At 44.0% G+C, this 144,179-nt stretch overlaps 3 protein-coding genes and 1 non-coding gene across 6 annotated transcripts; 1 reads left to right on the top strand and 3 right to left on the bottom strand.

Annotated features, from left to right (window-relative positions):
- Positions 1-8,210: 8,210 nt before the first annotated feature.
- HemK1 (HemK methyltransferase 1) lies at positions 8,211-11,417 on the top strand. Of its 3 annotated transcripts, none has more exons than XM_037427578.2 (5): positions 8,211-8,582; positions 8,668-8,753; positions 8,824-9,037; positions 9,604-9,833; positions 11,113-11,417. In XM_037427578.2, exons 1-5 carry the CDS (start codon positions 8,436-8,438, stop codon positions 11,357-11,359), a joined length of 924 nt encoding a protein of 307 aa, XP_037283475.1. In that variant the 5' UTR covers positions 8,211-8,435; the 3' UTR covers positions 11,360-11,417. The 3 variants fall into 3 exon arrangements, with proteins under 3 accessions (XP_037283475.1, XP_075733579.1, XP_075733580.1); XM_075877464.1 differs by having other exon boundaries at positions 8,449-8,586; XM_075877465.1 differs by having other exon boundaries at positions 8,452-8,590.
- Positions 11,418-26,410: 14,993 nt separating this feature from the next.
- Positions 26,411-116,851, bottom strand: Spg7 (SPG7 matrix AAA peptidase subunit, paraplegin). Its single transcript, XM_037427577.2, has 19 exons — positions 116,473-116,851; positions 116,284-116,383; positions 116,130-116,207; positions 115,885-116,048; positions 109,802-109,882; positions 108,045-108,278; positions 95,715-95,864; positions 87,856-88,000; positions 80,038-80,146; positions 69,954-70,018; positions 68,037-68,101; positions 63,477-63,639; positions 60,046-60,156; positions 54,690-54,805; positions 48,663-48,746; positions 45,402-45,474; positions 41,288-41,454; positions 29,175-29,252; positions 26,411-26,733 (listed from the first exon to the last, which is right to left on the bottom strand). Exons 1-19 carry the CDS (start codon positions 116,665-116,667, stop codon positions 26,518-26,520), a joined length of 2,394 nt encoding a protein of 797 aa, XP_037283474.2. The 5' UTR covers positions 116,668-116,851; the 3' UTR covers positions 26,411-26,517.
- TRNAS-GCU (transfer RNA serine (anticodon GCU)) lies at positions 90,581-90,653 on the bottom strand. The gene has a single exon. It is a non-coding gene; the product is annotated as a tRNA-Ser (tRNA).
- Positions 116,852-123,849: 6,998 nt separating the features above from the next.
- LOC142775709 (uncharacterized) lies at positions 123,850-128,197 on the bottom strand. Its single transcript, XM_075877463.1, has 3 exons — positions 127,573-128,197; positions 125,139-125,205; positions 123,850-124,045 (listed from the first exon to the last, which is right to left on the bottom strand). The coding sequence occupies exons 1-3, from the start codon at positions 128,179-128,181 to the stop codon at positions 124,038-124,040; spliced, it is 684 nt and encodes a 227-aa protein (XP_075733578.1). The 5' UTR covers positions 128,182-128,197; the 3' UTR covers positions 123,850-124,037.
- Between the last annotated feature and the right edge of the window lie 15,982 nt (positions 128,198-144,179).

Raw genomic sequence — 144,179 nt, 5'->3', positions numbered from 1 at the left:
CCCTAGCGTACGTCGCCGCACTATATCGAACGATGACACGCGCCATATGTGGCATCATTCCTATTTTATAACACCTCGCATCTTTCATAATCAACTACACGTACCGCCGTCTAGTTTATAACATCTTGCATCTTTTGGATGGACGGACGGACGGATGGACGGACGGATGGATGGATGGATGGATGTATATGGCTGTACCTTTTAGATCGGGCGGTGGCTAGCGTAATACTTAATGCCGTCAGCTACAAGTACCGCCATCTAGTGAACACTGCAAGAACTGAACGAGAGGTGGCTACATACAGGGGACGCACAGCCCACGCCTTAAGGAGCTTCGCTCCTAAAACTAGTTTATTATGGGCGAACTTGTGCCCTGAAAATTATGTGCGAAAAGATGGAAGAGTCCACTAGAGCGTTCCGAAACAAAAACTGTTCATCTGCCCACGCACCTTCTTCTCCTTCGCAGCTCCAACCCACACTGGCTCGTGCCTGTGAACAAGAGGCATGAGTTGTGCGGCCCCAAGCAAGAGTGTGCACAAGACTGTGGACGCTGATTCTTCTTAATGTCGGATGTTGTAAACAGTCTCTTTGGCAATATTGTGTTTGCCGGTCCGAACGCCAAGTCATACAACGAGAAGTCGAGAAGATGCTCTCCAAAGGAGTCGTAGAGGCCTCTTCAAGTCCATGGGCATCACCTGTTGTTTTAGTCAAAAAGAAGGATGGCATGCAGTTAAAGTTTTTTGTTGACTACCGTGCCTTGAACAAAATAATCCGCAAAGACGTATATCCGCTGCCACTAATCGACGACGCCCTTGAATGCCTTCATGGCGCGCGATACTTCTCATCTATGGATCGGCGTTCGGGCTATTGGCAAATTTCTGTCGACGACTTTGACCGAGAAAAAACTACCTTCGTCACACCGGACGGCCTTTATCAGTGCAAGGTTATGCGTTTTCGGCTGTGCAACGCCCCGGCAACGTTCGAATGCATGATGGACTCTTCTCCTCCGTGGTTATAAATGGTCCACCTGCCTTTACTACTTCGACAATGTGATTGTTTTTCCCCAACATTTGAAAGCCACCTAACTCGTTTGTCGACCATTCTAGCCGTTTTTCGTCGAGCGGGACTCCAGCTGAACTCGAAAAAGTGCAATTTTGGACGACGAGAAATCATGGTCCTTGTTCATCGTGTAAGTGCTGCAGGCGTCCAACCGGGCCCTGACAAAATTAGCGCTGCTGTGAAGAACTTTCCTCTGCCTTCTACTACCTAAGATGTTCGTTGCTTTGTCGGCCTATGCTCGTACTTCCGACGTGTTATACACCATTTCGCTACGATTGCACAACCACTAACTGATCTTCTGAAAAAGAACGTGCCCTTCTCGTGGGGCCAAGACCAAGCAGCTGCGTTTTCCACGCTGATCGACCTGCTCACTTCACCACCAATACTGGCTCACTTCGACCCGCCCGCGACGACTGATGTTCGCACAGACACCAGTGCTTACGGCATCGGCGCCGTCCTCGCTCAACACCAGGGAGGCCAAACGCGTGTTATTGCGTATGCCAGCTGCCTTCTCTCCACATCTGAGCGAAACTATTCGATATCGGAGCGTGAGTGTCTTGCGTTGGTCTGGGCTGTAGCAAAATTTCGGCCCTACTTGTATGGCCGGGAATTTTCAGTTATTACGGACCACCACGCTCTGTGTTGGTTGTCGTCGCTCAAGGAACAACTGGTCGCCTAGGTCACTGGGCTCTTTGTCTCCAGGAGTATAACTTCGACGTAATTTATAAGTCTGGCAGGTTGCACCAAGATGCCAATTGTCTCTCGAGTTATCCGGTGAACCCTGCTAGCCTCGCTGTCCATGAGAGTGATTCTTGTGTGCTCGCCATATCTGATTTGCGCGCCATCAGCACAGAGCAGCGCTGGGACGCAACCCTCAAGACGGTCATTGAGCGAGTATATTCAGGACATTCCGACGCTTCGCTCCGTTAATATGTACTCCACAACGAAATTCTGTATCACCGCAACATGAAGCCTGATGGCCCGGAATTTTTGTTAGTTATTCCCCGACACCTGCGTGCCACCATTCTTCAACATCTGCATGACGCTCCGACGGCAGGACACCAGGGTTTTCACGCACCTATCACCGCGTGCTGCAACGGTTCTTTTGGCCAGGCCTGCATAAATTTGTGCGCCGCTATCTCGCTGCTTGCGAACGCTGCCAGCGTCGCAAACGTGCTGCTCTCCGTACGGCTGGCCTGCTGCAACCTATCGACATTCCCCCGGAACCCTTCTTCCGCGTCGGCCTCGACTTGCTCGGACCTTTCCCGACGTCCGTGTCAGGCAACAAATGGATTGCTGTCGCAACTGGCTATGCGACCAGATACGCTATAACTCCTGCCTTGCCAAGTAGCTGCGCTACAGACGTCACAGACTTTCTACTGAATGACGTCATTCTGCTGCATAGGGCTCCGTGCCAGCTTCTGATGGATCGTGGCCGTTGCTTCCTTGCAAAAGTTTTCGACTAAATCCTCCGTAGCTGCTCTACCGATCACCTTACTACTGCGTACCATCCCCAGACTAACGGTCTCACGGAGCGCCTCAACTGAACCCTTGCAGACATGTTGTTCATGTGCGTCTCTGCTGACCACCGTGACTGGGACGCAACGCTCCCCTACATTACGTTTCCATACAATTCGTCAAGTCATGACACCGCCGGCTATTCTCCGTTCTTTCTTCTGTACGGCCGCATCCCTGCGTTGCCATTTGACCCACTTTTTGCTTATGATACTACCGAACCGACGGTGTATGCTCAGGACGTTGCTTCTCGAGCCCGCGTCCCTCGCCAAATCGCGCACACTAGACTCACTGCTTCTCAGGCCTAACGAAAAGTCCGCTGCGATGACTGGCACCGCGACGTTGACTACCCTGCTGACTCTCTCGTCCTATTTTGGACGCCGCTTCGGCGTGAAGGCTTGTGCGAGAAGCTCCTTCCACAATACACCGGGCCCTACAAAGTTTCCGCAAGGTCACCGACGTCGACTACCTCATCACTCCCGTTCAACCACATTCATCATCTGCCACACTACCTACTGATGTTGTTCATATGTGTCGCGACTAAAACGCTACTATACTGCCAGTCCTGATTGACTTAACGGCGCCGTGATCGCGCTTCGTCATACGGGGGTGATGTTAAAAGGCAGTGGGCATGGCTCCGCCGTCGAAGACGAATCGATGAAGAAGCGGACTCGGGCGCGAGATGCTAGCAGCCCTGGGGTGTCCACACCTACCTGTAAATATTGGAAATACACTCGTTCCTCTCTTCCGTGTGTTTCTAATTCCCGTAACAATATATATTTAAGTGTATGTGTGCGTGTTTACTGTGTACAAGGTATATTTGTCAAAACAAAATGCACCCCTGCCTGCCTACACTTTTGACACTTGATAAAAGAAATATTCTTATAAAACAAAGCATTGTCATGAATTGCTGGCTGCGATGGCGTTACCCCAATAAATATTATAAAGCAGCACATTTTAAGCTGTCAATACAAAATGAGAACTGGTTACAGTGAATTTACGCAGATTAACAGATGAGCTATATATACAACTGGCACTTTTTAATTTATTTAAGATAACCCCTTTCGCGCAGAGTTCATAGCTCGGGGGTAGATGCGTTCCTTAAGCTCGGCTCCCTGGCTCGGCCTTCTGGTAATAGAGGCACTTGGCGCTTGCATAAAAGAACCAAAGTAAGCGCGAAAGCATGCAGTTAGAACAAGATAAGCTTTTCGGAAAGCATTAATTATTATCTTCCACAAAACTGGCATGATAAAGCAGTGTCATCACTGATATAAATGTTGTTCAACCTTACTTATGGTTTCTCGTGAAACAATCGAGCACATGGGGACTTGTATGAATAGTGCCCTGCACTGTCGACAAAACTAGCGTATGATTTAATCACGGTTTTGATACTTCTTTCTTTGTAGCTCGCCAGTAGACACTTATGATGTAGCGCAGCTCAAAGCTCTGCTTGAGAGTGAGAAATCCGTGCAGAGTCCGATTGTACATGGCTTTTGTGTATGTGTGTCGGTAGGCTCCCGAAACAGTGAATGTCTGAACGCGATTTCGGCGTGCCTGCATATTTACTCGTGCACTATGACGCGTAGCAGGTGTTCATACACTGATAAAGGCTCATACACGCTATGAACGCGCTAAGAACGAGCAATTACACGCTTTTGCCGGCTACAGCGCGCGCGCTCTCAATGCAGACGCTTCCGAAATCTTCAGTGGATGGATGGATTGATGTGGCTGTACCCTTTAGATAGGGCGACGGCTAACGCTACCTAGCCCAACATTTCTAGACTAGGTAAGTTGCAAAACTGAGCGATGTTGCGCAACGCTGCCACTGCCAGCGACAAATGTGGCGCTGCTGTCGCATCCGGATTCACTTACTGCATGCTCGCTCATGAACACCTAGCTCGCTCGTGTCACTCCCGTAACCTCCATCGCCTGTGCATGTTGCAGTGCGTCGATATCTGTGGAGGCTTCTTTCTGCGTGAACAGTTTTGTGCTTCAGTGCGCCCTGTTCTGCTTTGTATGTGTTGCGTGTTTTCATCATGCCCAGATGTTGCGTTCTCGGCTGTAGAGTAGCTACAGGAAATGAGAGACACCACGACATTTCTTTTGTGCCCACGTGTACCTGAGCAGCGAGAGGTATGGAACCACGCTATTCCTCGTGCAAATAAGAAACTGCCCAGCGCCTCACGTATGTGTGATATGCACTTTCATGAGAAGGACATCCTGAAGACTTTCACTCACGTCATATAATAAGAAAGTACAAATCGCAAGAGGAAAGTGGGAACTTGTCGAAGGATGCGTTCCATGAATATTCCCGCATTCGCCCGCTTACCTTGCCCACTTAGCCTTGTCGTGGGGCCCGCGACAAAGAAGCGAAAGCTGCCCGATAGGAGTGGGGTATTTTCCAGAATATCATCGGCAAAAAAGAATAGACTATCTCCGAGCACTGAGCTCGAAGACAGTGAAATAAGTCCCGACATGCCGTCAACTAGTGGCGTCATATCGCTTCAAGACATAGAAAACTGTTGTTTGCATGCTGGCGGAAATTTGTTGAGAATGGTGAGAGGTCTTGTGGTGTTTCTAGGGCTCAAAGAAAAAAAAAGAGCGCTATTTGTGGAGAAATGCGTTGTCGTCGCAGAAGACATGACAGTCACCATTAGCAGCCGCGTCCCCATCGCTTAGCCAAGTCGCCTGGCAATGCAGATACCATCACCCAATTGGCCGAACTTCTGGAGGACATAGAAAATCTGGAAGTGTGTTGATGTTGTCCCAGTGCGTCAGCAGGCAGACTCGTGAGTAATGACTACGAAGTGATCACAGATACCCCAAAGTGCGGTCTCTGCTCGAAGCTTTGGCTGCAGCTGTGTTAACATGTTTCATTAGAGGAAATCCAGAAGAAGCAAAGGGAAGACACGCTCAAGAAAATGGCCGCACGCGTAGCTTCTCGACGGTCTAAGTTCCTAAAGAATGTGACTGACATGAAAAAAAAAAAAAAGCTGACTACATAACCAGACAAAAGCCACGAGATTGCGTCACATAGTTGTAATTTATTTTCAAGCCCGAAAAACACAGACACAAAAAGAGGATGCCAGACATTGTAATTGGGGTTTTCGCGTCTAAAAATATATTGCGAACGTACACCAACTAGCAACTAACCGACAGACTCGTATGTTATGCTATATATATCAAGCATTGTTTATTGTGGGCAGTTCAGAAAACGATAATTATACTGTGTTTGCCTCACGCCGCTAAATATTACGCAGTACTAAGTTTCTGCGGATTCACAACAAATCTCGATAATATACTGTTGGCAGAGATCTTTCAGAACGGCCGCCACGGCGTCTTGACACGACGACTACGCGTCTTCGTCTGCTAGCGGAAGCTTGTTGCGCCGCCAGTGCCACCAAACTGGAAGCTGTCCCGGCGCCGAGTGACGAGTAGTCTGACGGCGGGAGTTTTGCAACTTACCTAGTCTAGAAACGTTGATCTAGCCGTAATACTTAGTGAACTAACCATTAGATTTATCTTTTTTTTCTTTAAATAGTGAGGTTGAGGATTCGTACTTTGCAGTGAAGGGTTTAATTTTCACTCGTGCCTTGACTTTTGCCACCAATCAGATAACCTTTTTCTAGTTAAGTCTACCCGCTTAAAGTCTATTTTGCCCTCCCTGTCCCTAAACCCCAGTGCTTTGAAAAACTCTGCGCCATCATCCTGAACTATAGGGTGAAGCCCTTTACAGAACATTATCAAGTGTTCCACAGTTTCTACCTACTCTCCACGTACACTGCATACCGTGTTTATACCCATTCGTATTTGGCCCGATATGTCTTGGCTCGCAATACTCCCGTCCTGGCCTCAAACAGTAGAGAACTACTCCGAGTATTATCACAAATCCTTTCCTTGGCAATTTTCCTGCTTAAAACTTCGATATATCTCTAGTGCGGACTTCTTAATCATGCCAATTCTCCACATGTCAGTCTCCGTTTCCTTCACTTTCTTTTCAACCGATAGTTATTTTTGGTTTGGCCACCTGCGGCTTTCTAAGTATTTACCAGTCAATTTCCTGATTCACTTCCTCCATTTTGTATCGACACTCTTTATGTACAAGTAGCTAAAAACCTTCCTAGCCCAACGCTCCTCCCCCATTTCTCTCAATCGCTTCTAAAATTTTATCTTGCTGCTAGCTTCCCTGCCCTCAAATGATGTCCATCCCATATCACCTTGTACTCCCTGATTTGGTGTATTCCCGTGAGCTCCTAAAGCAAGCCTACCTATTCCACGTTGCTTGATTTCTAATCTTGCTTCAACTTCTGATCTCATGCACAAGACCGCATTGCCGAACGTCAGACCAGGAACCATGACCTCTTTCCATATTCCTCTCACAACATCATACCTATTGTAATTCCACAGTGCCCTGTTTTTCATTACCGCTGCATTCCTTTTACCCTTAGTCGACACATATATTTCATGTTCCCTCAGGTACTCGGCCCCATTGCTTATCCATACGTCCAGATATTTGTATTTATCTGTTATCTCTAACGTGACCTCCTGTATTCTAAGCTCACTGCCTTCATTGTCATTAAAAATCATGACTGCTGATTTTTTCTTACTGAATCTGAAATCTAACCTATCTCCCTCATTACCGCAGATGTCCACCAATCTCTGCAAATCTTTCTTGTTGTCGGCCATTAGCACTATATCATCTGGGTATATCAATGCTGGTAGTGCCTGTTCAATGAGTTTTCCTTGTTTTATGTACCATGAGACTACAGCGCCGCCGCTACTGTCACCTGTCGGAGAATCAGCCGAGGTGCGGCGCGGCCCCCCTCTAGCTGTACATGCTCTTGTCAACGCCTCCTCTAAAAAGTTGCCTGAGGAATGGTTCGTGCTCCCAGCGGAGTTGGCCTGCCTTTAGTTTTAAACAAGTTCCGCACGGTGACGCTTGCAATCGACACTATCATCACGGCGGCGGCCGGTACCAGCTAAGCGTTTTTCATCTGCGGCTCATAGGGGCGCGTCAGTCGAGAGTTGTTCGAGACCTGCAACTGTGCACCACTGAGGGTGGCGATTTGGGCTTGTTGGTATGGTTGCATGATGATGGATGGTAGCGCAGACAACGAACACGGACAAGAGTAGGCACATAGACACAACACAGCGCTGTGTTGTGTCTATGCACCACTGTTTCGGAGGTAATGCAAAGTGTTGCGTTGTTGCACCGTCCGCCACAAGTGACGCTAGCGACCGAGAACATTTTAAAATAAAAGAGGGAAAGAGTGTGGCCATAGAGTTTTTTAAAATTAACTAGAGGGCACTCTGGCGCTGCGATTGTTCAGCGACCATGGGAATGATGGGTAGTACACACATTTACCTAGTCTTCGTACTTGTGGGTGGTGAATCGTACTTGCGGCTTTGTTTATTGCTGTGTTTTGATTTAGTTCTTAAAGAAAAATTCAACCCTTTTGAACTTCGTGACCCAACTTGTAAAGGTAAATAAAAAAATAGGGCGGTGAAGCGCAATCGCTGAACATTTGCTGATTTTTGTTTCGTGAAAAAACAGCTTCAAGCCACACAAACACACACGGAGCCAAGAGCAGGCCAGAAGTACGAAGTTTAGACAAATGTGTGTACTAGCCATCATTCCCATGCTCGCTGAAGCGCCGTGCGTTGCAGCTTCCGTAGACAGTAGCGCCAGAGTTCCCTCTAGTGTATATTTGTACCCTCGGCCTCGCGACCGATGCGGGGCGCCCACTTTTTGACGTAACGAACGGGACGCCTTCGTCCCATTCTGGAACGCGTACAAGACTGTGTTGCATTATTCCACCCGATGTGTCTTCGCTTTGTCCTGCCAGTTGTATATTTTCAGCAACATGAGGCAGGCGTGTCCGCGCTCAGCCGTTCAATTCACAAATTATTGGATGCGCGCTTTTATCCGTGCCGGAATCGAGCCAGGGGAGGCTAGAGCTTCACTTGACTGTTTTCTCAGCAGTGTACTCGGTAGAAGAGCGGCATTAGAGGTCTGTAAGTACGTCACATTTCATCTGGTGGGTGAAGAATAAACAGATATATACATATATTTTTTCAAACTCTTTTCATTCACAGATTCAAACACGACCAGAGAGCGCGAAGCATATCCTACCTCGACATGTGCATCGACTAAACTACTACTGCCAAAGAAGAGCGCAAAGGTTATTCGTCCAATTACGCGCAACTGCTGCACGTATTAACACGTTCACACCTGTTTGTTTGTTCGTATAGGTTGCCTGTTCAATATATCTTGGGAGAGTGGCAGTTTCACGGACTGCCCCTGAAAATGTGCCGACCAATATTCATTCCAAGACCAGAAACAGAAATGCTTGTAGACGTTGTCCTGTCGCACATTAACCGTAGCGACAGTGGCATTGAACGTATCTTAGACGTCGGCTGCGGCACAGGTGCCATTTGCCTCGCGCTTGCTTCCCGAACTACTAAGGTATGTGAGCGTTTTCAGCGGAATCGGTTATGCCGTGTGTAATCGGGGGCGTCGCGAGGATATATCGCGTACTGTTATCTCACGTAATACGGAGCACTTAAGATGCCATCTGGGTGCTTGCATATGCAATGCATGGGTAGTTCCAGCATGTGCACAGCACAGCTTTGCTGAGATTTCCTGCGAATGATTAACACTGTCAAGCATGAAGGGACATTTAGAGTTGAGTTACTTCAAGTGAGATTTCAATACCCAAAAGGTATATGGTGTGTTTTGCATGAAAAGGTAAACCCACAATTTAGATATGACTGTACAAAAAAAGGGGGAGGGGAGTAGGTTATAAGTTGACAACACAGACTTTGTTTTTACTAAATGCCATATTAAAAAGCCCTTGCTCGTGAGTACACATCAAGGAATCTAACTGTCATAAAACATATAGTCTGCAGGACACTGGTGTGTGAAAAGCTGCCCATGTGCACAAAACTGCCAGACATTTTGTTTTCTGACAATTGAGTGAGAAAGCACGCTACTTAAATTAATGCACCTGTATTCATATTTCACGCTTCCAGGTTCATTACACAGGCATTGACAAAAATGTTCTGGCTGTCAAACTAGCTGAAGAAAATGCCTCGCAACTGGGCATGTCAAAAAGAGTGTCCTGCTACGTGGCTGAGGTGACATCAACTGGCTTAAAATGTTTGCTACCTCACTTGATCGGCACAGTTTATGATGTCATCGTCAGTAATCCCCCTTATATTGCCATTGAAGAGTCGCGCTCAATTGAGCCAGAAGTATTGAGGTGAGTGATTGTATCGCAAGGTCGACAACTGGGCTAGTATGTAAGGTTCCATTCATACTCTATGAGCGCAAAAAACACCCAGGCGTCGTCATGTCTACTTCTTCATCTGTGTTTTTTCACTTTCAAAACCCTAATAGAGTGATTTTACACTTAGAGGGGAATTAGGGGTTAGCTGCTGTGCATTTTTGAATACCTGGCACATTTTTTTTTTTTTTTGCTAGTGATGGTCTCTTTCCACCAGTAGTTGTCCTGTGAGGCCTTCATCAAACTGCTCAGTAAAAAATTACTATCATTGACCTTCCATGAAAGTGATATATGATACAAAAAATAATTTCACCTTTGCACCTTTAGGTACTTTTGAGATGTTACCCAATTTTCAATTCTTCTAAACTTTCAAAGAATCACATTTTCCTAATGCATTCCAGTTGGTTATATAACAGGCACAATTGATTATTGTAAATTGTCCCTATAAGTGTTGGAAGCTGCAATCAGCCTAGTTAAAAAGTGGTTTGAAACTAAAAGCACAAGCTTAAGGCAAATCCATGTGCAAGCCACTTTTTTCACGCTATCTGAACTTCCATACTTGTACTCCCATAACACCAGAACCATTTGTTTGCATTGTTATATAAAACTATGATAAAAGCATGTTATCTTCACAGCCATTAATACATGCTATTTAATTATTTGATTAAAGAGAGCAGTTTGCACTTTTCAGTCCACTGATTAAATAGCTAAGAAATATTTATCCAAACTTAAAGCTGAACAGTTTTTTGCGTTCCTTCACCTATCACACTATTTTGTAATCCCTATGCTTATTTACCATGTCTTTGTGCATTGTCTAAAGTGTCAATTGCCTTCCTGCGATCTTTGCCACAATTGAAATATTTTCAATTTTAATGTTGCTAATTTAATACTTAAGAACCCATATTTACTACAAGCATGTTTTAAATTTTGTATATTGTATTGTTCTTGTTAACTTTACCTGTCTGTTTTGCTTATTGTACTGTTGTTTCTTGTATGCAGATTTCACAGCAGGTCTCCCTTAGAGTTTCTGCTTTGAGAGCTCCTCCTGTAACACTTAGGCACTGTCACTTGTATTTTTATTACATGACAGCAAACAACTGGGGGATCAATATGTAGAGAAAGCAGCTCTTTTTATATATATATATCTGTCAGCTATCACCAAGACATAATATACAATATGTTCTATTGTGGATGTAAACAATTCAGTTGCCATGTTGTGGAAATGTATTTCTAAAGGTTTCAATTATGTCTTCAGGCATGAAGACCATGCAGCTCTTTTTGCTGGCGTTGATGGTTTGGACGTTGTGCGAGGCATTCTGCAGTTGTCAAAGACAAGGCTCAAAGTTGGAGGGCATCTATTTATAGAAGTAGGACTGTCGCATCCGCCCCTCATTCAAGCCATGTTGGCAGCTCAAGAGCACAGTGAGATGTTCAAGCTGCTGGCAGTGCACCCAGACTTCACATTAAGGCCGAGGTTTGTTGAAATAAAACGAATAAAGTGAAAATATTTCAGTGGAGTCAGTGGAAGAAAACAAGTTGAATAAAGCAGTACTGGCATGACTTCCCTTCTTGCATTAAATGAATGGCATATGATGTCTGTCTACACCCTAGAGCTAACACTGGCAAGCCTAAAAATCACCAAAATAATTTTCTGTGAAAGCATCTCCACAATTAAAATTGGCGTCATTTTTGGAAGGTTGCACAGCATTGAGGTAATGCTATGCAGAAAGAAAACAATTGTGTAGAAAACAGGTTATAACATTAGTTATTTTCTCTAACTCAGTTTATGTTGCTGCTTGTCTAGAAAACCAATGTAGCAGCCAAGAAATAATATCTCGGGTTTCGCATGCCAAAACCACAATATCATGTCATAGTGAGGGGACTGGAAATATTTGAACCATCTGAGTTTCTTCTAACGTATACCTAAATGTATGTAGGCAGCTGGTGTTTCATTTATCTTGCTTCATAGTATGGTTGTCGTGGCCGAGAATCGAGCCCTCATCCTTAAGCTCAGCCGTGTAACACCCGACTTGCTAAGCCACTTTAAGCAGATGACTAAGGAAGCCTTAGTATTTCTTTTTCTTGTATTTTTCTTGTCATGGGGGCTTCCACCGCCACGACAATGTAAAATGTATTTATTTTTAGACAAACCCCTTCCATGACTACACTTCTATATTTATGAGCCATTAATGGCTCATATTGCTCCACATTAACTCTAAAATATAGAAAACATTCTAGGAAGTATCTATAGGTCATTTTAATGAACAAGTAATGTTATAGTATGAGACGTCTTTAAATGAACAGCTCATACTGCTTGCTTACTTTAAGTTTGTTAAAATTATATAAGTGATGCCACATCTTAAAGAAGTTAAATGCTATCTTCACATCTTAAGTTATACGTGGAACAAACTGCATCCAGATCTGGCCATTAGAAATATCAGAAACATGATGTCCAAACTCAGGAAGTTGGCAAAAATTGCCGCTTGATAGAAATGCATTTTAAAGGTAAAAATGAAACTCATCCACGCGGCAAGGCATATTTTCCATTATAGGAGCGTGGGAATCATGATTACTTCGAACATGTGGCCTTGGTGAACTCTTCATGCGAAATGCAATGGCAAGCAGCAAGGCGATCAATTCCCAGGGGATAATAGGAATAATATCTGTAGTTGTACGTCCCAAAACCACAATACGATTATGAACACAGAAGTGGAGGGCACCAGAAATTTCGACCGTCTGGTGTTTTTTAACTGGAAGAGCTTATTGCCATACGAATTCAATGCTGCAAAAGTTTTAAAAATCGGTCCAGTGCGAATGGAGTTACAAAGCTTTGTCGCATGCTGGAGATCTGGAAGCTAAGCAGGGAGGGATGGCAGGCGCAAAGAAAATACACCAGGTGCACCTCGTGACCTCGAGCACTTTTTTTTTTTTCGAATGCGTGGCTTTTTCAGTGTGATCGCACGTGCACACATGGACAAGTCACTGGCTCCCGCGGCGATCTCTGTCACGACCGTGCCCGCCATGTTCAAATCACCCAATGGCTGATAGATGGGCTTTCTAGAAGTGGTTTTTGAGCGTCTTATGTCATTTGTCGAGAGAAGAGAAAGCAATGTTTAGCTGCCTTTGATAATTTATTGTGAATTCTAGGCCACGTGCAGCGCTACAATATTTCGCTCGCGTGTTCTCCGGAGCCTTTACTACCGATCGGCAGCATTTTCTGACCATGCTCAAAAAGTGTTGCAGGGCCCTTTTATGTGTGAACACTCTGAGGGCAGGCAATATATTTTTTTCAAATTCTAAGGCCTTGGTAGTACATATCACAAAAATATGCAAATATTCGTTTCAAATGAGTTCAGTAAACAGCGGTGTGGGCTGAGCTACAGTAAGCTTGTGCACATTACTCAGGTTTTGCACACAACATTTGGCCGAAAATTCAAGGACTTTTCAAGCATTTCGAAGGGGAGGCGCTGCGGTCACCGAGGTGAATGGACGCTTGGCCGAAAATTCAAGGACTTTTCAAGCATTTCGAAGGGGAGGCGCTGCGGTCACCGAGGTGAATGGACGCTCTTCACGTCTGCTCCGTTCTCATAGAATGATTTCGCAGCGAATACAGTCAGGCACCGCTCGGATTTATATACCATCCGATTCTTCTCGTCACCGAGAATCCGAAGAGACCATATTCTAAGGTGGGTGATCATTTTTTGAGATTTTACGACCGAAAACCAGCCCCCACCAAGCAGCGTCTACTATTCCTACGACCGGCGCTCCGCGTCGACTGGGGCGGCCTCACGATTGCCAGGCGTCGGCGTTCGTGCCATACAGGCCGTAATCATCAATAATGGAGGTATCGCAGCAGAATGAAGACGCCACCCAACGAGAAGACGAAGACGTCACCCAACAGGAAGATGACACAGGCAACGGGTGGAAGAAGTTCGATACAGAAAACGTGCAAAGAAAGGTAGCCAGGAACGCCGTGGTAGCCCTAGCCCTACCCGAACACCTAGAACGCGCGGTGCAAATCTGATATCCCGGATAACCAGAGCCAGCAAAATGCCAAGACTGCCGACAGGCGACTTCAAGATATTTATAAGGCCAAGAGGAGGACTGCAGCTATCCAAGCTCAGCTTAACGGAGCTAATCAAAGCTGTGTATGAAGCGGCCGAGATCCCTTATGAAGAAAGAGAGACGGACACGATTTGTCCGAATAATTTTCAGAACATCTTGGTCGTTAGCACCCCAAACCAAGACCATGCAGACAAGTACCAAGGCATCAAGCACATCAAAGCCAACGACAAGTTGTATGAGGTGGGAGCATACGAGACGGCCCCGGAACTCGCTGCCAAATGTGTAATCAAAGGAGTTCCTTTGAACGAAACCCCACGGGACATCACCGCAGCTATTATTACAGCCCGAAATCCTACGGCGATCGCAGCCAAATGTCTTGGCAACACCACGACAGTGATCGTCCTTTTTGACGGCAGCAGAGTCCCGACGCACGTTATGTACAGAGGAGTGCTCACACGCTGTTCACTATACAGAAAACAAGTTGACTTTTGCAAACAATTCAACAGACTTGGGCACAGGAGTGACGTGTGTTGGAGGCCAAACGACAAGCTATGTGCGGGTTGTGGAACGCCTGATCCGAGCGAGGACCACCACTGTCAGCCACGATGTCAGCTGTGCGGCAAGGATCATCCACGGCTGACAAACTCTGCAAGGCCAAGTTCAAGACACCCTACATCGTAAAACAACGCCAGTGGTTCCGACAACTTCAAGGGACGCTCGAGGAGAACTACCCCCCTAACACCAAGCCAACCGAACGCGGGAAGTCCAAATTCCGGACGAGGGCGACGCCTGGGTCCAGATCAAGGTCCTGGTCCTGCGCAACGCCCCGCGGCCACACCACCCAGTCTCCGGGACCGAGAAGGCGCACTACATCCCGTTCCAGATCCCGGTCTAAGCCAAAGGGTGGCAATGGCCATCAAGGGAACCCGGCATTCACGGTGAGCTGGTCAGACGTGGCTAAAGGGACGCGCCCTGAGCCTTCGTGGGAGACTGCGCATAATGTCAGTGATATAGCGGAGCTGAAAAAAGGAAACGCTGAGCTTAGAGAATTGATATCACAACTTACTCCGGAAATTCAAAGTCTTAAAAACTGCACAAATAGAACTTCTAGTCAAATGCGTCCCGCGGCCCAAGAGCGCCTCGAAGAAATGCCAGATAACCGAATGGACGAGGACAGTACCCCGCCACCTCTTAAAAGGAAAGCTCAGGTGTCTAATGACAAAACTACGTCGCAAACCTCGAGCATTAATCAAACATTGTCCAAAATACAGAAAGCAGTTAAGGAACAGGCAGAGGCAACCAACAACCTCTCGCTTGCAATATCCATGATCATGAATTGACTAGATAAACTCGAAGCGAACGTAGCCAATCTCAACCCTAGGACACCTCCGGTACTTCCAGCTACCAATCTTCCGATAAGCACTGAAGGAAATTCACACTTATCTCAGGGCACCACATCAGTGGCTATATCAACTAATTTCATGAGGCCTGCCTCTTTTCACCCTCCTCCCTTTTCGATAGCCAACTCAAAATAGCGAAGCCGAGAAAAAGAGACTTAATTATTTGGCAGTGGAATTGCAGGAGCTATGAGGAGAAGAGAGCAGTCTTGCAACAACACCTTAGAGACAGAACCAAACCGGATGTTCTAATTTTGCAGGAAACCCATGCTTTAGCTAAGCTACCGGGATATCAGGCGATCGGCCCCTCAACAGGGGATATTAGAACACTAACCACTCTAGTAAGGAAGGGACTCGTAGCAATCTGCCACGAAACCCGCATCACAGAAATTGAACATACACTCGTACAACTTGCCCCCAAAAAAGAAAAAAAATCTCCGAGCATATTTATTCTGAATTTGTACAGCAATCCCACACGCATACGACAACACTTCCTTCTTCTCTTTAAGAAGGCCGTAGATATAGTGGGACCCAATCCACTCGTCATAGGTGGAGACTTTAACGCTCCACACAGTGCTTGGGGATACGGATACACAAGAGCCAAAGGAAAAACGCTATGGCAGGATATTCAAGAAACAGGCTTAACTCTTATCACTGACCTCGACTCCCCTACGCGTATGGGAACTGGGCTTGCAAGAGACACCACTCCAGACTTAACGTTAGTTCATAACGCGGGGACCACTAAATGGAAAAACACATTCGATGATCTGGGGAGTGATCATCGAATATTAGAAATCAGGATAGAAACCATGGCTGCCGCAAAAATTCAGAGACAGATTAGATGGACTGACTGGGATAAGTTTCGGAAAGTCAGAAACGCGAAAAACAAGACCCTATCAGCAATATAGAAAATTGGATCAAAGATGTCAATAACGACGTCAGCGAGGCAACGCGGAGTATCACTTCAAGTCCACCCCTAGAGCAGATTGATAGCCGTCTCGCACACATGTGGGAGGCCAAACAATCACTGCAGAATAGATGGCGGGGACAGAGGCACAACAGGCCCTTGCGCAAGCGCATAGCCAAGCTGAACAAACAGATCGAAGAACATTGTAAGCAGCTAAGCAAACAGCAATGGGACCAAGTTTGTAATAGTCTCGATAGCCAAATGAATGCTGGTCAGACATGGCGTATGCTCAAACACCTGCTAGACCCAGATAACACCAAATCAGCACACAAGCAAACCTTGTGTAAACTGGTGCACCAGTATAACGGCAGTGAGGAGGACTTTATCGCTGAGGCTAGCAACACGTACATTCCCGCCATGCCTGTCATAGAGCACGGACCATATTCCGGAGGCCCGAACGAGCTCTTAGATGAGGAGTTTACTGTGGCTGAAATCAGGGCCGCGCTACAGAAGCTAAACACCATATCTGCACGGGGACCAGACGGGATCACTAACAGAACACTACGGAACCTTGACGACCAAGCCATAGAGAACATCACGCAATATATTAACGAGTGCTGGACCAAGGGCACTATACCAAAACAGTAGAAAAAAGCTAAAGTAATCCTCATCCCCAAGCCCGGGAAACCCCCCAATCTATCGAATTTACGCCCCATATCACTAACGTCTTGTGCTGGGAAGCTGATGGAACACGCTTTTCTAGACAGAATCAACACTTATCTTGAGGAGAACGAAATCTACCCAGATTCCATGTTGGGGTTCCGCACACGGCTCTCCACGCAAGACGCCATGCTGCAAATTAAGCAGCAGATTCTAGACAACAAAACAAGAGCTACCCGGGCGATCTTAGGGTTAGACCTTAAAAAAGCCTTCGACAAAGCATCGCATTTGGCTATCTTACATCAGATCTGCCAATTAAGCTTAGGATCAAGAGCGTATAACTATGTCAAGGACTTTCTAACAGACAGAACGGCATCTATCGTAATGGGAGAACTGAGATCTGAGGAAAGGCTTATGGGCAGTGCTGGTACCCCGCAGGGTTCGGTCATATCGTCAATACTGTTTAATCTCATAATGATAGGACTCCCGGCGCGGCTGAACTCAATATACGGAATACATCATTCTATATATGCAGATGATATCACCATCTGGGCGTGTGAAGGTAGTGACGGAGAGATAGAGCAGAGACTACAGGAGGCCGTCACCACCATTAAGAAGTATCTTGATGGTACTGGCCTCGAGTGCTCGCCAGAAAAATCCGAACTCCTCCTCTATCGCCCCACGCTTAAAGGCAGACCACCCAAGGGATACAACCGGGACCGTGCTTACGAAGAGATCCAAATTCACACCAAAAACGGCAGGACTATTCCTATAGTGCAACAAATCAAGAGTCCTTGGACTCATCATCGAGTCTAAGGGTACAAATGGTGAAACCGTCAAGAGGTTAGTAACCAAAGTCACCAACACAATACGGCTAATCAAGAGAGTCACCAACAAACACCAAGGCATGAAAGAGGCTAACGTCATCAGGCTTATTTATTCATTCGCCATAAGTCACATTATATACGTAGTGGCATATCTAAACTGGTATACAGCCAAAAAACTCAAAATCAACGCACTCATACGAAAGGCGTACAAACAAGCTTTGGGCCTTTCAGATAGCACCAGCAACATAAAACTGTTTTAGCTGGGCTTACATAACACTTTAGAGGAGCTGATAGAAGCGCAACAGATTGCCCAGTTGGAGAGGCTGGCCAGCACGCGCACAGGACAGAGTATCCTAGTCAAGTTGGGGATAAATTACCATAGGCAACAAGGAAGTAAAGTGTCTGTTTTAAAGGTGATCAGGGAAAAGATCCAGGCCCCAATCTGCCAAAAAACATGCACCCCGAATTTAATCAGGGCAGAAGAGAAAGCCGCGCTAGAACACTGCTTAAGGCCTACGGCAGAGACAAGGAAGCGTTGTTCGTAGACGCAGGGGAGTACCCTAGCCACAAGTCCTACGTTGCGGCAGTAATAAACACTGACCGCAGATGCGTAAACGCGTGCTCCATACGCTCGGATAATTCAGAAATCGCGGAAGAGGTGGCTATTGCACAGACCATAATTTCCCCAAAGTGTAGGTATGTCATCAGCGACTCGCAGTCAGCAATCCGTAACTATGCACGAGGAAGAATATCTCCCGAGGCAGCCAACATACTCCTTCGCAAGGCAAATCTCATATCATCCGAGGAATTCGAAGAAAGGTATATTATGTGGTTCCCAGCCCACACCCCGTGTGTGTCGCTCATTCCCAACCTCAACGAGGAGGCTCACCGCGTAGCGCGAGGTCTCACTTACCGCACTCGCGATGGAGCTTCACATGAGGTACTGGGAGGAGATGAGTGGTGGGAGAGGGACAGAATGTTTAGGTTCTGCGACATTATCCAATTCTACCAAAAGTCGAGGCGCAGATTTCCACCACCTAGCTCCACATTAGACAGATCTCAGGAGGTTGACTGGAGGCGACTTCAAACTAGAACATTTCCCAATCCGAAGCACCTAAATCGCATCTACCTCGAACTATACCCAGACGACTCGTGTAAACTATGTAGCATGAGACGCGCCTCCCTAGAGCATATGTTATAGGAATGCACACAGATACAGGACGCCAATGCAGTCTCCCCAGAACAGCTTGGGGCGCGGTGGAGAGCCGCGCTGATCAGCTCAGATCGGACAGATCAAATTTTTTTTTTATTTATAAATACTGCGATCCTTCAGCTGAAAGATCATGGCAGGGTGGGAAAAAAAAAAATGTTCGAGAATCGGTACATACAAAAAAATAATGAAAACACAATAAATCGTACGATTTGAATATACAAGGCGAAGGTTCACAAACGCTTATTTCAACAAATTTTTCGAATAACACATAATAACGTAACACGTAGAATACGGGTTATAGACTAACACAATAATTACAATAAAACAAATAATACAATGCAATGTGTAGTGATGGTTTAGGCGATGCTGTTTTCAAACAATGACAGTTTCTTCTGTAAAACGACATCATTTGTCAGGCTATTCCAGTCATTAATAGTTCTAGGGAAGAACGAATACTTGTGGCAGTTAATCCGTGAAGGTAAAGGAGTTATCGTTTTACTATGTCGCTTGCGAGTTGCGTAACCGGAAGAATACCGAAGAATGCCTGCATTGTCAACATTTAAATGACCATTTATTAATTGATAGAAAAACTTAAGCCGGCAAGTGCGGTTTCTGTCCACAACGGGTTGCAGACCGCTTTTTACCAATAATTCAGATACGGATGTTCTACCGTAGGAGTTATAAATAAAACGTAAGCCCTTGTTCTGCACTTTTTCTAATTGATTAATGTTACGTTTAGTGAATGGATCCCATATTATTACAGCATATTCCAACATTGGACGAATGAGTGTTTTATATGCCAACATGCGTACAGACGGGGTAGAATATTTTAAGGATCGCTTTAGAAAAAAAAGTTTCCGTAGACATTTACCTGTAGTTATATCGACGTGTTTGTTCCAGTTTAGATCATTAGTTATCCATACTCCAAGGTACTTGTATTCTGCAACTTCTGTAAGATTGACGCTATTTGTGCCGTACTGATAACATAAAGGATTTTTCTTTAGTGTTATTTTCATATAAACAGTTTTGTTGTAATTAATTGACATTTGCCATTCCTGGCACCAAGAGACGACCTTGTTGAATTGATTATTGAGCCTTATCTGATCTCCAGCAGTTGATACCTTCGTGTATAATACACAATCATCAGCATAAAGCTTTACACTTACAGAAAGGTCATTCATTATATCATTTATATATAATAGAAAAAAAAGAGGTCCGAGTACCGAGCCCTGAGGTACGCCGGAATCCACAGGTAGTTTGCTGGAACAACTGTCATTAAATGAAACAAATTGTTGCCTGTTTTCAAGATACGCTCGTATCCATACTATAAGTTTCGGATTTTTCAAGATATATTGCAATTTATGAAGTAATTTTTTATGTGAAACTTTATCAAAGGCCTTTTGGAAGTCCATAAAAATGGCATCTAGCTGTTCACCTTCATTTAGTGCGGTAGCAAAATCATGGATGGTTTCAACCAGCTGTGTAGTGGTAGAATATCCACGTCTAAATCCATGCTGCGCTTTTGTTAGTACTTTGTGTTCATCAAGAAATGTAACAATCTGTTTGTGAATTATGTGCTCGAGAATTTTACAAGCTGTAGAGGTTAACGAAACTGGTCGATAATTCTTTATTTGAGTTTTATCACCTGCTTTGTGTAGAGGCTTAATTCGGGCAATCTTCCAGTCCTCAGGGAGTACACCTTCGTTCAAAGACCTAGTATATAACACACACAAATATTTCGCGCACCACTCTGCGTACCGTTTTAAGAAGGCATTCGGTATCTCATCTGGTCCAACAGATTTCTTAACATCCAGATTTAGCAATAAATTAAAGATACCCTCTTCAGAAATAGTGACATCTGATATTGGTGGTAGGTTCGCATCGAAAGGTGGGAGATGATTATTATCTTTTGTATAGACGCTGTTGAAATAGTTATTAAAGGCCGTACAGACAGCTTTTTCATCACTCTATAATTTTCCATCTAAAAGAAATACATCGGTAGAGCACGTGCCCGGAGTGACCTCTTTCCAAAATTTTCTTGGACACGTTTTAATAAATGACGGCAATTTTTCGTTAAAATACTTTTCTTTGTCACGAAAAGATTTTTCTTTAATTTCTTCACGTATATTGCAAATAGTTGTTTTTAAATTAGGACTGTTAGCCTTGTTCGACCTTTTTTTTAACCGTTTCAACTTTCGCTTCAGCTGTAACGTCTCTCTTGTTATCCAGGGATTGTGATTCTCTACTTTCTTTGTAATTAAAGGGATAAAACGCTGCACACAATCTTCAATCATTCTCTTAAAGCAAAGCCACAGATCTTCAACGCTACGATTACTTGCATTGAAATGATCATATTCAAAGGCCAGAACATCAATTATAGATTCATCATCTGCTTTTGAAAAATTGGGAAATTTCTTCACCATCCTCTGCTGACTAAGTTCAACTCCCTTTAGCTTTAGTACCACAGCCTTGTGATCCGATATGCCATTTGTGACGCTGCACAACATGCTTTCTTTTATATTGCCACTTACAAGATATATATCTAGGATAGATTTCGTCCCCTGATCTATTCTGGTAGGGTCGGTGACTATTTGCGTCAAATCATATTGAAACATGATATCGGATATTTGAGTATCCGCAGCTTGACATGGGTCTGATATAAACGTTTCCCAATTCATATTTGGCATATTAAAATCTCCCGCTATGATTAATTTATCTTCGGTTTTTACGTGACAATGAAGGTAATCCTTAAGCTTTGCGATAACATCAAGGGAAGCATTTGGTGGCCTGTAAACGACACCAAGAAGATATTTAATATTGCCAATATACACTTTACAGAAGATGCTTTCTATGTCTTGAACGTCTGGCATTTTTACGACACGTGTATTATTCCTAAAAAGAATAGCAACGCCCCCTCCCCTCCCATTTCGATCCTTACGGAACACTCTGTAATTTTTCGGCACAAACTCACTATCAAAAACATCATCTCGTAGCCATGTCTCAGTTAGTAATACAATATCTGGGTCATGTGCTAAAAGCATGCCTTCCAACTTCTCAGCCTTATTAACAATACTGCGGCAATTTACATTTAACACCACTAAGCATCGTTCATCTAGTTTCCCCGAACCTTAATTTGGTTAGATAACTTATATCTTGTATTCTTATTATCATCCCAGCAAAAAAACTTTCCATCAATGCTTATTTTGTCAAAAACTAACTTCACTTTAGATCCACTTGCACGCTCGCGCGACGAACTTTGCCACAACTTTTTTCTGATATCACGTACACGAGCGGAAAAGTCTTCACTTATCGACAGCTCGGTGCCCTTCAGCTTGGAACACCTCTGCAGAATAGCTACCTTGTCTCGGTAATCGAGTATTTTTATAATTACTGGGCGTTTTTTGCCATTCTTTTTTCCCAATCTGTGACATCTTTCTATGCCCCTGACATTCACTCCCAGCTTTCCCTCAAACAAGTCCTTTTTTATTGTTTCAGTAAGGTCAGCAGTCGTTTCATTAGCTTCTTCCCCTAGGCCAAAAACAATCAAGTTATTTCGTCGACTTCTGTTCTCTAACTCGTCAATTTTTTTGACCGCGAATTCAAAGTCTTTCTCAAGCTGTGTTGCTCTTTGCTTTAAGTCGTTTACATCTGTTTTCAGTTCAATCAAAGGTTTTGTCTGTATTTCGACGGAACTCATCCTTTCAGTCAAGCTAGCAACTTCTTTTTCGATTTTTTCTTGTTTTGATAAGACACTGTTCATCATATCAGTGATGTGTTTTTGTCCTGAAAGAAGCTGCTGCAGTATTTCTTTATCTGAAGGGCCTGGGTTTGCTTCAATATCCCCGCAAACTAACAAATCCACGCCAAAAGCACAAATGCATGAAAAAAAGCTACCAAGTGGGCGTGGCAGCAACACTAAAAAGCGGTTTTCACATATGGGCCATCCAGCGAGCACGGGAGGCGGCTGAGAGACAGGGTCTCTCCACCGCCCCTGGTGCGGCTTAGGCCCACGCCTCAATCCGCTGGTTAAATAAAGTTTGCTCACTCACTCACTCACTCAAGCATTTCAAGGCTTCAAGCAGGAAAAATTAAAGGAGTGTTAACGTAATTTTGTTTTCACACATTACTTAAAAAAGGAGCTCTACTTTTGCACTGCTTTCTTTTTTTCAAAAGCAGTTATCTCCGCCTCTAGCGGTTTGACGAAAACTGCTGGCCTTGACATGTCACGTCATTTCTTGCTTTGGTGTCTGTCAAAAAAGTGATCTGCTAACTCTAGCAAGCACTTCACAGTTTTTTTTAGCTTTGTCTTCCTTTCTTGCATGCTCTGTAGTTTGAGCTCGAGTTCTTTTCTTTCCGAGGTTACCTGTTGTGCCACAGCTTGATTCTTTCATGTGTAACTCACATCTATGCTTGGCTTGGCGCACTGAGGACTCTAGTTCTTTCGACAGTGGATCGTTAAGCTGCCCATCGTGGATTTTCACAGCCTCGCAGATGACTTGTTGAGAGATATACGAGAACTCTGCCATGTTTTCGACTGCTATCTGTTCACACCGAAACCTCGTTCTACTGACACCTGTCCATGGCTAAGCAGGAGAAGGACCTTGAGCACTTCTCATAAGACTCAGAATGACGGGTCATGCTTCATAAAGTGCACAAAGAGAATGCCAAGATGTTCACGGTCTCTTTCATAGATTTGTAGTTTATGATCTTTTTCTTAACAAAACTGAATATACTGTGCGCACTGAATATCTCTATTGTGCTCAGAAAAAAACATGTTGTCAATCAAAACTGTTAACTTTCAGCTTCCCGAAGCACATTTCTATCTTCAACATCTTTCTGGGGTCCATCAAAACATAACAACCCTCTAATGTGAGGGCACTTAAGAAGACTTCTCCCCACGATTTTCAAAATCATATTCAAAATAAACTTGCTTCTGAACTTAAAAACACATTTGGGACTCACTTTCCTGCTCTTCGGGATCTTTTTCAACGCACGTCCAATGTCCACCTTTTCAAGCGACATGCAATTGCCAGCATTGTTGACATTTATTCGCAGGATATTTGTGATGCTCATAGCTTTTGTCAATACTGAGTGCTTTATGAACCTTGAAAAGCGGCTCCTCAGGACAATTTCAAGCTCTTTCCCTAAACAAAAAACAACCTTCGGGTAATCACTCTGAAAAAGTCAAGAGAGAAAGGTTGCACAACCATTTCAATATAGTTCAGTTTCACATGTGCATTGATTGATATATAGGGTTTAACGTCCCAAAACCACCATATGATTAAGAGAGGCGCTGTAGTGGAGGGCTCCGGAAATTTCGACGACCTGGGGTTCTTTAACGTGCACCCAAATCTGAGCACACGGGCCTACAACATTCCTGCTTTTATTGGAAATGCAGCCGCCACAGCCGGGATCCGAACCCACGACCTGCGGGTCAGCGGCCGAGTACCTTAGACACTAGACCACCGCGGCGGGGCCAGTTTCACAAGTGCAATGCAAGCAGGTCCTTTAAAAAAGTACTGACCTTTTCATACGCTCTACATTTTGGCACGGGTTGCCTGCGGTCACCTAATGCTTTGGTGTAGTGTTTCAAATGCTCCTACATTGCTGGCACTCTCTGCAGTATTGGCACATTCTCGACCCAACAGTGGGGTACAAAAAGAAGTGGAAACAGGTTACTACGAGTCTCTTTAACAAAATCTTCATGACGGGTCGGTGTATCATAAATGAGCAAGAATAAGCAGGACAGATATGTATCAACTAGACAGCTTGTCGCATGCATTCCTGCTTCATAAAGGCTATGCACTGTGAGCAAGCCACATAAACAGTATTGAAACGCTGACCTTGAAAGTCATCCTGCATGTGCTGTTCCAACTTGAAGAGACTCCAGTTGACATTCGGGCCATCCATCGAGCGCTGCACAATATTGTTCAGAGGAAGGCCCTCAAGTGTTCCTGTCAACTTCTGCAAGAGGTCGTCTGGTATGCAGTGACCCAAGAATGTTAAGCCAGATATCTGGTTGTGACCTCACAGTTGTCCACGATCTGACATAACATCCAGTTGCTTCTTTTGCAGGTACTCCTTCAAGGTTTTGTCAAAAAGTAGTACAAAGTTTTCTGACCTTTCCATCATTTGTCGTACTTGTGAAGTGAAAAATGGGCAGAGACCGTAGCACGCAACATAGGCACATTTTTCTCAGAGAACAGGTGAAGCTCCGTGTAATTTTACAGTCTAGAAACATCTTTTGAAATAGTTGTGAAATGGATGCACATGAGCTATTGAAGTAGTATGAAGACACAACTTTTATCATCTACAATATTTCTGCTTTGATCATCAAGTCATGCTTTCTGCTGCCTCTGTGAAGTCTCGCAGTTGGAGAGAACATTGCCGTGCTTTCACGCTACCAAGTTGCCTTGGACGTCAGGTTTGCTGTTTGCATAAATCTTGCGATATAAGAGCAGCCCTCACCTGCTGCCGCTTTGTATCGGTGCTTCGTGCCTTTCCCATGGCTCTTCAAGGCACATCTCCCCATCGTTGCAATGTCCACAGCCTTCTGACACATTGCGCACTTGGCTCGATAAGGATCGCTTGGTTCCGGTCATACACAGTTACAATATTTTGTATGATGCAGCCATGCAGGCTGAAACCTGGACTTTCCCCTGGAATCCTTGCAAAGCGTGTTTTAAAGCAAACATAAAATGCACTAGAGTCAATGGTGCACCCGAGCGTGTCCGACAAAAGACCGCTCATTAGTGTGCTGAGCAAGGGTGTCGTGGTGGCAGGGGGAGCAATGCCTGCCGTCGACATCCGCTTGGTGCGCTGCGCTACGAGACCATGCTGGATAATGAGCAGACCTAAGCGATATATGACCTGCGTCTTTTATTTTGCCTGGTCGCAGCTGGGATCGCGCACTGCATGTACAGTCGCTGCCCGTGGGAACAAACAAAATGAGTCCTTCTTGCAGTAGCCCAATATTAAAAGGACAGACAATGCACCACCGATTCCACCTGCGTGACTTTCATGGCACCAACTCCGATAAATCGCAGCGCCGCCTGCACATGCATGACGCTGCAGACAAGGCCTAGCTCAAAACGGTGCAAAGACTGCACATAACGAGATTTAGGAGCCGTAGCTCGACCAAGCGATGTGCCTTGGACTGGATTCATTTTCAATTGATATTAGTTTCTAGACGCTGTAACGACTGTGCGACTTGAACCGAAACTCGTCAACGCCTTTTTGTCAACACAGCTTGTTTTTATGGTCATTCATAAGCAAAAGGGCTTTTAAAATGAGCTACAGAGATAGGTCGTTATATTCCTCTAGTGGAACAAATTCCGTGGCAATTTCAAGGATTACAAGAAGTACACGAGTATTCCAGGAGTTTTATGGGCCCTTCAATTGCTAGAATATTAAGGATATTTCAGGATTTCAAGGGGCTGTACAAATCCTGATTACTGTCGTACATTAAACATAAAGACGCACTGTACTGTTTGCAAATATTTTAATTGCAGACTGTACACACTATTCGTAAACTAGGCCTGTAATGCTCTTGTGTGCAATTAACGTTACACTACACTATCACTGCAACTTTCTAAGCTATGGTAGAAGCAGCAGCACCAGACAGGTTTTGCTGAGGCTTTCCAGGTGGCCCTTCTCTCTCGGGGGATGACTTGGTCTTCTTGTCAGGAGGATCGGGACCCAAGTCGAGAACTTCGATAAGCTGTTTCTTGCCAAACGGTGGTGGCCCTATCAGGGCTTCAATATCTGCATAGTTTAGCACCTCCCTCTTGAGCAGCTCTCTGGCCAACTGCAAAAATAACACATATGTGCATGGGCTCACAGCAAACTGAACACAATTCCAACGGTGCTGTTCAACTTGGTACATTTCAAATTTAGTCTTGGTGGTGAAGAGAGAGGGAATCGATTACAGAAAATTCAGCAGTTAACACAATGGCAAATTCTTTGTTGTAGTGGCTCACCATACAAAGCTTCGTGTTTGTAGATTATAACGGCCATTATGGGCTCGTGACTAATCGCCTTGCTTTGCTGGTATCCTTGTGTCTAGCAGATGCTTATAATGAACTTGGTAGGCTTGTGCGAATGATGAATTTTAGGTTCGAAGTGAATTCGAAGCAAATAGTGATTTTGGTCGAATATTTCCTAATCGAATACGAATAGAATATATGATGTATAAAGAAAAATGGGCATATATATCATGACCTGACTAACCTGTTCAATATTGTTTTTTAAACAAGGCCTCTATGCTTTCTATGCTTTATGCTCAAATCAGCCAATGGCTGGTACATTGGCTGTGACGAGGAGCGATTTCCGACATTGTGGCGTCATTTGCCGATAGAAGAGAGCAATATTTATCTGGCTTTTAGAATTTCTTGACAATTCCAGGTCACGTGCTGCACTATAATATTTAGCTCGCTTGTTCTCAATAGCTTTGACTACCGATCGGCAGCGTTTGCTGACCATGCTCAAGAAGTGTTGCAGGGCCCCTTAAATTTGAAGTGTGGCTTCGCGGCAAAGCAAATTTTCTCTGGATAAATGCTCTCACGGTTTAGCACCGCTATACTGCAGTGAAACCACCTTTACAGGCAGTTACATGCAGTTTAGTAAACACTCATTCGTTCATGTCGAATACTTCGAAATATTCAATAACTTAAATTCGAATTGAAACGAATTCGAATACTCTACCATTCGTTCGAATATTCGAAGCATTCAAATATTATTACAGAAAACACAGAAAACAGAAAACATAAACTGGGTTAGGGGCACTGCTTCGCAGTTTCACAATTGAGTAGGGGTGTATGAATATTCGAAAACTACAAATAACGAATCGGATAGCACTATATTCGATTTTACACTTGAATCGAATGGTATATAATCGAAATACCCAATATTTTTTTATAGCTTTAGAATAATCAGCGTCGATAGGACAACCCCAAAACAACGAAACTCTGCGAGTGCTAACAGTTCCTTTTTTATATTTACTCACTGAATTATCAATGTGCGTCCAGCCCAAGCTCTTACAAAACTACAGACACTACTGCGATTACTGACTGAAAGCATTTGTTTTTCCCCAACACTCAAAAATTTTACAATGCTGCAGCTGCATTGCGTAAATTCCTGGTTTCATCATAAAATAATTGCAGGATGGATGTATGATTGTATTCAGCTACACGAATAACAACAAATGCAAGCTTTCTGTTCGCATAAATTCTTCTTGCAAAAGGAGCATCCAACATTGATGCTTGCATGCTTTTGGTGCCAAGGCCCATGTTGTGACGACAGCCTGAATGAATAATCAGAGCAAAAATATGAGGAAGAGCACAATAAATGACAGACTAGTATTAGGCATTTGCTCATCCTCGTATTTCCACGCTCTTTACTCATTCAAGATTGAAGCTCACCACCTTGCCCAACTAACCGTTCTGAATAACAACACGCTTATCTGTGTCATAACACTTTTAGCAGTATTCATAGAATATGGTTCAAAATCGTTTAGTTTACATGTTTCAGATTTATTTAAAAGCAGGTGAAAAAGTATCACCTTGATTGCTGCTGTCACTGCTGCATTTTCACCTACAGTTACAAAATACTTCAAAGGATCTGGTCACCCCTATATGCAGGCTTACATCAGTTTTCGTAAATGTGGCTTTTCGAGTTGGTTAAAAGTAACCGCAATATTCTGAGAAACTTTGCAGATATTTATTTCAAATCAAATATGAAATTGTAGGTCGGTTTCTAAAATAGTTTTCTTACTATTCGATGACTATTCTATTAGTATTTGCATTCGACTTGGCTGGCATCATCGGTATTCCATTTGTATTCAATTCAGTTCCAAAATTTACTAATCGCACATACCTACAATTAATATAAATTCTATTCACTGAAAGGCACAAAATACGACACTAGCTTTTGTGCAAACAGTTTACTTAGCCCCGCCGCGGTGGTCTAGTGGCTAAGGTACTGGGCTGCTGATCCGCAGGTCGCGGGATCGAATCCCAGCTGCGGCGGCTGCATTTCCGAAGGAGGCGGAAATGTAGGCCCGTGTGCTCAGATTTGGGCGCACGTTAAAGAACCCCCAGGTGGTCAAAATTTTCGGAGCCCTCCAGTACGGTGTCTCTCATAATCATATGGTGTTTTTGGGACGTTAAACCCCACAAATCAATCAAACAGTTTACTTATATAAAATGACAAGTAACTTGCGACTGCTTTGCGATAAGCATGCATACTCACCAATTTCAGCTTGTCGCTGTTTTCCTGTAATACTTTTTCAGTCTCCTTGTAAGCCTTGGCAACCACAAGCCTTGCTTGCTACATGCAAGAAGATCAAAAGCCTTTATAAGCTATATATTTACACCAGATAGTCAATTTCAAAAAGAGTCCATGAAAAATTAAGTCCATGAAAAATTATTGGACTTAATTTGGTCTTTTGCTTCATAAATTAAGTTCTAGTGTTTTAAAACTATTTGAAACTTCTACTAAAATTCAATTTAGATATTTCGGTATTCGATTGAATTTGTAAGGACACTAGTACTATTCAAAATATTAAGAACCACCAAAATTTCATAATGTATGCAGAACAAGCTTTAACTGCAAAAACACAAGAATTTTACTGCTTCTGAAACAGTGATGTACTAGCTCACTAGTGCACTTTCACGAAAGCTGTACCGGTGTTCTGCAATACCAGCGTGTAGCAACATGCATAAGCTAGGGCAAATTGTTGTAAACAACTGCCAAAACTATTCCAAAGGAAAGCCACCCAAACAAGCCATCATATTATGGAAACATGACGAAATGAATAAGTGCTAAAAGATACGGAAACCTAGCATCGTTTTATCATACATGACTCGTGATAAACATTCCACAGATCATTTGTCATTGCGGCTCCTGATTATATAAGGCACAATGCTTTGAGAATTTCTAATGACAAGCCAAAACATGCAGGCAATAGTACACCTCAGCGGCTGTTTCAGGTGTAACTGCCACTTGAAGATTTCAAACAACTATTCATCCTTCTTTGCATTATATAAGTGCAGTTGTAATGCAGTCAAGAAATAGTGCTGCAGAATGGAAACATTTCCAGTGCCTTATTTGCTGTGCAATAACCACAAGTTTTTTGTTGGTCTCAGTAGCATATTTTTTTTTTAAATTTTTTTTTTGTAAATGGCAATAGTATTCTTATTTAAAAGGATGTTAGATTCAATTTGCAACTGCTTTTCATTATTTAAATTTATTTCAAAGTTATAAACTTGATATTAGCACTCCCCTATAAACACCTCTTCAACAAAGCACAGTGCTTTGCAAGATGTATAGCGCAATAGTGTGATAACACAACGAAAGACAAGAGAGGTCTCCACGCTGGTATGCCATAGATCATGCAGTACTAACTAGCTCGAGCCGCAACATTTCTAATTCGAACGAACACAGCCACCTATTTTCACGCTGCAACAAGCACAGCACACTTCTAAAATGGAATATGCACCAGGTCAGGTTTCTCTAATTTCCGCTAGTACTCTCTGGACGTTCACTTGCAATGTGTATTTACCTTTCATCCACCACCATCATGATAAGCAAAAGTTTATTGTATCATGTGTAGTTCGTCAAAGGATATATACAAACATGTATTTAATCCTAATAGTAATGGCCAACAATGCAGCTTGCAAGTTTTACAGCTTTGGTGAGACAATTGAACACCTGCTATGTCCTTGATGAGCATTTTAAACCCACTAATGTGCTCCGCAAGCTAGATTCCACTGCTTGGATAAAAGACCACTCTTGGAGGAAAAGATTTTAGCAGTAGTGGCCCTACGCCAACTACAAATACTTTTCTGACTCCATTTCACCAGAAACATATATTTCCCAAAGTACTAAGAGAAGGTACATGTAAGATACGCAAACAGAAAACTTGAATGTAAACATTCAACAGATGTCTGTCTGGTTGGGTATGAAAACTGGGCAATGATTTTGGTTGGAGTTTAAATCATTGCCCAAACAGAAAACTGCTTCACTCAAACACATGCTATGAAAACACAATGCTTATTACACGAAGGAGTTGAACTCCCGTGACCCTGTCCTTGAGATGGGCTGCCGCCCTGCGCAGCTACAAGTTTGGTAACCAACTGTTGGCTGTCCAGTAGGCCCGCGATTTGGTGCTGAGACAAAACCTCGACGTCCTACTGTGTCAGGCCTGAGCCCGAGTCGCCTAAAACACTGCACGACAACCTAATAAAGTTACAACCAACAAGCTTTGCTCTACACATTCTTGCATGTGCAAGACCACAAAAGCCCTGTTGTACTTCTTACGGGTGACTGAACTTTTTGAACATGAACCACTTCTTTATTTTCCCTAATTTCTTTTTTATTTGTTCTACCTAACACTGATTCTGGAAGGTCAGTGGCTGAATTAACTATTCAAAAGTGCTAGGTGCATGCAAAAATTTTTCATACATGTGAAAAATGACGATTCAAAGCATCGATCACCAGTGATCGATTTGAATAGGCGTGGTAATGAAAGAGCTAAGGGGTAGAGATATCGAAGTTATGGCTTGTGCATTCATTGCTTCAATCGTGCTAAGGCATGTTGCCAGGCTAGTTGGTTAAGATTCATAATTTATATAGCGTACCACATCATAACAGAGAAGAAGGACAACAAATAAAAACCATTAGTTGCAAGTTAACGTTATGTGTGGGTCTTTCTTTACTGTCTCTGTCGAGATACACTTCGCCATATGAATTATGAACTTTGTTTCAAGCGTTTCTCAATACAACAGTATTCATGAAAAATAACAGACAGTAATGCCAAGGTAAGTACAGGGGATGTTATTAGAAGTAATTCTAATTTGAATGTGAAGAAAGAAAAGTGGCTGAAAAGATAACTTGCCACCGGCATGGACCGAACCTGCGACCTTTGAATAACGTATTCTGATGCTCGACCACTGAGCTATGGTTGCTGTCATCCCCCCATCCACATTATAGAATATATATGTGCATTGAACTGTGCGAGCATCAATCAGCGCCACCTGCTGCAACTGCAGCGAGTGTGGAACACTCTTTTTGCCTGTTTGGTGTCACGTAGTATGTGACCTTATTATGAGATGCCAGAGTATCGAATGTGTTCTGAAGGTCGCAGGTTCAGTCCTTGCCAGTGGTAAGTTACCATTTCATCCACTTTTATTTCTTCACATTCACATTACAATTACTTCTAATAACATCCCCTATACCTTCCCTTGCATTATTGTCTGTTAGTTCTCATTAATATTGCCGGATGTTGTTAGGCACCAACCAAAGTCTTGCGCCGCTTCCTGCTCTAATGAATTCTGCCACACCAACTGACAAGCCAAACGTGCCAAGCTAAGCGCGCCATGCAACACTGGCTGCACGTGTCACCACACCACGCGCTGGAAAAAGAATACTGGCGGTTTTTCGAGAAGCAGCCCGAGGCGAGACGCAACAGAGGAAGTTGATGAGGTTTTCACTAGCGAGCTGACAACCTTTGTGTATTTAGTTGACAGGTACAAGTTTGCCATTAATAAATAGCTGTTTTAGCTTCCGGCACTGTATTTGTTCCTTAAAAACTGGTGGAGGCGTGGGGTATGATTCCAAGCCCATCTCAGGATAGGAAACATAGCCCAGAACCCCGAAGGTTGGAGCCAGCGCTGTTGACTCTTGTACACCAACGCACGAGTCGTCCCCTACGAGGTGAGCAGCCCGAGTTTGGTGCCCTCTTCGATTCTTCGAGACCAGTGGAGGAGGTAAGTTCCGGAGCCCCTGCAATGGTCACCCAAGCGACTTCATTTCCACCTCATATAGTCATGAACCCGCCCCGCATACCAGAGGTATTTCACGGTGATATTTTCGAAGATTCCAAGGATTGGCTCGACGGTTTCGAACGCGTTGCCAGACCGAACGGTTGGAACGAAGACAGGAAGCTTCGCTATGTCTATGTGGCATTGCAAGATTCTGCGCGTACGTGGTTCGAAAACCACGAAGCGTCCTTATTGTCGTGGGACGACTTTCGAAGAGAGTTTCTTGCTACGTACCCAAACACGGACCGCAAAGAAAAAGCAGAGGCCGCTCTTCAGACGCGAAACCAACGAAACAACCAGAGCGTCGCCATGTACATTGAAGACATGTCCTGACTGTTCCGCCGACCCGACTCGAACATGGCTGAGGAAAAGAAGTTGCGGCACCTGATGCGTGGAGTGAAGGAGGAGCTTTTTGCAGGCCTGGTGCGTAATCCACCCAGCTCTCTTGCGGAGTTCAGATCAGAGGCGACAATGATAGAAAAGACCCTGCAGCAGCGCGCGCGCCAATACAACATGGACGTAAGCGTCTCATCTGTCAGCGTGGCGTCGACAACCCTCACGAGTAACATTGATCTCTTGCATGAAATTGTGAGGGCTATCGTAAGGGAAGAACTTCAGAAAATACAAATGACTCAAGCTCATCCAGTGATGCCCTCACTTGCCGGCGTTGTGTGCGAAGAAGTGCGGCAAGCGGTTCTTCAACCACAACCTCAGGTACTACAGCGCGCACAACTGGAGCCTCCGCCTCAGTTGTAGTACGCGCAAGCTGTACGACAGGACCTCGGACGCATGAATCGAACGGCTGCGACTGCTGTGATGCCTCCGACATTTTCTCCAAGTACGCTGCTACCAATGCCGGAAGCAAGACCACGTAAGAGCGATGTATGGCGCACTGTAGACCGGCGGCCCCTTTGCTACCACTGCGGAGAAGCAGGTCACCTTTACAGGGCGTGCCAGTATCGTCGAGCGGGACTCCGTGGTTTTCCAGTCAATGCACCATGCCCACGGAAGGGTTAACGGCCCTACGAAATCGAAGAATACGCTATTCACCTCAAGAATACCTCAAGAATACCTATTTCACCTCAAGAATACTCTTTTCACCTCTTTACGCTATTCACCTCAATACACGCAACAATAGGAGTCGCGTTCGACAGCACCGATGCGCTATCGGTCGCCGAGTCTTCGTCCGTCATCAAATCTCCGAAGATCACGTTCACCTAGCCCACGGCGGGAAAACTAGAGCCAGCGACCTCTGGAAGTGAGGCCGCTGATATACTCACAACTGAAGACCATCCATTGTTAGCCCGACAGGACGGTGGCAGTTACGCAACGACGGACAAGTGCAGTAGTAGCGACATTACCTCCGAGATATTAGCCACGATCGACGACGTTGAGGCCACTGCGCTAATACACACTGGTGCAGACTATTCCATTGTCAGTAATGCTCTCGCAAAGAAGCTTAAGAAGGTGATGACTGAATGGACCGGACCTCAGATACGTACCGCTGGAGGGCACTTAGTTATTCCCGTGGGATCATGCACCGCAAGGATAGGAATGAGAGGATTTGTGTATGTTGGCAGCTTTATTGTGCTTCCTGAGTGCTCCCGGGAACTGATTATAGGCATGGACTTTTTGCAAACAAACAATGCAGTCATCGACTTGCAAGAGTCCCAGGTTTCATTTTCTACAGAGAATGCCGTCGCCTTCTGTCATGCGGAGAAACCAATCGTTCTACCTCTCCGCATTGTGGACGAAGATGTAACCGTGCCGCCACATTCCAGTGTGACCGTTCTTGTGAGGAGTGAAGTTCTCCGTGACTGTGACGGATTAGCGGACGGAAACATCGGACTGCTACTAGAAAAAGGACTATGCGTGGCAAGAGGCCTGGTGAGCCTTCGTGATGGATGTGCGTATGTCCTATTAACTAACTTTGGAAATGAGCTGCAGCATGTTGCGAAGGGAACATCCGTAGCATCGCTGCATGAGTACGTGCAAGTCTCAGATGTTTGCACTCTTGATAAAGCTTCAGAGACAGCACATAACGTAGTCCAGTCAGTAGACATTGACAGAGAGCTCTCGTCATCTCAGAAGCAACAGATTGCTGACCTCATCAGAGAGTTCACCGAGTGCTTCTCCACCTCGTCGAAAGTCGGACGTACGCCCATACCGTGTAGCGCCAAAAGAAAGGGAAGCCATCAAGAACCAAGTGCAGGAAATGCTCAACGATGATGTAATCCAGCCATCCAACAGTCCGTGGGCATCACCGGAAGTGCTAGTCAAAAAGGACAACACTCTGCGGTTTTGCGTTGACTACAGAAAGCTGAACCAAGTCACAAAGCGTGATGTTTACCCACTTCCACGTATCGATGATGCCTTGGATAAGTTACGCAATGCTCACTTCTTTTCATCATTGGACTTAAAAAGTGGATACTGGGAGATCGAGGTGGACGAACGAGATCGCGAGAAGACGGCGTTCGTGACCCCAGACGGACTATACAAGTTCAAAGTGCTCCCTTTCGGTTTGTGCTTTGCTCCCGCTACCTTCCAGAGGATGATGGACACTGTGCTCTCCGGACTCAAGTGGCAATCGTGTCTCGTCTACCTCGACGATGTAGTGGTTTTTTCTTCTATTTTCGAGCAGCACATCCACCGACTGAGAATGGTACTGGATGCCATTCGCGTGGCAGCACTGACCATCAAACCAGAAAAGTGTCGCTTTAGATTTCGTCAGCTTCGGTTTCTCGGACACATAGTTAGTGCGGAAGGCGTCCGCCCAGACCTGGAAAAGATTGCAGCAGTTGAAAATTTTCCGAAACCGCAAGACAAAAAGGCCGTCAGACGATTCCGGGGACTATGTGCCTACTACAGACGCTTTGTTGAAAACTTTGCTAAGGTCGCTAAGCCTCTGACACAGCTAACGAAAGAAAGTGTACCATTCTCTTGGCGGGAAGAACAAGAAGCGGCTTTCTCAGAGTTGCGACGCCGTTTGCAGTCTCCTCCAATACTTGCCCATTTTAACGAAGAGGCCGATACAGACATACATACTGACGTGAGTAACTTTGGTCTCGGTGCCATCCTTGTTCAGTGGCAGAATGGAGAAGAAAAGGTCATTGCTTACGCGAGCCGCACTCTATCGAATGCTGAGTCCAATTACTCAGCGACAGAGAAAGAGTGTCTCGCAGTTATATGGGCCATCACCAAGTTTCACCCATACCTCTACGGCAGACCGTTTCGAGGAATCAGTCATCATCATTCATTGTGTTGGCTGGCAAACATCAAGGACCCTTCAGGAAGACTTGCTAGATGGAGCCTGCGCCTGCAGGAACATGACATCACTGTGGTCTACAAGTCCGGTCTCAAGCACAATGACGCGGCTTGCCCGTCTCGCGCACCTGTTGAGTCTCCATCATCTGACCAAGAACAAGACATCTCATTTCTTGGAGTTCTGAATGTGTCGGAGATGGCTCGTCTTCAGCGAATGGACCCGGAACTACGCCCGCTTATCCAATACTTGGAGGGTCACCAAATTAAGGTACCACGAGTTTTCGTACGTGGTTTGGCATCCTATGTCCTCCGGAACGACGTCCTATACAAGCGCAACTTCGTAAACACTGGTGAGACGTTTCCGCTTCTTGCATCATCATCACTGCGAGCAGAAATCTTAGAAGCGTGTCATGACGACTCATCGGCTGGCCATACGGGTAGTAGTCTCACTTTGGCCAGAATTTGCCGGAAGTATTATTAGCCGAAATTAAGGGATTCGGTGCACCATTATGTTAAGTCATGCCGGGATTGCCAGAGACGCAAAATACCATCATCGAAACCAGCGGGTCTGTTGCAACCAATAGAGCCACCAAAAGGGCCATTTCAGCAAGTGGGAATGGATTTGCTTGGTCCATTTCCTCTCTCTTCATCGGGAAAGCTTTGGATTGTTGTAGCAACAGACTACATGACTCGATATGCTGAGACATCACCTCTCGTGAAAGGAACGGCAAACAAAGTAGCCCAGTTTTTCGTCACTCAGATTGTACTACGACATTGCGCACCGCAGGTTGTCATTACAGACAAAGGAATAGCATTTACTGCCCGTTTGATGCAGTCTGTTATGAAGCTCACCCACAGCGACCATAGAAGAACTACAGCATACCATCCGCAAACAAACGGATTAACCGAAAGGCTCAATAGAACTCTCGCCGACATGATCTCGATGTATGTGGACATTGAGCACCAGACGGGACAGTATTTTGCCTTATGCTACATTTGCGTACAATACCGCAGTACAAGAAACGACACACTTCACGCCATTTCAACTTGTTTATGGTCGGACGGTCACAACGACCTTAGACGCGATGTTACCTGTCAACGATTCGAATGAGAGTGACCCACACATCAGCGACTACATAGAAAGGGCAGAAGAGGCACGGCAATTGGCAAGACATCGTATCATTTTGCAACAAGGCTCCGACGCAAGTCGCTATAATCTGTAGCGGAGAGACGTACAGTACAACCCCGGAGACAAAGTGTGGGTGTGGACGCCTATACGCGCACCTGGCCTATCGGAAAAACTGATGTGGCGCTATTACGGCCCTTACAAAGTACTTCGCCGGTTAGGCAGGCTAAACTAAGAAGTAATTCCTGAAGGGCAAGTGTGCTCAACCCGACGCAGGAATCGCCCAGAAGTCTTACGTGTAGTACGAATGAAACCGTACTACGAAAGGCACTGAACGAGACAACTGATAAATGTGCTCAAACATCAGATAAATATTCCTTTACAAAACTGTTCGACGTCAACGTACGCATCGAGACGATGCGTTTCGGGAGGGGGACTAATGCCGCATGTTGTTAGGCACCTACCGAAGTCTTGCGCCGCTTCCTGCTCTTATGAATTCTGCCACACCAACTGACAAGCCAAACGCGCCATGCAACGCTGGCTGCACGTGTCACCACACCACGCGCTGGAAAAAGAACGCTGGAGGTTTTTCGAGGAGCACCTCGAGGCGAGACGCAAGAGAGGAAGTTGACGAGGTTTTCACTAGCGAGCTGACAACCTTTGTGTATTTAGTTGACAAGCACAAGTTCGCCATTAATAAATAGCTGTTCTAGCTTCCGGCGCTGTACTTGTTCGTTACAATATTGTGTCTAACAAGGAAAATGAGCCCTTTAAAAAATTTACAGTTTCCTTCATTCATAGCGAGCGCCTTGTTTTGGCAGACTTGCTGCCTTGAGGTGGTACAGTCAGCTGCCATCTCGTAATAAAATCATGTACTATGGAACGTCGCTCCGGCAAAAAGAGTGTTCCACACTTGCCGTAATGGCAACAGGTGGCATTGACTGACACTCTCATGTTTCAATGCACATATATACCCTCTAAAGTCAACGGCGGGATGACCGCCACTGAAACTCAGTAGAAGAGCATTGAACACGTTATTCGAAGGTCACAGGTTCGGTCCCTGCCAGTGTCAAGTTATATTTTCAACCACTTTTCATTCTTCACATTTAAATTACAGTTATTTTTATAACCATCTCCTTTACTTTCCCAGGCATTATACTTTCTGTTTGTTCTCATTGATATTGTGCCTAAAAAAGAAAACAAACCCTTAAAGAATTTACACTTTCCCTCTTACTGATACAGGAAGCATGATACGCACTTGAAAATGAACTTATTCTTGATAAATTTAATATCACGTTACTTATAAGAGCAACTTTTGAGTTCAGTTTCTGGGTGCAGAGTTGGACAGTGGCGTCACTGTCTAGGAAGCTCGGTCTTTTGGGCCCACAAAGGTGTGACGCATGCAGTACTGCATTGTCTGCTCTCACAGGGGTCATTACGTGAGTTGTGGAATGCTATGTGTGCAGCCATGCATATCACGAACAACAGCAGCACTTGCAATGCTACGGGCATTCCAGCTTAGTCATGATAGTAGTAATACGCATTCAGGGTGAGCAGGCAAGTGGAATGGGCCATCGCTGCACAGGAACGCTACTATAGTGTTCCAGGACAGCAGTGACCGAGAATATCGCTGGGCGAAATACTGCCTGGATCTCAACAATTGGGTCACACCAGCCTGCACAGCAGAAAACTACAGGCATTAAAAGAGAATTAACATCACTATGGCTACACTACCAACACATTGATGTTGGTGTCAGTATTGCTATTGATGGGTCTTGAACAAAAAAACAAGCATTTAGGCATTTTGATAAAAAAAACGAGCATCTATAATCATTAGTCTATGTTGGCATATCTTAAATATCACTTTCAATTAAGCACTTTTTTTTCTAAGGCAGCCTTAAACAATAAGGGGTGAAATTAAGTTATCTCAGGAACAAGATAAGTAACAGCAAAACTAATTAAATATTTGAATTAAGCAGAAAAAACCTGAATAATCCTGTGTAGTTTCATCAAGATCACTGAAGAAATAAACAAAAAAAATGTCTAAGACCAGTCTGCCCCTTTAAGTTATTAATAATTTATGAATGTAATTTATGATACTATTATTACAGTCAAAACCCTTTATAACAAACATTGATGTAAGACACAAATGGGTATAAGAGACGCCAGTGTGCCTACAGTAAAATAAGGGTTGATAAGAACATGTGTATAAGGTACCCTGCTTATAAGAGACATCTCATATAAAAGACAAGCATTGCTGCCCAGAGCATGCCTCTTATAAAGGGGTTCAACTAATTAAGTTCCATTAAAAGAGAGCACTTGATGACTCTTTTCCACAAATGTATTCTTCGTGGCCAGAAATGACTTCTTTCCTTTGATGGGGAATGAAGTTTCGGGGTTTATGGCCCATAAAAGGGCTACACATGTGTGAAAAGTGCAAACTGCCAAGAAAGAGAGAGAGTTTTATAGAAGAAGGCATAGAGGTTGGTCTGAGCTACTACATCCTAAGGCCAGCTACTGCAGACAGGGAAACAAGAAAATTGGTACAAGATTGACTATGTATGATGATGGGGACAGGATGTGATGCTTACTAGTGCAACAACCATTTAACGTTTTTCTTTTCAAGTCTAGAATCCACTTCAGTCCTCTTTAAACGGACACTAAAGAGCTACACGCTTTTTCGTGTATTTGTAAAGTACCATTTCACAATCCCGAAAACACCGCTTTAACAGCGACACAACACTTGGTAAGCGAGAAAACGCGAAAAAAGAAACTGTGGGTGGAGAAGCCACCTTGAGATTCCCGCACCAAACACTGTGACGTCATCAATTTTTGAAGGTGTTTACAGGGTCCTATGTAGCTTTTAATTGATAAAATTGAAGTACATTAAAATCTGTGGGTGTCATAAACTTAGCATCTAAGTCTCAGAAAATTTCAATGAGCCAACGTCGTAAAAATACGAAAAATACAATGGGAAATTTCTCACGTCATGCGTGGATATAACAGCGCGAAATTAAGAAATGAAACTGAAGCTTGGATTTTCTCCGCTAATAATGAACTGATGACAGTGAAACTTATGACATTTGAGTTCTCAGAGGGCAGTTTATCAATCTAAAACAACTAATTGTTTCTCTTTAGTGTCGCTTTAAAACATCTATGACTGCCCTTGTAGCACTTGTTGATACTGTCTGGACACAGAAGGTGGACAAAACAGAACTTACATTTAGTGTTTTTACTATGATGTCTGCAGCCATCTTTATTGTGACATGTAAAGACATAGGCAGATGCAAAATATATATTATGTGTCAAGACAGTTTGACCTAGTAAGGACAAGTCAGTTGTGCTATCTCACATGACCTACTTGAAGGGAAGATTAATTATATCAAGAGAAGCACCCCAAAAATAAAATTATATACAAAAAACAACACTACCAGGCCTGTGCGAAACGCGCAGCACAGTCGCAACGAAAGCTAGAAGAGCAGCCTTTCAGAGCCTTTTCTAAACACTCTTTGGGTAACTGCTACAAGCATACTGGCTCTAAAACTGCTACAAGCACACTGGCACTATGCCATAAATAATCATAATTTTTTGTGTAGTAGGTCGGCATGCAATATGTTGTCCTTCGTCATTTTTCGTAGAAGCGTGGTATCCGCAACACACTTGCTAGAATGCCTGTTGAATTTTTATGCAGTGGCTGGCGATGAAGAATTATGCCTCAAGTGGGTATACCCCAGTTATTAGGTGATCATAGGTGATCAAGAACAAGCTTTTGTAATGGGTTGGAGCATTGGAGGACCCACTCGTTATGCAATTCGCATTGTGTGACACCTGGTTGTCCCTTTCATGTTCTAAAATGCTTTATTGTGTGTCGGGAAACGTGATTCGTTTCCCGACATGCAGCCTGCCTGAGGTGAGTTTGGAAACAAGTTCAAAGAACTGGCGTAGTTTAGTGGTAGAATACTGGGCTGGCACGCAGCAGACTCGGGTACGAATCCTATTGCATCCTTGGGGTTTTTTATTTACCGAGCTTTTTTTTTCTTATTTCTTGCGATACTAGTTATGAATACCGATGGCGGTGGTGGACAACTACAGTGATACATGTGACCCGTGTTCTGATCTCATAACAGCTTTTGCTGTAAAAAAAAAGGCACCTCATCAATGGTGTTGGCCAGGCGTCGGCTATATGGTTTCTTTCCAACCACAGCTTGGCCTTCATCTTCAGCAGGAAATGACAGTGGACCAACTACTGGATCCATACCGTATTGATGAATCATGGCATAAGCCATTTTTCGCACTTTCTTCAGATCATCTTCAGCGCCTGAAAAAAAAAAAGCATTAAGTAGCAACTGTGTTCCACAAGCAACATGTTCACCGTGTCAAAGTGCTCTAAGTGTCAGCACATTGTGGGTGTAACCTGATTTTTAAAATTCTAATATGATGCAGCAATGACTGAACCTGCAAACCATTCCTGAACTTACACCTTAGTCCTTAAATGTGAGATATCCACCACTAAAATACTTTTATCCTGCACATTGCTTCAAGAACATGTTACATGGGAAAATAATCAGCAGGAATTCAATGCATCTTGACAGAATTCATTATTATTTTTCAACAATGAAGCTGTTCTTAGCCGAGGTTTTCATGTCCAGCGTTGTGGTAGCGTTGATCACGTGGCCTCATATTGTGATGAGAGTGAGCCTCCGTAGGTAAGGGAGGACTGCATGCGCTACGAGGGGGAGGGTGGAAAATGTTGAAAAGTGAACCTTTGAGAAACACCAACGTGGACTCTGATGTGTCCGAGCGATACAGAAAAATTGTATCCATAAATGTGGAGGGATACAGAAAAATTGTATCCATAAAAATGGGTGGCACGGCCAAGTCAGGCAATGTTTGTATGTAGCCACGTCTCCTGGGACAATTTCAATATTGTTCTAAATAAACTAAGAAAGTGCTTAAATTTTGACTGTGTTAACTCTGCCATGTAAATAAACGTGTTTTGGAGTGAAAATAGCGTCATATATTTTGGCATTAAGGCTCACTGCTCACGTGAATATAAGTCACTGCTTGTTTCTGGTGAATCAGTGACTGATCAATAAGTTCTGTTCACTGCTACAGCATAAAACTAATTTACGAAATTACTTGCTACAAACAACGTATCACCTAATTTGTGGGAACGAGTCTAGAGGTGGCTTCACTGGGTTCTCTCCGCACAGTGTGGTGCGATGTCTGTTCATTCTAACACCTGCCCACTCATTCAAACTCTGCTTAAATAAAAAAATGTCATAGTCACCCTTGAGTGGGAATTAACGAGCTTTTACTGTATAGCCAATGGACAGGCATAGGCTTTGCTGTGTCAACAGCATTCTCAAGGTGGAGCAGGCTGGATTTTTAATTTGAGTGGCATAATACACAATACATTGATGTTGAGAGAGGGGAGTAATTAGTAAGAAAGTGACCACTTTCCTAGTGGACACAACACTCACAAACGTTTTGGTGTCCATAACAGAGTAAGCAAGCGATAGACAAAGACAAATATGATGTACAAGCATTTCTTTTTATTAGGGCTATTTTCGGGTGCTACTCTTAGATTATTGATTTCTAACGTGCACTGATCAGCTTTAATTCTAAAATCTCTATTGAAATTTCCACATATGTGCTAAATTTAGTCATTATAATGAGTAAATAATTATTGCTGTACCTGATACCTGTATTGGTATACAGCCAACAATGACTACCACTCCGTCTAAATTTTTGTAGTTCAATAACATAGGACAGGGGTTCTCAAGCATGTTCGTGGCAGGCAACCCTGCTAAGCTACATTATACTCTGTTTCACGCATCATGTGCAACATTGCAGAAGCTAGTGAGACTTCTTGCAGTCGATCCGTTCACAACAAAAGCAGCACAATGTTCTTATTACCAATAATTTCATTTTTCTTTCGCTATTATGATGAGAAGTAATTGAAGATATGTATCTTACAAACAAAAACACTGTTAAACGTCCGTTATTATGTGGCTGTACAGCTTACTTTTCACGTGACGTCACATACAGGCTCTTACAGGTACAGGGAAGGAGCAAAAGAGAAAGAAAAGACGGCGCTGTCCCTGTAAGAGTCCCATTCTCGTACCTGTAAGAGTCCTATTCTCGGACTCTTACAGGTACGTCACAATGGCGACCACCTAGACTTTCAGTGTTGGTGCAGGATAGGACACCACATGGTCGTTCAGTACTCGCATTCTTTTGTGCTCACCCCGCTTTCTTATGTTTGCCAGTGACGCCAAAGGAGAGCACAAAGAAACGTGAGAGTGCACCGGCGCTAATCAGATTTAACGCGAGCGACAGGCGGAGTTATACGCGGAGCTATACGTTTTGGTGGCCGAATTTCTTGCATATAGCTTCCACAGCATTGCACCTGATGTATGAAACGGAGTACAAGTGCCAAGAACATCCCCCCCTCCCCAGAGGCTTTTTTCATTTTTATTTTCGACAAATTCAAATTCAAAATTCATACTGCAAAAATCTTTCGGAGTAAGCTCTATGCGTGGCCTTCTTTCTCATGTTAAACAATGCACAATTGCATCTAGAGGGCTAAGTTTAGCGCGCAGCACGTGCGGCGTCGATGGTGGTAGTGGACAAACGAGCGTAGCAGATGTGCAGAGCGGCATCTATCTTCAAATAGCCGAAATTCACATGGTGGTAATATAAGGCCCCTGAGATTTAAGCAACTGCAAGTCCCATTCTCGGACTCTGGCTGGCCAAAAAATGCTGGCAGGATTTATTGAGCAGCTCAGGCATTTCTATTACGCACTGAGATAGATGTGCTTATTGATGCTCAGGGGAGAATAATCAAGGCTCCCTAAATCGATCACACCTCAGGATCGCCATCTAAGTGAGCTGAGTGGGAGAGTGCGGAAACCGGAAAAATTTATCAATGGATCGGGAAACCCCGAGGAAGGGCCTGCGGAACTCTTAGGTTCAGCGGAATCCACATTGAGAACCCCTGATTTAGGACAACAAAAGTGTGCAAGACTTGGGTACTTTTGGCAGTGCATATTGTATAAGAAAACAGCGATTTAAACAAGGACTGATATACACACAGCACCAATGCTCAGATGAATACTCAGTACTTGTGTTGAGTCTATTTCAGTCCTCATTACTTGCACTGCTTTCTACGACAATATTGTGTGCAGCCACTGCTATGTAATATGTGTGTTGCCAAAGCTCAAAATGCACAACATCAAGGTATTCTTGTTGTTTTGTTTTTGTTTTTTCCCTCGGTACCCGTTCACATTTGACAATGAACAAGGTTCACTTTCTGCTGTCGTTGCCCTCTGAATGCCCAGTGCGTTCCTGACCTTCATCCTCACCTCCATTACCTAATGCTAGAGTGAGCGATCTTTTCCTTTCAGTCAGCCATAAAGAAAATGAATACTGTTAGGAAAAGAAAACGCGGCGATGTAGCCCGTAAGGAACCACAGCTCAGAGTAAGGAGTAGAAATGAATAAAAAAAAGTGTAAATATGAGGCAATGTGTGCAGCAAGTTTATCCATGTGTTTGGTACTTCTATCAAGCAACTGGTGAAAGCCCCATGTTCTTACGACGGTTGCCAGGAGCCTTTTTTGGCCGTATGTGAGTGTGCCTTAAAAATAGTAGAGGTGAAGGGAACGTGAAAAGCACGCCCTTATTACGACAGAGCAGTAGCGAGGAAGGGAGGCTTGCAGGAGAGTGTAATTCAGCTACACCAGAATACACAGAATACAGATGTGGCCTGTTTTGTATGTCAACAATTGTAGGAGTGGAATGCATAAGTGCCTGGCGCTATTTATCTTACAAGTAATCCACAGCGGGCACAAAGGCTGAATGAGTTGAGACGGCTAGTAGGTACATGTGCACTGTCTTCTCGTACACTTAGTGGTGATGGTTGCGTTTATCGAAATTTTAAGTAAATGTTGCAGCGAAGGCACCATAATGAGAAACTTATTCAAAAGGTAATCTGTAAACACGAGAAATTTTGTTCTAAACAGCCGAGCGACAGATTTTAGAGCAAGAATTTATGGGAGATTTTTTCTATTCGAATACCTACACTTTTTCCAGAACCTGTTATGCAATTTAATTAATAGATTTCAAATTGTCAACATAATGGTGTACTAACAAAATGCATAGCTGTCTATTCAAACTATTTATTAAACTTTGGTTTAGTGAGAATTCAAGACAACAGTTTTATATAGTCAAAACTAAAATGAAGAGCAACCATGTAAATCATACCTGTACTTATACGATTGAATACTAATGATTCAGCAACTCTTCCTCCAAGAGCCATGCACATTTTCTGGAACAACTGCAAGTGACAAAGTATTCTGAATTACTCCTCCATCAAATAAATATTTCCAAGTATTTTTGAAAAAGTAAGGGGAGCTGTACTAAACTTTAATGCCATATTAAAGGAAGAAATATACAAGAAAATGTGGAGTATTTCGCCAACACTGCCTATGCATAAACACCAGCAGGTAACTTTGTCCAAAAAAAAAATGCACCTGTTCTGTTATTTTTTTTCCTGTTCACATAAATGAAGCATACAAAATGAGTGACACAACCTGACCTTGCATTAACCAAAGTCGTTTCAGTTACATTTATTTGTATTCAAACAAAATTTTCTATTTTCCTCAAACATTCTACAAAGACCATGCATTTTACCAGACTTGCATAGTAGTCTGATGGTGTGTTTTTCATTTAATGGCCTTAATATTATTCCTCTCAAAATGGTAATGGCACTATCCACCGGGGCACAAATCACTAGCTTTTATGTTGGAAAGTGCAAATATAAGGGTTTCTTTTTTAGACACAATATTATTGAGAACTAACAGACAATACCGGGGAAAGTATACATCAGAACACAGTGAGCTCGGTGCTTGCTGCCACATTGAAAAGTGTGTTGCACCATCATTCGCAAACACAATGAAACAACTCCCTACACTGCCACGCGAGCAGATGCTCCGCAAATCAAACGCAAAACATCACAACCCGAGTACGGCTGTAAGCGTGTTTCGCGCTCTTCTCCTACTAGAATTTTGTGCTGATTTCGTGTGAAACGTCGAGGAGACCTTCCTTCAAGGTCCGTGGTTTTTACAGCCCGTGCATTGCAGGCTGCGGAAGCAACTTCATCAGGTACGTGCTATCTCGATTGAAAGAAACACGAACAGCGGTAAGCGTTGCTTTTGACTCAGTCGAACTGCTGCGTGCCTTGGCTGTGACAAGGCAGAATTTATGCTGTAGGCTGGCGTCAGCATAGCTCTAGAATCTTACTCCAATATGTGCTCACGCACCGCATGTGTTCATCATTTGCCAGCCATGCCGGGCACTAGGAACACACCCGCGGTGCGAAAGTGCCAACCAGAACAAGATTTTAAAATGGTACGGTCATGCTGGCCGAAGGCACAGATTTGTCTAGTGACAGCCAAGGCATGCCACAGTTCGGCTGAGTCCAAATCCATGCTTTCCGCCCCGTTCACATCTCCTTGCATAGCGATAGTACGCCATTACAATTATATTAAACAGGCATGGTGCGGGCATCCACGCGTTAGTCGTAATATATCCTATTACAGGCATGTGACCAGCGAAAGAGTACGGCATTCTACAGGCATTCTGCACTCAAATTGCTGCTGTAAAGTGTAAAGTTTGAGTAAACGCAAGAAGTTTACTTACTAGTACACTTTTACTGGGCTCGTAGTTTTTTCTGCAGATTGCGAATACATCCACTAGCAGCAAAGCTCGGCGTTTTTTGTGCGGATAGACATCTGTGCAATCGGAAAAGTTCTTACTCTTGCGCTGGTTGTTTTCTCATACGAAGATGGCACAGTGGTGCCTAGACAACTTCTTGTAAGTGTGGTAGTAGGGTCGCGCTTGAATACACGCAGTAAGTCTACTTACTCGTGCATATTTATTAGGCTTGTAGCCTTTTTTATTCACAGCATTTATCCATTGGTGACGAAGCTCAGTGTTTTTTGTTGCAGATGGAATCAGCGAAAGATGAAAACACTGTACCGGCACGATTCCCGCGATGCGCTGAGAAATTCACAGGTAGATTTCAGCTATCTCTTTAACTTGCATTGGTTGTCACATCCAAAGACGGCGAAGCGGTAACCGGATGACTTTTTATAAGTGGACGCAGTGTGAACAGGCGCTTTTTCGCATTTTAAAATCCCCAAGCCACTGCTTGCCATGCTAGCAAGGTACACCATGGCAGTTCAAAACAAATTATGGCGACTCTGGGAGCAACAGTATACCGCCGAAGGCTCCTGGGCGCAAAATAGGCGTTCTCTCGTCTACAGGGGACATCATTTGAAGTAATTATGATGTAAATGTAAAGAAAGAAAAGCGGATGAAAAGATGACTTGCCACCGGCAAGAACCCAACCTGCAACCTTTGAATAACGCGTCTGATGCTCTACCACTGAGCAATGATTGTGTTCATCCCTCTTCCACTTTATAGGGTACATATGTGCATTCAAACAGGGGAGCGTATGTCAGTGCCACCTGTTGCCATTACGGTAAATGTGGAATACTCTTTATTGTCTGTTTGGCACTGACTGATGCTCCCATGTTTATATACACATATATACCTCATAAAATGGACAGAAGTATGACCGCCATCGGAGCTCAGTGGTAGAGCACTGGATGCGTTATTCAAAGGTCACAGGTTCGGTTCCTATAGAAGAAAGATTGAAAGCTGGGCCAGTTGGTGACAGTACTTGAACACATTTTAATAAAGCGCATGACTACGCAAACACAAAAAAAAAGGGACTAACCGCAGTGCAAATACCTTTCACCGGTTCTACCGGCGAAAGGTATTTACTGGTTCCTTCAGGTTCTATTTAATGAGAACCTACTGTAATTCATTTTTATCACAATTTAATTTTTGGTAAATAATGCTCATGTAACCAAATGCAGCTGCTGCCATACATTTTGCCTGCTCCTTGAAAAGTGTTAATGCACACTGCCCCACAGTGCCCAAGAATGTTTCTGTCACAGGCTCCCTTTCATCCCATATCATTGAGGCCCGAATAACCATGAGGTTAAAAATGCCTCATCGCAATACATTTTAGTGACCTAGCTAACGTGAAAGTATTTTTTTATGCTTCACATGTACACTTGGCAACATAAATTGATTTTAAAAATTTGTTTATTAGATAACTATCGGCTAAATTGCCACTGCAGGTTTAGTAAACAGTGCTCATTCACATTGTGTTAATCATTAGCCACATTCTTACTAGATGAACATGTAAAATTGTTTTAGCTTTCCAAACATAGGTTTTTTTAAAAGAAACATTACCTAAATAAGCTTCTTGTGGCATACTTAAAAAGATGTGCATTGTTTTTTCTTTTTGTGCACACTACTTTAACAATTGTTGAATAATAACGGAATAACACTCATAATAAAGTCAAACAAATAAATCAAATGCACTATTAAAACTTGTAGCCCCGGGTTGTAAATAAAAAGTTCAAGGGAAGCTGTGCATAGAAGAATTACCTGCTCAAATGAATAAAGCTTCTGATCTGAGGGCAAGTACTGTGCAAATCCCAGGGCATTTGATGTCCGTGGCACAATTGATACCTGCGGGAAAAAAAAAATACAACTGACCATTACTGCAAGACATGCTGCTAAAGTTTTCTTTTATGTACTTGTTTAAATAAATAAAAGACAATTATAAAAATGGGTAGCATAAAAAAATTTTAAAAAGCGCGAAAGGCGACTTAAAAAATGCATCATTGAAGGTTCATGGTAACACCAATAAGATATTCATCTCAGTTCAAATTCATCATCATCAGCCTGACTACGTCCACTGCAGGACAAAGGCATCTCCCATTTTTCGCCAGTTAACTGGGTCCTGTGCTTGCTTCTGCCAATTTATACCCGCAAACTTCTTAATCTCATCTGCCCACCTAACCTTCTGTCTCCCCCTAACCTGCTTCCCTTCTCTGGGAATCCAGTTAGTTACCCTTAATGACCAGCGGTTATCCTGTCTACGCGCTACATGCCCGGCCCATGTCCATTTCCTCTTCTTTATTTCAACTATGATATCCTTAACCCCTGTTTGTCCCCTAATCCACTCTGCTCTCTTCTTGTCTCTTAAGGTTACACCTACCATTTTTCTTTCCATTGCTCGCTGCGTCGTCCTCAACTTAAGCTGAACCCTCTTTGTAAGTCTCCAGGTTTCTGCTCCGTAGCTAAGTACCAGCAAGATACAGCTGTTATATACCTTCCTCTTGAGAGATAGTGGCAATCTACCTGTCATAATTTGAGAGTGCTTGCCAAACGTGCTCCACCCCATTCTTATTCTTCTAGTTACTTCAATCTCGTGGTTTGGCTCCGCAGTTATTACCTGCCCTAAGCAGACATAGTCTTTTACAACTTGAAGTGCACTATTACCTATCTCGAAGCGCTGCTCTTTTCCGAGGTTGTTGTGCATTACTTTCATTTTCTGCAGATTAATTTTAAGACCCACCTTTCTGCTCTCCTTGTCTAACTCCGTAATCATGAGTTGCAATTCGTCCCCTGAGTTACTCAGCAATGCAATGTCATCGGCAAAGCGCAGGTTACTAAGGTACTCTCCGTTAACTCTTATCCCTAACTGTTCCCATTCTAGGCTTCTGAAAACCTCCTGTAAGCACGCGGTAAATAGCATTGGGGAGATAGTGTCCCCCTGCTTTACACCCTTCTTGATTGGTATTCTGTTGCTTTCTTTATGAAGCACTATGATAGCAGTTGATCCCCTGTAGATTTCTTCCAGGATGTTTATATATACTTCATCGACGCCCCGATTCCGCAGTGTCTGCATGACGGCTGATATTTCTACTGAATCAAACGCCTTCTCGTAATCTATGAAGGCTATGTATAGTGCTTGGTTATATTCTGAGCATTTCTCTATTACCTGATTGATAGTATGAATGTGGTCGATTGTTGAGTAGCCTGTTCGAAATCCTGCTTGTTGCTTTGGTTGATTGAATTCTAATGTTTTCTTTACTCTGTTAGCAATTACCTTTGTAAATAGCTTGTATACTACAGAGAGCAAGCTGATCGGCCTGTAATTCTTCAAGTCCTTTTCATCTCCTTTCTTATGTATTAAGATAATGTTAGCATTCTTCCAAGACTCTGGTACTCTTCCCGTCAGGAGATATCTCGTAAACAGGGTGGCTAGTTTTTCTAACACCATCTGTCCTCCATCTTTCAGCAGATCTGATATTACCTGAGCCTCACCAGCAGCTTTGCCTTTTTGCATGCTCTCTGAGGCTTTTTGACTTCTTCTATCATTACTGGTGGGGTGTCATCTGGGTTACTGCTAGTTCTTATAGTATTAAAGTCGTGGTTGATCCGGCTACTGTACAGACCTCTGTAAAATTCCTCCACTATTTCAACTATCCTATCCATATTGGTAGTTATTTTGCCTTCTTTGTCCCTTAGCGCATACATCCGATTTTTGCCTATCCCAAGTTTCCTCTTCGCTGCTTTGACGCTTCCTCCGTTTTTCAGAGTGTGTTCAATTTTCTCCGTGTTATACCTTCTCACATCGCATACCTTACGCCTATTAATCAACTTTGAAAGCTCTGCCAGTTCTATTTTGTCTGTTGTACTTGCGACTTTCATGATTTGACGCTTCTTAATTAGTTCTGATTAGAGTGGCATAAAAGCAATTTTGAAAGGGGCTCCAAACATCAAACACTGGAACATTTAGCCTAATTCCATCATTGAACATGCAACACTGTTATCGACTCTTACTGACCAAGCCCATTTTTGGCACAACAAACCAATAAACTATCTTCATCAGTGACACTAACTGCTTATTCATGTGCACACACATGCGCATTCCACATTTTGCAGCTGGCAGACATTTTTTTGTTGCTGCAGCGCCAGATGCAGCCTTCTGAGTCATGTCTGTTTTGAAAGTTCAGATGTGAGCAGGATGACCCTACCTTTTTAAAGATCCAATATTAGCAATGCAAGCAAATATGAGGGGAAATACAGGTAGTTTTGCAACGAACTAATTAAGAATGCTACACATTTTTTATTATTATATAGTCGAGTACACTTAAAATGATACCGTTTATTACAATATATCGGATGTAATAATGAACAACGATGGCCCCATACACTTTTGTATGCCTTGTATGGTAAAATAAACCACTCATTACAATGTTCCAGCGTCGCAATATCATATATAACCATTGAATCCGGCTACAGTGCGCGCCGCAAATAGGTCTCCCATTGACTGCGCCTTGCCGCGGACAGCGGGGACAGTGACAGCTCCAACGACGCAGTTGAGCAGAGTACCCAAGCATTGTCATTGCAGGAGGCCCAGTGGGTGATACAATCGCTCCAGGACTTTGTTTTCGCGAAGGAGCTCCCGCACACCTATGTAGAGCACTTAGATGCTCTTCAGAAAGACATGCGCCAGCTTTGCATGAAGCAATCAAAGCTGAGAGACTATGCCTTTTCTGCAAACAATAACTACATAGTTGCACTACCTTCCTTGCATGCAAATAAAATGTTCTCATCTCATTTTTTTCTTTTTTGTCAACCCACTTATAAACAATTATTGGTTATAACGATGGGATTTTCTTTGCACTTGGAGATCGTAAGTGGACTGCACTGTATTATGATTGGTCTGCCTTTGATTGATTTGTGGGGTTTAACGTCCCAAAACCACCATATGATTATGAGAGACGCGGTTGGTCTGCCTTTAACATGATATGTACCAACAATATGGATATATCTGTCCAAGTGTAAATTTAAGAGCTGGAAGCACTTATGGATGTGATTTATGTCTAGCATAAAATGCCACAGTGCACCCCTCTTTTTTTGGGGGGGAGATCTAAAAGCAGCGCCCTCCTCGTTCCCTGAGGCCACTTCTTTTTTTCTAGATGAGCATCGTTTGTGTAAAAAGAACCACAAGAATGCGCACTGAATGCGTATCTAATGTTCTTTATGTAATGCTTCATAAAAACGCATTTCATAAAAAACATGAATGGGCATTTCTTATTTTAAAGGCCAGCTCCGGCGATTTTTCGAGGTCAATGGATCTCAATAAAATTCACTGGGTACGTTCATTTGCACGTTTGTGCCATTCATGCCAAATTGCAGGTTCGAGTTTCGCAGATTTTTTTCACATGATTTTTATAGCTTGCCTCCAAACACTCATATCGCTTGCCAGAATTCACGGCAACGTAGTGTGTGTGACGTTGATTTTTGCCTGAAGGAAGTGACGGAACTGATGTACTACAGCAGCGTCTGCTTATCTGCTATGGATTGCGTGGGTTTGGCCGGCGCTTCCTTAGTTGAGCGTGCGATTTCCTTTTTCGTGTTGGTAGGCGTGCAATAGGTGGCAAGTGGTGTGGCATTGTGGGCCGCACACGATGCGCCATATATTCACCATAACAGCCTAAGCATTTTAGCCGATCGCCGCAGCCACAAACTTGGACGGCGTTGACAAGTAGTGCCATCTGATGGGCATTATGTGCAGTCAGGCAGGTTGGGGCAAATTATTAAGTCACAAGTAGAAGTGCATTTGGCTACGTTATAGTTTCAGTATTGCGGTTTTTCACTAATTAAAAATTATTATCGAATTAGTTGAGCATTTCAGCTATTGGGCACGTGACAAGAGTGTCTCGGGAACATAAAAGCACCATCATCTTTACATGGTTAAAAAATCGCCCGAGTTGGCTTTTAAGCGGCTCTTCTGCCGCCATCTTCAATTTCAGTCTTCAATAGAGCAAATGCCTCCCTCCAATATCTGGTCAGATTATGCTTCATCATAGAGGGAGCACTTTCTCGAAATTTTACAATAGTCATTGAAAGTACTCGGCAATGCCTGTATGCAAATCTGAAATCACTTCTCTCTTCTTTAGTACAGTTTTTATTTAGCTGACTGGAACTGACTCTAAAAAGCTTGGCAAGCACACCTAGGCTTTGAGTACCTTAGTGATCAATAAGATGTGCTGACTTATCATCTTTCTTTGCTAAGGGGAAACAATGACAAAAAAGACATGACACACTTGCACTTTGTGAGTCTTGTCATTCTTTTTGTTCTTTTTTCCCCCTGCGAATATGATATAATGACCATGAACCAACAATCCTAAACTTCCAACATCTACAAGTATCTACTATTTTCACAACACTGCTTCAACACTGTGCATACCAGTATTTAAACAAGAAACTATTATATGTTTTACTGTGCAAGAAAACAATGCCTTCTCATATGCACAATTTAAAATGTTCTTTTGGACAGAGACACAATGGTCAGACTTGGCATGTAAAGACCTGAAGTAAGATTGAATTGCATGGCTTCGTAATTAGCATAGTCATATAGTTATTTATGGGTCAAATTAATGTAAACTGAGGTGCAGTCAGTATTGCAGTCAGTATATAGCATTCATGTCTCTCATACAGGCAGTACTTTCCTCTCACCAACATTATGTTACTGCCATTAGGCGACTGTTATTCCAATCACTGCCACTTATCTGGCACGAACCAGTTAAGATGCGACCGTCGATGAAGTATGCTTGCCCGATGAGCAGTCACATCTATAAAAGCATGCTGCTGCCTGCAATCAAGGTTCCTTTTGCATTGTCGCCACAGAAGCATTTGTCTGCTGTTTAGAATAGAAAAACTGGTGACCAAGGTGGGATCCGCTTGCCATTGACAGCCACAGGCCAGAGCAGGAATGAAACTGGGCCACCCACAGTGCAAGGCGACACGGAGTCCTTGCAGCCAGATTTTCATGGGCGGCTTGGAGCAGCGCAGTGAAAGTACATCTCGAGAAATCGAGGCATAAGAGAGCCCTTTCATGGATTTCAACGACTGGCCAGAGCAAGCATACAAAATGCAGTAATACAAACAACACACATGGCGACAGATGGCGCGCGCTATCCTTATCAACGGCTGGAACTAGCAGACGACATTAGTGCGGCGATTTCTGAGGGTGCGATAATTACTCGAGGAAAAAAAAAAATCGTATTTTTGTTGGGCAATGCGGAGTGTGCTAGAATTATGGGAGTGCGAGGATTACGCGAGTAAATACGGTAAACCATGTGTATGAAGCAAAAAAAAATATTTTTGTAACTTTATGGTCCCTCCAAAAAATTTACAATTTTTTTCTGAAGTAGATATACCTGAAGAATTTACATCAGCAATACAAGAAATGTACCCAGGTGGCTAACATTTGGTGAAAAAATTTGACCTCTGATGGGCTAACATGTATTCAACTCTTGCGACACGAGCTTCACTGCATTTCACCTTTGTCATACTATGGCTGCCACAAGAGTGAGAAAATACTATCCGCAACTTTCCTTCATAACTGCCAGAGTCACTGAGCCACCACATGAACTCACACCTGTGCTCAATGCTCCTTCACTTCAGTAGGAAGATGATACACAACTGTTTACCAGCACAACATACTCTGCCATGGTAGGCCAATAGCTATTGGGAACTTTTTTCTAGTCCCTCTTGCATAGTATGTAACATAGGAAGGCATCCACTTAGCACACTGTGAAACTTACTGACCTTCATGAGGGCGTCTGTGTGTTCCAACAGCCAGCCGACAAGAGCATGGCCACACTCGTGAAAGGCAACCACCTCCTTCTCTGTCAGTGACATAACCTGACTCCTTTTTTCTGTTCCTACACGCAGGAAATAAAGGTCTTATAAAACTAATGTAAGATAATTTCTTACATTCGTAGTGTTGAAAATGGCATTCATATTGAAGCAGGCAGCTGAACAAATGATAAAAGTTTTGAAATATAACTAACTAGGGCTAAAAATAAATGTACACACAGAATGTTTGAACAAACAAATAAAAATGTTTCAGTTTGAACAAACAAATAAAAATTGTATGGTGCAGATAGCACATATCAGCCCGTTTAGATGAATTACCAAAAGAAGATGGCATTATATGTGTGACAATTTACAATACTGAAGAAACTAATTAAAGAGATTCACTTGCTTTTTATTTCAATTCAGGACATATTGAGACTGCAAAACTGAACTCTTGAATCCTAATGCATGTTTCAACAGATTTGTGATACAAGCATTTTGAAAGTATAGCTAGTTTTAAATTTGTTAGACATAATATTTCTGTTACATGATTGAGCCCTCAGTCCATTCTACTTGTTTCGTTAAGTTAGACATGATGCCACATGTTCCGTCTCACCGACAATTTCACAACTCAAGCGAAACAACTAAAAAATTAATCAGTGACTCTTCATTCACAGCTATTGCTCATGCAGGTTCACCTATACCACAATATTTCTGACAAAGTCAGAAACTTATGAAGCACATTTATGCAAGTACAGTGGAACTTCAAGTATAGGTCCCCCAGTCTTGCAACGACCCACATTTTGCAACGAATTGGTTTGATTTCGACAAAATTCCCATAGAAGTAATGTATTAAAAACCTTGGTTATACGACTCAGTTTTACGCCGACCCCACATTTTACTATGACTTTCAGATTCCGTCCGAAAAAAAAAAAGCACCTTTACTCCAATCAAACGTCGTCCAAATACAGTAGACTCTCATTAAACGGAACCTGAAAGGACCGAGAAATGTGTTCCATTTAACAGGAGTTCCATTTACTGAGAGGTGAAGTAGGCTGCATCATTCAAAGATGAAACCAATCATATTAGAGGAAGTTGTTCCATTTAAGCAGCAGTTTCGTTTAACAGATTTCCATTTACTGAGAGTCCACTGCACTCATGAGTGAAAAATATAAACTTGCATTCCCATAGATTGACAATTAGAAAAGTAGAGAGACAGGATGCTTTCTTAGAATGGAAAATTTATTCTCCTGGAAGTTCATGCGCTTCTACATATGCCTCGATCGCGTGCAACTTATCCAGGGTCGTTACCTACCATATAAACCGGAATAGAAGTCGAGATATTTTCAATAAAACAATGAGCTGAAGTCGCCCCTCGTCTTATATAGCGGTGTCTAGCCGACAGTGCACCGCTGTCTGGCAACATGTGGCTTGCATGTGCATGAGAAGCTGGACACGGCCATATTCGCATTCACATCTAATAGCAGGTTTTTTTTTTCTCTCTTGTTTTTTTTTTTTTTTGTGTTCGTGATTTGCCTCCGATCTGTCCTAAGTTCTCGCTCCGCTTGACATTGTATTTCATTTTTAGTGGGTTTTTTTTCGTTCACTGAATATGAGTAGCGGTACGAGAAGGCAGCACTCAGCTGCGTTTGTACTAGAGGTTGTTGAGTTCGTAGAAGCGAATAGGAATATGGCTGCTCAGCACCTGTTTGGTGTATCAGAAAAAAGCGTGCGCTATTGGAGGGTGTAGATGTGCAATCCTCAGAAAATGCCATTTCGTGGGCGAAGTGCGGTTCATCAGCAGCTGGAAAATACGCTAGAGAACTTTGTGTGGGAAGTTTATGCGTGCTCGCTGCCAGTGACCGTAGATACCATTCGCAAGAAAGCTGTGGAACTCGCTCGAGAAGCTGGGCTCACGAGAGAAGAGTTTCATGCACCAAACTCTTGGGTGCGTCGATTCATGAGATGCAAAAGGTTTTCTTATTTTCTTTCGGGTGGCGCACATCCATCTGTCAGAAGTTTCTAGACGAGTTCGAGGACAAGCTTATAAACTTTCAGGGCTTCGTGAACCAGCTTCAAGAGCAGAACAACTATATGATGGGGCAGATTGACAATGCCGATGAGACCCCCGTGTGGTTTGACATGCCTTCATCGACCATGATCATGCAGGGTGGCGCCAAGGATATGAAGCTGTTGTCCACTGGCAACGAGCACTTGCGCTTCACCGTCATGCTGGCATGCATGGCAGATAGTAAAAAGCTTCCGCCCTTCATCATTTTCAAACGTAAGACAATGCCGAAGGAAGTGTTCCCGCCCGGTGTTGTCATTCGCGTCAACAAAAAGGGATACATGGACGAGGCCATGATGCTCGAATGGATACGGGTAGTCTGGAACCGTCAGCCAGATGCACTGCAGCGTCTTTGCAGCATGCTGGTGTTAGATGCGTTTTGTGGTCACTTAACCGAGGCTGCGAAGTGCGCACTGCGCGATGGAGAAACGGACCTCACCGTGATACCAGGTGGTATGACGTCCACCCTCCAACCGATCGACGTTGTGCTAAACAAGCCGTTCAAGGACCGAGCGCGGTTGGAGTACCAAAAGTGGATGTCCGGCGTGACAACCGAAAGACACCAACGTGCCGCCTACAGAGACCTCCGCTTGCGACTGTGGCTGGGTGCTTATCGCCTAGCGTTCCTTGCCAGATTCCATGGTGGAAAATGCTTTTAGATGTTCCATCAGCAACTCACTGTATGGCACTGTGGGAGGCGGCCAGCAACAAAGTCTCGTCTTCAGAAGACAGTGGCGCTTCATCTGACGAATAGGAACAGTTGCGATGGTAATTGAGGGGAGCTCCGATCATCAGGGTGCGGTGCGCCTAATTCACAAATAAATATCGTTAGACAATTTTGGGTTGTTTTCCTTTCTTTTTTTTTTTTCTTTTTCGGTAACCTGAACTTAGGGGGTCGACCTATATCCCCACTCGACTTATAGTCCGGTTTATACGGTAGTTGAGCTCTAGCCACAAAGAGTTGCTTCAGCTGGCTGAAAAGCTCATATTTTCACGTTTTCAGCCCGTAAAAACTTTTCCTGGTAGACATACAGCTGAGTTCCTCCCTTTGTCATACTCGCAGTCACAGGCTTGTGCAATGCAGGGCCCAACACAGCTGTTTTCACCATGCAAAATTACTTTCCCTTGAAATCAATGTTCAAAGAATTTAACTCCGCTACAACGAAACTAACAGGGCACGGAAAAACTTCGTTGAAGCGAAAATTTCGTTGTAGTGAAATAAAAAAGATATAGCTGATCTGAGCTAGCAAAACAAAGAAATATTTATTCTCAAAATTAAAAAAATGTCCGCTGCTTCCTATTCTTTCTCAGCAGTGTCACGACGTGATCCTCACCCATGCATAGCGAGGCCATGGTGAAAAGCACACTGAAACAACGCCTAAAACCACCTTCGTGAACGAACCAAACAGTTGCATTAACACGTTAACACCAGCAGCTATCCGCCGTCAAAAGTGTCCGACAACACTGAGATAGAGGCAGGGTATCGTGGAGCGGCGACTTTTGCATTATTCTATACCATTCTTATCATCCATCACTTGCGGCTAGCTGATTTCATTGATAATGAGAATGAACAGCCGCTCTGATTAGTTACCACACTCGCCAAGCACGAACATAATGATAAGCATTGGAATCGGGAAAAGCCATCATTCCGTGGTTGCACCCAGCAGCTGCGTGGAAGAAACCATGAACTGAGCAACTGAGCTTACGCTTCGGATCATCTGCGACTCAAAAGCAAGCAAGCCAGTGGCAGAAGCAGGGCTAGAGTGTACTAGCAGGGCAGTCTCATTGCCAGCGCTATCGAGCAATGGCAGCGCCCATGCTTGCTGAACGGCGCCAGTTTCTTGTAATGCCAACATGTCGTTTAGACTTCGTTCACGTATTTTCAGGCTCTGAACATGCATCGAAATGATAAAGATTGGGTTTACTGCATAGCAATAAGTATCTGAGCCTGGAATTGCATCGTAAAATTTCGTTGAAGCGGTACGATCGAAGAAAAAGTGTTTGTTGTGGCAGCAATATTTATGCATTGACTCCTATGGACTGCTGACGGGGAATCGTGAATTTTTCGTTGTAGCGGAAATTTCGTTGAAGCGGCGTTCATTGTACCGGAGTTCGACTGTAATACGTAACAGTGTGACATCCCTATTTGCACTTCACAAGTCAACAAATTACAATGCGCACAGCTCAGTCGCGCACGAAGGTATTCTACGCAAACTCATGGTCTATCGCCATAATGTGATGGCAATGACAGTCGTCTGACTCTTTTGACGGGAGGCTGTTAGCGACACGGTTTCGGTTTAATCCGCAGGTGATTTTTGGACTTTGTTTATCGGTAGAAAGATGCGCCCTGGATTTTTTTTTTTTTTAAGTTGAGAATAACTAATGGTTTGCACCTCCTCCAACTAAGTAATGCTGCTATTAGCTTCCACTGGCAAGAATAATCTACCTTCCTTGCAGAGGCACAAGCCCATGCCGTGGGCTTATTGAGGCAGGTCTGTACTCGTTTTTTGGGCAAGGCTGAGTGTCACTGCCTGTTACCTTAGTGTTTCGATTATGCGATACCCGGATTATACGGCGGTTTTGCGTGGTGCCCTGAAAGTGGTACAATCGAGGTTCCACTGCATGTATACTGAGCTTTTCCCTTAGGTATGGAGAGTTGCAGTCCTTCGACAACAATGCCAAAACTGTTCAACCAATCAAAGCAGGTATCCTAACTGCAGGCTGTTTTTATTCCTGCAAGTGGTATGGATTCGAACTGATCTCGCACAAAAAGTGAATTACTGCTATCGTCAATGACACTTCTGAGACAATCATTAAAGGTGTGCCGGAAGAGAAAGAAAAAGCAAACACCAGCATTTCCACATGACAAGGGCAGGCAAGTGCAGAGACTGCTGTCACAGCGAAGAAATTCAAGTCCCGATTCCAAGCAATGTGTTTTCTTGTTCACAGGGGTGTAGTGACCACAATACATAATCACACAATCACAGTTTATAAATGAACTGAATGTTTGTGCAGAAGTACTGTGTTTTCCTGGGACATAAGAGCGAGCAATGTCAGGCAATTTTTTTTGTTTTCTGAATCATTAACAATAGCACCAAGAAATCTTACGAAACAGGACATATTGACAACGTTCTAATGTACTGTCTACATTTGTGGATCAGCAAGATATGTAATGTATTCAGAAATTTACCCACAATTGTGCTGTCTTGCTGAGCATACGTACAACAAGATTAAGTGCCACTATATTAAAGAACTTACCTCCAACAACTCTCTCAACAGCATACTCTAGGTTTCCCGATGAGACCACCTTCTCTTTGTTGCGTGCAGCATGAAGTGCAGCTTCATTGCACACGTTGGCAATGTCTGCTCCTGTTGAGAAAAATGCAAGCAAAGTATGAACTTAAATTTAAAACTGGAAAATTAATTCGGTTGAAATTGACAATGTAGAGAAAGGCTCATGAAATAGAAAAATTGTCCTGCATCCATGTGTAGCATCAAGTTTAAAAAAAATATATATATATATACAGTTATTTCAAAAAGGAAGCCTAACAGGACGACCGACTTGCTCGCGCAAGCACATACCGAGCAACAGACGTGCCTGTAGACGAGACAATAGTCCGTGACTACGACAAGTGACCAAGTGGTCGGGCTGGCATTTATGAATTTCAATGGCTGGAGCGACGCACTATGGCACCACCTTACCCGTAACTGAACAGAGCACAATCGAGAGACTGGCGCCGTCTTCAGACGACCACGTACCCCAACCTACACACGTGTACTTTTTAAAATACACCCTTCTGAATATCACGAAGAGTGCCCCTGGTACGGAGGGATACCAACACTTACACACAATACGTAGAGCTGTCCCTCGCATCCTATTGCAGCAAACTTGATGCTCATACAAGCACACATGTTACCACATTGGTCGTGGAAGGCGCGACTCTCGGATCAGGCCTTGGGAAGCCAATTGGCAACCCTGGACTAGGCCCAGAGAGCTGCTATAGCCAGTAAAGCTATGAACGAAGGACCCCACCCAGTTTACTTGCTAAAAGACAGTACTAATAAACATTCTCTCTCCCTCTCTCTACCACGACAAGAATAGATCCTAGTCTAGGATTCGAACCTAAAAATTGTGCCTTTCCTGGTGGTTTTTACAATTTTTGTAAAAGTAGGTATATATTATTATGTGGAAATTATTAATCTTTGAAAGGCTGCTCTCGACAACCTCGACTTGTCATGAATGATTGTCACTTTTTGGCATAAGACGGGCTCATCTCAACCTGGTTAGTTTGCCACTTTCACAGTGACAAGTGATGGCAACAGGTCTTCCATGTATGAGTCCCTTTCATATCACAGATGACAGCAGCTGCTCTATTTTCAGCAACCTTAAATTATCTATTACAATAGTGTAGCAGCAAGTAATCCTGAAACATGGAACAAAACAAACGTATCATTTGCTACCTGAACAGCAGGGGAGTGCATTTAGTGATTTCTAGGCCAAATAAAATACAGATAAAATACTGAATACTTTTGGAATAGTTTTTTTTAGTAAAGACCAGCCATTTTAGCAATTAAAGCATTAAAATTTCAGAACTTGAGACATTTGTGCATGCAGTTACATTCTCCCATATACACAGGAAACTCTGACCGAGTGTTAGTGGCAAAAGTGCCCTTGAACCTATTTTAATACGCTTCCAAAGTAAGCAAGAGTGCTCATTTGAGTTGGCAGTAGCTCGCAACATCTTCATCAGTGTGACACGTATAATGGCTGTTCGAGTTTCTGTGGCAATTCACTCATTCCTCCACAATTGTTGCTATCATAGATAGACATGTTTGCAGGACACATGTAACACCACCTGGACTGTTCCACGATGGTGCCCTTTGTCTCGCTTCTTTCTCACTGTTGTCAGACTGCTTCTTTAAGAGGTTCGGGCTGCTTATGCCGGTGGTGCACGAAGTGCATAATTACAAGAAATTTTAATTTTTCATTTTTCGAAGGGGGCACACTCTTGAGCATGAAGTGGGAGGTGGGTAGAAAGGGGGGGGGGGGGTCACATGTGGTTTTATGAAAAGCACCTTTTGGTAGCAAAATTTCAGGGGACCTAGTGTGTCGCACCCTGGCTGATACCACAGAACCCATGTAGTTTCATTCCTTAGCGCCGCATCCTGATTAAAAAAGCATGGTCTCAATGTTGCTAAATGGACACAACTTCATGACAATGCACTTAGTCAGGCACTAGTTTCTTAAGATTTTTGAGTGTGCGTTTCAAGTGATGTTAAAATATACCATAACTGACAGTACCAGTATGTATATATGTGTTACATTAAAGCATTTACTTGAAATTTAAGATGATCCAACACCCATACTGAATTCAGAAATAGGAAAAAGATTCACAAGAAAACCCCTACCATCTGGTGTAGGTAATAAGTACAGCTAAAAAAATCGAGTTTTCAAGACCATCAAGTTGCTGGCAGTCTGAACTAGTTTGCACAGCTTCAGTTGAAGAATGTTACTATTTTGAAACCACTTTCTGCACAAAGACAAGAGTACTGAAGGTGGTGGTACATAATACAGTGGACTACTGTTTCACACTATTTACTGCAATGTTTTGCGATCTCCGCTGAACATCAGCCAATACATTTCTATGGAAGAAAAGTTATATTATTTTGACCCTGGAAATAAACTATGCCATATAACTTGAATTTGGCTGGCCATCTAACATGCACCCGACCTCAATGGGGGCTTAGGGGCTTAAACGATGGGTCTGATAACAGACATTCAACTCTCCTATGCCTTGTCTGTGTGTGCGTCTTCATCGTGCCTTCTTGTGTCAAGTTCGCAGCTGCTTGATGAACAGAGAACACACATCATCTCCTCCCATCGAAATTATTTTGTTTAGGAGCTTGCTTGTCAAGCTTCCTATGCAGGGGGAAGTCCCTTGGCGTGTACACTAGTGCAATGTACTTACTACATGCCCACCTGTAGCTTTCATGAAGTAAGGAAGCATTCACTATGCCACTATGCCATTCATCATTATGGTGATACGCAAGGTACCCACTATACATCTGTAAGGCATTATGTGCTCTTTGTGCGGCGAAGAAGGCTTGTCTTCAGGTTTAGATGGATAAACTGAGAACTCTAATGCCATTAGTTTCATTGTCATTCGTTCAATAGTAGCGGAGAAAATTTTTAAATTTCACACCGAGATCTCCGCACGTGACCTAAAAATTTTAGAACTTACTTTGCATATTTTCACTATAGTGGCACATTAAAATTTTTTGAAACTTCGTATGCTAAATCTATGGCACCCACAGATGACAATGTACTTCTTATTTATTTAGTAGAAGCTATCTTGGACCCAGTAGATGCCTTCCAAATTTACATCATGTGTATGGTGTGGGACTTTCATGGTAGTGTCTTCACCTGAATTTTCTTTTCATGCATTTCCTCGCTTACGAAGTGTCACGTCGCAGTAAGAGTGGCGTTTTCGGGACTGTGCAATTGCACTTTAATAATAGGCGAAAAATCGTTTAGATTTTTAGTGTCTCTTTAAACAGATGCTTAACGCATTCCAGGTAAAAAACAAAAGGAATCATCATGTTACCATTTCATAAGAATAAAGAGACGACCCTTAAGAAACTGAACACAGAAACAATATAGAAAAACCAAGGAAGAGATGTTGACTTGCCACTGAACCCTGGAGTGAGCTGAGCGAGACGCTGGGAGTAATGTGAAGGAGGGTTGTCGAGATTAATTACTTTCAAGTGCTGCTCAAATATCTCTTTTCGCTCTGCCAGAGTAGGCAAGTCAATCAAAATGTGGCGATCAAATCTGCCAGGCCTCAGCAGAGCCTGAAAACAATCAAAAGGAACATTATGAAATGCAGTGTACTTTCCTTGCTTCCTGACACAATTTACTGTTGAAATATTATAATTTATTTATTTATTTATTTATTCAAAATACCTTACAGACCCAACACGGCATTGTGTAAAGGGAGCATAAAAGAATTACATACACGAATTCGTACAATTTCCATACAAACATTAACATGAACTAATTGTCAATTATTATACAAGTCCTAACAGGAATAACAATGAGAAAATATTAATAATAATTTTAATACGAATAGAACGGCAATGAACATCAGATGAGTATACGCGTGAGATAATGACGTAAAACAAGTTAAAAAACAAGCACAAATTGTGAAAAGACTTTCCATTACTCAAAATAAAACATCACTGAATAAAACACAACAGAACTGAATGGCATGTTAGTATTCAAACCATCAAACAAAATAAGATTAAAGTAAGAGAAGAAAAAAACGAGATACTAGTAGTGAATAAACGCGTAGGTGCCGATTTCGATATGAATAAAATGAGCAGTTAATCCTGGAAATGGGCGAGTAGAAGGTGCCGGAATTTTTCCGATTGGGTTCAGCTACGATTTCATCTGGAAGGCTGTTCCACATGCGGATGACACGGGGGAGTGCAGATGAGTTAAAGATGTATGTTTTACCGTATATGCGCGTGAATGAACGATGATTATTTAGTCTCTTTGATGTGAATGCAGATGTTTGCAATGTCATATATAATGGCCTTGTTTCATGTACGTATTTATGAAATAATGAAAGGAGGTTTAGATCACGTCGGCTGCTTAAAAGGGAAAGTGATAAGTTTTTTTTAATTTGTGTTATGCTTGCGCTAAGATTGTAGTTATGTGAGATGAATCTAGCGGCTCTATTCTGGATCGATTCCAGCATGTTAGTTAAATAGCTGTAATGAGGGGACCAAACTGCAGAAGGGAATTCTAGCTGAGGGCGAACAAATGTTATGTAAGCTAAAGCACGTATATTTGTGGGCATCTTATGTAGATTGCGGCGTATATAGCCTAATGATCGTGAGGCGTCACTGCAGATGTTGGTGATGTGGGTAGTCCAAGAAAAGTTAGATGTGAAGGTTACACCTAAATATTTAAAAGAGTCAACACTAGATACGGGATTGCCATTAATAAAGTAAGAAAACTCAGAGTTAGAATGTTTGCGAGAGAAGGACATTACTTTACATTTACTTGAATTAAGAGACATTAGCCAACTATTACACCAATTGCTGATGAGGTCGAGGTCATTTTGGATTGTTATGTGATCACAAGTACTAGTTATTGCTCGGTAAACTATACAGTCGTCAGCGAAAATGCGCACTTGTGAGGATAAATTACTTGATAAGTAATTAATATAAATAAGAAAAAGCAGTGGACCGAGAGCACTCCCTTGCGGCACACCAGAACAAACGTATGAAAGTGGGGATGAAAAATCATTAACTATGGTGAATTGCTGCCGGTTAGTAAGAAAGTTCCGTATCTATGACAGAGTTGATGAATCTATACACAAAGAAGATAGTTTAGAGATTAGGCGGCAGTGAGCAACATGATCGAAAGCTTTAGAAAAATCCAGAAAAAGACAGTCAATTTGCAAGTTTAGATCTAAGTGATGGTGTAGGTCAGTCGTCAATTCGAAAAGCTGTGTTTCGCATGATAGGGCCTTTCTAAATCCATGTTGGTTTGGGAAGAAAAAGTCATTCTGCTCTAAGTGATTGTAAATATGAGAGGCGATTATATGCTCTAGCATCTTAGAGCAGATGGATGTCAGAGAAATGGGTCTGTAATTTTGAGGTGAAGTTTTATTGCCGCTTTTAAACACGGGGATGACCTTTGCAATTTTCCAGTCATGTGGAAGCTGTCCTGTTGATAGTGATTGCTGAAAGATGTGACATAATATTTTACTCGAGAGTGAGGCTGTACTTTTTAGTATCTTAGTGTTAAACTCGTCAACGCCCGCTGACGTGGACAGTTTAAGATTATTTATTATAGATGTGATTCCGTCAACAGTAATTTCAATGGGCTGCAAAAAGGGATAGTCAAGATCGGCTACATCGGGGACATTTGTATGATCTTCAGTGGTGTAAACTGATGTAAAGAAAGTATTGAAAGCGTTAGGACAGTCTTGATCTGGAATGGGAATGTGGTCGCCATTTTGCAATGTTATTTTGTTATCGTGACGTTCTGGGCACACTTGTTTCCAAAACTTCTTAGCGTTAGTGGTGAGCAGTGACGGTAGATCATGAGAAAAATACTTATCACGGGCGGCGCATATCGCGGAGCAGTAGCTATTCAAGAAGTCTCTATACCTTTGCCACAGAGCAGCAGTTTGCGCGCGTTTAGCCCCGCATACAATCTCTTTTTTTATTTCTTAATCTGTTAAGTGATTTATTGAACCATGAATTTTGTTTATCATTTGTTGTTTTGATTGTAGGAATATGTTCACTAACTAACGAAGCTAACTTGTTTTTGAAGAGTGTCCAGTTGTTTTCTACGGATCGCTTATGAAAGGACGGTAAAAGTACGCTCTCAAAGAACGTGCATAATTCATCATCTATAACAATGTAATTACCTCTATTATAATTGCGAATTGTTTTTGTTTTAGCTCCAGCGAGACAAAATGGGACATTAAGAATCATTTGAATTAACCGGTGGTCGCTGAAGCCATCTATGTATGTTATATTTGATATAGTATTTGGTGCCGTTGTTAATAACAAGTCAAGTATATTTGAGTCACGAGTGGGTTGGCTTATGATCTAGGCTAGGTTAAAATCCAATGTTAAGGCAATGAACGCAGTGGAGACATGGCAATTCGATGAAAGCAGCTTCCAGTTTATTGAAGGAAAATTAATGTCGCCAAATAAATAAACGAGCTCAGTTGGACACATCTTAACAGCATGAGTTATGGTGCTTCGTAAGTCGCTTAGAAATGATGGATTAGTGTCTGGAGGGCGATAGCAGCAACCAATGAATAATTTCTCAAATCGAGTTCTGCAAACAACCCATACAATTTCTATATTTGTAGCATTAGATAAGAGGTTATTGCCTTTTTAATGCCTATAATTAAGCCTCCACCAATTCTGTTAACGCAATTGCAACGGTAAATGTTATAGGTATTTCGTAGGGGACTAATTTCATTGTCTGAAATATCTGCATGAAGCCATGTCTCAGTGAAGATGATTATGTCAGAACCCGTGTCATCAAGGAAGGAACAGACCTGGTTGAGCTTTCGCAGAAGGCTGCGAATATTGGTAAATGATATCACCATTTACATTATTTTAGGTTCTTCCGCTTTTTTTTTTGCAATGACATCATTCATTCCATTGCAATCAATTTGCACTGACACTCTGGTCCCGGCACCTCCCTGTTCTTTTTCTCTGGGGAGAAAACTCGATAATTCGAACCCGTCGGTATAGATAACAGTGAACTCAAACTAGGAACCTTTAGTTTTTAGTGCTCCTTGCAGAAGTCGCCCCAAAGTGATCGCAATGCTTTAAAGAATCAAACTAAACCAAACTTACTGAAGATGCAAAACAACAAAGCAGCAGCATTTCTCAGCAGACGAAAATCCAGACACTGCGCTGGAGCTCTTAGGCAAGCTGAAAATGATGCTCATGGAGTCCCAACAGAAGAAATGCAAGAAAATACAAATTACTGATTACTTTTAATTTTCATTGCATTTTCTCTGCCAAGTAAGCAAGTTTTTTGAAGCATAAATTGTGTCATGAATTTCACATTAAGACTCACTGCTCACTTGAATGCACATCAGCGCCTGCTTCTGGCCATTGACTGACGGATCAATCATTTCATTTCTGTTCATTATTAGAGTTCCACAAACAAAATTTATAAAATTACTTGTTACAAACATGTAGTAACACCTAGTTCACAATAACAGGTCCAGAGGTGGCTTCCAAAGAAAAATATAATCAGCTTCGTGCAACACTGCAGCAAGTGCAACAAAGAGAATGCATTTATCAAAATGAAAGCGAAATTGGTGAATCTGCTAATTATTCGCATAAAAAAGTATGTGAACCATCATATCCTTCTCGTGGCCTAATAAGAATGGACATGTGCAAAAAAAAGGGGGGGGGGGGGGGGCAAAATTAACGGACTGTTATTCATTGTCGACTATGTGATTGCCATTGGTCTGCTTTGTGATGAGATGCATGTTATCATAAGTCGCACAAAGTTGCATATTATCGCACAAAGTTACTTCATCAAATCAAATGTATGTTTCAATGGAAGCAAAAAAACAATAATTAAAACATTTTGTTACAAAGTGAACTTCATTAAATCGAGATATAAGTGGAATGTTTCTTCGTCATAATACGCCCATTAACTAGAGTGGCTAGAAATGATTGTGGATAATTTTTACCTTGTCTAAAACCTCAGACCGATTGGTTGATGCGAGAAGAATGACACCTTCTTTAGTGGCCATTCCTGAAAAAAATTCAATAATTGCAAAGTGGTGTTACTTTTAACACTAAAAAGACATCATTAAACATTTCAGCAATAACAGAAAATCAGTGCTGTTTTTTTTGTTTTTCTGTTTCCTAGATTATAAGCATATGCCCGACCCCGGTGTTCTAGTGGCTAAGGTACTGGGCTGCTAAGCCGCAGGTCGCAGGATCCAATCCCGGCTGCGGCGGCTGCATTTGCGATGGAGGCGGAAATGCTATAGGTTAATGTGCTCAGATTTGGGTGCACGTTAAAAAACCCCAGGTGGTCGAAATTTCTGGAGCCCTCCCCAATGGCGTCTCTCACAATCATATGGTGGTTTTGGGACATTAAACACCAATTATAAACCAATCAATTAGCTTATAAGCATACAAAATAGTTCCACCGTAAAATTCTGAGCAAGTGCCCCTCTACAGTGAAAGATAATTGGGCAAAACTTGGAAGTGGGGCTCTCGCTTGGTCGCAGACTGAAATTCAAGATGGAGGTTGACACGGAATATGACAGGTGGCAGGACCGCGTCGCCCAACTGCTCGAGTTGCTCGTGGCCACCACCAGGTTCGCAATGGGTTTTTCGTCCAAAAGAAGCGCATTGCAAGCTTCTGCTGTACTGTAAAGGCCGTTAACTACAACTATTTTTGTGGCTTTTAAACATTGTTTGTGGTTTGGTTTCAATAGCTTGTAGTTGCTATCTGTCAGAAAAATTAAGTGTAACAAGCTTCATGGAGCTTAAAATTTTCTTCTCAGCGGGGGGTAATCTCGATGAGATTGATACAGATCCAATGGCAAGACGTGCATGTATTTTCTTTATTTTTTCTCCTCCGAGGCGTAAAAATTTCTACCGGCAAGTGTAGTGTAAAGAGTAAAAAAATATTTGGTTTTCCGTTATTGTATGCAAAGCTGGGCTTACTGAGCGCCATTAATTTGTGATCTTGGTACATTCATTGGTACATTCATTAAAGGCTTCCTCATTCATGTTGCAATGAGGAAAAATAAACAGATGTACTTGACCGTGATCATATAAAAAAAGTCTTTGTTTCACATGTTATTCATTTGGCAATGCCGGGTTGCTCACTAAGTTTTTTAGAAACAATCTGTATTCAGAAAAATGAAGAAATGAAGCAATAAACAGATGTGTCTAAAGCCACACTGGCGCACAAAAGCGTGAGACACGCCCCAAGCATCGCCTGCTGATATTCATGACACACATACTGCACGAATCTCCACGAAAAGCCCATTCTAAGTGACGGCAACTCTTCACTGTTATCCAAGACCTATCTGCTGTACAGCACTGCACTTTGGTGGCTTTCCCAGAAGCTACAGATGTAAAAATAAAATTTAAATGCTAGCTGCGCACGCCGGCTACGTACTTTCAAACGTGTTGGAGCAGAGAAATCGGCCTAGAACACCCCTACTGCCCCCTTGCTCAAAAGTGGCGGCAACTCGAGCAACTTCGTGATATGAGCATTGCATTGGCGAAGTGGCACATTCGGTCACCTGTCTATTTTATCACCGTGGTGGTCGAAGAACTAGAAAGAATATATACACTAATGCTTCTTATGAAATGCTTTATTGAATCGCACTCATAAATTTACTGTTTTTAACTAAGACGGAGAGAATCATCTTGTGAAATTTTATGTGTTATGACAAGGGTGGAAGACATACCTCAATTGTTCCAACAATTTGTGACAATCCAGAATGCAAACCTGAGGCACCACACAGTATTATGGCTTATGATATGCTATAGACTAATAGTCTATAGCTCAAGTCAGTTTACTAACTTGTTTATAGTCGGTATATTTTAAATTAATTGTGTAAAAAAAAAGTAACCCTTACCGTCCATTTCAACTAATAGCTGATTTAATGTCTGTTCTTCCTCCCCAGTTGATCCTTCAGTGCCACTGCAAAGTAACAAAAACATGACATTATGTAAATCCATTTAGGAACACCCTTTTTTTTTTTTTTGTAAAGGCTCAAGATGTAGTACAGTACTCACGGATTGAAACAAGACAATTTAAGGCTGAGCAACACACACATTTTGGTTTCCAGTGTCTTCAGTTCCGCTCATATCAGCAAAATTTCGGCTCCAACGAGTATATCAGAGCTAACATTATCTTTAGAGATAATTCATTGCGAGATGCCGGGGTTACCCCAAGAAATTGCCCATTCTACTTGTTATATTAAAAATTTTGATGTCGCGTTTGAATCTGTGAGAGCTGCACATATACAGTCTCATAAAAAAAAAGGAAATCAGTTTGATATAAAAAATTATATAAAACCCACATAAAGTTACACTGCTCACAGAGTCACTTTATGATTATGCGAGGAAGGAATCTTCCCAGAAATATGCTGGATACTTTTCTAGTTTATATTTTCCTACATTTTGTAGTTGTGAAAGCAGGTTATAAGAAGGGGTAGGTTAAGCAGAAAAAGATGATGTTGATTTAAGGGGAGATGTGATTCGAAAAGAAAGTTGTGTTAATCTGTAGCCTAGGGCAATGAAATTTTTGCTGCATATGCCTTTACGCCGATTTTAAATAGGTAATCAGTTTCATAGTAAGTTGCACAGTTTTGGTTTTATGCCATGACAATGTGTAAAGTATAGCTCTTTTTGGACAAACTTCTTCTGCTACTAAACTTTTATGTTTCTGAGCAGTTAATGACTCATATTGCTTTACATTAACTATAGAATACAAATAACCATCAAGAAAGTGCGTATAAGACATTTCATTGCACAAAAAAAATTGTAATGTGAAAATTCTCAGATTCCTCAGTCTATACTAACTGCTTACTTAGAGTCGTAATAATTATACAGGTGATATAAGGTTTTAAAAGAGTTACTAGCACCCTTCACATGTTGAGGAATATGTGGGCAAAATTTCATTCTGATCGAGCTATCAGAAGTACCAAAAACAGAATCTCCAAACTTAAAGGGCCAGTAAACAGGCTTCGACTTTTTTTTACACCCCCCATACAAGCTCGGCAATTTGTAGAATAGACCGCAGCGATCATGATTTCTGAATATTACAGCGCTGCGCACCGCACAGAGCCTCTATTTTGAAAAACAGTTCCCGTGCATCTTTCCTACGCCTGACCGACCCCCTTGAACGCGCAGCAACGTCAACTTGGCAATCAACGATGTGACGTGGCACGCAGCTCGCCAAATGGTCTAAATCAGATGTGAAAAAATAGTAGTGAAGTCAACGTAAGTTCCTGTTCCCAACCATAGCTACGAAACCGCCCCTTGTTTCTTGGCACTGCGGTGAAAGAACCAGCCTCGCAGTTGTCGGAAGCACGTGTACACTCCTCGCTCAACTGCAGCGCCTGTGCGCACGTACCAACGTACTTCGCCCTTGACATGAGCATCACGAGTAAAAAGCGTTGCTCTGTCTTCGACTGGAAATCGAGCGACTGGGCAGCGGAAAAGCATCGACACCGGGTGCCCCACGATAGGGCCTTGTGCGCTGCATGGCTGAAGCGAATCGGCCATCCAGCAATGTACGTCGGGGACCTGATCGTTTCTGGTCGACACTTCGCACCTAACGCCTTACACGGTTGACCCGCGGCTGGCGCGGCAAACGGTAAACAAACAACCACGCTTCGCAGCAAGCAGAAGTGCGTTGCGACTGATCGAGTTCGCCGATGACGTCAATCGCTGACCTGGTGTCACGTTACCGAAGTAGGCGGAGTCACGACGATGGGTTACGTCTTCCCCTTCACGGAAGGGTGAAGGGGGGTGAGGCCGCCCAAAAATTTGAAACCAGCTTAGACCGATGTTCGAACCCCTGTAACTTCCTTAATATAGCACGTATTCAGGAAATTCTTGCGGCAGCGTGTTCGCAAAGAAAAACTGCACATATATCTCTTTCAAAAAGTTTTGGACCTCAGGGCTGTTTACAGGCCCTTTAAGATATTGCGCACAAATGAATATTGAGAAAATCGCATCTTGAAGGTATAAGTGAACGCTGATATATGCAGGAGATATAATTTTTAAGATGATTTCTTCCATCATGAGAGCTTGGAAATTACAGCAATTTTTAGCATATGCGATTATGCAACTTTAGTGATATCCTCATGCTAAATGCAATGGCAAAGAGCCAGGTGACAATTTTCAGGCGACTCTAGACAATGAGCTTTAGTTTTTAGTCGCCAACATGAGCTCTTTAAAGGCAATTTTGACCTACTTCTAGTTTAATTACAATTTTCAGTTTTTTTTTTTTTCGTGAAGTAAGGGAGGCTTAACTTTTGAAAGCAAATAAAAACAATAAATATGAAATTTTGGATAAAACTTGTTTTTGACTCGCATATCCCCTTAACAACCTCTTGACGTCTTCAGACGCAACTGTGCATATTGTCATGTCGCTCCAGGGGGTGTCGACAAGGTTTATTGACGTCTCAGCAACAGGACTCTAACCAAGCGCGTCGGTTGGGCTTGTTTGCCAGAGCGGGGCCCACGCGCACTTCTTTCTTCTCTGTGGTGTGTGCCTTCACCTTGGCATACGACCCACTACTAGAAGTAGGTGGCAATATTCCTCCTCAACAAAAAAAAAGGAAAGAGCATCGTCCCGATGGTGTAAGGTTATTGCAAAAAAAAAAAACCAAAGCAAAGTAGCTTAAACAATGAATAAGGGCACCAATAATCAAATGTTACACGCGATAAGTTCACCAATGATGAGGCAACTGTCGGAGCACAAATAAAAAAAAAACACAGGAAAAGTGGTCTTTTAGGAACGCGCAAAATAAGGCTTCATACGCACCACGTGAACTATGTCAGAGGTCGGTTGTTTTCGTTGTACCCATCGTGACGACGAAGCGTCCGGAACCACTTCGTAGTTTACGTCGCTCACGCGGTGTAATACTTAATACGAACCGAAGTATCCGCTGAGCAACTTTTCGGAGAGGCCACAGCGTCGAACAGGGGTTCAAACCCAAACTTGGTCTCCCAGACTGTAAGATACGTCATTGTGACACATATTGTAACGTCGTGCATCGACCTGTTGCTGCTGACCAATGTGTAGCCGGGCGAGCTCGCGAGTTTCCTCGGCAGGCTCTGCAAATTCTTCTGCGTCAGTTGTTAATTGATCGGCGTTTTCACAAGGAAGCATCGCATTCAGCATCGTCTGAACTTCGCGGCCGTAGAGAAGGCGAAACGGTGTAAATGGGTTGTTTCTTGAACAGCAATGTTATAACCGAATGTCACATAAGGCAAAATGCGATCCCATGTTTTGTGTTGGACATCGATGTACATGGAGATCATGTTTGTGACTGTCTTATTTAGTCGCTCGGTTAAGCCGTTGCTCTGCGGATGATAAGCAGTCGTCGTTCGAAGCCTAGTGTTACATAGTAGAAAAACTTCATCAATAAGCTGTGCGGTGAACGCTGTTCCTCTGTCGGTTATCACTGTAGATGGAGCACCATGGCGCAGAACAAAAGTGGCACATGAAGAACTGTGCTACCTCAGAAGTCGTGGCTCGTGATATCGCCTGTGTCTCAGCATAGCGGGTCAAATAGTCAGTTGCAACAATGACCCATTTGTTGCCGTCAGACGATAAAGGAAATGGGCCGAGAATGTCCATGCTGACTTGGTCAAATGACTTGAGGGGTGGAACAATTGGCTGAAGTAATCCAGCCGGCTTGCTTGGTGGCAATTTTCGACGCTGGCATTCACGACAGCTTTTAACGTACTGCTTCACGCTTGCCGAAAGTTCGGGCCAGTAGTAGGCCTCACTTACTCTGGCGAGCGTTCGGGAGTAACCTAGATCCAGATGCGGGCTCGTCATGACACGCGGAGAGGACTTCGTCCCGCATGTCCTTCGGAACGACGAGGAGGCAAGCGCGGCTCGTAGAACGGGCGTTTTTTTGGTACAGGACATTATCTCGGAGGCAGAAAGTCATCACGACGCGAGATAGATGGCGAGGTATAACGGCGCTATGACCCTCCAGATAGTCGATGAGCGGTCGAATCTCTTCAACCTCTCGCGGTCGTCTGCTCAAGTCAGATGAGCTAAGGGCGCCCGAAAAACCATCATCGTCCTCTTCTTCTTGATTGACTAAAGGTATGGGTGCACGCGACAGCGTATCAGCGTCTTCATGCTTCCGTCCAGACTTATATACGATTGCCACATCAAATTCCTGTAGACGCAAGCTCCATCGGGCCAGTCGTCGAGAGGGATCACATATGTTTACCAACCAGCAGAGGGCATGGTGGTCCATCACCACTTTAAATGAACGACCATAGAGGTACGGGCAAAACTTGGTGATCACCCACACTACTGGGAGACACTCTTTCTCAGTGGTCGTGTAATTGACCTCGGTATGGGACAGTGAGCAGCTGGCATAGGCTATGACGTTCTTTGCCGTGTTGATGCTGGACGAGCACTGCGCCGAGGCCGATGTTACTGGCGTCAGTGTGCACCTCTGTGTCAGCATCATCGTCAAAATGCGCAAGAACAGGGGCTGACTGCATCCACTGTCGTAGCTCGGCAAAAGCAGCCTGTTGCTCGGTAGCCCATACAAACGGTGCGTCGTCGCGTGTAAGGCGAGTCAAGGGTTCCGCTATCTTCGAAAACCCTCTAATAAATCGTCGATAGTAGGCGCACAAGCCCAGAAAGCGCCAAACAGTCTTTTTGTCTGTAGGATGCGGGAACGCGGCTACAGTGGCAAGTTTGTTGGGGTCGGGTCGGACTCCTTTCGCGTTGACTACATGGCCAAGGAATTTGAGCTCTTCATAACCAAAGTGACACTTCTGCAGTTTGAGTGTAAGATCTGCTGATTGAATAGCCTGTAGCACACTCCTGAGGCGGTGAAGATGTTGCTGGAAGGTTTCAGAAAAAACCACAACATCATCAAGGTATACGAGACAAGTTTGCCACTTTGGACCAGTAAGCACAGTGTCCATCATTCGCTGGAAGGTTGCGGGCGCTGAGCACAAACCAAAAGGAAGGACTCAAAATTCATACAGGCCATCAGGGGTCATAAAGGCTGTTTTCTCGCGGTCTCGCTCGTCAACCTCAATCTGCCAGTATCCGCTTTTTAAATCCAAAGAGGAAAAATAGTGGGTGCGGCGTAATCAGTCTAACGAGTCGTCGATGCGTGGCAGCGGGTACACGTCCTTTTTAGTCACGCTGTTCAGCTTGCAGTAATCGGCGCAAAAACGTAGCGTTCCGTCTTTCTTCTTGACTAGGATGACTGCAGTGGACCACGCACTGTTGGAAGGCTCGATGATGCTGTCGTCAAGCATTTCTCGAACTTGCGTACGAATGGATTCTCGTTCCTTCGCTGACACGCGGTAAGGCTGTTGGTCTACTGGGCGGGCATCGTCGTAAGTGATGATTCTGTGCCTAGTGATCAAAGTCTGGCGCGCCTTAGAGGAAGCAGCGAAGCATGACTTGAATTCAAGCAAGAGTTTTCGCAGTGCTGTCTGATTTTCTGGTGTGAGGTTAGAATTAATATCGATATTGTTTAGAGACGTATCAGCGGCCTCCACTGCGTTCGATGAGAAGCAGATGAGAACGGTTCCTAATTAATCTGCAAACGCTAACGAAGTGCCACAAAAAAGGTGTCGGTGTTCGTTGCTGAAATTTGTAACGAGCAGTTGAGATCGGCCATCACGTTGCTGTATGATACTCCTAGCCACACAAACACCTTGAGTCAGCAGGTGTTCAAAATTACTTTCAGCAATCGCTTCACCATTTCGCAATCCACAGCATGTGACGTCGACTATAACACTGGCTCTTGGAGGAAGCGTTATACTTTCAGCAGAAACACGAAGAACGTCGGTACGTTATTGGTCGTCCTGCTTGTCGATTGCTCGGTCGGCTGAGAAGGTGATGCGATTCTCTTGAAAATCAATGACAGCTCCATACTCCTGCAGGAAGTCAGCACCAAGAATAACGTCGCGTGAACATTCACGGAGCACAAGGAAACTTGCTACAAAAGTGTAACCGCAGACCCGAACTCTACTCGTGCAGGTTCCAAGCGGAGAGACGGTGTGGCCACCAGCCGTTCGAATCACGGAGCCATGCCAGGGCGTGATTACCTTCTTTAGTAGTCTGGTCATTTTCCCGCTTAGTATCGAATAGTCAGCCCCGGTATCAACTAAAGCACCTACTGCATAGCCGTCCATCAGCACCGGTATATCCAGAGAAAGCCGCACATATAGCTCAGTCGAATCTACACCCTTTCCTGTTAGCGTCGATCGGAGGTCTTCAGCACGTCGACTGCCAGCGACCTCGCCTCCAAGGGTCGCTTGCGTTAGTTTTCCAGGCGGGGACTGGGGGACCGTGCGCCAGCATTGCGCTGTGGCGAAGATGAAAAGCGCCTCGGCGATGGTGAGCGCGACTGTCGTCCAGAAGGCGGTGGTATGCGCTGTTGAGCCAGGTAGTCCTCAATGTTCCGGGGTCGCTGGCCATACTGAGGAGGCGCTGAATATACTGAAAAGCCGCGCAGCCCGAGGTGCCGGTATGGACACTGGCGGTACAAATGGTCCGCTTCACCGCAGTGGAAGCACAGAGGTCGGCAATCAGGAGTGCGCCAAACATCAGATTTCCGAGGCGAAGTGCGTCTGTCGTCAAGGTAGTGTACTGGATGTTCCGCAAGATGCACAGGGCTGGCGTAAACGAGAGGTGGGGGCGTGCGTGTGTTCTCGTAGTACCGTAGAGGCTGCGCCGACTGAAGTGAAACCCTAGGAGGTGCCTGAACAAACAGTGGGGAAGAGGAAGCCGGGCGCTTCAAGGCTTTCGCATAGGTCACACGGTGATAGTCAGCCGGGGCAAGTGTGGCGTTATCCAGACTCACAGGATGACGGAGGGCATGATGCAGCTCGTCCTTGACGATGCTTGCAATGGAACTCACCGTAGCTAGTGGTGGTGTGGCAGCCTTTTGCAGCTCCTCGCGTACTATAGAGCGGATAAGGTCGCACAGACACTCGGTGTTGCTCCCAATAGTCGTGAGTGCGTGAGCAGTGGACGTGTTCACTTGGCGCTTATACAAGGTGGATCGATGCTGAAGCATCTTTTCCATCGTGACGACTTCAGACAAAAACTCGGCGACCGTGTTCGGGGGGCTCCGTACAAGGCCAGCGAAAAGCTGCTCCTTAACTCCCCGCATCAGGTGACGCAACTTCTTTTCTTCTGTCATACTCGGATCAGCCCGTCGGAACAGGCGCGTCATATCTTCCACATAGGTCATGACAGTTTCATTGGGCATCTGGATGCGGGCCTGGATCACTCGCTCCGCTTGTTCGTGGCGATCAGCACTTCTCTAAGTATCCAATAGTTGGCGGCGGAATTCGAGCCACGATGTCATCTGTTCCTCGTGATTGATGTACCAGGTACGTGCTCCATCCTCCAAATAGAAGTACACACGCCGCAGTTTGGCCGCGTCGTTCCAGTCGTTCAAAGCAGCCACGCGCTCGAAGTCGACCAACCAGTCCTCGACGTCTTCGAGCTCGGTGCCATGAAATGGTGTCGGAACCTGTGGACTTTCGAGGGTGTACCAAGTCACCGGGGGATTTTCCGTACCTGTTAAAGTGGTTTGAACAAACGTGCTCATCATACTGGTGTGAACTGTAGGGTGAGCTTCGGGTGGCAATCCCCTCATCCTGCGGCTTGTCCGATGAATGGGAGTGTTGACTCGCACTGGGCTTGTAGTGCCACTTCCAGGAGGGGTCTGAAACATCCGTGAGGGGCTACCCAGCACCTCCACCAATTGTCACGTCGCTCCAGGGGGTGTCGACAAGGTTTATTGACGTCTCAGCAACAGGACTCTAACCAAGTGCGTTGGTTGGACTTGTTTGCCAGAGCAGGGCCCACGCGCACTTCTTTCTTCTCTGTGGTGTGTGCCTTCACCTTGGCATACGACCCACTACTAGAAGTAGGTGGCAATATTCATCAGATGCCTCTTGTTTGCCTTGACCTAAATGTTGGTCTTGTTTTTTTTATGTCATACACAGTGTGCTATTAAGATGCTTTATGCAGCGGCAACATCAAACTTTTTTTCTCTATGCTTGGCTGTGCTCATTATCAACAGCTTCATGAAGAAAAGCCAGATTCTTTCGTTTTATGGGTGCTACGACAAGGAGTGTGGAAAAGCAAACAGTGGCCCCGCCCCGCATGATGGATCGACAGGTGTAATGACAAAAATTATGGGAGAAAGCATGTGATGACAATTGGCAGCTTATGATCGCTTGCCATCCTGGTCACACTACTCACTCTCCCAGACACATGCGGGAAAATCATTTTTTCCCGAGGATAAGCCAACTTCTTGTGAGGGAAACCGAAATGCCCAACATTCGATACATCAAGTGTTCCAGCTAGTTTTGTTTAATATAGCTGTGAACTTTTGCTATGCAACATCATCAACACAATGTCATGTTCTCAAATGGTTCAGTATGAAGAATTAATTTACCCAAGTTCAATATCATCAGGTTCATCTGTACCACAAATACATACCATGACTAGTGAGGCCATTAAAAAAAACTACATAACTTTGCTTAACATCATTGGCACACTGTTTATAGTTGTACCAAGTACCTAGAGTATGTTTTCAAAGTTGAATGTTATAGAAATAACTTGGTTGTCTTTTCTGAACATGCTCTAATGCTTTTCCTATCAATCATATGTCGTAAAACAAGTATTCAGAAATTGCATAAGCAACCATAATCATATGGTGGTTTTGGGACGTTAAACCCCACAAATCAATCAATCAATCAGCAAATAGTACATTATTGGCCATAATGATAAGATGGGGCATATGTTATTGTAAAACAGCAAGAAAATTAGCCCCCCTCTCCCACCCCAACCCTCCTTTTTTTTCCCCACATCTTCACCTCATGAAAGAATCACCCTTCATCCATAAAAGCTTTCTGTATGTTTGTAACATTTCGCAAGCATTGCACTAAGTCAAAACAACAACTCCGTGCAACTGCTGTAGATGACACATTGATTGATTTGTGGGGTTTAACGTCCCAACACCACCATATGATTATGAGAGACGTCGTAGTGGAGGGCTCCGGAAATTTTGACCACCTGGGATTCTTTAACGTGCACCCAAATCTGAGTACATGGGCCTACAACATTTCGGCCTCCATTGGAAATGCAGCCGCCACAGCCGGGATTCGAACCCCAGACCTGTGGGTCAGCAGCCGAGTACCTTAGCCACTAGACCACTGCTGTAGATGACACATTGGTCACTATCAATTCGATTGGTGATGGCGACAGTGTGGTTCTAAAGACACAAAGGCACTTGGCTAATGCTTAGAGTCTAAACAAAACTGCTGTCTACCACAACTCCTGCAGACAACAGGGCAATCAACAGCACTCCCATAGTTGACCATGCAGTCCTGCAGGCACACAGCCAGCATGCAGAGTCAGAACATGTATACTGTACGCCGTTGTAAATGCCAAAGATGGAATCATGATTGTTATTGATGCAATCAAAGATGGTGAGCATGCAGCTCTGAAAGCACATGGACAAGAAAAAATGAAAGACGGAGGATTGATCAAGGGCTCATTTCTTTAGTAGCCACAACTTAACCAAGAGACAATGAAGCGAAGAAAGGTATAGGGGACATTGATGGTAGCTTTTAGCTGAAGTACAAAAATTGACACTAACGGAAAGAAATTGAAATCAAAGAAAGATTTACTTGCAGCAGGTAGGTACTGAACTTACAAACTTTGAATAACGCGTCTGATGCTTTACCGATTGAGCTACTGCAGTATTTGCTTTCCCATCAACTTAATCACGTATCCATGTTTTTATGTGATCCTAGGAGTATAAGCCAATGCCACTCACAGCCACAACAGTGAGTGTAAAACACTTTTTTCTTGCCGGCTGATATCACGTAGCAAGTAATAAGAAGGCACCAGTGTTGCCTTCCTATGCACATTGTGCACCTCTCCACAAACACATGAACACTCACACATTGCTTCGCTTTCGCCCAATAGCATCGATTTCATCGATATAGACTATACAGGGTGCTCGCTTCCTTGCTTCCTTGAAAAGGTCCCGGACACGTGCTGCTCCAAGGCCTGTAAGCAATCAAGAAAGTTGGGCAGATTAAATGTAACCGAGACTTCATACACAGGCTGGAGGATAATGTTTACTATGTCTCTCTCCTCTGCATATGTGTGTTTTACGGCAAGTTATTTTTTCACCCACTTTTCTTTCTTCACATTTACCTTACAATTCGGTCTAATAACCTACTCTATACTTTCTTTGGCATTATTGTCCAATAGATTTCAGTAATGTTGTGTCAAAACACGGAAAAACGAGCCCTTAAGTATACACTTCTTTCCCTTGTGTATATATATATATATATATATATATATATAGGCAGGCATGGTGGTTGAGTGGTTGTAGCATTGCAAGTAGTCAAGTAGATCCTCCGTGAGCGGTCACAACGTGGTTTATTTCGACGTTTCGGCCTAGAGTCTGGCCTTCATCAGGATCCTGATGAAGGTCAGACTCTAGGCCGAAACGTCGAAATAAACCACGTTGTGACCGCTCACGGAGGATCTACTTGACTCTGTCTGTCTGTCGGTGTGCATGTGTGATCCTAAATTTAAGAAGAGCTATGTTTAATTGAAATCACTCCTATTAGTTCATTATTATATCTAGCCTCACCCACCTACTTTCATATAAGGCAGACTATGAAAGGTCAAGAGTAGTGAAGATGGAAAAAAAAGGCAAGTAGTTTATTCATTTAAAAATGAAACAAGATTTGCACCTACCTCCCGCTCATCAGAACTCGTTTTTCAGCCTTTCCTGCTGTAACCTTAACTATGAAAACTGCCTCAGCATTACAGGTAATGGAGTGCATTTCTATACGAGTTTGCACCGAATCTTTGCTTGCAATTTCATAGTAATATCAATCATGTGGCTGAAATTATGGCTGCTGCCATGGGATGGCTGATAGTGCACAAATATGTTTAATCTTTGCTCTTGTGGTTCCAAGTGCTCTTGATGCGTTTATGGCGCTTTATCTTCATAAACATTTCAAGCAGTCACAGTTTTCAAAACACAGCAAGGCAATCTGTCTGCGTACATGTGTAAGAGCAAGTTTGCTGACTTGATAACACAATAGCTTGTTGAAAATATCAATTCACAATGTCATAAAGCTTTCTGAAGCCAGAAAGACAAAGTCTTTAGAAATATATGTACTACTTAGTCCGCATAATTAGCTAATCTGTGAAAAACACAAGTTGCTTATATTCTTACGAAGTCACAGATTTCATCCCAACAGTGACACTACCGAGGTCTGCTGATTTGGAGCAATTTTCGGAGCAGAAAAATTTTCATTTTGGAGCAGCAAAATTTCAATTTTGGAACACCTTGAAGCAGCAAAGTTTTTTTATTTTGGAACAGGTAATTTTAAATCTGGGTGCACTCCGCAGCAACCAACTTCACATTCCAGAGTACACTGGGGAAGCAAGTTGAATTTATATTCAAGTACAAGAATGCTAATTATTTTGGGACTGGGTAAAAGCTTGCGAGCGCGGCGACAAACGCGGCTAAACCAGAGGTGAAAAGAGCTGACCTACCTCTGTTGCACAGAGGGCACATGCGATAACATCACCCTGCGTGCCAGGCCTGCCATCGATTGCTACTCAAGCAGAGAGGAATGCACCGCCAGTTTTGAGCACGAATGAACGCAAGGGGGAGAGGTGCCGTTGCGGCCCTAGAGCAGCAACTGGGAACTTTCACTTTAAATGCGCGATCACCGCCACACGCGCTATTTCAGCAGACATTACAGACAGCTTGCATACTGTTCTACGTGTTGTACTCTTGTACTCTACACGTGAACAGACTGTGTGAAAAGTGCTTCGCTTCCTGGAGGGGGTATATATATATATAGGGGGTACACACTGAGCCTTGATCACAAGGGTGCCACACCATCATCGCGCCATTTCAGAGGTCCATTCGTACGCCATTTGTGTTGTACATGTTTCGGCATGCAAGAGGCGTTCCAGGGGTCTCTAGTCATTCAATTCACCGTATGAATATCGAGAACAGTGCATGCAGAAAGTCTTTTGTGTGGGTGACGAGCGCGCGGACCTTCGAAGTGGCAACCCCACCACTAGTGCTCCTCGCATATGACGTCAAGTTACATTTTTTGAACCCGATATCCCGTAACGCAATAGGAGGCTGCTTAAAGGGACTATGGCCACACTTCAGGTGCCGATGCGGTTTTCGTGTTGTCAGCTATCTAAACGCGAAGCAGACCAGGCGTTTCATAATGCCTGGAGATCGCGAACGCCAGCGGCTGCGCCCTTCTAGTGATACAGCCTCCCACCCCTGAAAACGAAGCAACGTGAAGCAATGAATGCGATATGGTGATGTTTATTTTTTAAGGGCGGACGTCTAACATAGTGTAGCCACTTCACAGTAATCCGACACGAGAACGGTCAGCAATGGACCCATTACTGAAAGCTGCGTGAATTAAACTGAATTGAGGCTGCTCCGATCAGGAGGCATGCCTTTATTACTGTGATGACATTTTTTTTAAAAAAGGACGTGAAAAATTTGAAATCAGACCCCAGAACCAGGGTTGCCACTGACTTTCGAGTGAAATTCACCAAACGATGAGCGCAAAGTCGCCATTTTTTTTTTTTCAAATTTCGCCAAAAAAGTCGCCACTTTACATATGTGTGGCGTGCCTAGTAATAGAAGTTGCTAATCATGTATAGCCCAGTGCACAACAATACTGTCCGTCAGCCATCCCTTAATTATATTGACGGTCTTAAATGCCAGTTGCATCACCCGCTTCACCGTGGTAGCACCTAAAAAGGGCATGCATGCACCATTAGCATCCCTGAATGCTAGCGCCTCATAAGAGAAGTTTGCGATGGTTTTAGTTGTGGCAAATGCAGGATGAAGCAGTCGCTACAACAAGAAAGGGATGGCATGCGTAGCCTTCTTACAAATTTCGAGAATTCCATGGAGTGGAATGATGTGTTTGATAACCAAACAACTTAATTACAAAACAAAGGTAATAAATTCGATAGTAGGGCGTAACCACCACAATGCATGTGACACTTTTTCTGTGCAGTCATGCTTACACTAAACATTCACCTCAGTGCAGTTTCTGAAAGCTGTTAATAAAAGAATGTTGATAAACAATGTAAACTCTACATAAAAAAAATTAGGGGGTACTATACAGCCGGGAAGAAGTCGACAATCTATTTAGAACAGTTGGAGCTGTGGTCCGAACATGCGGCTTCTCTAGAGTGACCTAAAATAACTAGGTCACTCTAGCTGAACCATCTCCTTGCAACATCTGAAGCCAAATTTTAAAAAAGCTCAAAGCTCTTGAAGCCTCTAAAGAACTTAGTACACAACACCACCTCGTGGCACGCGAGAGGCCCTCTGACCTTAATTGTGCTTGGAGGTTCCTTGCACCAGTGCTTCAAGGATCTTGGTGAATTGAGTAAATACACACGAAGAACAGGACACACGCACTGAATTGTGCGTAAAGTGGACCTCCTACTGGTGAGTCTGAAACTACAAAAAATAGAAAAAATGTTGTCGCCCATTCGTTTAAAGACGCCGAGAATAGAATAGAAAACTCAGTCGAGACCTAAGCCGAAAATCGCCAAACAATCGCCACGTCGCCAATCATGATTTTAGGTCGCCACGGGTCTCTCAAATTCACCAAATTGGCAAAAAGTAGCCACCAGAGGCAACTTGCCTAGCACTCACGAGCTCGAAAGGGTACTGTATTTTAGAAGCATTTACCGCAATTACATCTGCGGATGTTTTGGTGGAAGGAAATACGAAAAAGCTGTTCTGGATGAAGATCTATCTATAAAGTAAATTTGAGGAAAAGTCTCTGCGTGTTCCCATCATTCATGTGTTCTTCCGTATACGCGAAGCACGGAAAATGAGATCGCAATGTCCACAAATAGAGAGACACTTTGGCAGCATGTGTGCAGTTATTATTGAAAATTGCTTTAGTTACGTGCAGTGTGGCTCTTCAAGTGAACTATCAGCAGTGTTCCTGGAACGGACGACGTCCGTTCATGAATCATCGCCACAATTACATGCTATTGATTGGAATACACGTCACGAGCCCCTAACTGCCAAGGGCTCATTTCGCCATTGAGCAGACTTGCACAACAGAAGTTGCGTGGGCAGAAAGCAGAGCATTGTGAATTAACTGGGACAGACTTGCGATTGCTGCTTATTCTGCATAATAATTCTAGGTACGCGGTTGCGACTTTGGTGGTCCCGAAAACAAGCTACACACATTTTTGACTCCCGAATATGACTCTGGCACAGCTTCACACAATTTCAGTTGATATTATCAGAATGAAGCAGTAAATCTGATTTGGCACACTTTGACGCAGTTGACTCAGGAGTGGAATAACTGGATTTCTTCACAGTACTTCCTCACTGACTATTACCACCCATGCATTTTGCTCATGCTAATCAAGTGAATACATCTTAAACATAACGTGACAATAATAGGAGCCAGTGGCAGCCATTGCAAACGTTTGGTTCCCCTTGCAGGTTTGCTTTCAATTTGATCACACCACCAATATGCTAACAAATACTTTCTGTGTACCATTACCTGGCCACCTGATAGTACTTTCATATGTCTATTGCTCCTGCTAAGAGGAGTGGTAGGGGATGATCCCAATAACTGTTCCTCTAAAATTTTGGTAGACATTAAGATTGAGTCACTTTGTACTAAATTTTAATGCTACAGAATCATTTGCTTAGCATGCTACCAAAGTAGCAGCCTAGTTTAAGACAATATTCCTTTTTAAAACCAACACTGCTTCTTGGTAGTCTCCCACAAGATACACAAATAGAGTGTAACAAAAATGCCCATTAAAAAGTTCATACGTCACACAGAGAACTTCGACAGTTCAGAGCAAGTAGTCCTTCAGGGACATCTCAGTCAATAGTTCAGAAACATTTTTAGACTTTAATACAGGGCTTGGTTTGCAGAAATCTCTAATACTACACTCAAGAGTTTCGTTACCTTTCTAAACAAATATTCAGTTAACAAAAAAAGAACGATGGTGCAATGTCTGGTCCTGAACAGTGTATTTGAAAAGTAATTGTAAAGCCCATAGTTGCATGATTTTAAAGCAATGTATGTTAGTTTTGTCAGTGGTTGCTAGAGATTCTAAACTACCTCTTGGGCTTGGTAAGAAAACACATTCACAAAAAAAGATAAAACTGTGAACACCTCAGCTAAATTTTGCAGCCACACACAGAACATGGTGTTCCAACCACAATACAAAGATAGCTTTTTTATGAAACAGAGGCCCGTCATCAAGAAGCAGCTGCTAGTGGCTGCCCCTTGATGACGTTAGGCAGATTTCATAGCGAAGCCACCCTCCCTTGCTGACATAAAGCAGCCAGACTGTTTGGATAAGTGGGGTCCTTTCCACTATTACAGTATTTTTTTTTTTTCAAATTTCAGGTGGAACTGCACCCTTCCAGGAAAAAGAAACTCCAAATATTTTCACACGATTGGGTTCTGTAAAATCAAGTTCTAACTGTGAAGATATATCTCTTTAGCACAACCACAGTTCAGTGGTGTTATATGGTTCACATACCTACCAAGTTCAAGGATTCTGAATCCAGGAGATTTCCACAACTGGGATGGGGGGGTCGCGCTGAATTGTCTGCCCCAATTTTTTAAAACAAGATAAGGGGGGTCCCAATCGCAAGTGCAAACACCGACGATGCGGTCTTATAATGGCTTGGAGTGGCCGAACACACGAGGGTTGGGTTTCCCACTAAGATGAGGGTCTCAAAGTGGGAGCGCAAATACTCTCAAAATTTCGCATCATGAAAACAACTAGCAAAATAAATTTCCGTAAAAACAGCTAGAGTATGTCTTCCTGGGACACACGTGAACGGATGGGATGGCACGTTATAGTTTTCTTTTTGTCTTTACCTTTAATCTACCACTGCGTTAGTCGCGTGCCCACGGAGCTCAAAGATCGCTATCCATCGCCGTGACCGCAGTTTTGTGCATGGCAGTTGCGGCAAACGGTAGTTCCGTTTTCAATTCACGTGCACTCGTTGCGCACGTGCTTTAAAAACTAAGCCGTTTCATGCTATCTACGACTGCATCTTCCGCAGTTTTGCCTACAGAGTTTGCAGAAAGCAGTGTTGCATTGACTGGTTGAGCAGACACTTTTGAAGTTCTGTGAGTAACGTCATCAACACATATGAGCCTGTCAAGAACGACTGCGGTTTCGTCCACAGCGTTTGTGGCAACGAAAGGCACACGCACAGTAGAAGACAGTGCATGCGCTAGTCGCAAGCGTACTTCCGAAACATCGAGCATGCTGGTCTCGTCCTTTGTTCATTGGTTTCGGTACTAAACTTCGTATCACCTGCCGCAGCTAGGAAATGTGTTCAAAACGTTCGAATTTCGGCCCAATAAACACAGTGTAATGTGGCTGGGGAATTCTACGAATTCGTACCTGCCACGAATTCGCATCACTGAGATTATAGCGTATACGTTTAGATGAACACCCCTAAATTCGCTAATAATAAAATGCTGTGGGTTTGCAAAAAGCCTGAAATGGATTAACCTGCATTTTTGTCAATGCGGCAAGATCACGCACAGAAATTTTGATTTCTGGGAGATTTTCATGACAACCGAACAGACCGAATAAATGGTCGAAATGCAGGAATCTCCTGGACAATCCGGGAGACTTGGCAGGTATGAATTTAGATGCACCTTTGCAATTGCTAACCAATAAAGCACTACTTCAGTCACTGTTCAAAAACAGTAAAGTTACAACATTGATAGAAAAGATAGAAATATATGAGCAATAAATAAATTACCATCATTTGATATGCTTGCAACTAAAGTTGAGTTTAAAAGTTTAGTAGATAAACCTTTCCAACGAGTATTAATTAGGTGCTGTGATAATGTCCTGTGCATTGCGATCAGCCTATGTGAATGCTCTCCCAAAGGCACTATAGAAGCAGCATGAACATGAGCTTTGCCCACAACCTTTAAACTCCTGTGCAACTGTCCAGAAGAAAGGTTGCTTCTCTTATGCTAGAAAAATCAGTACACTGCAGGTCTAAATGTGCTATAAATTTTGCTGGTGTACCTTAGTAGCTAATACTACAAGGTGTTTTCTACAGTACCACATGGCCATTTGACCAATCCCTTCATGCGATCGACAACGATTGTAAGCGAGGCAGCGCACACGAGTGTTTAAGGCAACATGCTAAATTTAGGAAACATCTGTCGAGAATGGACAAACATTAGCAAAACACAAACGCAAGAAAAACAAAACCCAACATTTCCTAAACACAGACATTAAAGCTTGCAGGCACAAAAAAGGTATGCCCACACTATTAGACAATAATGCTTTAATGCCAATCCTTTTTGAGAATGCACCAGAACAGTTAAGTCTAAACAGTGCACTAGTGTTCTGAATGAGACTGCTACTGCAAATAAACAAATTACAGTGCAGTGAATAAATTTTTATCTTTGAGTACAACTGTATACACAACTGTAGAGACAAGTGCTGTTCTAAATCTTACCGCAGCCCTGAAAAGATTACATGTGACAAATTTCAACAAAAGCCCTACAAACAAAACAAGACACAATAAAAACACATCACAAATTTTTAATTATATAATGTCTTTGAATGTGTGACACTTATGTCCGATTTTGACAAAGTGGGAGGCAGTGGCAAGTGAGTGTCCACACTAAATATGAAGAGAGAGATGGAGAGAAGAGAATGCTTGCCTCCAATCATTTCAATGAATTCAGATCCAGCCATAGCCAAAAATGGGACACTAGCCTCTGTAGCAACTGCCTTAGCTAACATAGTCTTTCCACATCCAGGTGGTCCTAAGAGTAAAACCCCCTTAGGTATCTTGGCCCCTAAAGACTGCAAAGATAAAAAAAAAAGTCCCAACACGTTTACACCAAATAAAAAAGCATGGGACAAGACCCATTTTTTAAAGTAAAATGAACGGGCACAAAAACAATGTCATCACAAACAATATTTCAATTATTTAAAGTGACACATGCGAAGCACTTGTAGTATAGTTTGAAGTAAAGAAACTCCAGCTAATACTTCAAAGGTGTAGGTGGAGAATGATAGCAGAGCTGGTGCACATTTATAAAAAATGCTAAACGCAACGATACTAACTCCTCAAGACATGATGAAATTGTTGTTTGAAAAAGAGACGTCAATAGCTTTTATTTGGCATTGATGACAGCCTCAAACAGAAACAATGTGCTTCAATACACTTTCATAGTTCCGACTAGAATTAACACATTTTGATGTGGAGCAAATGATTTCCTCGTAATTCTGCCATCATTGATACTTCCCTACGTTTCTTGAAGCCATTTCACTGCTTTCTCAAAGGTTGCCAATGTTCACCCAATTCCTGCAATGTTAACTTCGTGCTGCTTCTCTCACTGGGCCAATAACCTTCATTTACCTTAGTTGCAGCACGTTCCTTTTTCCCAACCAGGATATGATGAGGTTACCCCTTCGTCTCTACACTAAAACATCATATGAAAATTAAAGCCAAAAGGAGTTGGTAAAAGGAGTTGGTATCTTTTAGGTGGTCAAGTTAAGGAATAAAAGGCACATTGTATACTCAATCCATGCTTCTAGGGTTTCACAATTATTTTATCTGTACAACATACAATTATTGCCAATGCTTATACAATAGCCGCAGCTTATCACTCTGAAAGTATGGGAGGTTACACCATTAACTGAAATGAGAAACAAACTTAATATTTCAATATGCATTGAGTAATAATCTTGTTTAAAGTGAAGTGGTGCTATTAAAGTGCATATCACAAGATGGAGAAAATGCTATCGATTCAAAACTTTCCAATATATAGAAACTCCACATTGTGCAAAACAACTTTTGTATTTTGTAGCCTAAACACGGTGATGGGAATTAAATGAACAATCCATGCACAGGGTGTGTTTAAAGAAACACTAAAGTCAAATAACAATTTATGTCAGAGTGAAAGCTCAAAGTATGACGTCTAAAATGACAACATTACCAACACCAGTGCCCTACTTACAGAGAAATTTAGGTATATGCACGAGAACACATGAGCTAGAATAGGACATTTGCAAAATGATCCCGATTATGTCAGAGGTGTAGCCCTGATCGAACTAGCTGCACTAGATAAAGAACTTTCCGTGCATCAAGAAACGTAATAAAATACTGCTTGTTCATTTCTGTTTGATTCATGGGAAAAAGAACCACCGGACGTTACTACAGGCAATGGCGCGAGTGGTTCAAAAGTTCAATTTTTGCCTGATTAAACTGCACAGTTTGTGCCTATCAGCGAGTCCTAGTTGTTTTATTTATTTATTTGTTTATTCGTTTATTTACAACAAAATGTTGTGGGAGACCAGGGGAAAAGGATGATACAATCAGCTTGAGGGTGTCCTGGCCACCCTACATGTGTTCCAGCGTAAAAAGGTAGTAATGAACAAAAAAAAAACAGAAAAATGAAATGCACACATAATATACTATATATGAATATCCTTCATGCAAAAAAATAACGTGCTTCCATAGATATTATAAAGAAACATAATAAGGAAATAGATTATTTCCCTTAAAAACTGTGAAAAACGAAAAAGATATAGATGGCATCGTTTATGAGACATGTTCACGATAAAGATATTGTGATGAAAAGTCTTCGTAGTTCTTTAAATGAGGTTTTCAGAATGTTAAAAAGCTGCTCTTTACTAATTCTATTTAACAAAGCTGGTAGCCTGAACCAAAACATTTGTTTACCATAATTGGTGTGACATTTCTTAATTTGCCTTTCTTCAGGTTTGCGCATATTATACCTTATTAGGGTGGCCTGTAATCCTGCTAGCGTTTGTAGAGTACCAGTTTTTTTCAATAAGCTACATTTATACTGTTGACATAAGTTATAGTTAAACATTGACTTATAAAGAGGTCACTGGTGTGTGAGATGTATGAAACCTTGCATACTAATCGAATCACGTGTTTTTGTAAAACTGCGAGCTTATCAATGTTTTCTCTTGTAGTAGTACCCCAAACTAGCAAACCATAATTGAGTATTGGCACAAACACAGCATTATACAAGAACATGTCAATGCTTATAGGGCATTCAAAAGAGACAAGGTACATCACACATATTGTTCTAGATAGTTAGCTCATTGGGTGATTTATGTGGTCATCCCATTTGATGTGGACATTGAAATACCCGTCTTAAGTTTTTATTGAAGGTACAAACTGAATTTCTGCATTATTTAACGTTATTGGTGCTATTTGAACATTCTTGTTCCGCGGTCGAAACGATTGATTGATATGTGGGGTTTAACGTCCCAAAACCACCATTTGATTATGAGAGACGCCGTAGTGGAGGGCTCCGGAAATTTCTACCACCTGGGGTTCTTTACCGTGCACCCAAATCTGAGCACACGGGCCTACAACATTTCCGCCTCCATCGGAAATGCAGCAGCCGCAGCCGGGATTCGAACCCGCAACCTCTGGGTCAGCAGCCGAGTACCTTAGCCACTAGACCACCGCGGCGGGGCTTGGTCAAAACAATATTGCCTTTGTTTTGCTAATGTTATTTTAAAGTTAATTTGAGTCGTCCAGGAATTTATTTCAATAGCACTTCGTTACCTCTATTAATTAAGTGTGTTTCTGAGTTCCCTGAAAAAAATAAACTGGTGTCACCTGCATAAATAATGAACTTGGCTGTATCATCGATCGTCAGAATTTTGTTAATATAAAGTAAAAATAAAAATGGTACTAGGATACTTCCCTGGGGAACACCACATCTGACCGGTTTTTCATCTGATCTTTCTCCTGCAACAACTACAGATTGACTTCTATGTTTCAAATATGACAAAATTAATGGATGTGCTATGCCTCTAATGACATAAGTTTCTAACTTTCTCAACAAAATCCTATGGTTAAGAAGGTCAAATGCCTTTGAAAAATCTAAGAATATACCCAGCACCATGTACTGTATAAGAATTCATTTAAGTAATATCTGGATCATTATCTAAGGAACGGCCAAGAGTAAGAAAGAAGTTGTTGAAACTGTTTGCCAAATCACGACCTATTAATTCTATGCCATTCTGTAATATATTAATAGTTTGTTCCTGTGATTTCCCAAGCATTGTATATAGAGTCTTTCAGATGTTCCAGATAGCAGAGTGTCCCGCAGTCATATTAAATTTGTGTAGTAGGTATTCATTTTTAACGCTTCAAAGCTGCTTTGTAACCGAGTTCCTAAACTCCTTAACCGCGTTAAATACCTCAGGGTTTCTAGTTTTGATGAAACCCTTATATAATCGATCTCATTTTTTAATTTGGCTGAATTTTGAGTTGAACCAAGCACGTCTGCCATATCGAAGACCATGGCAGGAAATCGCTCAATGGCTGTTGTTGCTACTGTGGCTCCCACTACTTTTGTTCTGCTGCTACTAGCGTCGCCGGCCGTGCAGTAAATCTGGGTAAAGCTGGACAACGTTGTGCACGACAACAGCGACGTGACACGTTCCGCTTGAGGAGGGTAATTTGAAGTGCACTACCTCGATGCAGACCACTAAAACCTAATTTCATTTCCAAATAAGCACTTCCTTGGCATAAAAGTAACACTACAAAGTTTTTGCACCGCTATTTCAAAAATCAACGTCAACTTAGTAGTTGCCTTAAGTGTCCCTTTGACTAATAAAAAGCCTGTATTAGTTCAAGCCTGCGAAGTCCTGCTAGGCAAAATGACTAAAAGTTTAACGTGCAAGTGTCTTGAATGAGGTCACACATTGTTACTTATACTAAGTGCAACAGCGCACATAATTCCTTTATTTATACCTTCAATGAAGACCTCCAATGAAGACATTAATGAAGCACAAGGACTTTATTTTGACGAGTGATATGTCTACCATATATTAGCCAAGCGTGGGCCTGAGTGGGAAACTAAAGACACAACGGTGCTACAGAAACACAAAAGCATATCAGCGCCCTCAATAGCATGATAAAGAAGTAGCTATGTAGCATTTTTCAATCATTCTCTGCCTAAAGTACAAAAATATGGTTATTGGCATACAACGTATGAACTAATCGAAACTGCATCATCCAGGTGTAAAATTGGTTCAATTATCAAGCACAATGTCAGCTGAACACTACAAAACAACACAGCTTGATGTGCCTTGTACTACGCATGACGAATGCTGGACTTGCAGTTGATATGCAACTTGCTATCTACAGATTTCAGCACTATGGCTAAAGATAACACAATTCTAATGTTTTGCAGGAAGTCTAGAGAACACGATAAAGCCATGGCTTTAAGTTGCACTAATAAACAGCACCAAGGCTTCAAGATGAGCCCGGGACCATAAAAAAAATGTACTGACACATTCTAACACATTGTCGAAGACTGCTAGTCCTCAATTCCGCAGTGCCTGTCACTTTTCGAAAACAGCCTTTTTGAAAGAACCCCCAAGAGTAACAGAATGATTTACATTATGATTGGGTGCATACACAGCCAGCATCCCTTTGTGTGAAGAGGTCATTAACTATGCCTCCTTTTAAACCAAAACTATCAAATGCTTGTATGTAGGAAGTGTCACTCATTGGGAAATTCATGCACTATTTCATAATCTGTTATCAAAGAGGCTGTCAACTTGGCAAACACTTAAAAACTATTGTGTAGCCTAAGAGACCATCTCCTTACCCCTCTGTACTTTGAATACATTTGGACAGTGCTGGCATTACCACACTCTCATTACAGTATCAGATTCTTGCAATGAATCACTATGATATAGCTCAGCCAGGTGGCTCATAAATGCTGGTGCAACAGTGCAATGCGAGCCGATGACAAAAAACAGAAAAGGGTCAGTTTGGAATAAAACTAAAATACAATACATGAAATCTTCCTCTCTAAGCCAAAGCTATGTTGTTTTGTGCCGCAGCACTTAAGTTCTTAAGCACTTAAGAAGCATGTGGGCAATGAATATCCACTTCTCAACTTGAATCTGATACAATTCTTTTTATTGCGATAGGTCAGTAGATTTTTTGCCATCACCATCAAGTCCTATATATATATATATATATAAGTCAAGTAGATCCTCCAAGAGAACGGTAACAACGGAAGTGTTTAATTCGACAGTTTCGGCCAGAGTCTGGCCTTCATCAGGAGTCCTGATGAAGGCCAGACTCTGGCCGAAACTGTCGAATTAAACACTTCCGTTGTTACCGTTCTCTTGGAGGATCTACTTGACTTATTGCAACGCTACGGCCATTTTCGCCACCATGCCTGCCTATATATATATATATATATATATATATATATATATATATATATATATATATATATGTTTTGTTGTGCCAGAGCTTCCCTCCTTCAGGTTCAGGGTCAAATACCTGCAACCAGTCAAGGAGGTGCCTGCATGACGATGAGCACGTCACCTCAGCCACCTGCACTGGGTTGCACACGTCACAAACCCACCTGCATAGATTTGCACACAGCAACTCACTCACCAGCATACCTTATTTAAGATCATGCTGGTCGATTGTTAGAGGACTTGCCCCAGCTGGCTTGATCGTACTGGCAGGCTCTGTTGCAATACCTGCTATACCTTCGATAAAGGTTATTGTTTGCGAAACGTTTGCCTCTTTCTCTGCTCCTGAACGCAAAGTTTCACTTCAACCAATAATGGTCACGTTGCCATTGCGGTAGAATACTGTGACAACCCCTACTTCATAACAGTGGTTGGCAGCATTTGGATACTCTACCCTACGATTTGGCAAACCTGATTGGATCCCTTCAAGCTTGAGGATGACCACTGGGGTATCAGCATTAGGCTATGCTGAGATTCGCTGCCCTGCGGTTGGCTAGCCGGATCAGATCCCTGCAAGCTCGAGGACATCCACCCTGACATCAATGTTTTGCTACGTTGAGGTATGTTACACTGTTCTCATCATTCAGCAAGCCGGGATACACTGCTCAAGATCTCAAAATTGGCAAGTTGGACCGAATTCCTAAAGGCCAAAGGATACCCACGACACCGCTCAACGGGAGCCACGAGTTGGACTATCGTCGACTACTTACGTTCGGTGAGGGCCCAACGTTTGCTGCTCATTTCGCCACAACTCTCTAGCACAAGCAGATGTTAGGAGAGCTTTTTGTGTTTGTGTTTTTTGTTGAACATATTCAAGCAGGCTTCAAACCATGAGACTAGATCTAAATTGCAGTTGAATAGCAGTAAGAACGCATAACAAGAAACAGATCGCAATGGAGAAGTACCGTGCGCAGGACCTCCCTAAAATTTGTGGACTTGGGCATTCCCGCCGGGTCCGATTAAACAAAGGGAGCAATTCTAAGGGTGACGCAGGCAGAGAACGTGGCAGGCGGTGAGGCTGATGAGATTTGGGAGGAGATTTGTGAAGAAGAAGAAAAAGTTGAGAATCACTCACGAAGCAATTCTGGTTGGCTTTAGCAGTGTCAAGCACTGACACTTAGCTAGAGGTTCGTCCAAATTGCGATATTCCTCCTGAGATACGTTGCTCATAATGCTATTTTATTAGCTTAGCATATTTTCAAGGAAATACTTTAATTTCTGCTGGTCTGGCAATTTGATCAGCATTAAGAGGGCGCTTACTTTGTGTTCGACTCCGTCTTTACAGGAAATCGCTGCTGAGCTGTGAAGGTCCTATCAGGTGGAAAAAGCGGAACGGACAGAGCTGACAATGGTGAACCAGCATCCCATCATCTGAGCTGTGTTTGACAGCTCGAACTCTGGATGCATTGTCTTGCATCAGGGGTGCTGTCGTGCCAGAGCTCCCCCCCCCCCTCTATAATAAGACTGCCCTAGAGCCACAGACGCAATGAAAAAGTAGCCCCTTTCTGTACACACTCATGATGAAACGTGGCAGGAGGCACAGAGGGTTCATTTCACGCGCTGCTGTTGAAAGGGAAAAGAAAGATGCAAGAGCATATATGCAATGTTCTGCATTGCCGACACTTGGAGCGCATTGCTCATACACAAAGATGTAACAACTGTGACAGCTGCTAGTTCACAATTGTCCTGTGTATAACTGCATGTTCTTACCAAGTGTCCTTCTTTGTGCTTCAGCGACATGTTATGAGCATGGAGTTGATTGTTGTTCTTTGCATGACATTCCAATAATTTCTGGCTATTCTATTCACTGCTTCACCCTTGCCGTGAAAATGACTTTTTTTTACTCTGCCTGTCAGTTTGTCCACATTATTCTTTTTAAAAATTTTTTCCCCAGTCAATGAGTGTCTTTTATTTTTTTCAAGAAGAAATTTTGATCTTCTTTAAGCTTCTGAAAGCAAACTTCAGCCATCTTCCCTTTATCGAAGTGCAAATAGCCATGTTCTTTACCATATAAAATGAGTTTACAACCTTGTATGCATAATTAAAAAGAAATAGCCTAAAATTATCATGCTGTCCTCACTATGATGAACGAAAACAAATATCCAATTACTGCTTTAAAGGCCTAAACATTTAAATATACTATACAGAATTGATTGCAATAATACATATATTCTTAATGCATCATTTAATATCAAACCAAAACCCTATTCTCAACCTTCGCTTTTTTTTTTCTACTTACAGTGTAACGTTCCGGTCTTTTCAGATAGTCAACAAACTCCATTATCTCTTGTTTAGCTTCTTGCAGTCCTGCGACATCCTTGAAACGCACACCCTTGCCAGATCCAGTGAGTGGGTCAACAATTGTAAAACGTGCTCGGCCCATCTGCGACTGGTGGGATATGGAAATGGTTATTGGGCATAAATAGTGGTTGTATGTGTCTCAATCACAATTTTTACAGTTTTACATAACAAATGGCAGTTTTTACAATAAACAGCCAAAACACATATTACAGCCTTTACAATGGCATGCTTTCATTTTAGTTGCAGTCACCAAATTGTCACTTGCATTTTGCACTTTAAGTGAAAAGGGATGTAGATACATATAATGTAAAGAGGGCCTGTGTACACAAGGTTGTTTTAATTGCTTCTTTTTCTCATTTTTAGTATTCCCACCTGATGCGTATATGCATGCCATATAACTGTAGTTTCTTGCCAATCCCCACACATGCTGCTTAGCTGTTTCTGTTTAGGTATGACTGCCATGCATGTTATTTAGCGCTAAACTACTGCAGTGTATTGTTTATACAATCTGTAAAGAAACAACATCTTTGGGCATGAAGGGATATGCATGCAACATGATTTTGTGGGAAAATATCCTGTCGAGTACTTGACGAGAAAACAGCTGCAGTGCAGAACATACTGCCCTCAGTATTACAAGAAACTAATACTGCTCTCTTGCATGCCACGCTCAAACATTTACTGTATCCTGCTTCCATGTTTGTCGTTATATGTATCACCCCTCACTGTAATTCCAATAGGCACTATGGGTAATAGGAACGAATGAATGAATGAATGAGTGGATAGATGAATGAATGGATGGATGAATGAATGAATGAGTCACAGCTACACAACAAATGCAGTTATGTATACTGCTAGTTCACTCAAGAAGCATGCACATATAGACCAATTACAACACCATACTCATGTTACGTGACGTTACCTCCTGTTCAGTGCTTTTCGATTTGCCTTTGCTAGCCTGTGTGCAATGGCCACAGTAACTTTATGTAAAGCTCAGACAGTTGTTTCGAACTTAACCATGTCATTCTTGTTTACAGCAGTTGCTTGATAACTTGGAAATGGTTTTTCTGATCACTCAGAGCGCAGAAGTATCACTTAGAGAGCGAAAATATGAAACCAGGCGAAATCGATATTGTAACTTCTTAACTTCCTTAATATAGCACGTATTACTGCAGCAGCATGTTCCCAAAGCGAAATTACACTTATTTCTCTTTGTAACAATTTTTTAAACCTCGGGGTTATTTACTGGCCCTTGAAGCGGTGGCAGTTGAGCTCGCTGTGCACTGTGCTTGCCTCAAACAAAAAAAAAAAGATGGCATTGCAAGCAGTCATAAATATAGGCACTCCTTGTACAGCTGAAGAAGGCAAAACTCTAAAGGTGTAATCCTGTACCTTCAGGTGTATGAAGCATGATGATGATGATGATGATGTGTGGTGGTTTACGGCGCAAAGGCCAATTGATGGCCAAAGAGCGCCATTTCAATGACTAGAGATGTGGACAACGATATGTTGCGTGGCTGTACAGGGGCCTTAAAATTCCTCGCGATAATGCAGGTAAAAACATAAGTAATAAAATCATGACAGTGGCGTGATATACATAGTAAAAAAGGGTGACAGAGGTTTTGATAATAAAACGTGTAAAAATATCTGGCACTAGCACAAGTGCCTCATCAGCGCCCTTGTGTCCAAGGGCCGCGAAGCAAGTGCTTTTCAATGCAGCCACTGCAGCAGCAACCTCCCTTGAGAGGTCGCGCTACACAATGCCTGGGTACAGTCGAACCTCGATATATCGAACGGCGCGGCGATCGCGAAATAGTTCGATATATCCAGAATTCGATATAAAGAAATCACGAAAAAATGCGTCAAGAGCTTGCTGAAAACAACCAACGAACCCTTCAAGTGTGGTGCAGTAAATACTTACTTAAAGATTCAAACATAGTATTTATTGTGTTGGTTTAAAATATTGAAAAAGAGTAGCCTGCTTTTTGTTGGCCATGGCGTGTTTGACGACTGCGTCCTCAATATAGTCCAGGCGATCCATAAGTGATAGGCCAGTGCCTTCAATCGCACCGCAGTGGCGGCGCACAAGGGCCAAGGCAGCTACGACCTCAGCTGATGTCGGGAGCGGGGCACCATCAGCGCTTGCGGGATCCACCCCGGCAGAGTCTTTATTTGGCTGCTCAGAAGTAGCTTCAGCGACTATCTCCACATCCGTGAGCTCCGCCGTGAGCTCCTCCCTTCGGAGTTAGGCCTGTCGCGCACCACAGTGAGCGACAGGCCTAACTCCGCGACAGGCCTAACTCCGAACGCACGAACACTGCGAGCACAACGACCGATGCCTGCCGATGCTACGGGGGAGAAGCTTGCAACATGTGCGCAGTGTGCCATTGACACCATAGAGACTGCAACGACTGCAAGGCTGCGGCGTGAGTCCGGGTGTAAAGCGCGCACATGGCGCGCCCATGCCGGCTCGCCTGACTGCAATCCCTTTCCCGGCGGCAGCGCGGGCCGCGTCCGAGACAGTCGTCTGCGTCCTTTTCCTCCTATACTTTCCTCCTCAATCTTTACCTCCCACTCCCCCTTCCCCCGCGCGAAGCCGTGTCGGTGCCTTCGTATTGAAAGACAATAACAGCTCCGCGCTTTTCTCTTCACTTTCCTCATTCAAGAACCTCTACCGCAAGGCTGCGGCGCACGTATGCCGCTACGTTAAAGTGGCGCTCTCGGCGCCATCGATGTGTGCAGCATTCGTAAACACCCGCCGCTCTACCGCTACTTTCGAGAGTTGCGGGAAAGCTCGCCGCCTGTCAATGGAGCGCGGGTGGTTTGGGGTGGCTGAGTTCGATATATCCATTATATGTCAAACTTTGTTCGAAATAAAAAATCAATAATGCATGCGATTTCACGTGTGATATAGGAACCATTCGATATAGGCAATAATTCGATATACCAGAGTTCGATATATTGAGGTTTGACTGTATATGACATGGTAAAAGCAGACGTCTCTTAAAAAAGCTAGCACCGATTTATGAGTGAACAGTGGTTCCCTACTGACGAACATTGCAGGGTGTAAAGGCATATGTTGTCGGTAGGGTAATGGAAAGTGTTGTTTTCTTAAAGTGTCTAATTGTTTGCACTGAATTAAAATGTGAAGAAAAGTGAGTGCTTCACCACATCTGTCACACAATGGTGGATCGCCACCGGATAAAAGATATGAGTGTGTCATGTAAGTGTGTCCTATCCTGAGCCTCGTTAGTCTTACCTCTGTATAACGTGATTTTGATAATGGCGGCCAATGGCCAAAGTGTGGCTTGATAATGTGTAGTTTGTTTTGTATATGTCTATCCCACTTGCTCTGCCAGGAGACGGCTTAAGATCAAGGGCCGGCATTGATATGGGTGTAGTAGCGGTGCTTTCGTGGACGGATGCAGCAAGCTGATCCGCCATCACGTTGCCTTGAATCTCACGGTGCCCTGGAACCCAGCACACTACAACATGTTGTTTGAGTGTGTAGAATGTGCATAAAATGGAGTAAAGTGAGACGAGGATAGGGTTTTTTTGTTTTTTAAGATTGTGCAGAGTCGTTACTACACTGAGAGAGTCTGTATGAATTACTGCTTTTTGTATTTGTAATTGTTTGATGTGTTTAGCTGCCACAAGCATCGCGTAAGCTTCCGCTGTGAAGATACTTGTGCCTGGATGAAGAGGGCCAGCATCCGAAAAGGATGGGCCAACAGCAGCGAAAGACACAGAGGAGATAAACTTAGAGGCATCTGTAAAGAGCTCAGGACGTTTGTATTTGTGCTGAAGTTCCAGGAAGTATGTTCGGATATGGGCAATAGGCGCATATTTTGTAACTTCTAGGAAAGGCACATCGCAGTCTATAGTCTGCCACTGCCACGGTGGCAGGTATGCTACAGGAGCCAATAAACTGTGTTCAAGTGACACTCCAGTTTCCTCATCTAGACCCTTCAGGCAAACTGAGAAGGGCTGCCTCATCGAAGACCTGTTTTGAAACAGAATGGAGCTCGACAAATCATTAATACTAGAGTATGAGGGGGTGCTCCTTGTCTGCTTTCACCTTAAGGAAATATAAAAAGGACATGTAAGTTCTTTGCAGATGAAGCAACCACTCATTTGACTCCACGTAAAGGCTTTCTACAGGGCTGGTGCGAAAAGCACCCGTAGAAAGGCAGATGCCCAAATGGTGCACAGGATCCAGCATCTTCAAAGCACTTTGAGTAGCAGACTGATAACAACGGCCCCATAACCTAAGCCTGTGCGAATGAGGCTCCTATACAAATTCATGAGACATTGCCTGTCGCTACCCCACGTAGTACGTGACAACACTTTCAGAACACTCATGGCTTTTATACATTTTGTTTTTAGATACTTGATTTGCGGTATGAAGGTTAGCTTGTGGTCCAAAATTAGGCCTAAGAATTTATGCTTGGCATTAACAGACAGACGTTGACAATTCAATTGAACGTCAGGTTCTGAGCGCATGCCTCTCTTTCGGGAGAACAAGACACATGTGCTTTTTTGTGGGTTCAGTCGGAATCCATTTTCTTCTGCCCATTTGGAGACCTTGTTCAAACCTAGCTGAACCTGCCGTTCACACATTGCCAGGTTGCATGACTTAAAGCCAAGCTGGACGTCATCGACATATGTACAATAGAACATATTGCGGGTGCAAGGACACGGAATGGACAGGTGCAAGGAATTCATTTTGATAATAAAAAGTGTACAACTAAGTACACCGCCTTGCGGTAGTCCCGTTTCTTGAACAAATGTTTGGGAGAGAACACTTCCCACACGCACACGAAATGTCCGATTGGACAAGTAACTCTCGATTATGGAAAGCATTCTACCGCGCAAACCCAGGTGAGAAAAGTCTCTTAATATGCCAAAACGACATGTTGTGTCATAAGCCTTCTCGATATCGAGAAACACAGAGAGGAAGTATCGTTTGTGGACGAAAGCGTCTCGGATCTGTGCCTCGATACGCACCAGATGGTCGGTGGTGGATCTACCCTCTCGAAACCCACACTGAAATTGGTCGAGCAGATTGTGTGTTTCAAGGAAATATAAAAGTCGGCGGTTTATCATTTTTTTTAAAAGTTTACAAAGGCAGCTGGTTAGTGCAATGGGCCTATAACTTGAAACTGAGGAAGGGTCCTTGCCCTGTTTCAATATAGGGCTAACAATGGCCTCTTTCCAGTAAGTAGGGAGGGATGGGGCCAGAAAGCCAGATAGCATTGTATAGGCAGAGTAAAGTTTTTGCGTTTCGAGCGGTAGGTTTTTCAACATTTCATACATGACATGGTCGTGGCCTGGGGCAGAATTACTACAGGAGTTTAGTGATGTTTGTAGCTCAGCTAAGTTGAAAGGTTGGTTGTATGCCTCGTATTTTGTACACTTGTATTCCAGTTTCTGCTTTTCTATTTTTGCTTTATATTTTTGAAAATCTTCAGTATAGTGTGACGAGCTAGACAGCTGCTCGAAGTGTGCACCGAGGAAGTTCGCCTGATCTTCCAGGCTGTCACCCTGTGTGTTTACGAGTGGGAGTGAATGCACTTGTCTTCCTGCTACTCTACCAACCATGTTCCAGACTTCAGCCTCTTGGGTATATGAATTGATCCCTGATAAAAACTTGTGCCAGCTTTCTCTTCTGGCCTGCCGATGCGTTCTCCTGGCCTGAGACTTCATTTTCTGAAATGTGTCCAGATTTTCGGCCGTCGGTGAGTTCCGAAGCAACCTCCATGCTTTGTTTTGCTGCTTGCGCGCATTTCGGCACTCTGAGTTCCACCATGGCACACGTCGTTTTCCAAGGTGTCCATTCGTTTGTGAAATGCATTTTGTTGCTGCATCAATCAGAAACGCTGTAAAGTAGTTGACAGCTGCATCAATGCTTAACGTGCATATGTCGTGCCGATTTCAATGAGTGATGGTATAAAACTGTTCCCAGTTGGCTTTGCTTAATAGCCATTTACGAACCTGGGGCGGGCATTCAGTTGATGTAGGTGTGCTGAAAACTACGGGAAAATGGTCACTTCCGTAGGGATTAGTGACGACTTTCCAGTAAAGTAGAGGCACAAGCGATGGAGATACTATGCTTAGGTCTATTGAGGAATAGGTAATGTTAGCGAGGTTATAATAGGTTGGTTCTTTTTGATTCAGGAAACACGCGCTTGAAGAAAGAAGAAACTGTTCAATCAGTCGACCTCGGGCGTCACAACGAGAGTCGCCCCATAGCCTGTTATGTGCATTAAGGTCCCCTAGAACAAGATAGGGTTCGGGAAGTTCATCTATCAAAGACTGGAATTCATGTTTGTGTAGTTGAAAATGTGGAAGTATGTATATAGAGCAAATGGTGACGAGTTTGCTTAGAAGCACCACTCGAACAGCCACTGCCTCAAGAGACGTTTGGAGTTTTAAGTGTTTACATGCTAAACCTTGCTTAACTGTAACAGCTACACCTTCAGATGATGCCACGGCATCATCGCGGTCCTTTCAGAAAATAATGTAACTGCGTAGAAAGTTGGTGTGTTTAGATTTTAAGTGTGTTTCCTGTACACACCACACTTTTGGTGAGAAAATGTGTAGAAGTTCTTGGACATCGTCGAGGTTTGTAAGAAGGCCTCTGACATTCCATTGTACAATCTGTGTTTCCATATTTGATGGAAAGTGGTGCTGTGTGTACAGAAATGAAGTGGCTGTTCAAGTGGGAAGTTGTAACTTAAGCAGCAGGGCCGTCGTCGGGCCCTGTTACTGGTTTCTTGGCTTTTTTAGCGCGCTCTAGGGAGCCACGCCGCATTTCCGGCACATGAGGTACCGTGTTTGTGTCCATTGCCTCATGTGAAGCACTGGACGCCCGCGTACGCGAGCTGCTGTTGCGTATTTGCGACCTCGCCTGGTGAGACGTGGTCGGTCGACCCGACAACCCTGGAGTCGCCCGAGTCGCTGGCTTGGTAGGTGGAGCAGGCTTGGCTGCTTCCACCATGGGGGCGGCCACCACACCCGATGGCTCACTTTGCGTGGGCCTAGGTAGTGGCGGAGGGTGATGCGACGCTGCCCCCTGACGCGCCGCATCAGCGTAAGTTGTGCCATGAAAAGCCGAACACCTTCGGCGTGCTTCCTTGAAGGAGATATTTTCGCGAATCTTCAGTGTAATAATGTCTTTTTCTTTTTTCCACTCTGGACAAGAACGTGAATATGACACATGGTCTCCGTCACAGTTTACACAATGTGGAGTTTCATTACATTTGTCAGAGACGTGGCCTTGGGCACCATATTTGGCACAAGCAGGTCGACCACGACAGCTCTGAGAGCCATGGCCGAACCTTTGACACTGGTAACATCGGCAGGGGTTTGGTATGTAGGGTCTGATCGGTGTCTTTGTATAGCCAGTTTCTATTGTTTGTGGTAGTTCACTGGTGGCAAAGGTCAGTACCAAATGTTTCGTGGGGGTTTCCTGACTGTTCCTTCGGATGACGATTCGCTTCACATTGGTCACATTCTGTTTCCAGCCCTCGAGGAGTTCAGCCTCCTTCAGGCCAAGGAGGTCTGTGTCGGAAACAACTCCACGTGCAGAGTTCATGGATCGATGAGGTGTTACGCTGATGGGAATGTCGCCGAATGTAGCAAAGTTCTTTAGTTTGTCAAATTGTGTTTTGTCACGGAGTTCTAAAAGAAGGTCGCCACTAGCCATTTTTGTAACTTTATAGCCATCGCTTAACGTGGCTGTCAGTGACCGCGATACTATGAACGGGGACACTGTTCTAGCTGTTTTGTTGAGCTTCTCACTGTGTACAACATGACAGCGAGGAAATACTTCTTTGGGTCGGCTGAAAAAGGAAAATTCTTCGGTGCATACGCGCTTTGAAGCGGCACGATCATTGAGGAGTGGAAAGGTTCTATGCATAATAGAGGAATGTAATTCAGTAACGATGGCGGCCACCCACCACGGAGCCCAACGAGGGGACGCTACTAGATTCATGAAACGCCAAACATGCAGACGCCAACCGTACACCGCTACGATAACCTAATGCGCGTAGGCCAAGGTTGGCTAGTTGCACAAGGTTAACCCAAGCCGCCCATGAAATTGGGGAAGTAACAGAAGAAATGAGAAGACAGGATTGATTTAAAGATGAGAAAAGACGAAGATGTGGAGGGGAGAGAGATAGGAAAAGGCGACTGCCGATTTCCCATGGGTGGGTCCAGCCCAGGGGTGCCGCCTACGTGAAGCCAGGGCCAAAGGGGTGTGTTGCTTCTGCAGGGGGGCCTTAAAGGTCCAATCACCCAGCATTGGCTCAACCCCCAGGATTCCCTTTTCTCAGGACATGGCAAAGCCACGCACGGCTAGGCGTGGGAGGGAGTAGAAACCCCCCCGTTAGCTCGGGTCCGTGGTGTCGCTACACACTAAACGCCTACTTACCCAGTCGCCCCTGCGGGGAGGTGTATGAAGCAGTTGTGAAACTCACTGACAGAAAATGTCTTCTGATTTATATTTCACATTAAAAAATATATATATATATCACTAAGTCATCCACACGCTTTCGGCAAACTGTGCTGGAACAGCTGGTAGAAGCCAATGCCTACTTGTGCCCAATTCAGGAGGTGTTGAACAATTTCGTGCCTGCAGTGGCCCCTGGTGCAAAGTGCATAGACTACTATGTAATAGCTTTCATTAACCAAGGTAGTATATAATAACAAAAAAGGCAAATATAAAGTGAGGTTAGAATGGTAGATTACTCAGACAAAACTTTTTCAGCTATAGTCATGTGCAAATGGGCGACTTCGTTGCACATAAAACTGCAGTTGAGGACAACACATCTGTTGTCAATCTTTCGAAAGGCAGAGATAAAAAAATGTCATTCACAAGCAAAAAAAGAGCAGGAAGCTTGCACTGCACAAAACATTGCACATGTTATACTGTCAGGGGGAAAGGCAGTGCACTTGTTATTTTGGAACACTAATCAATCAGTTTCAAATGACCTACATATTTTCATATTTCATGCCAGCTTGGATGGTGATTCAAGTACCTCATACAACAAGGCAGGGACAGCTGTCCTGGGTGCTTTTAACTTGTTCCAATATCTACAATGTTTGAAGTGTCTAAGCTCCTAGATTTTATTAGTAATATAAACTTGTATGTGACCAAGTACCTCTAGTATCATCGCTTATATATTTTGCATAGTTCCAGATAAAAAATTTTGCATTAACGCATGTCTGATACCTAATCTCTAGTTACAGGAAAATCAAAGAGCTAAGTCCACACAAAACATTATGTGTTTCAAATATGGCATGACAATAAGATCATTACATTTTCAAATTAATATTACTGGTGTAGAACATTTAATTCTAGGACCGCTTAGGGCATTAAATGTCCAGGAAATGCCACTGGCATGACATCCAATACTAAGCATACAAAGAACCAGAGCTGCCTACTTGATTAGGGCTGCTACAACCCTCCAGCAAAGACCCAGTGACAATAATAAGGTTGCAGAAAATGAACTATTCATGCGTCCTTTGCGTAGTTTAGTATAAAAGTTGCCGGAAAGTATCTTTCAGAAGATTTAGGTTGTAGAGGCACATGCGTGAAGCTTTACAATGTCAGTATGCATGAAAAGAAAATATTTACTGCACTATATACTACCTAAGCTATTCAAAATGTAGCAGTAGTATAGCCACATCCTCATAAAATAAAAGCAAATATCTGCTTATATCTTTTGAGGGGGCCCTGCCTCACTTTTTTTCAATACAGTCAGAACAGATTGCCAATCTGCAGTCAAGTCAAAACATTGCCCATTTTGAAGTCATCTAAAGTCAGACTGTAAGCCTACGAGCCAGTTATTTTGATGCACTGCAAACAGTAGTGAACTTACAAATTTTCATTAAAAACAGCCAAGTATCACTTGTGCTCTCTTATGCAACACTGTCACCAACTACACAGCAAACAGTACAACAGGTATTGGGAGAATTCACGACTTCACTAATGGATAATCTCAGAAACCATGCACCGTGTCGTGAAAGCACTACGGCCACACAGAGGGCGCTTTAACATGCCCTCACATATGCATATCTGAACCATATGTAGCAGCCAATACAGCAAAAGAAAAAAACCTAGGACCATGTCCTGCTAGAGGGAGCCATGTGTAGAGAACCAAAGCAGTGGGCGCTAACGCTTACACTGGCAGCGATGTTGACGCTTACATGCCTACCAACCTGGCAACAGCGATATTCCTAAAACCCCTAAGCAGGGTCCCCAACGCAAGTGCGAACATCGGCACTGCGATCTCATAATGAATCGGAGTAGCCAAACACACGAGGGTAGAGTTTCGCACAAAGGTGAGAGGCTCAAAGAGGGAGCGCAAATGCTCTCGAAATTTCGTATCATCAAAACAACTAGCGAAAAAATCTATTTCCGTCAAAACAACTCGCGTATATTTTCACAGATGAACAAACGGGACGGCGCAGCTGGCTGCCGCGAAAGCGCGGGTCAAAGCTTTGGCTTTGCTCGCTACTAGATTCTTTGGACAGGAACGCCAAAATGCTTCTAGCCTTTTTTACATCTTTACCGCCTTTTATCTTACCGCTACGTCAGCTACGTGCCCTCAGAGCTCACAGATCACTATCACATCGCCGCGACCTCGGTTTTGTGCGTGGCGGTTGCAGCAAACGGTAGTTTTGTTTTCAATCCACGTGCCTTCAAACTAAATCATTTTATGCTATCTATGATTGCAACCGCCACAATTTTGTATACACAGTTTTCAGTAGGCAGCGTTGCTTCGACTGGTCAAGCATTGGCCACGCGCACACTTTCGGAATTCTGTCAGCAACGTCATCGTCATAAATGATTGTGTCGAACGACCGCGGTTTCGTCCACAGCGGTTGTGGCTACGACAATCACACGCACTGTAGAAGACAGTGCGTGCGCTGGTCGCACGTGTACTTCCAAAGCTTCGAGCACGCTACTCTCGATCGGCTTTCGTTTCATGGTTTCGGTACTAAAGTTTATATATCATACTCCGCGATTAGGAAAAGTGTTTGAAACATTCAAATTTTAGCCCAATGGACACATGAATTCGGCAGAAGAATTTCACAAATTCGTATCTGCCATGGTATCACATCATCAAGACTCTACTGTAAGTTCAGATGAACACCTCTCAAATTCAATTATAATAAAATGTAATAAGCTCGCAAAACACCTGGAACGGACTGACTTGCATTTTTGTCAATGCGGCCAGATCTCACACACAAATTTCGATTTTCTGGAGATTTTCATGGAAACCATATAAACGGAAGAAACGGTCGAAATCCGGGAGCCTCCCTGACAATGCAGGAGACTTCGCAGGTATGTGATAATGATAACATTAATAGTACATATTGTTCTCTCTTGGTGGCGGCATATAGCACAACACCATTTTTGTGGCCTCCATGACTAGCTACGGCAATGCGCCGTAGCCAATCGCGGAGGCCACGCTATTTTAATAATTTTATTTTTTTTTATCGAAAATGAAACATTTTTCGTAAAATTTCAGGCAAGATTCGTAAAATCATAAGCGCAGTCGTAATTCATACATTTTACGGGAAAATCAGAAAAGTTGGCAGGTATGCGCTTACGCTCATAAAGCGAAAGCCAAGTAATGACGCCCTTGACTGAATTTCGAACGCACGATTCAGCGTCTACATATAGAACGTGGCCAGTGAACAGTTGGGCAGCGTGAGCAGTCAGTTTCTTACAAGCAGACGCTGCCTGCGTTGGCCTTGCGAGGTGAGAGGAGCAGCGACAGTTTTGGGCCAGCATGAGACGAGAGCATGCGCAGTGGGGGTGTATGGAGGGACAGCATTACACAGGCTCAAAATAATTTTGTGCCCAGAGATTCATGAGGCAACTGAGTCCAATAGTACAGTTTATGATGACTCAGAAAGGTTTTGTGGAGCCCCTCTAACCAGGACATTTAGGTCACATTTGCACATTACCAGAGTCACTATTGCTCATTTTTATTCTTAATGACAAACTCTGAAAGGTAATAGCAAGTTCCGCCCCATCTTCCAAAATTTAGGAGCACAAAGAATATGGTACAAGCATTGCTGCTCAGTCCAAAATCAGTTCTGCTAAGTGGAGTATTGACTAAAATATTTTAGAAAAAGAAGGATTCTTTCAGAAAGGAGTGGTCGATAAACCATGCCTGCTCCAGGTTAAAATAAATGCTTAAAAATACACCAAAAAATATAGATGTTTTACAGAGATTTATGTAGGCAGACTTACGAAGAAGTCCATTGCCTGGGGTGTCTTGATGGTGCCACTGCGAAACATGAGCAGGATCATCAGGGCCACTGCAATGAGGGAGGCCAGCAGAAGCCATGTGCTCTCTTGGTTGCGTTCATATACCAGTGGTACACCAGCATCAGCAAGAATGCCAAGGCTTTTCTCAGCCATGCGAAGCTTCTCTTCGAAATGCTCCACATCAACAATGTTCATGTGGAACGTCTTGTGCTCAGCCTGTACTACCAAACAGAGCCATTATTAGTGCATAATTCTATTTACATAGAGCAGTGTCAATATATCCAACAAGGGCACAGCAAATTGCAAGCAGCATAGCACAAGGTTATCCTAGGATGAAACACACTCTTATAATGAAACATGTTTGCACACAGACAGTACTAATGTCATAGAGCAGAGACTGCACCAAGCTCATATCTACCGATATCTCCAGATGTTTAGCCATGACTGACGACAGCCTTATATTTATTTATTTATTGGTACCTCAAGGGTCCCGAGAGACATTACATGAGGGGTGGGAATCAGAAGTAAGAACAAAAGATAGAAAAAAAGAAAACAAACAATTAACAACAATAAGTGATTGATTGATATGTGGGGTTTAACGTGCCAAAACCACCATATGATTATCAGAGACACCGTAATGGAGGGCTCCGGAAATTTCGACCACCTGGGGTTCTTCAACGTGCCCCCAAATCTGAGCACACAGGCCTACAACATTTCCGCCTCCACTGGAAATGCAGCCGCCGCAGCCGTGATTCGATCCCGCGACCTGTCGGTCAGCCGCTGAGTACAACAAACAACAATAAGAAAATACAAAATGCAAATACAAATAACGTTGCCATGGCAACAAAGCCGGCAACAAAAAACAATGAATCTTCACATTAGAGAAAGCAATATCAAATTCATTTTCAATGCACTTGCTTGTGACACACATTCCAACATTTGAATTTAGTACCATTGGCTGTTAGCTTTAATTAATTCACTGGGTCAACAAAAGAAAATGGCAGACCTGGCACTCCACGGCATCAGTTATAAGGGGGCACGGGAGTGGCCATCTCCCCGCCTCTACCACAATTTCATCCATGAAAGAGAGGGGGGTGCCTTGGCCACATACCTTATTTACACAATTGTAAGTAGACTGTATGTAGGTCAACCCTACAGTCATGACCTTAAGTCAAGTAGTGCGAGAAAGTTGTGCTAGAGCAAACATGGCCTGTATTCTCTATGTATCAGTCCACTAAGCAAATGAAATAAAATTAAAACATGTGGTATATAATTAAACTTTCGCAGGAAGGCTTTTTCTAGCACTTATTTTAATTGTGGGATGCCTAAAATGAAATAAAAATTGATCAATAAATGAAAACCCGGTATCCTGCTCATAAGAAGACTGCTAATATAAGGGACAAGAACTACTCCCTCATATGTGTACTTAAAAAGGGGTTCAACAGTACCATGAATAACCTTTTTTCTAATTGTATGTACCAAAAAGAGTGCAACAAGTATATGGTAACATGCACAGGTGATATTTTCATTACAACAGCCTGAAATGTGCACTTTAAGAGCACAAGGTACGCTCGTAATACTACTTCTACGTTAGAATGTAAGACTGGAATTTTCCACGGCGTGCAGGGAGTTGTGCACAGTGAGTAGCACGCTTGCTTTTAAAAAAAAAAGTGTGAGGTTAAGCCAAGCTTTTACATAGTGAATGATGCATTGCACTTGCTTCGATCATTTTTTCTCACCTTTCTTCCTTTAATAATGGCATTATCATGCAAGTAGATGGTCACCAAGTCAAGCTCTGGTCTCACAATGATCTCCTCGACCTGTTAAAACACATACACGCACAAGAAAAGTACAATAATATTGATGTGAGGAAGGCCCTACTATTAATTCACAGACATATGCTAAAACCATAGAGAAATATATTATATAAAAAGTGGCCACTAGAACGTTTACACGGCCGAGAAAGGAAGGGTCTGACCAACCGCTAGATGGCGCACCCATGCTCCCTTTCACTCATTAGTCAACACATGCAATAGCTGCCTCAGGCGGACCAAGAAGACCCAAGTTTGGTATCAAACTTTTTTCCAAGAAAAAATCTACTGATTTGCACAATTCTCTACATCAGCTTCACATTGTGTCCTGCTGAGGACGTTTATTGTGCTACCACAAAAATCAGTAAAGTCTGACTAGAAAGTGTTGTCTTTCCGCACTTGTTTTGAACAAAGGGTACACATTAATGTGGTTTAGATCTACTGCACAGATGTATTTTCTTTTTGGAAGCATGGGTGTGTAGCCTAGTGGTAAAGACACCTGCTTTCGAAGCATGATAGTATGGGTTGAAATCCCAGCCTCGGAAACAAACATTTTTTTGTTATTTTATTTATGCTCAAGACATTATCGGGCCTGACCAGCTGCTCGTAGCACTGAAAGCAGCGCAGTAGCTCCGCTGTAGGGTTCTACAGGAGTATCCGCTCTTTACTTAGGTGTGTTTATTTATGCTAAAATCACAAAATAGACACGCAATTAAATAGAGACACTGTGCTTGAAATCATTCAATCATTTTTTTTTTTTTCAATAAAAGTAGAAGTTTAATATGTTGTTCTACTTGAAATTTACATTTATGCATGCAGAAACACACCACTCCTTTAAGTTGAACTTGGCTTACTTAATTCTAAACCTATGCAAGATGTTTCAAATGTGGCTAGCACAAACTTTGCACTTTTTTGTGGGCATGTTGTGTAACAGAAATTACCACAATGAGTCATACTATTGCTTAAATTACTTTTGAAATGAACGTACTTGGGTGAACATTCACACTGAAAACTTGAAATCTGCAGACTACTCCAAGCAACTCCATTTCTGCGACTTTTTTACAGAGCTTGTGTTCTAAGGTAATGGCAGGTGGCTGCTTACATGAAAAACGTGCATTCAATTCTGGTTATGGTACACTCTAAAAATGTATTGAGTAAAAAGGGTGTCTTTTTGTCCCACAACAATAATCGTCATCAGGCTTGCGTGCGCTTCCTTTCTTGAAAACTCGGCGCTGGGCACTTTCCTATCGAGAATGCAATGTAACCCTGATAATGGGCATGTCGATCGTGACCGGAATGTACCGGGTGCGGGGCGATAGCGCAAGGATGAAACGCAATATAGATGACGATTACTGTTGTGGGACAAAAAGACACCCTTTTTACTCGCTCTTTTTTGAGAGTGTGATCACATTTCAATGAAGGTGAAACATTAGAGGCTCGTGCACTGTATGATCTCATATTGTAAGATAATTAGCGCAACTTTGACTCCCAGAAGCACTCATACAATCACTCGCTCATCCACTCAAGAAACACACACGACGCTCCGCACTCACTACAAACTGTTTAATGCACCTAAATGACCGTCTAATATACGTACAGAAAAATGCGCAAAGGCAATGATGAACAAAAGGTGCACATGTGGCAAGCAATCAACAAGCGATGTATGTAGTGCCGCCACCCAGCAAGACAGTAAATGAAAAAAATTTACAAAAATAAATACAAAAAGCAGATATACACGCAGGTTCTCGGAAGGAGCTTGCAGTCATCTGCACGCCTTCTGTTGAAAGCATATTTTATTGAAAAAAAAAAGAATGTGTTAGTGAGCCATCTTTGGTGTTACTTTAAACAGGAAATATCTTTTCTTGAGGCAAGCATTTAGTGCTTCTATCTAGTTTATCTGCCTTTTGTATTTTTTTTCTGCAATTCTTTATTTCTTACCTTGTTAGGTGATAGCACTACATGCATCGCTTGTGGATTGCTTTCCACAAGCGTATCTTTTGATCGTTTGTTTATCATTGCCCTTGCGCATTTTTCTGTACGTAAATTAGAGGGTCATTTAGGTGCAGTAAACAGTTGGTAGTGAGCGCAGAGTGTCGTGTGTGTTTTTCGGGTGGATGAGCGAGTGATTGTATGAGTGTTGGCGGGAGTCAAAGTTGCGCTAATTATCTTACAATATAACGAATAACCAACTAGCACAACAACAAGTTTTTTTGGGCTATATGATCTCAGTGCATGCTAAAAATCAAGGCCAGTTGTACCCCAAGTGAAAGTTGTATAAACTGCAGAGCACTGATTCGCCTGTGTTTCCCCCATGTTTATTTGCTTTTTTTCTGTCCATTTGTAGTGTTTATATACTGTTTTCTGTTCTTTTGATTGTGATTATGTGATATTTCTATCCATTCCACTTTTTCTAGTGATTACGCAATTTGTTTTGTTATAACCTATTTTCTGTTCTATTCTCTCTTTTCTACTGTTTTTGTCCTGTCAACGAGATTGGTCTGATAAGTGCTTAACCTTCAAAATAAAAATAAAAATTTTGGGAGGGTGTTGATTTATTTCTCAACATAGTCCCCTTTCAACTCTATACACTTGTACCAGCGATCCTACAACTTCTTGATCTCGTCATAAAAATATGTTTTCTCCTGAGCTACAAAGTAGGCTTCTGTGGCGGCAATAACTTATTTGTTCGACTCAAATTTTTGTACGGCAAGTCACTTTTACTAGTTGAGAAATAAGAGGAAATCACTGGGGGCCAATTTTGGAGAATACGCTGGATGGGGCACCACTTTCTTGCCAACTTGGACGCGGCAATGGGGCAGGTGTGAGCTGGAACGTTCTCATGATGGAAGAGCACTGTGTTCTTTACAAAGTGTGGTCGTTTTTTTTTTTCACAATTCGGCATCGCATCGGCCCAATAATTCGGTGCAGTAGGGTCCTGTCACCGTTCTGCCATTGTCAAGATAGCTGACGAAGATCAAACTTTGAGAATCCCAGAAAATGGTGGTCATCACCTTTCCAGCCGATGCGACAATCTTCACCTTCTTCGGAACAGGTTCTTCAGGTGCCGTTCACTGTTTCGACTGTTGTTTTGTCTCTGGTGCGTACCAGTGGATCCATGTGTTGTCGCCAGTCACAAAACGGCACAGGAACTCCTTCGGATTACGCTTGAACAGCCTCAAGTACTGCTCTGATGTGGTCTCACAGACGTGCTTGTTGTCCATAGTGAGCAAACGTGGCACCCATCCCACAGACAGCTTTCTCATACCCAAAACTTTATGCAGAATATGACCCACACGGCCTTTTGAAATGCCCACTGTCTCTGCTTTCCGCACACCTTCAGTCAGCGGTCTGCCACTACGAGATCATAGATTTTCACCACGTTACCGGCCATTTGCTATTTGCGGTAGCTGTTTGCGGGGCCTCTGGGTGAGGCTCGTTAAAGACCTACTTGCGACCATTTGAAAACTAAAAGAGCGAATTTTTGACAGTTGCCATCGAAAGAGAAGACTCACCATAAATAGCATCCAGTCGCTCTTTGATTTCGCTGCGTGATTTTCCTTCCAAAAGCAAGAATCGTATCACCGACCGATACTGCTCCCTTTGCATTGTTTAACAAACACACAAAAATCGTCTGCTTCCTCAAGCCACCAAAACAAAACTACGAGCCCGATTCGTCTGGACCTTTGCGTGTATCCCTCTAACAGAGCGTACTCAACGTCAGTATATGTCTCATGCGATAGCGTCCCGCTCTCACAGTGAGGCTAAGTACTTATCGGACCACCCTCGTACAGCTCTGAGCGTGGCGCGTTTAGCTGCTGGTGCTAGCATTTCGCCTCTGCTTCTCTCATCCGTAGATCTGTGTCCAACTCCTGATTCTGACGGTTCGGTGCCACTTTGCTGGCTTGGACAGACGAATTAGAATTAGCCCTTCGGCACCGCTGTTGTTTGTGTCGTTGCCTCGTGTGTCCTGTTGGCGACCTCTGTGTCGCCAACGGGACACAGGAGGCAATGACACGGTTGTACTGCTCTGCAGTTAGAAACTGCAGTATACTATGGCATCAGTCACTTTGGGATGTTAAGCCCGATATAACAAGTAAACCAAATAACAAGGCTTGTGTTCTAAGACGACAACATTAATATTCGTATTTACTCTCACCTTCTAAAGCAAAAATGTCAGCACAAAGGTGTGCATATGAATAGCCCATTTTGAATAAGCACAATCAAGGACCAAACCCGGAACCTTCAAATTTGAAAGTTGTTGCTTTGTTCTTGTGGGTGGCAAGTTGTTGGCAAAAACCCAGAATCGCTCCAACCTGGTCGCCAAAATTATGGCTGCTTACTGCCATGAATTTAAAGTGTGCAGCTATGTTCACAAACATTTTATTTCAGCAGCAAAAATAAAAAGCAATAACATCCACACACGGGCTTTCTAGATATATAAAATTATGGGATTTACCAATCTCAGAGAAAGAAATATATGAAGGGGAAAGGCACAAAGGCAACCCAAGTTTTGGCTCAGTTTACTGCAGGAATGGGGAAATCATACAAAAGATAGAGAAGAAAGAACAGTAAAAAAAAATACGAATGAACAGTTAGTTATGAGGGATGCTGCAATAGGGAGTTCTGCATTCAATTTGACGAAATAGTATTTAATGTACCCCTACATCCAGATACACAAGCTTTGGCATCCTACCCTCGTTGGAATGAATCCTGCTATCCAACAGCTTTATGTTGTCGCAATCACAATGCAGATATAAACCTGCGGGTTAAGACACATAAACTGTGCAGATGCCTGATAGATTAGATTTTCCTGACAATATGTCATTACTGCAAAACACATTTGCCAGACTGCTACTGATTCACAAAGCATATAACAGCAAATTGGGGCTATGGTAGATCTAGAACCCATTCCACTAACGTGAAGCTAAATTGCATCTGTGGGGAGCTAAACACAGGTGTTCTATTTATTTGATAATTTCACTAGAGTTTCACAAGTAGCATTTCACTAGAGTTTGCAGTTAAAAGAAAGTGCTGATTCACCAATTATATTACTGTACACAGACTGCAACACGTCAAAAATTTTGAATTCCCTACTTTCCCCCCCCCCCCCCCCTTTTCTTTGTTCCAGTTTTTGTGCCCTGGGATACTGACTTTTAGCATACCTTTTATTTCTGGCTTTAATTAAAAACAATACATTCAATGTTGATGACTATCTAAAGTTGTAAAACCTAGACCCTCATAAAGTAAGAGTCACTTCTCTAGTTTTCACCAAATCTTCGATGCTTTGATAAAACATCTTTTAATGCAGGTGTAATACTTAGCACTACAAATATATGAACATGAAAAAATGACAAATTACGAAATCAAATACAAAACTATTCCAACTGTCTCTTTGCTCTATCTGTTATATGAAATATTATAGACAGTTGGGCTAGTTGGTAAGACAGCACGTTTAGGTACAGCGCGAGAATGACAAAGACGGAGGGAATACAGAATAGAGACAGACAGTGCTCCATCTGTGTCCCTTCTGCACTCTTCAGTCTTCGTTTTTCTTGGGCTGTACCCAAACATGTTATATAAAATAAATGAACAGTAATGTTCCATTTATACAGTTTACTTTAATGTAAATGCTGTGTACAATGCTGTCAAGTAGTTTATCCAAATATCTTTGCTTTGTTCTCAGCCTCTGCTGTACTATACATTATCTCGTAACCTCTTTAGGTAAGGCCACTGTTATAATGTACCAGAAAGTTCAACGCACTTGTTTATGTGATGCCTAATTGCAGATGGTAATACAATTTATTCTTATATGGTACGATCGTTGTGCAAGCTTCATACTTGGTCTCACTTTACAAATGTGGAAATATTCAACATTCGATTTGATATCCAAAGCCTGTTGTTTTTGAATACAGACATTCAATTAGAATTTTGAAATGTCACTGCTTGCACACCTATAAACAGTGCAGGCAGCTAACGATGTGATTACAAGATTGTGACAGCTTTTACTTTACCTCTCCTTTTGCCAGCATTTGGTAATAAAACTCGTTCCATGACACATAGCGCAGCACATCTGGTTGGTTGCTTGTTGGAAACAGGAGGGACATTAGTGTGATGACTATATATGCTGTCATCATCCAAATGGCTGCCTTGGCAAGCAGCGAAACCTTCGATTCTTCTGCATTGAAAAAATAAAATAAAATTAGGCTCAGCACATTTAGTACGTTCCATTCATCTAAAACAATTGCAAGGCACTCACCATCTTCCTTATCTTTGTTATTCTTGCCATTATTATCTTGTCTAAGAATAGAATTTGTGTGCAAAGGTCTCGCGCAACCTGGCAAACGAAATTGTACAAGAAAACTTCAAATTCAGCAATTCACCACATCGCAGTCGCCTTGGTTATGGCTTACCTAGGTCGCTTGAAACTACAGGCTGGTTTCTAACAAGAATGCCAGATCTCTTTAAAAGCCCTCCAACAGCTTTTATTTCGGCACTGAGCTGGCTGTAAAGCTGAAAAGCACAACAGTAAAGGCGCTACAATAAGACTACTTAACTTTGAAACAACAAGTACAAGAACAAAACATATATCTATCACGCACCCGTTTTGACGACCGACTTCCCAGATAGTTGCACGAAAGGTGAGCTATTGGTACTCCTTGCAATCCTTGAAAACCTAAAGTGCGCAAATATCTGTTTATCAACCTTACTGCAGACAACACGACCACGGACTTCCGATCGCGAAGTTTTCTGGTGCTGCCGACGACTGACTTCACTCCTCGAGACAAACTCAACATGGTTCGAAAGACAAAAGACAACCGGATTAAGAAAACGCTGCAGCCTTGTCCCTCACGCTAATTAACTTGTTTTTAAGTGTCGTATCATCAGTACGCCGCATCTGCGGTCACATCACGCAGTTGCTCTAGCATAGAGAAAACCATCGAACGTTTGTCTGAACTCGGTCAAGTTTCTGCACGTTTCGCCTGCAATTTTTTTTTTTTTTCTCCCTGGATACGGATGGATTTGTATATTGTGGACTTACGTACGTCCTCTGGTTGTTATGTGTTAGCTTCCGGCAAACCCAACTATAACAAAACTGTGTGCATAAAAAAATAAAATAAAAAACAGACAAAAAACCGGTCAATTTGTTTGATAAACAGAAACGTAGAATACAGGACCACTGAAAAATTGCTAAAAATTGTTACGGACGTCGCGGGTGATTTGAACTGAGTCTGACTGAGTCTTCGTAACAAGACCCCGCCTGCTATCTCTAAATGTCATTTGACTAATCTAAATTCTATTTTGCAGATTTGCAGAGAGGTGTATCGTAATGAGCGAAAGAGAAAGCTGCCCCCGTGTGCTCCCATCTCCTCTCTTCATCTTTGTTATCCTCTCGCCATTCCCCGACATGCGCGTAGCCGTGGCGGTGTCCCAACTAGGGTGCAGAAATAGTATTTTCCTCTCCTCCTCCTGTTCCTTCTCTCTGTCTCTCTCCTTCCAACGACAGATCATAAGCGCCATATGTAGGTTCCAGCTTGCTTTGGACGAAGGGGAGTCGTGTGCCAACCCAACCAAAAATTAAAACGACTTCAGTTCTATGTTGACCCAACATATATACATGACCAATTGAGTTGGTCATAGTCCGAGCTTGATCAACATGGTCGGGCTGAGGGGGATTCGTTAATGGTCTGACACCAGTTAACCTGTGATGGCTGCCAACAGAGGTCCAAGGCCGTAGGCCGGCGTTGTAGATGGCAGGGAATGCACGGATGTATTAATAACCTTGTGAAAATTATCTAACGCAATCTAGTGACAGCCAACATACTGAAAGCTCATTAAACAGATTCTCGCTGACTGAGAATTAATGCGTGTGGTGTACGTAGGAAAAAAAAATTGAGCCCACAGTTATAAATTACAGTGTTGGCTTGTAGCTCAACATAATAGGTAGCAAAGATTTGCCCTACAAAGGACCACGTTTGGTTGCCCGGGCATTAGGTGCCGAAAATTTTCCTATCATTTGCTGACCGGGTACACGACTGCAGCTAGGCGTCTTCGGGCAATCTGAGAACCAGGGAAATTGGTTGCCAATGAAGGCCCCACTTTGTGCCACCATTGGTCGGCCGACAATAGCGGCTGCCGAGCACTTCCCGCTTGTTTAGCCACCATTGGTCGTTGGCCAATTTCAGTTGAAAACGGCCACACGTCATTGTCGCATATATTTATTAGGCAATATTCTGAGATCCCACATCACCTTTCTTCTATATCCACTCCATTTATTTTGATCACATATTTTTCCCCTCTCCTAAAGCCTTCTGTTCAAAACAAAAATTGATCAAAATACTGAGCTGTTGCCGAAATGCCTCATAGATGAACAAGAACTCCTTTACAGACGTCAATCCTGGAAACAAAAAATTCAATCAAATTGGCTGGTTAAGACTAATGAATAATCTATTGCAGCATTAGCTTGTCAAGATTAGCCATATTTTCATCTGTCAAGCAGCTGTAATTCTTGAAAATAATAATTATTGGTCTTGTGTAACACACTGAAAAAAATAACACTCTCATATTCCTGGGTTAGGCGTAGAAAAATGGCCTTACTGTACACTCTTAAAAGGGTATGCTATGGTAGCGCCCCCCCCCCCCCATAAAATTGAATTTCACATTTTGACACTGAAAAATCCACTGCACTCTCAGGACTAAATTTGTGGAAATCCAACGTCGAGCAGCCGCTCTATTGAGCGGTTTAATTAAAGGATGCTGAGCGCCCTCTGGCGTAAGCAGTAGGTGTGCACACATCAATCAATCAACCAATCAATAAGCTAATCAATCAATCAGATTTTACTTCTCCTTGAGAAATATGGGGGTAGCGGGAAAAAAGCCGCAGTACTGCGGCTTGACAAAGCTCCGGCCCTCTACAAAGTCGAGCAGCAAAACAGTCAAGTAGAATAAAAAACTGTGCCGGAAATAAAACATTTGAATTCTATGCACTAAAACGGGTAGTGGCAACACATAGTTGAAACTAGGTTAAATGTAAGATATAAATATTTGATTATTTATGACACATTATACATAATGAGGCACATTAAAGGGGCCCCGAAAGACTGTTTTGGGTAACCATGGAATTAATTCACTGCAAAAGCGTATTACCTCACAAACTGAACGCCGCAAAAATTTTAAGAATCCGTCCAGTACGAGCGAAGTTACAAAGATTTGTAACACGCTGCAATCACTTTCTCCCTTCTCTCACCCCGACGAAAGCTCTGAAAGCTGAGCAGGGATAAAGCCCCTTGATCTTTGGCTTTACGCAGGGAGAGATGGGAGGAGTAAACAAAAAACGTTACTCGTGCCTCGTGACCTTAAGCATTTTTTTTTTTCCCTTCGGATACGTGGCTTTCACAGTGCGATCGCGCGCGCATTGATGGATGAATGGATTGATATGGCTGTACCCACATCAATCGGGTACAGCCACATCATCGATCGGGTGGCGGCTAACGCCACCTAACCACAATACTTAGTGAACCAACAACTAGATTTATCTTTTTTGTTTCTCTTTAAATAGTGAAGTTGCGGACTGGTACTTTGCAGTGAAGGGTTTAATTTTCACTCGCGCCTTGACTTTAGCCACCAATCAGATAACCTCCTTCTAGTTAATTCTACCCGCTTAAAGTCTATTTTGCCCTCCCTGTCCCTAAACCACAGTGCTTTGAAAAACTCTGCGCCATCATCCTGAACTATAAGGTGAAGCCCTTTACAGAACATTATCAAGTGTCCCGCAGTTTCTTCCTCCTCTCCACGTACACTGCATACCGTGTCTATACCCATTCGTAGTTGGCCCGATATGTCTTGGCTCGCAATACTCCCTTCCCATCCTCAAACAGTAGAGAACTACCCCGAGTATTATCATAGATCATTTCCTTGGCAGTTTTCCTGCTTAAAACTTCGATAGATCTCTAGTGCGGACTTCTTAATCATGCCAATCCTCCACATGTCAGTCTCCGTTTCCTTCACCTTCTTCTTGACCTATGGTTCTTTTTGGTTTGGCGCCCTGCACGCGTTAGAGTCACAGGAAAAAATTTCAGTTTCGCAAAGGTAGGCTGCATGCGGGCAACATTGTGCGGCGGCGGCCATTTCCCTTCCGGGCCGTTAACGCATTGCTAGTGAGCGTTGAGAAGACCCGAGTTCTCCGCATGAATATCATGTTCTGTTCGATGATACTGTAATATTTTTCGTTTGTTTCTGGAAGGGGATACCCCAAGTGATTCAGGAGTATTGATTGTTATGAACGTAACGATTGTTATGAGCGGTAAGCGCCGTAGCTATATATGACATTTGCGGCGATGGTTTCGTTGCTGTGGAACGCTCTTCGTGGCATTGGGAAGCAACTGGCACGAACATTATCAGACGTGCTGGCAGCAGCGTTTAACTCCATAACATTACTACGGTAAAATTCTGGGCAAAACAAGAAAAGCATTGTCCTGGAGTTAGCATTTCAACAAGAGGACTACCTTGTTAAAATTTATGGTCAAGGCTCTGGCTGCTCATACTCGCCAGTTGTTATCCAAGTAAATCTTCTATGGAACTCTGTGTTTTATAAAGTGCAGATTCATGGTTAAAAAACACAGGCACAGTACGAGGTTCTAACATCTCATTGGCCGCATATATCCAACCCATAGAGCTCACTGTTAAGACCTGTGCCATGAATAACTTCTCATGCTTCAGTGTTCTTGGACATGCATAATAAACTCTTAAGATTGAATAAGTACTCTCGTATATTTTGCCCAGTACTGTGCAGTTGCGAGTACTGAACAGTTTGCATTTACTCATGTTACTGATTAGTGATTTGTAAAGCACTTTCGGCTTGTGTGCTCTTTTGATCCTTAGCTAAGAGAGAGTTTTCAATCATTAAGTCCGACAAAAAAAATTAAATATCCAGAACATCTGCCTCAAGCTGTGCAAATGCTTTTAAAGGTGTCGTGTTACTGTAGCCCTTCTATTCTCAGTCTAAGATTGTAACAAAGTAGAGAGCCCAGTTTGATTATGCACAAACAATTCTGGACTCTAAGCTTACATTTTATGAAATTTTAAAACGCTGCTGCAACTCTCTTCTCACAAGCAGCAACTTCCATTTTGGCATAAAACATCAAGGGTGTAACCCCTAAATTGTGTTGACAATTCACTCAAATGCATATTATAAGGCACAGCAAATCACTAAAAAATACATTAAAAACAATGACGTATCATAGACAAGCTATATACAGCTCTTGCAATTGCTTCCTTCATGTACAGTGTGTAAAAGCGTGGCCTTCAAGAAAGGCTTGTGGTACCTGAGTTGCTTCCAATGATTTCCCAGAGTATTCGCTTCATCAAAACGCATCGGTACCACGTCATTGTGTGGTTAAATTGAAAAAAAAAACCAAATAGAAATTTGCTGGTCGTTTTTTCCACTCGGAATGAAAAAAAAATGCAATACTCTAGCACGCGTGGACGAAAGATTGCCTCTCGCGGTGACCTCCGTACCAACCGAGCGCGCCATGTTCAAATCAGCCAATGGCTGATAGATGGGCTTATTTTCCGTGATTTGTCGAGGAAAGAGAAAGCTATTTTTAGCTGGCTTTGATAAATAATTGTGAATTTCAGGCCGCGTGCTGCGCTATATTATTCGGCTCGCTTGTTGTCGGGAGCCTTTACTACCGATCGGCAGCGTTTTTCAACCATGCTCAAAAAGCGTTGCCGGACCCCTCTATTGCGATTCAAGAGGTAAAAGGAAAGAAAGACACATCGCAATTGAAAATGTTGTAATATGTACAACATAGGTTTATAATTAAAGCCAAAATATTACTATGAAGGCAATGAAAACAACACAAGAAGAAAAAAAAATGAAAGCAATGAAAACGCCATGCGCCGAACAGACGCATACCCATCTGATCATAAAACGTCCATTTTTCTCAAATTTTGTTTTTTATACATTTTCGAGCTTCAATGTACCTTTTCTAAAAAGTACATAATTTATTCCAACGAAACTGCGCATGCATGAGCTACAAGTTGGAAACAATCTGAGCTAAGAAAATTGCCCATTTTTTTTTAAAGCTGCACGTAAACAAAAATACACGGGAATATGCACCCTCCATAGGTGCATGCAGTAATCTTAATTTTTCGTCACAAGAACTCCGGGTAGAATGTCCTATTTTTTAGTTCAGATATTACCTACGAGTCTCTACAATAACATGGCTCGATATCACTACATTTCTTTTGGTGGATTCAGAGAAAAGGTACATTGATTGAGTGAACCCGCTTTAAAATTTTGGAGTGGGTCATTGAAAGGATAGGGAACGTAGACATAAAAAAGGATGGTACACGTGAAATTCAATTTGAATACTTGCAGCCATTTCTAAAATGTTACGTTAAAACTGACATATACCATCTGTCCTACCATACCCCCCTTAATTCCTAAAAACTATAAGAATGAAACTTTTGTAAGAAAAACACTGTTAACACACTTTTTTCCAGTTAAGTAAGGGTGTTACACATAGAAAATAACCTTTACAGGATCTTGATGCTCCAGCTTTTCACACAGTTGTGACATGTGTCTAAGTAGTTCATTATTCGGCTTAACATTCATGGCATCCTTGCTCACAAAGTACACAGAGAGGGCCTTTTCTTTTATATGTTGTTTTCCTATTTTGAGCCGATCAACGAGGTGGTCCAGTGGTTACAATTCTCACCTGTTGACCCGAAAGACGCAAGTTAGATAGGCAGCAGCGATCACATTTTGATGAAAGCGAAATGCTTCACACAGACATGCACTGTGCAATTTCAGTGTGAGTTAAAGAACTCATGGTGGTCTAAATTATCCGGGGCCCGCCACTAAAGTATCTCTCAGAGCCTGTAACTCTAGGCTTTCAAACCCCACAAACCGAACAATGAACCCACTTTTACTATTTATGACTTCTACTATTGGCTCCATATATAAATGTTTTCAACTCAGCTGGTGTATTTCAGTTGGCAAGGCATTCAAAGAATCAGCCAGTCATATACTTCATGCTCATGTCCTTCCTCGTGTAGAATATCAGAGATGTCTTACAATTAAGGGCCATCAGTCTTGCATTGTTTTATGCAGTTTCGAACATGTCGTTTTTTACAATGTCGGCTAGGTTCTTTTAAACGGTTTACATGGCGCTGCAGCAGTTCAACTGGAGATTCGAGGACATGACGTCATGCCAATAATAGCAGCAGGAGATAACACCCCTATTTACTGTATTAGTACCAGTGGCAACTTCAATGGAGTATAGCTGAGCAGGTAGCGGGATCAAAATGCTTGTAGTTTGTACCATCGGCATTGGCAGGGGAGTGCAAAAGGTGTATACTTATCTCCTCTGTACCTTCCGCTGTGGAATACATGGGTTTTCACCCCTGAAGGCAAAATCCTAATGACGTCCATGGGTGGAACCTTACTTAGTAATGTTGCACATTTTTTCAGCATTTTGTGATGACACTGGAAGCACAGTAATAGACACTGTTAGGATTCAGGGTTGACAGCATCCCACCGCTGCCAACAGTTCTTAGGATTCAGGGTTGACAGCATCCCACCGCTGCCAACAGTTCTTAGGATTCAGGGTTGACAGCATCTCACTGCTGCTACCAGTTACTGTGGCTTGGGTCCAGCGAGTCTCGTCATATGGTATGTAGCTGGCCCTCGCCAGTGGACCAGTTTAGCCCATCTTGCAGGGAGGAAGGCGCATCCTTTCTTCACTGCTTGCTCGTCTGTTCCTCTATATCTTTTTTGCACCATCTTTGCTCTCTTTCCTACTAGCATTTGCCAAGATCTGTTTGCTCTGTATTTATTTATTTATTTATTAAAGGTACTTTCAAGGCCCGAAGGCACTACAGAAAGGAGTGGTTTGAACAATCGTAAGTGCAGTTAAAAAGTTAAAAAAAAAACAGAAAACAGGAAAAAAAGAAAAATTCTACAGGGCATCATGTATGGCGAGCTTGAAGTCTTTTTGGTCCGTTATACAGGCGATGGAGGCGGGAAGGTGGTTCCAGGCGGCGCTTGTCCTTGGCACGAATGAATCATTATATAGTCTGGTGCGACAGGATGGTAGGCCCACCTTAAAGCGATGATCCATCCTTGGTGATATGAAGCGAGGTGGATGAAACAGGGCGTCCTTCAAATGGCTGTTATAATGATAGATTTTGTGAAAAAGGTTAAGGCGAGACAATGTGCGGCGCAATGAAAGATCAGGCAAGTTTAGGGTGCTCTTCATGGATGTGACACTGGAATGACGTGAATAATTCGATAAAATGAAACGTGCTGCGCGATTCTGAGTGGTTTCGAGAGATTGAATGAGAATGGCATGAGTTGGGTCCCATATGGCGCATGCGTACTCTAATTTTGGTCTGACCAATGTTTTATACAGTGTTAACTTGAGTGACGATGGCGCAGAGGAAAAGTTACGGCGCAGATAACCAAGCATGCGGTTAGCGTTGTTAATCACATATTCTGTGTGTTTATTCCAGGAAAGATTAGAAGATATGTGAACACCAAGGTATTTGTAATTGTCAACAGATGGTAATGGAATGTTATTGAGGGAATAAGTACGCGGACAGTGGGTGGTAGTGCGACGTGAAACTTGCATGCTCTTGCATTTAGATATGTTAAGTGTCATGAACCATGTGTTACACCATGCGAATATGCTATCTAGGTCGCGTTGAAGGTTAAGGTGATCGACATGACTGGTTATTTTCTGGTAGAGGACGCAGTCGTCTGCAAAGAGTCGGACAGTAGAAGAAGAAACACAAGAAGGAAGATCATTAATGTAAATTAAGAAAAGGAGTGGCCCTAAAACGGACCCTTGCGGTACACCAGATGATACTGCGGAATTAGGTGAACAAAAATTATTAGCTGTCACGTACTGGCTGCGGTTAGAGAGGAATTCTTTAATCCATGTAAGTACATTGGGGTCGATGTTAAGCTGAGTAAGTTTGAAAATGATTAGTGCGTGTGAAACGGAGTCAAATGCTTTAGCGAAATCTAAGTATATGCAGTCAGTATCAAATTCAAGATCTGCGTTAATAAACAAGTCGTTAGTAAAACACAGCAACTGTGTTTCGCATGAAACTGTCTTACGGAAGCCATGCTGATAAATGCTAAAGAAGGAATTAGATTCAAGGAATTCAATGAGGTGCGAGTAAATGACATGCTCTAAGATTTTCACTGGAATGGATGTTAACGATATGGGACGGTAGTTATTGGGGGAATGTACATCACCAGATTTATGCACAGGGACCACCTTCCCAGTCTTCCAGTCAGATGGCAGTGTGGACGTCTGTAATGACTGTTCAAAAAGTTTTGACAATATTAAAGAAGAATAGACTTGAGTACACTTCAACATTTTTGACGAAATGCAATCTGGACCAGCTGATGATGACACTGTCAAGTTTCCAACAAGTTTTTCGACACCAACTGCATCAATGATAATAGGGTCCATTGGCAAGAAATCGGTGCTTGTTAACTGTGGAAATATAGTTGGGATGCTGTTCTGAAAGTGTGCAGCAAATACATTACTCAGAACGTTGCAGCACTCGCTAAGAGCGACTGGGACATCAGACTGTATTAATTGGATATGTCGCGTTGTAGTTCCGCTAATGATGCTCCAAAACTTACGTGGATTAGAGCGCAGCAGCGAAGGAAGAGTTTCATCGAAAAATACTTTTTTGGCTTTCGAAAGCGCAGTACAGAATTCTCTGTTAAATGTCTGATAAAAAGACCAATGGTCTGTTCTGGCTGTTGATTTGGCGCGTCTGAATAGCCGCTTCTTTTTATTGCGCATGCGTTTCAACGTGTTATTGAACCACGGAGAACGAGGATTCGATGAAACTTTTCTCTTAGGTACAAATCGGTCAATTAGGGCTAGCAGTTTGTTCTTATAGTCTAGCCAGTTCTGTTCAATAGATCGCTGCTCAAAACCAGCAAAGAATAGGTCAACAAAAGATTGTAACTCTGTATTCATTCCATGAAAGTCCGCTTTGCTATAGTCTTGGATAATTTTTGTTCTTTTCTTGATGGAAACCCGTGCTTTTATTGTGAAGTGGATTATGCAATGGTCGCTAATTCCCGGTAGATGAGTGAAGGGTGAAGCTAGGTCAGGTGTACTGGTAAGTACTAGATCTAATACGCTAGCGGAAGTGGGAGTAACGCGAGTAGGAAAGTCAACAAGCTGGGTAAAGTTGAAGTCGTGACAAAAATTCAAAAATTCCCTACTTTCACCTGAGTTGTGCTTTAAGGTAACCGGGTCTCTTTCCCACATGATGTCGGGAAAGTTGAAATCGCCAAGAATGAACAAAGGTGATCTCGGGTATCTGACGAACAGCTGATTGACAACATCATGCAAGTCATTGCAAAAGGATGATGATGCAGTTGGTGATCGATAGCAAATACAAAATATTATTTCGCGAGAATCAATGAGCACGCGAACACAAACAAGTTCAAGTGAAGACATAACAGGAATAATATGAGAGGCAAGATTATCGGCAACCGCCAGCAGAACACCCCCACCAGACCGGTAATCGCGGTCGCATCGGTAAAATTTGTAGTGCTTCTCACAATCCAATATTTCTTCATTTCTTACTTTTGTAGAAAGCCAAGTCTCTGTCAGACCAACAATATCAGCGGAACAGGAATCAATAGCAGAAGACAGTTCGACGCGTTTATTCAGGACGCTGCGCACATTAGAAAAGAAAAAAGAAGCGTTTCCTGCGCAGCAACGAGACGGGCGTAGCTATGAGGTGCTAGAAGTGTCAGCACGTGCAGGTAGAGAGGGTTCTTTGTCCTTAGCTTGGGGTGAATTGATTTCGCGAACGCTGTCGCTTTCTGCGCAGTAAACGTAAGTTTTCTTGTTCATGACCAGTTTGTTAACGCGTAGCAAATACGGTTGCCCGGCTGCCTTAGCAAATTCCATTAATTTCTTCCTTGAGTTTCGCGTGCTTTTGCAAAAATCTTCGCTAGCTGATACACCAGTTCCTTTGAATTTTTGTCTCTGCATCAGGATAGCATCTCTAACCTTAAATGACGAAAATTTGACGATAATTGGCCGAGCTTTTTTAGCGGCGTAACTTCCTAACCTATGTGCTCGGGAAACTTCGGAGTCAGAAATGTGCATGTCAAGGTGTCGGGAGAGTAGATCACGAACATGGCCTTCAGACTGAGCCCACGTCTCATTAGGGCTGTCCGATATACCAAAAAACAATACGTTCTCTCGTCTGGACCTGTCTTCAAGATCGTCCAGTCGGGCACTGAGTGTCTGGCCTTGCACCTTGACAGTTTCAGCGATTAGACGTGGCACATCACTGACTACTGCAGAACCGTCGCATGACTCGACGAAAGCTTCCACCGCCGACAACCTTTCCGTTAAATCAGCAACAGTTTGCGCTAATGCCTCCTGTTTAGTCTTTAGGTCGGCAAGAGCTTCCATTAGCTCATCGTGACGGTGATCACCTTTTTCAGATAGCTTAGCGATCGCGTCTAGTATTTCTTTGTTAGTATTTGCAGGGCCAGGGTTTAGTTCAACGTCTCCACAACATAGTAGAAGCTTTGTGACATGCACGCATTCGCACACACATTCAAATATGACACTTGGGCACGGTAGGAGCAGCAGACAGACGTTACTGGTTCGCTTACAGTAGAGAGAAGGAGGTTTACTGACCTGCACAAAAAGCAAAATCGGATTTCTGAGCGACCGCATCGTTGCCGCTCCACCGTGCCCACTGAAGGAACAGGAGAATTCCGTGGTCTTTATATGCTCTTGCGTCGCTGCAGTCGCCCGCAGTGTTGTGGACCAGGTGACGATGGAAAGGATGCCACCGTCAGATAGTGGCAGATGACGCAGGGGCGTGTTCATCCAGATCGGGGCCGCCAGCAACACCGGTGAAGAGTAGTTGGCACGCGCTGGATTCGCACGCGGTGGTAATGTTCCAAACCAGGCGACTAACTGCACAAAAAGCAAAATCGGATTTCTGAGCGACCGCATCGTTGCCGCTCCACCGTGCCCACTGAAGGAACAGGAGAATTCCGTGGTCTTTATATGCTCTTGCGTCGCTGCAGTCGCCCGCAGTGTTGTGGACCAGGTGACGATGGAAAGGATGCCACCGTCAGATAGTGGCAGATGACGCAGGGGCGTGTTCATCCAGATCGGGGCCGCCAGCAACACCGGTGAAGAGTAGTTGGCACGCGCTGGATTCGCACGCGGTGGTAATGTTCCAAACCAGGCGACTAACTGCACAAAAAGCAAAATCGGATTTCTGAGCGACCGCATCGTTGCCGCTCCACCGTGCCCACTCGGTATAAGCCACCTTTGCCACCTATCCTCTATATCCTGCCTCTATATAGCCGAATACTCTAAGATTTTCTCGACTCGTGATCATCATGATGTAGCTCTCTCTCTTCAATGTAAATAATATTAAACTTCTGTACTACATCTCTCCCTACGAATGCAGCTTCCTCCTTGCAAGAAGGGCTAAACGGGTCCAGTTTGTAGAGTACACATATCCCGAAGGAGTACGGCCACTAGCGTGGGTCCGGTCTTAGCGAGCCGCAGGGCCCGTGTTGACCGTCACCGTGGCGAGAACACGATACTGCTCAGGGTCGCAACACTTTATTATCTGTGGCAACACCAAACGCAGCACAGCCCGTTGCAAAGGCGTGGCGGGAAAGCAATGGGCTTATCCACGCCACGGGCGTAAAAGTACTACACAAGGTGCCACGAGCACGTCTCCGTGGTAAAGGTGATTCACGGAGACACCGGGACCAAGGCCCGGTTGCTCGTACGAGGGCTAAGGCGCTCGCGATGGCTTCGGATGGAGACGGGTCGGCGTAGCTTGGCCACGCACTAGGACACCGTACCACCCTTCGGCCGAGCGTACGCAGAGGGGCAACAAAAGGTGAGCGTTCGACTCGGGAGCGAGGCGCCGTCAGCGAAGTCCGACGAACCCCGAGTGGCGGGAGTCGACGGACGGAAAAGATTGCGTGACTCATTGTCAGCTGTCCCGGACAGTATCTGACCCGCTACCGACACACGCGCGCCAAACCTCTCGGGAGACTCCGCGCACGGCGCCACAGTCATCTACCGGGTGAGATGGGTTAAACGTCATTCCTCGCTCTCCAAGTGCGGCAGACAGCAGAGGAGGGGAGTCATGTCGGGACGTGAGAACGGCAGAAAAAGCGGCAAAGCCCGCGCAAAGGCAGCGGGCTAGCCTCAATTCCTACAAGTTCCAGGGACCAGCTACCTATCATGAGACCCGCCAGACCAGAGCCACAACTGGCAGAAACAGTAGGATGCTGTCGAACCCTGGTCCACAAAACACCAAGATTGGTGGCAAACATCTGAACAATTATCGGAAAGAGCATGACATCGCGCACACTGGTTGTCCAAATTGTTAATTCAATCGAAGCACTCTTTTGTGTGGGTGGACAAATTCTCTTGCAATCCACTTTTTAATGGGTTGCAGAAATACCTTCAATACCCATTAAAGGCCATCTAAATTTTGACCCTTGGCGTGTGCTAAGTTGTCCCATTCTCATAAGAACTTTTGTCTCATAGTTCGGAAAAAGGTGCACCTTTTGTTGCCAGCTTTATAACTGTTGTCTCTACTTGTGGTGCATGCGTAACATGAAGACCAAGTTAAACTACAGAAATGGCGTGACTCGACAACTGTTGGAGGATCATCAGGACCTGTGATCTTCCCCGTAAAATAAGAAAAAGACATTCAGTAAGTTTAGAATCTCTCGAGAAGAAAGATAAACACCACTAAAATTGGGAATATTTACTGAAAACAGCCTTGCAGTGTCTTCCAACAGCTCTACGTTGTAGGCCTTAAGACAAATTAGTGCTAAAAGCACTGAGCATTATACGTGTGTCCCTCTCTAAATACAGTGAGAAAAGTGTACCATCAACCAATAGGGACACATGACATTGCTTTTCATTGGTTACCAATCTCCAGCACCATTGGTAATGGACATGCTGATCATGCTGATTTTATTTTAAAAAATGACATACAAGTGTTCAAGTTGAGAAACTATGAAACACTTGCAAACTCTTAATGGTGGTTGTACTAACATGAAATGGCGTATCTAAGTGTCATACAAAAGGTGATCTATATTGTATCAAACAAATACTCCACTAGTTTATCTTATAATTACAACTATTAACACATTGTCATTATTTTGTATAGTGGTACGAAAACACTAAAGCATTTTTGCCAAGCTCTTGCTCACAATAAGACAACAGAAAGGAAGATACAGCAAAGTGAAACAATAACAGTATTCTGCTGCGTAAAAGAGGGTTATAGAGCAGTGTTCTAGAGAAAAGACCAAGATTCAAACATGTCAACATACTACTGAAGCATGTAAACGTTTTCTGGTGCAGTGCTTGCAAAGGTAAAATGAACGAAACTCAATACAAATGTTTAATATACATACCCAGTTATACTCTCATAGTTAAAACAGAGATCTGAAATCAAAAAGCAAACACCAGCACCCAATGACATCAACAGATAAACAGTTCTCATCGCAGCTAGGTTGAGGACAAAATCAAGTGACAATGCCCCCGGGACTGGTCGACAGGACTACCACCATATGAAAACACGATGACAGGTGCCAGTTTCCTCGACAAGTGCTGCAGAACTTCAAGACTTGACAACAATACTTCAGTAAATCTTAGTTGGGCTATCCATTGAAATGCGAGGTTCCAATTGGATTTAGTTGAAGTGTGTGCACAATATTCAAGTTTTAAGTTTGAATCAAATATTACATAATCGAATAATTTTATTAGATTTTTGAGCAGCTAGTATTTGAAGTTTCTAACAGTTCGGGTGGATGAATATCTGAAACACAACAAAGGTCAATGCTGCAACTTTGTTAGGGTGGAGTGGCTGAATATAATGCTAATGTAGCTAAAGTAGACCTCTTGTTGAAACTTGCACCTTTATTCTTGCTGAAAAATGAGTGCGTGTTTAAGAGACGTCATCTCCACACGTAAAAAAAAACACGCCAAAAAACTTTCTAGCCCTTCACAACTTTGCTTCTGAAGCGAAGGCATGAACTTCTTGCATAGTTCAGTTGCGTATGGGGCCCGAATCCATCCCGACTTTAGCCCACGAAACCATCGCTGATTGGCTTCACATGTGAAAATTTGTTCACAGTGTGCAGTCTCCACTGCCGCACAGTACCACTCATTCAGCAGCTCTCTGCATTCTCCCGCATAGTCAAAACACTGCTGTGAACTGGTGCTCGAAGATTTTTGGTCACTATTCGATTTGAGGTGAAGTTTCACTATATGCACACTTCAATTTCAGTTCATTCGAGTAGGACCAAACATTATTTTTTGTCATATTGGAAACCAAATGAAGTAGAGTGAAGCAATTAACATTACAATTGGGCATTCCAGACCATCAAATTCAAACCCTTTGGATAATGATTACACCAACTGGGGGCAATGGAAACGAACTAGCATTCCCAGTAGGTGTTATTGTTTTTTTTATGGGAATACGAATACTTTCCTGTCGTTTTGCACAAAGGCCAGGGTGCACCAAGGGATAATAAATATGAAGTAGATAAATCTGATCTAATGATATATAGTACGTCTTCATTCTGTGCCTCATGTGTGAATGTCATCATCTTCTGTCACAATTTCCTCCGTTGCTTTTGCGATAATACATGCTTCTTTTATTCTTCTATTACTACCTATTTTTCTGGTTTCAGTACCTGAACTACTCATTTTTATTAAATATTTATTGATATTTTTTATATTATTTTACTGTTGTCTGGGGGACCCCGAAAGACGTTGCCCTAGTCCAGCAAAACGGTGGGTGAACAGAACTAAACAAAACAAAAGGCAAAAATTGCAAAGCCACGATCACTTGGTGTTCTTTATAGGAATGTGAAAGTACTTTACACTCGTGCACACAAAAAATAAATGTGGCTGCTTAGGTATAGGTATGTATATATAACAGCAGCTCAACGTGGTACGTCTTCTAGAAATCCATAGTTTGGAAACTTAGCTTTTTTAAAAAAGCATATAACTTTTTAAGAATGGAGCAGGCACAAAATAATATTACTCCTCGCATAGACACATGAGCAGCTCATGTCTGAGCTGCTTATGTGCCTGAGTAAAGTTGAGCCACTAAGAAATATTTGCTGTTAGAGCACCTCAACCCTTACAGCCCGATAGCTTAGGTGCCACAGCAAGCAACTGAGATGTATTGCAGCAAAGCAGTCATTTGGGCTAGTTGGTAACGATTCCTTTGAAATGCAAAAAATTGGGGTGCAGCACAACAAGGACCGAGAATGACAACACAGACACAAGTGTGCGTGTAATGTGCCTGTTTTGTACTGCACCCAACTTTTTTTTTTTCATTTAAAGCAACTGAGTATCAACAAGTATGGTACTATGAACCCCAGACGAACCACATAAGCAGCAGGAAACCAAGGAAACGTTCAATAGCAGCAGAACGCGAAACACATAGGATCAATATGCATGCTTGCATGGGGTCCGTTCGATTCGCCAGCACCTTTCTAAACCAATTGACCATTTGCGAAAATCTGCACGACACGTGGCTTTTCTGCAAGGTACAGAACCTTGCCAGAAAAAGGCATTGCTGAGGTCATGACATGAGCGATTGTACACCCACGCGGAGCCCAGCATGCATGGTGGTGTGGTGTGGCCAAGGAGGTTCTATAGAACTATAGTGTACTAGAATATTTCTAGTACACTATAATAGAACTTCTGGAGTGGCAGTCCCGGCCGCCGCCAACGGGAGCAAGTGAAGCCACCGGTGGCCATATTGCTAGATGAAAAACAGGGCGGAACCGCCTTAGACCGCAATGGACTACGCACGTTGCGCGCGTCTGTTTGCAGTTCTAGGACAAAAAAAGAGAGATGGAAACCACTTTTAGGTTACACCAACGAATAAATGCCTCTTCTTGTTCATGAAACAACTTATTTATAGTACCCATTGTCAGCTGCACGCTTTCAAATCAATCTGCTGTCGAGGAATTATTCGCATATATCGAGCTTGCTGGCGCAATATTGCGGTAGAAAATGGTTGTAGTATAAATAGGGGTTTTAAGAAATGTGCCTGCAGATACTCAAGATAGGAGAACGCGACATTTGCTCGCCTCTTTCATATATGTGCTTGTGTGTGTGTCGGGAGATTACCAGAGAATATATATAAGGAAGTTGAAGTAATTAAAGCTAAAGTTAGAAAAGAGAGGTAATAAGTAAACTGGGAGTCACCGGTAACTTTTCTAGAGTTATCGAATTCTAACCAATTCACAGGCGGAACCAAAACCGAAGCACCGATGCCGCGTGCCACCGACAAACTCCAGGAGACGTACCCCAAATGAACTGTTTATAAGAACGATTGCAGTGGCGTTAGTTGTGCATAATATTCATCAACTTCCGTTGGCGACGTGTGTTGTCATGTCAAGCGCAGCCTTCAGAGCCTAGAAACGAGGTAGCTCGATGTTTGATATAACGCCACTCAATCATTTTGGCAACTTCGTCTATCGATGTTTTGGTATCGGTTTCCTCGGCAAGATAGAACGGATTTCAAAGGTGTCTTATCTTGTTTTAGACGCAATGGCTTATTTTTGTGACTACATTTTATTGATACGCAAGGAGGTTGAAACTAACAGGTTGTGGCAGGTGCGCTCGGAAAGTAGGAAAGATCGAAGCTGCAGTGCCAGGCCGCAGTCAGCTGGTTGTCTGCCCCGTTCTGTCAAAGCAGCATTCTTTGAAGTGAATAGAACAGAGGTGCTCACGGTCCATAGCCCTCCAACTATTTCTTCGAACAGCACGTTCCCAGGCAGAACACAGCGCACTGTCTTTCGGAAACCTGTAACACGGATAAGCACGGCATAAATTTGTTCTCTACATTTGCGAATTCCTTGATAAACATGCACCAAATTTGATATTCACTCACAAAAAAAATTTGCATGCACGCCGTCAGTCTTGCCTTGTAAGACAACACCAGAAAACTTGGAATTCAAAAGCAATTCAGACGTCCCACTCGTTCCAATGTTTGATAAGTGTAGCCACAGACCCCAAGTCCTTCGTCCATAAACTTGAAACTCATGGACAACGTCATGTCAGCGAGAATTTAATACCTCAAGTTACCTTCCATTCAGCTATACACATGTATTACACGCATGCGCACCTCTGATATTGTTTCTATTTTAACAAAAGACGCGGAAAAACAGGCGATCGCCAGCGAACGAAGCAAGAATACTTACACGTGAAAAGTGATCTCAGGTGCCTTCTTGATGTGATTTGTGCAGCCATAAGCGACGCACGAAGTCACCATGGCCTTGTAAAATCTTTAACTGCTTTACAAAAGCATGTCACAGTCTCCAAAGGCTTCTGCGAGGGCGGAGCTACGAAGCGCACTTTATCGTCTACTTCCCAGTTTTTCCTTTTTCAATATGGCGGCGACCGGCATCACTTATCGGAGCTATAGTGTACTAGAATATTCCAGTACACTATATAGGGGCACACCCCCACTCCAGAAGACATAGAATAGACATAGACATAGAACCTCCTTAGGCGTGGCAGCGTCTGTTCTGCTTACGGCGGAAGTTACGTGGGTTGTCACTATAATTTTAACCATAATGTCGGCGTCGGCCTACCTGTGTTTACAAACATGCATGGAATGGAGCTGTAAATCAAATTTCTTTTAATTTACTTGGGATGGTTTTTGGTTAGATGCTCGTAAATAAAATAAATAGAATATACGACTCGTTTACCCATGGAGGAAGGAAAAACTTCAAAACTTTACGGAGCAAACGAGACGGAAGCTTCGTTATCCAGATAGATTCTGTGAGAAAATGAGCGCTCGTGTCGTTTTACAGAGATAAAAAAAGAGTACCATTCTGAACAATTTTATTACTTCTCGCCGCCTAAATAAAGGTTAGAATGGAAGTGTAATTTAATTATCAAGACTGTTTAAAAGGCACAAATTACTGATAATTCACTTTGGCTGGACATGCAAACACTTAAACAAGATATGGATAAACCATGGAGGCTTATGAAAAATAGATTAAGATCTCTGTCACTCCTGACTGTTGGGATCATATTCCATAGCTTTCTATTTTCCACGCTGTTGAGCGTGCGGAACGCTCCGGGACGGCTTTAAGCTCTCCCATAGTAGAGTACCCTGTGCTCTAAATCGTTACCTCCTTTTTCTAACCCCCCCTCCCCCCCCTGTCTGAGCAGCTCACCTGAGGGTGAGGCCCACGGGACGGCAATTTGCTCTCCCATAGTAGAGTACCAAGTACTCTAAATCGTTAAACTCTTTTTTTCTAAACATGCCTGCGAGTCCTCAACGAACGTCCATGCCTCTGAAAAAGGCAATCTGTGTCAAGGCCAGCACGCGAGCCCGCCTGACGCGAACAACTCTGCGGCGGCATCACGCGGCGGTGCCTTTCTGTCGCGCACGCACAGCCAGCCCGTCGAAGCCATCGGCGCCATCCTGTCTGGCGAGTCTGACGCAATGCGTGACGACGTCATTCGTCCTTGGGTGCAGCCAAGTGCAGCGCAGCGGCTCCTGATTCGATGAGAATGACGCGGCCCAGCGGCGACCCCATTGGAGGATTCTGACCTCCATTGGAGGATTCTGGACATTTGGTTACTCAAAGAATCCTCCCGGTGCATACAAACTTCGTCGTACCAGGAACCTGACATCAGCAGCCCTTCCTGTAGACCCTGCGGTGAAGGGGACAGTGCTCTACCGGCCTGCTTCTGCTGGAGGCTCGTTCCGGAACTGCCCCAGACTGACCATAGCCCAGGCACTCTCGCTGCACCCGGGAGTCGCTGCGATCCGGGTGAACCAACACCGCAACGTGGTAGCAGTGGACGTGAGTTCCCAGGAATGCCTTGTCAAGCTCTTGGCCCTCACAGAGCTCAAGGGCATACCAGTGACCGCCAGGCAGCCTGCAGACCGCCGAACCAGTATGGGATTCCTCCACGGTGTGGACGGCGACGCTGCTGACGAGAACTTGCTGTCCGGACTCCAGTCGGCTGTACGGGTCCTTTCGGCATCTAGAGAAGGCCGAACCGTCACGCTGCGCTTCGAGGGCCCAGTTCCCCCAGACCACGTGACACTGTTCCGAGTACGCTTCCCAGTCCGACCAGCCAGACCACGGCCACTCCAGTGTAGGCAGTGTGGCCGGTACGGCCACGTGAGGGAGACCTGCAACTGGCCAGACAGCTGCATCCGTTGCGGCCGGTCTCACCCAGGAGAGTCGGACTGCCAGCATCTCCGTTGCGTGAACTGCGGGGGCCCTCATCGTGCTGACACACCAGACTGTCCTCGCTGGCAGGAGCAGAGACGAGTGGCTACCATCATGGCCTCTTCGACCACAGCCCTCTCCAGACGAGCAGTCGCGGCAGTTGTGAGGGAAGAGACGAGGGAGGTTCGGTCCTATGCCAGGGCAGTGAAGGGCCACGCGGCATCAGCCAGACCAACCCCAGCACCACGCAACCTCCGCCGGCCAACCCCTGCAGTTGCAACCAACACTCCAGCTGAGCCTGCAACCCCAGCCGCTCCTGTTGACCGACCTCCTGCTCAAGTCTGCACACCCGCAACCGCCACTCCCAGGGCCCAGACTGCTGAGACCTCTGCCCCGACACTTCTAGTGGAACAACTTCTGGGCCCCCTTCTGCTCTCCTTGCAGGCAGTCGCTGCCTTGCTTCCACAAGAGCACCCGCTTCGTGCCATCTGCCTGCAGGCAGGGGCTTGGCAACAGAACAACCAGCATGGCTAGTCCTCCCACCAGGCAACGTCAGCCCCGACGCCCGAGCGTCCTCCAGTGGAACACCCACTGGCTGGGACCACGGAGAGATGACCTCGCGCAACACCTGCTCCACAACGACTATGACGTCCTTGCACTCCAGGAGGTCTACGCCCAGGCAGAGCAGCTCCGACTTCCAGGCTACGTCGGCTACAGCAGCCGGACGAGCTGCACCCTGACCGACTGCAGTGCTGCCCCTTGCCTGGACGACAACCACCCACAAGGACCTTCCCGCTGTGCCATCTACGTCAAGCGGGACCTGCTGCAGGCGGAGGTATTCGTGGCCGACCTGGCCGGAGGGCCCTTCGAGTGCTGCGCGGTCCGGGTCCGCCTCGACGGTGTTGACACTGCGGTGGCCAGCGTCTACATCAGACCAAAGGAACCTTGGGACCCCGGGTGTCTTCGGCAGCTTGCGCACCAACTAGGGAAGGACTTCCTGCTGTGTGGAGACGTCAACGCTCACCATCCAGCTTGGGGCGGCCGCAGGACCGATGTACGAGGGCGAGAGGTGCGAGACGTCCTCTTGCAGCTGGGCCTGGTGATCCTGAACACAGGGGCCGTCACCTACCTGCGTCGCGGAGCAAACAGCACCACCACAGCCATAGACCTCAGCGTGGCTACGGAGGGTTGCCGGTACGCCTGGACACCGTTCCCGGACACCTGGGGTTCGGACCACCTGCCCATCCTTCTCACCCCTTACCGAGGCAAGGCCCCCAGGGATCGAGAGTACCGGGTGGTAGACTGGCGGGTATACCGGCAGCTGCTCAGGCAGGACACCGGTGACAAGGACCTCATGCAGCTGGTGGCTGACAGTGCCCGGACTGCAACTGTCGCTGTTAAGGCGCAGCAAGGGCAGCCTGTTCCAGACATCCGGCACCTAGCCTTGAGAGCAGCACGGAGGCGGGCAGAACGTCAGGCTCTCAAGAAGAGACAACCAGAGCTCTGGACAGCGTTCCGGAAGGTCGACGCCGCCTGCAGACGCCACGCTCGAGCGCGCAGGAAGCAGGGCTGGGTGGGCGTCTGCGCCTCCATCGACCGATCACGGGATGGCACCAAGGCCTGGCGCCTGCTGAAGTGCCTGCTGATGGTGCCACGGCCGTTCAACCAAGTGATGTCCCTGGCCGTCCACCTTTCCATCCAGGCAGCAGACCTGGCAGAACAGCTGGCCGACCAGTTTTCTGCGAGGGACATTGCCCAGCTGCCTGCTGCACCTCCCCTTGCTGCGCTGCAGTATCCTGACACTTGCCACCATCCTGGGTGGACAGCTGCAGAAGTACAAGAGCTGTGCTGCGAACCCATCAGAAAACACGAGTTGGAGGCTGCCCTTGCAGGATCGAAAAGACGAAGTGCCCCGGGAGCTGATGGTGTCACCTTCCAGATGCTCCGTAACCTGGACGGAGCTGGCCGCCAGCACCTGCTCGAGTACTACAACGACGTCTGGAGCAGTGGGGTCTTACCGGAGTCATGGCGCACTGCGGTCGTCGCCCCGATCCTGAAGCCCCGGAAGAAAGCCATGGCACTCTCCTCGTACAGGCCAGTCTCTCTCACCTCGGCTCCCTGCAAGGTGCTGGACAAGGTGGCCTTGGAGCGACTTGAGTGGATTGCTGGCCAACTCGAGTTCTTCCCGGAACAACTGACTGGCTTCAGGCGCCACCGGTGCACAGCTGATTCCATTTCCGACGTCGTCGCCACCCTTGAGGATGCCAAGAGCTGTGGTGACGTGGCCATGCTGCTCCTGCTGGACGTGGAGAGTGCCTTTGACAGTCTCCCACACGAGGTCGTCGAGACGTCTCTGGACCGACTTGGCGTTCACGGGTGCCTCCGCAGCTTCGTGACTGCCTTCCTGACCGGCAGGACCTTCCGGGTTCGAGTTGGCAAGGAGACCAGCAAACCCAGAAACATCACCCCAGGTGTACCACAGGGCTCCGTGCTGAGCCCCTTCCTGTTCAACCTGGCGATGGCTGGACTCCCCGCTTCTCTTCCAACAGGCACCAGGTTCGCGGCCCGCTGCTCTGTTTACGCCGACGACGTGGCACTCTGGGCCCGGGGACCGAGGCGGTCCATTCCAGCCATCAGGACGTCACTGCAGGCGGCCCTGGATGCGGTGTCCGCCTACCTGAGTGGCATCGGACTCAAGGTCTCCGCAACCAAGACCGAGGCCCTGCTGATCCACCCGCTGGCAGCAGCACGACGCTACGTGAAGCAGCTGAGAGTGGGCAACCGCAAGCTGCCTTGGAAGCTGACAGTGAAGTACCTGGGGCTCACCATCGACCACCGTCTCACCTGGGTCCCAGCTGCCAAGGTCGCTTGCACACAAGTACGGCGAGTCCAGGGAGCCATCAGCAAGCTGCAGCAGCGTGGACATGGCTGCTCGACCAAGCTGGCGCTTCGACTCAACCAGGCTTCAGCGTCCTCAGTCCTGCTATACGCCTTTCCACTGGTAGACCTGACGCCTGCCAGGAGACTGGACCTGGAGGGACATCACAGGAGAGCAGTGAGGGCCATCCTGGGGCTCCCCAGGTACTCCCCCGTGGCAGCGACCCTGGCCGAGGCTGGAGAGTGGCCCCTGTCTCTGCACATGCTCCAGCGTGCTCTGGGGCACGTAGACCACCTACACCGTGCCGCCGACGGCAGAACCCTCCTGGAGCGACTTCGCAGCCAGCCGAGGTCACGGATGGGTGGTCTCTGTGCACTCTACCACCAGATGGTCCCGGACCCGCCAGTCCCGGTGGCCCCTCCACCACCCCACCACCAGCCGCCTGAGGTGCACCTGCACCTGGACGGGGTAACCAAGCGCCGAACACCTGCTGCAGCACTGCAACAGGCCGCCGTCTCCAAGCTCCAGCAGCAACTGGCAGGGCGGCTCCAGGTCTTCACCGACGGATCCGTCATGCCAGACGGTTCAGCGGCGGCCGCCTGCGTCATCCCATCCCGGGCCATCAGCAGGCAGTGCCGACTGCCCTTCCCGGCGAGCTCGACGGCTGCGGAGCTGGCAGGGCTACACCTGGTGGCGGACCTGCTGGCCGAGGACGTTCCCGCTCAACCGGTCGCAGTCCTGTGCGACAGCAAGGCAGCCCTGCAGACACTGGCCAATCATCGCCGTGCCGGGCTCACGGGGAGTCTCCTGGCAACCAAGTATCGGGCCCTAGCAGCAGCCGGGACGTCCGTCTCCTTCCACTGGCTGCCCTCTCACGTGGGCATAGCTGGCAACGAGGAGGCGGACACGCTGGCCAAGGCAGCACATCAGCTGGGAACCCCCATCACCCAAACCGTGGCGGTGAGAGACTACTCGCAGGCCCGTATCAAGAAGCTCCTCGCCTCAGACCCAGACCAGAGGGTGGCCAATGGGCGGGGACCCAGGCGTCTTCCTGAGGCAGGCCTAACTAGGAGAGAACGAGCCAACCTGCTGCGGCTGCGAACCGGATGCGTGTGGACTGCGGCCCGACGCTACCTCAAGGGATGCAGCGCCTCCCCAGCCTGCAGCCGCTGCGGCGACCCCGAGACCCTCGAGCACCTCCTCTGTGCCTGCCCTGCCTTGGCCCAGGAACGCTCGAGGGTCACCGCAGCCTACCGGAGACATGGCCTTCCTGCCACCACCCTAGAGCACCTACTGTTCCCATCTCGTCCCCATCTACCAGCACTCCGGAGCCTGGTGGAGTTCCTGGACGAGACGGGAATCGTGGCCTACCGCTGAGGATGGGGCCCTTGCCACCCCTACCTTTGCTTCTGGACTGCTGCTTCTGTTGATGACGACCGCTCCACTGCTCAATTAATCTTTCCTCTTCTTTCCACTTTTCTCCCTTTTTCCCTTCCCCGCAGGCACTGCGCCGTGCTCCCGACCGGGTTGCAGAAATTAGGTGCCTTTTCTCATCTTCTAACCACTACCACCACCACCATACAAAAAAAGCCCTGCGGAGCGTCGCGAGCAGTACAACCATGTGTCAGAGGAGAGAGCTCGGCTGTCCGAGTCTCTAAGCTGTCGGAGCCAGTGCCGAATTTGTAACGCGTCTGTATATATGCTGTACATAAAGCTTGTTTAACTCACCGTCGTCTTGTCCGCTCGTCTATCGACTCTGCGCAGAAGCAGTCGCGAGCTGAGAAACCTGCGCTACCAAACGGCTGGTGACCTTCCCGGCGGAGTTTGAAGCAGTGGCGCCTTCGGGATCGTGTTGGCGTCACCGTCTTTCGTAACAGTGGTTGCAGCGGTGAGATTCGTGGCGCCCTTTGTAACGTCGTCGGAGGCACGCTTCGTAACAACGCACGGCATTAAGCTCTCCCATAGTAGAGTACCAAGTACTCTGAATCAACCCCCCTTTTTTTTTCCTAAACACAGCTTTAAGCTTTCCTATAGTAGAGAACCTAGAGTACTCTGAATCGTTACCCACTCTTTCTAAACACATGAGCCTTCCTTAGGACGGCTCCAGTATAGTTTAGTACCAGGTGCCCCCAATCGCTGCATACCCTTACTAAACACACAAATTAGAGGTCAAGAGCTGTGGATGGGTGCTCGCCCGCCTCGACGGAGCCCACGTCCTCATGAAGGGGCCTGTGGTAGGTGTTCTGTGGTGGCGTCTCTTCGCTCCTGTGAACAGGTGTAAACACAGCCCACATTGCTTACTGAGGTGCGTACAGTACTACATGCGCCGCCTGAATTGTATCGTCTGCTGCGCTCCGCTCGTCTGCACGATGTCTGTCCCGTGCCAGCACCGTCAGAGGAGGTGCACAAAAATTATGTGCCCAACCCTGCACCCATGCACTACCTATGTTATTCTGTTTACCTATGCTCTTCTGCACATTTCATTTTGAATGGCAAGGTGAAGCCCCCTGTGAACTGGTTCAGGTCGCACAGGTGAATCGAACAGACTTTTCCTTCCTCCGTGCAACAGACCCAACCTGACCGGAACATGGAAGTGTGGCAGCGTGGGCTAGTTGGTATGGCATGATGATAGTTATAGCGCGAGAACAAAACGACGACACAGAGACAGTTGCGCAATGTCTCTCTGCTTTGTTAGCGTCTCCTGAGGTGCGCGGCGCAGCAGCCAGCCCCACACAGAAGTGGCTCCTGCGCCACACGAAAGTGACGTCACTTTAAAAAGTGTTACCTAAAGCTAGTTAAATGTCTAAATTATTCATATGTAATGCATTGAACCTACAAAAATTTTACTAAGCAAGTGTTTAACGAGTCAGTTAGTGTATGTTTGTTAATTAAACACATAATACACGTATTTTAAATACAGGGGACGCCTTGGGCGCTGCGGCTGCGAAAGGTAAACACCATAGAGTTTCCCACAATACTTACTAGAGGGAACTCTGGTGCTAGTGTCTATGGGAGCTGCAACGCACGGCGCTTCAGCGAGCACGGGAATGATAGGTAGTAGTAGTACTAGTACACACATTTGTCTAATATTCGTACTTCTGGCCTGCCTTTGGCTCCGTGTGTGTTAGTATGGCTTGGAGCTGTTTTCTTATGAAATAAGTATTAGCAAATGTTCAACGCTTGCGCTTCACCATTTTATTTTTTAGACTTACTCTGCAAATTGGCTCACGAAGTTCAAAAGCATTCACTCTTTATTTCAAAACAAAACCGACACAGCAATAAACGAAGCCGCAAGTACGATTCGCCGCCCGCAAGTACAAAGACTAGGCAAATGTGTGTACTACCCATCATTCCCATGGTCGCTGAACGATCGCAGCGCCAGAGTGCCCTCTAGTTAATTTTGAGAAACTCTATGGTACAATGAACTAGAGCTACGCCTCCCCTAGAAAGATGCCTGCCGCATGAGAAGAAAAACAGCTGACACACCCATAGAGTTTCCCAATATACACTAGAGGGAACTCTGGCGCTAGTGTCTATGCGAGCTGCAATGCACAGCGCTTCAGCGAGCATGGGAATGATGGGTAGTGCACACATTTGTCTAAACTTCGTACTTCTGGCCTGCTCTTGGCTCCGTGTGTGTTTGTGTGGCTTGAAGCTGTTTTCTCACGAAACAAAAATCAGCAAATGTTCAGCGATTGCGCTTCACCACCCTATTTTTTTCGAATTATCTTTACCAATTGGGTCACGAAGTTCAAAAAGGTTGAATTTTTCTTTCAAAACAAAATCAAGACACAGCAATAAACAAAGCCGCAAGTACGATTCGCCACCCGCAAATACGAAGGCTAGGCAAATGTGTGTACTACCCATCATTCCCATGGTCGCTGAACAATCGCAGCGCCAGAGTGCCCTCTAGTTAATTTTGAAAAACTCTATGACCACACTCTTTCCCTCTTTTATTTTAAAATGTTCTCGATCGCTAGCGTCACCTGTAGCGGACGGTGCAACAACGCAACACTTTGCATAGCCTCCGAAACAGCGGTGCACAATTGCAGGTCTCCAACAACTCTCGACGGACGCGCCCCTATGAGCCGCAGATGAAAAACGCTTAGCTGGTAGTCTGGTACCGGCCGCCACCGTGATGATAGTGTCGATCGCCAGCGTCACCGTGCGGAGCTTGTTTAAAACTGAAGGCAGGCCAACTCCTCTGGGAAAGCGAACCATTCCTCAAGCATCTTTCTAGAGGAGGCATTGACTAGAGCATGTACAGCTAGAGGGGGGCCGCGCCGCACCTCGCCTGATTCTCCGACAGGTGACAGTAGCGGCGGCGCTGTAGTCTCATGGTACGTAAAACAAGGAAAACTCATTGAACAGGCACTACCAGCATTGATATACCCAGATGATAGAGTGCTAATGGCCGACCGACAACAAGGAAGATTTGCAGAGATTGGTGGACATCTGCGATTTCACGATTTATCCTTGTTCTTCGCAGCTTGCCATATCCTTCAGCGACGAAAATACTCCCCAGTAGTCGTGATTACATTCTTCTCGCAGATTTATAAGCCAGATAACGCAAAACGCGGCTCGCAGAGACGATGAGCTGTTTTTTATACACAGCAGCCATTTTGTGATTTGGATTAGATGTAAAAACGGCGAACATGTGGCTTTGATTCTCAAAACACAAAAATGCATCATTTACTTTTAGCAATATAATTCATTCATGTCAGCGCTAGAAGCCTATAAATCAAATTTCTTTTAATTTGCGTGGGATCTTTTTGTTTTCATATCAAGCTCGAGAATAAAATAAATAGAATATACGACCCCTTTACGGCTCTCAGCGGTAGAAAGTCACTAAGGTTCTTGAATTTTCCTCTTCAAAATACCCCAAAAAACACTCAATTTTTTTCACTCGCGTAAAAAATACATAGAATTTACGGCCCCTTTGCAACTTTCAGCTAGAAAGTCGCTAAAGTCCTTATTTTTTCATTAAAAATTCAAGTTACTCGGATAGATTCTGTGAGACATTAAGGGAAGTAGAAGTGGACAGCCCTGCACCTGAGCGCGCCATAATAATATGCGGCCAATAATGACGACATTGTGCGTTAGAGTTCAATTAAAGGATAAAGTGCAAGCATTGTAACATTTTTTTGCGG

Source organism: Rhipicephalus microplus, chromosome X, assembly GCF_043290135.1.
Source record: "Rhipicephalus microplus isolate Deutch F79 chromosome X, USDA_Rmic, whole genome shotgun sequence".
Lineage (NCBI taxonomy): Eukaryota > Metazoa > Arthropoda > Arachnida > Ixodida > Ixodidae > Rhipicephalus > Rhipicephalus microplus.
This window is presented reverse-complemented; position numbering and strand designations above follow the sequence as displayed.

What these genes read in the sequence shown, in the direction of transcription:
- HemK1 (XM_037427578.2), top strand. Translation starts at nt 8,436, where the DNA reads ATGAGGCAGGCGTGTCCGCGCTCAGCCGTTCAATTCACAAATTATTGG. An exon ending in TTGCTTCCCGAACTACTAAG is followed by an intron (nt 9,038 to 9,603) that starts GTATGTGAGCGT and finishes TCACGCTTCCAG; the next exon opens with GTTCATTACACAGGCATTGA. An exon ending in ATTGAGCCAGAAGTATTGAG is followed by an intron (nt 9,834 to 11,112) that starts GTGAGTGATTGT and finishes TTATGTCTTCAG; the next exon opens with GCATGAAGACCATGCAGCTC.
- Spg7 (XM_037427577.2), bottom strand. Translation starts at nt 116,667, where the DNA reads ATGTTGAGTTTGTCTCGAGGAGTGAAGTCAGTCGTCGGCAGCACCAGA. An exon ending in TGTAGTTTCAAGCGACCTAG is followed by an intron (nt 116,208 to 116,283) that starts GTAAGCCATAAC and finishes TTCGTTTGCCAG; the next exon opens with GTTGCGCGAGACCTTTGCAC. An exon ending in CCATTATTAAAGGAAGAAAG is followed by an intron (nt 108,279 to 109,801) that starts GTGAGAAAAAAT and finishes TTGGTAGTACAG; the next exon opens with GCTGAGCACAAGACGTTCCA.
- LOC142775709 (XM_075877463.1), bottom strand. Translation starts at nt 128,181, where the DNA reads ATGCGGTCGCTCAGAAATCCGATTTTGCTTTTTGTGCAGTTAGTCGCC. An exon ending in CGATTTTGCTTTTTGTGCAG is followed by an intron (nt 125,206 to 127,572) that starts GTCAGTAAACCT and finishes CTTTTTGAACAG; the next exon opens with TCATTACAGACGTCCACACT.